The following is a 138,067-nucleotide window of genomic DNA, read 5'->3' on the forward strand; positions in this document are numbered from 1 at the left end:
AGACTGAGACCCTGAGAGGGCGGGGTCTTGCCCAAGGCTATACCTGGGTCGGGGCAGAGCTCAACTGGAAGCCAGTCAGACTGCCTGGGTTTGAATCCTGGTGCTGCCCTTTGCTGGCTGGGACCTCTGGTGAGTCATCCTGTTGCTTGTAGCCTTCACTGTCCCTTGTGAAATGGGGCCTCATGGGGCTGCTGTGAGGGCGCCAGGGCGCCCAGCATCAATCATTGTGATGCCTAATTGCTCAGCTGTCAAATGCTAGCCCACCTGCACTCTTTGGGGCCAAAGACACACAGACTCGGGCCGGGGCGTGAAGAATAAACTTTAATCTCTCCCGGGGCAGGGGCTCTAGCTGGGCTGCTCTCTGGGGGGCGTCACAGAGCCGTGCACTCGCACGCGGTACAGGCAGGTGAAGCGCGGGTTCCCCCAGTTGCTTGATATCTTCACCTTGACTGCGTCGAAAGTCCGAGCAGGCTGGTTCTGGAAGAGAGTCGCAGACATGGGGCAGCTCACCTAGAGGCCTCCACTCGGCCTGTCCAGAGGGGCGTTTCTGAGTGGAAGGGACCCATTTCACAGGTGGGGAAACTGAGGCTCAGAGAAGGGACTGGACTGTCCCAACGCCACATAGCAAGTTGATACTCTGGGGCTAGGATGGGAGATGCTGAGGCTGGAAGCACAGACATGCTGCGACTGGGAAGGGGGTCCCAGCATTAGGGCCCTGGCATGTATGTGCTGTGGGACCCTAGGCAGACTACTGCCCCTCTCTGGGCTTCAGTTTCCCCCTCTGTGAGATGGCAGTGGTAATATCTACTTCCCGGGGTTGCTGTGAGCATGAAAGGAGAGCTTGGGGCTGCACACAGTGGATGCTCCCTAAGTACGGCCTCCCCCTCCCTGCTCCTCGAAAGGGGATGGAGCCCGTGTTTTTATGCTCCCTGCCCAGTGCCACAAGCGGGGCTTTGGCCTTCAAGGTCTCCTGGATGGTCTTAACCTCCCAGGGATTAACAGAAGAGGAAACTGAGGCCCAAAGAGGCAGGGCATGGCCCCAGATCACACAGAATTTGTGGTTGGGTCAGGATTCAGGCCACTGTCGGCCTGATACTCAAGCCTAGACATGCCACCACGTCTCAGGGGTGTTCCGGCAACCACCTCTCCTGTCTTGCTTCTGTCCTCAACTCCTGGTCTTCGTTTTAGGTTGGACCAGGTGCTGATGATGGGGCCTCCAGTGTGGAGACCAGCATCCCTGCATCCCTGGCCCACTGGGCCTGTCCCGTTCAACATCTGCTCTCCCCAGGAGGAGATGCCGTGGAGGGCTCCTGGGAGGTCCGGGAAGATGGGGGACTGCCAGAGGCCGGATGGATCTCCTCAGGGTCCTCTCTCAGCCCTGGGCAGCAGGTCCATCACCCTGAGCCTCAGTTTTCTCATCTGTCAAGTGGGTTAGTGACAATTGTGCTCCTCCTGGGGCTGTTGGGGGATGAAGTGGGGTCCCCTGGGTAAAGCCCTGCACACAGTGTGCATTCAGCAGGTGCTCAGCATGGGCAGCGTTTCTCAGGTACCTGGAGCTGGAACGTCTGAATGATGTTTTCTGGCTGAAACTGGAACGCCCCCAGGAACACCTCTTCCCGGGGGGAGCCTTCCATGCCCTGCAGAATCAGAGCCAAGGAGGAAGCATCAGGTGCAGGCAGGGCCTGCAGTGGGTGTCTCCCCTCTGCACTTGCACACCTCCCAGGATGGGCACCTCCCTACCTCTTTGGGCACCGTTCCATCACAGCACAGAGTAATGGATAGGAAAGAGCCTGGGACTGGGAGTCAGAAGGCTGAGGGTCCACTTCTAACTTTGCCATTGACTTGTAGGATTTGGGTGTTTCCCTGACCCTTCTCTGGACCTCAGCTTCCTTATCGGTAAAATGGGGGCTCAAGGGTCTCTGAAGATTACATAGGCTCTGAAAAGCTTGGGTTGAAACAGAGAAGCGGTTTATCCGTTTATCTGCTATCCCTGGCCCTGGCCATTCCCAGTCTTAACAAAGCCTCATCCAGCCCCTCTGGCCTGCATGAGTTGTACTGACATTTTGTCACAGTGCCTGTAGCCCCGCCACGACGAGGCTGTCCCCTTAGCTAAGCACGGCCCTGCCGGGGCGCTCACGTAGATGACGAAGTCCTTGGGTGCCGTGTCCAGGCTGCCCGACAGGGAGATAGTCCTGGGGATGTGCTGCAGCGTCAGGTTGCTCAGGTAGACCTTCTGGGCCAGCTGGATGGTCACCTGGCCACGGTCACCCGAGAAAGCCCAGCAGTTGCCAGGTGTCACGTTGGGCTGGAAGGGGCAGGTGCAAGGGGGGCCGTGCTGGGTGGGTGGGGGAGGGCAGGTTCCTCATCCTGCCCTGGCCCCCCTAGACCTCCTCGGCCTTCTGGATGAGACGGGTCCTTCCTGTCTACAAAGCCTGGCTCTCGCGCCACCACCTCCAGGAAGCGCCCCTGACTTCCGGAAGCAAGGATGAGTCTTCCCCTCAGCTCTGAGGGCTGGGTCCTGCTGGGGCCGAGGGTTCCCTGACTGTCGGGTCTCCAGGGCTGCGTCGGGGAGGTGCCCTTCCAGTGCCAAAGCAGGCCATCCCTGCCCCGTGCCCGTCCCTGTGCCTGTCCCCTGTTTCTGCCCAGCCCCAGGTGGTCCCTGCTGTCCTCCCCTCCTGCCCTTGCCGCCTGACTTCTCCCCACCGCCCCCCACACTTCCTCCGCCCCCTGCCCCGCCCTGTCTCCCGCTCCCACCCCTACCCCGCCCCACACCCGACTCCCTTTGCTCTCACTCAGACCTCTGCCCTGAGCGCCCACCCGCAGACCCCCAGCCACACCCCTGCCGCTCCGCCCGCGGCCCGCCCTTCCCCCTGCCTCCAGGATCACGTCCGGCGGCTGCGCGTAGTTCCACAGCCGGATCCAGTTCCAGTAGGAGCGAGCCTTGTCGTGGTTGTACGTGGCTGACGTTTGCTCGAAGTCGATGGAGGCCCCTGCGTGGGAGGAGGCGGGCGTCAGCCGAGCAGTCCAGGCTGCTGCCTGGAGGAGGGGAACCGCACTGATGGGGCGCGGACTACGTGCCGGGCGAGCGCTGCGGACGAGTCATTGGCCCTCTCTGGCCCTCAGTGTTCCCCACTGAGAAATGGGAGTCATAACAGTAACAATAATAGTACGAATGATCGCATCCACTTCCCAGGGCGGTTGTGAGGTTGAAATGAGTTAATGCACTGAAGCGTTTTCCAGCAGTGCCTGCGCGGAGCGAGCGCTCCCTTATGTCGGCCTCGGTGTGACTGCTAGGGCCGTTTCTGTACCCGTTTCACAGAGGAGGGGCTCTGGCCCTGAGAGGCTGAGCTGACAGCCTCTGACCCCACATCTCGTTAAGCAGATGGGGCGCCGGGTCAGCCCACCTCGCCTCCTCCCTGGGTCCCTGTCTCACTCCCGCTCCGTCCTCACCCTCACAGGGGCACCTTCACGGCGGCTCCCTCCTCACCGGGTCTCAACCCAAGCGTCCTCCCCACGCTGCTGCCCGGGTCGCCTCTATCCCAGCCACGTGCCTTACTTTTCTGAAGCACCGATTCCCGATTGTTATGGGGCCTGTTGGTTTGCTTACTGGTCAGTCTCCTCCGCCCGGCACAGGGCCAGCCCTGCTGACCTCTGGGTCTGGAGGACGGCGGGTGGGTGGGTGGAGGGTCAGTGGAGGGCCTGGGATTGGCATGTCCTTGTCCCACCTCTCCCTGTGCATCCCAGCCCCCGTTAGAGAAAACAGAATCTGCAGTAAGGAAATCAGCTGCGGAGCAGAGGTCAGCTCCGAGGACGAACTTCCCGGCAGCCGAGGGTGCACCGGACCAGAAGGGGAATCTACCCTCTGAAGTTTCTGAGGAACTTGAGGTGGGCCAGTGGGTGACTGGGGAGTCACTTACCTATAGACTTTAGGGCAAAGTCCGGCTTTTCGATGTAATCTCCTTGTATCATCTTCATTATTTTCTGGGCCATTTTTTGCTGAAAAGGCAGAAGACACAAGCTGTGCCCTGGTACATTCTTACAGATCACCGTGCACACGTGTGTTCACACCAGGTGACAGGTGGCTGCGGGGCACCCTCTTGTCCCTAACTGCTTACCCCAGCCTGTGGAAGCCGTGGCTGGTCCATGCACAGGACCACCAGTCACTACACTGTGAGGAAGCCCAAGGGACCCAGTGCCGCTCCCACCCCACCCACCGGGTTTACTCAGTGCTTCATATCCACTGTGACAGGGTGTCACCCGTGGGACCAGGGCTCTCAGTGAAGTTACGAGCAAGGGGCCTGGAGTCAGACGGACCTTTGCTGCTGTGGGGCTCTGGGGGGGGTGACTCCCCTCTGACTCGATTTCCTTGTCTGTAAGACGGGGACGATAGTCACGTCTCCCTCCCACTGTTGTGAGGATTAGAGCTAAGACTTGCAAAGCCGCTCCTGTGTGCCAGGACTGTCCTCGGCTCCACTTGTGTTCACTCTTATCCCTTCGCAGCAACCCTAGGAGGTATGGACTATCATCATCCCCATTTTAAAGATGAGAATACTGAGTCACAGAAGGGAAACTTGTCCAAGGTCACACAGCAGGTTAGAGGCAGAGCAGGGAGTTCAGTTCCGGAGTTCATGCTCTCAGCCGCTGTGGTCTGCTGCCCAGCACCGAGCACAGGCGGTGCTCGGTAAATGCCGGCTGTTATTTTTATTGGACTCCTCACAGCTGTGGCAGGTCATATTTTCCAAAAATGGCTATGACAAGGTCTCCTACTCCATGCTCTACTTTCAATGTGACTTTGACGCTCTTCTCTCCCCATCAGTCTGAGCGGGCCTGTGACTATGGCACAAGGGATGCTGTGTGACTTCTGGGCAAAGTCCTCAAAGGTGATACGGCACTGCCTGGTTCTCTGGGGACTCTCATTCTTGGAAGCCAGCCGCCATGTTGTGAGGAAGCCCCTACTACGTGGAGAGGCCACATGTGGGTGCCTTTGTCCACAGCTCTGAGCTCCCAGCTGACAGCCAGCATTAACCTCCAGACACGTCAGTGAGGACACCTCCAGATGATTCCAATCCCAGCTGTCGAGTCACCCCCAGCCTTCAAGTCTTCCCAGCTGAGGCCCCAGACATCATGGAGCAGTGACAGACCATCCCTACTGTGGCCTGTATGAATTCCTGGTCCACAGAATCTCTGAGTGTAATCAATGGTTGTTTTGCATCACTAAGTTTTGGGATGGCTGGTGATGCAGCAGTAGGAACTAGAACAATAGCCAGGGTGTTCCAGGGCAGTGATTATGACTCTAATTTGTTGATGTGGAAACTGAGGCTCAAAGAGGTTGATGACCTGGCTGAGCTCCAAAAGGTAAGGAAAGATATTGCATCCATGAACAAGAATAGAATTCTGTGGAAAGGAACACCCAGAGCACACAAAAAAAAGAAAATTCTTAGGAATTCAGACTATGTTAGTGGAAATGAAAAAACTCAGTAGAAGTTTTGGAAGATAAAGTTGAGAATGTTTTCCCAACTGTGGAACAAAAGGACGAAGAGAGGAAAATGGGGAGAAAAGGAAAAAAACCCAGAGGATTAGTTCAGGAGTTTGACATTCAAATAATAGGAGTTTCAAAAATGAGAGCAGAGCAGCCAGAGCTGGGGGAAAGAAACCCATCTAATCACGTGATTGAAGAACATTAAGTCCTGGGACTAAAGGACATGAGTTTCCAGATTGAAAGGGCCCCAGGGGCGGCCAGCCCATCGGCATATTATCATGACATTTCAGATGCAAGGTCAAGACATAGGGCTTCCATGTAAGATGCAGTGAGCTGCAGAGGACCAATGACCCCACTGAAAACAACTGCAAAAAGCCAGAGAGTTTACTAAATCCTATTCTAAAGTCATCACTGAGCTATGGAAGCAACAAGGACCAGATGGACGAAAAGTCTAGAGAGGGGAGAATGATTCTGAAATGTGCTGACAATTTTTTTAACCCTTGGGAGCATTTGATGATTCTGGGTGTGGGCTGAGGCTCTGGGCACAGGCCAGAGAAGGGGCTGCTACTGGTGAAAGAGAAAACAGCAACGTTTTTAACAGCCACAAGGGCTAAAGGGAAGAAACTGGGGACTTGAGGGACCTCAAATATGGTCAGTTTCCTCCATAAGATGTTAACTGAAACTTAAGACTACGTAAGAAGATAAAGAGCTGCTTTGAAAGCTCCTGAAAGGCAAAGTAAAACTTCCCAGCCTCACAATGCTTAGGAAACCAAGTCCCTCTGAGGGAGCGGGCCCCAAACAAAACAAGCATGAGAGTCAAGCCTTAGAACAGTGGTTCTCCTTAGTATGTGTCAGAATCACCTGGAGGGCTTGCTGAAACACATATGGTTGGTTCCCATCTTCAAAGTGTATGATTCAGTAGTTCTGGGTGGGGTCCATTAAGTTAAATTTCTAACATTTTCCCAGGTAATGTTGATACTGCCCGTATGGTGATCACACTTGGAGAACAGCTGTCCGAGAAGAAGTGCTGGATCAGTGCTGAGTAGCTACAGCTGCACTTCCCCTGGGGGCACCAAACCAAGGATGGGCCAATTAGAGGCTGAGAATGCAAGCTTGCCCCCGGCCAAGAAGGCTGCCCCTGGGGTCAGAGATTTTGCGCTCATGCAGGGCTGGGAGACGTAACTGGGACTTGAGAGGCTGCAAACATGTGGTCAATCTTTTCCATCAAGACATTTACCAAATTTTTGAAGATGCACAGGCAAGAGGCTAAAGGGTTAACCTGAAAACCTCTGATAAAAATTGCCATCCAGGTCAGAACCAGCTCAAAGCACATCTACATAGAAGTGATCAGTGTACTTCATCTTCCTTACAAAGGAAGGGGGAGCTCTCTCTGGTAGAAGTTATAATTATCTGGAGTGTCTACAGTTCTTTTCTCTACAATGTTCAGATAACACTAAAAAATTACTAGACATGAAGAGGTAAGACCATATGATATGATTCCAAAGAAAAGACAGAAATAGAAAGAGACCGTAGAGGATCCAGATAGTAGATTTAGTAGATAAGGATTTTTAATATAATCACGACCAATACGTTAAATAAAATAAAGGAAAAGATGGACAAGACAGATAAAATGTTGTAGAGTTCCACAATAGACTTAAAATCTATGAAAAAGAATCAAATGTATATTCTAGAACTAAACAATGTAGTATATGAGATTAAGAAGTTAATGGAAAGATTTAACAGTAGATTGGACAGAAGAGAATACAGGAGTATTAGTGAACCTGAAGAAGTGTGAATAGAAAATATCTAAACAGGCACATAGAGAAAAAGAATGAAAAACAAACCAGGTAACAGCATAGGAATTACGTGGAACACACTCTAAAGATCTCACATAGATGTAACTGCTGTTCCAGGAGAGGAGACAGATAATGGGGAAAAAGGAATCTTATAAGAGATAATAGCTTAGAATTTTCCAAAATTATTGAAAAACATCAACCCATAGATTCAATAAGCTCAGCAACCCCTCAAGAAGGTTAAGTGCAGAACAGTGGGGACAAAAAGAGTATACTACAGACTCCCAGGAATAAAAAACAGACCACACTCAAAGGACCAATAATAAGGGCGCCGTTAGACTTCTCAACAGCAACAATTTAAACTAGAACAGAATAGTGGACTTTCTTCAAAATCCTCAGAGGAAACTATTTCCTATCTAGCATTCTATACCCAGCCAAACTATCATCAAGTGCCAGGGTAGAACAAAGACATTTTCAAACGTGCAAGTTCTAAAAAATAAAGATACCTCTTATGTCACTCTTTTCCAGGAAGTTATTGGGGATGTGCTCTACCCAAATTTTGGGTATAGAACACAGGGCATCAAACATAGAGAGAAGTTAGGTGTTTGGGGGCCACATGGCCAGCATCTCACCTCATCTGACATGGCTTCCATCTCCTGGAGCTTGGCAATGAGCTGGTTCATGCTACCTCGGAGGTCCTGGATTTCCCCAGTGTGATGTCGCACCTTCTCCTGGTACATCCTAATGAGGAAGGAGTGAGAACATGGACTGACTGATTTGTGATGCTGCTATTGTTACCCCCAGCTTCTGCCTTTGCCAGTCAGCCCACAGAGAACTGGCTTCACATTTTCCCACACTCCTGGGCCTACTCAGCAGGTTCTTATCTCTAAAGCATTGCTTGTGCTCTTCCTCCTGTTTGGAATATCCTTAAACCCAGCTCATTCCTTCTGAACATTCCTGAGTATTTTGTCTGCAATAAGGATGTTGCCACCAGGTGGTATCTTATTGGTTAAAATGTCTTCTCAGCTACTATTTGCTGAGTGCTAACTATGGGCCAGGAACTATTTAAGACAGTTTACATCTTCTTTAATACTCATAATTATCCAGGGGAGGTAGGTGTTATGCCTTATCTCATAAATGAGGAGTCAAAGGCCAAGAGTGGTGAAGTGAATTTGCATAAAGTTAACCAGGTAGGATGTATGGGAGCTGGATTAAAATGCAGGTTGGTCTGACTGCCGAGCCCACATTCTTAGTCAGTACATACCAGGTCCTGGCTATAGCTCTGGTTTTTAGGTGATAATAGGACTATTTGGCAGATTTGTCTTACCTCAAGCTCTGCAGTGGAGTAGATATGCTGTCATCCTGGTAGGGTGTTGAGGAAAGCAAGGGATCGCCTTCAGATGGCCTAATCTTGGCCCAATAGAGTTTCATCCATCTAGTCTCCCACAGTCATAAATCCATCCATTCATCTCCCCTCCTATTTGCAGTTCTATCCACGCACCCATCTACCATCTATCCAAAATCCAATTTACCCTCTTTTTTATCCAGCCATCTACCTCCCCATTCATCTATCCTCCTACCCCTCCACTATCCCATCCTTCCACCCTTTCCCATCCATTTATTCCTCTATTTATCCAACCTTCCTCATCCATCTACCCTCCCACCCACCTACTTTACCTTACCCATCAACCCTCTCATCAATCCATCCACCCTCCCATCTATCTACCCTCCCATTCAACCATCCACTTGTCCATCCATTTACCCACTCATATATCCCATCTGCCCTCCCATCCATCCATTCTCTCATCCATACACTCTGTCATTTGTCCATCCATCTATCCCTCATCCATTTCCCCCCATTCCTACATCCATCACTTCCACCCTTCCGTCCATTCTCCCTCCATTCACACTCCCATCTGGCCTTCCAGTCATCCAGCATTGATAGTGGCAATCCTGTGCCTGGCCCTGAGGTGGATATTGCTAGAATGAGGTTTGCCTTCAAGGGGTCCCAGTACAGCTTGGGAAGTAGTCATAACTGCAGAAGATTGCATTCATGATTGCAGACAATTGTGGGAAGAGAGAGGGGAATGTGCCCACCCATCCCTGAGTGTTTCTGGAGCTGGTGAGATTTTAGCTGGATCTTGAAGGAGATGAAGGAGTTCATAAGGGGAGAAGAGGAGAGGGAGGGACAGACCCATCAGATCCCCTTTCTCCCTAGGCTTTGGAGACTCTTTGCTGTCCTCAGACAGGGAGCTCTGGCCACTGATTTGCTCCTCCTTCCTCCCCAGGAACCACAAAGCAAATAGTCTCAGCTCATTTGAGCAGAAGAGCAAACTACCTTGAGTAGAGAGAGAAACGTGTTCTCTGTCCTCACTGTGCCTGGAGGAGGCACTATTGCATTTGGTCTTTGAGAGCCACATTTTGGCAGGACAGATGAGTCCAGGCTAGTGGCATGGCAAAGACAGCGATTAGGAGCTGGGGTGAGTCCGGAACCGATTAGGATCCAGATGTGGTGACAATGAGAGGAGTTTATGGAGACAACATTGACTGGTTGGGGTGAGGCCAGTCAGTGGTGGGGCCTGAAGAGAGCACACTCACCTGCCAGACTTGCACTTGGGATGGTAAGTGCACTGAAAACACCCAGAATCCTGCGGGGCCGAGAGAGTGAGAAGGAGCCGTTTAAGATGAAAGGTTCAGGGCTTAGGCTCTGGAGTTAAGTCATGTGCCGGCATTGCCACCTACCAGCACAGTGCAACGTTAGCAGAGGTTACTTAATCCCGCTAGGCCTCAGTTTCCTCCTCTGTAAAATGGGCGTAACGGTAGTATCCACTTCACAATGGAAAGATCTCATGTATGCAAAGTGTCTCGCATAAACTGAATAATCCATGTTTCCTCTCCCTCCCTGTCCCAATCCTGCTGGGGATAATTGGCAAAGAGAAGAAAAGGGGGTGGTCTCCGCTGTATTTTATGATCTCCGTGCTGCCTGAAATCCCACCTTTGAAGCCATCATTAAAAGCCTTTAAAACCTGTTACTCCTGACAAAACACTCAACAAATCAGGAATAGAACAGAGCTTCCTCAATTTGATAGAGGCCGTTTATGAAAAATCCACAGCTAACATCATACTTAGGGGTGAAAGGCTGCATGCGTTCTTCCTAAGATTGAGAACAAGACAAGGGTGTCTGCTCTTGCCATTTCTATTAAACGTTGTCCTGGAGGTTCTAGCCAGGCTAATTAGTCAAGAAAAAAGAGGCAGATGACACGATCTTGCATATAGAATCCTAAAGTATCTAGACTGGATGTCTCGCGCAATGTCAGAAATAATAAATAAGTTCTTCAAGTTTGCAGGATACAAGATCAGTATACAGAAATCAATTACAATTCTTAACACCAGCAATGAATCATCTGAAAATGAAATTAAGAAAACAATTCCATTTACAATAGCATCTCAAAGAATAAAATACTTAGGAATAAATTTAACAAAAGAAGTGCAAAACTTGCACTCCACAACATCATTGAAAGAACGAAGACATAGAGATACCTATCAATAATGGAAAGACAGCCCACGTTCATGGATTGGAAGATCCATTAATATTGTTAAGGTGACACTAATCCCCAAATTCATCTACATATCAATGCAATCCCTATCAAAATCCCAATGGCCTTTTTTTGCAGAAATGGAAAAGTTGACCCTAAAATTCATATTGAACCATAAGGGACCCATAATAGTCAAAACAATCTTAAAAAGAACAAAGCTGGAGGACGCACACTTCTAGATTTCAAAACTTACTACAAAGCTACAGCAATCAGTCCAGGGTGGTACTGGCAAACACATCAACACATATATCAATGGAACAGAATTGAGAGTCCAAAAAGCAGCCCTCACACTTATGGTCAACTGATTTTCAATAAGGGTGCCAGAGAATTAAATCAGGGAAAGACTAGTCTTTTCAATAAATGGTACTGGAACAGCTGGTTGTTTATATTTAAAAAAATGAAGTTGGATCCTTACCTCACACCATATGCAAAAATTAACTAAAAAATGCATCATGGACCTAAATGTAAGGGTTAAAACTATAAAAATCTTAGAAGAAAACATGGGAGTTTGGAGTAGATCTTCATGGCCTTGGGTTAGGCAATGGTTTCTTAGATGTGACACCAAAAGCAAAAATGATGAAAGAAAACATAAATTAGATAACTTAGACTTCATCAAAATTTAAAAATTTTGTGCTGCAAAGGACACCATCAGGAAAGAGAAAAGACAACCGAAAGAATGAGAGAAAATATTTGCAAATCATATATCTGATAGGAGATTTGTATCCAGACTATATAAGGAACTTTTATAACATTAATAAAAAGACCACTCAATTTAAAAATGGGCAAAGATCTGAACAGCCTTTTCTCCAAAGAAGATACACAAATGGCCAATAAGCACGTGAAAATATGCTCAACATCATTATTCACCAGGGAAATGAGATAAAAGCCACAATGAGATACCACTTCACCCCCACTGGGATGGCTAAAATAAGACTGATTACAACAAGTGTTGGTGAGGATGTGGAGAAACTGGGACCCTTGCACATTACTGGTAGGAATGTAAAATGGTGAATGTAAAATGCTTTGGAAAAAAGTTTGACAATTCCTCAGATAGTTAAACATAGAGTTATCATAGGACTTGGCAACTCTATGCCTAGATATATACCCAAGAGAATTGAAAACACGCGTCCACACAAAAATTTAATAGAAATGTTCATAGCGGCATTATTAATAATAGCCAAAAAGCAGAAACAACCCTAATATGTATCAACTGATGAATGGATAAACAAAATGTGGCATAACCATACAATGGGATAATTTCAGCCATAAAAAGGAAAGAAATGCTGATGTATACTGCAACATCGATGAATTTGAAAATATTACGTTAAGTGAAAGAAGCCACAAAGACCACGTATTACATGATTCCATTTATATGAAATGTCCAGAACAGGCAAATCCATAGAGACAGAAAATAGATTAGTGGTTGCCTAGATCTGGGCGGGGGGGAATGGGGAATGACTGCCAGGGACTGGGGAGTTTCTTTTTGGGGTAATGAAGATTCTGGAATTTGATGGTGGTGACGGATGGACAACTTTGTGAATATACTAAAAACTGCTGAATTATACACTTTAAAATGGTGATCTTTATGGTATGTGAATTATATCTCAATAAAGCCGTGATTTTAAAAAGGCTTATTTGCTGGGCTAAGTTTCCTAGGAATCCCTAATTTCCTAGCATCACCCCCGGTGAGTACACTTGAGTGGAGGGAGGAGAGTCCTTTGAGAAAGTAAAGCTGTGATGTGGGAGGCGGCGCTGGTGGCTGGAAGGAAGCCACAGAAGCCCAGAAAGAGGTAGTAATAATTATCACAACATGGTTTGGGGAGAGCTTTGCAGTTTTCAAAGCTTTTCTTAGCTTTCAAAAATTTTTCCTGGCCGTCATTTCATTTAATCCTCACAGCAACACTCATTAGACAGATGGGGGAACTGAGGCTCATAGAGGGGCAGTGTCTTGCCCAGGGTCGCAGGATCAGTGCCAGGATGGGCGAGAGCCCAGGGGTACCTCCACCTGGGATGGGGCAGGGCCCTGGAGACGCACCAAAAACACAGAGGACCAGGACACCTGTCTTTTCCATGAGCTTCTGGAAGAGCAGCTTGCATCTGGAAGACAGAGAAGCAGTGGTCCAGGCAAGGCAGGGCTTTGTACAGGCTGGCAAATCCTGGCCTGGCCCTCTCCTCTCTCCCACCCTGAAGGACATGTCCCTCTCTGGGCAGTGACACCTCGCCAAGATGCTGACCATGTTCTGTGGCTCCACAGTGTCCCAGAGGAGAGAAAGCTCTTACCCCAGCACTTGGGGCCATCAGGGATCAGCTCAGAGTGGTCACTGGTCCTCCTCACTCCCTTTCTCCATCTACACACTGTTTGTCCCCTCCCCTCTTCTCTCCTGGTGAATGCATCCTTTAGGGTTTAGCTCAAATGTCCCCTCCTCCTACGACCTTCAGAGTCAACACTCCCAGCTTGGCACTTTTTGGTGTCTGCCTTTGCCACTGGGAGCTCGTGGGTGGTGGGGGCCAAGGCTGAGCCCAGAGCAGGCATTCAGGAAATGTTTAGAATGTAAACTTTAAGTGAATGAATGAGTTGGAAAGCTCTGCAGGAATTCACAGGCATTTGCTTGGTCGGGAAGGGTAAAGAGAAAGGGTGGACAGGCATTCAGGCAGAAGAACAGCGTGTACAAAGGGGTGGAGGTGGGAATAGGAATGGGGGATCCAGGGAGGGAGAACCCTAGCCTTGCTGAGCCAATGGGCCCACAGCAGGAAGCAGAATGAGGGCAGCTTGGAAAGGAAGGGTGGGGCAGGATTCCAGAGGGCTGCAAGCTCAGGTGCTGGAGCAATGGGGAGCCACAGTGGGTTCTGGGGTGAGGGGATCTAGTAAAAGCAAGGTTTGGGGTAACTCATCTGGTGATCAAAGGGAGGTCTAAACCAGTGAGGGGGCTACCATGGTCACCAGCTGCATGGTCCCAGCCCCCATCACCCTCCCCTCACCTGTCCCTGCTCACCTGCAGGTGTTGAACAGGACTTGGTGGGCCTGAGTCCTCAGGAAGCAGGCCAGGCAGGTGATCCAGGCTGTGGAGGAGACAGGAGAGCAGTGGGTAGTTGTACCCTCATTCTTATCCTACAAGCACTTGCAGGGAGTGAGACTCTGTTGCTGGGAGACCCTATCAATTTGCTAGTGGAGCCCAGGACAGCCCCTTGCTCTGCTTATGGGTAAGAGCCGTTTGGAGTGAGCATGGGTCCTACAGGTGAGCACTACTTGCAACTGGCAGTTAATTGATACTTAATAGTGACTCAGGAGCATGAAAAGTCTGGGATGTGCTAATGCCCATTCCCAGACACTGGGAACTTCTCAAGGGCAAGGTCCTCGTCTGGCTTATCCCTGGTGCCCAGTGTTGCCCAGCATGGAGCTAGGTCAAAAGTAGGGGTTCGGGATGGCTGAGTGGGAGGATTCATGGGTGCATGGAAGAATGGGTAAGAGAATGAATGGCTTGGAAGCTGGATGACTAGGAAGATGGATGAGAGGGTGGGAGAATGAGAGGATGGATAGAGGGATGGATGGGTTGATGATGGGATGGATGTGAACATTAACAAATAAAGCTATGGGTGAATTGATGGCTGACTCAGTGAACGGATGGATGGACGAACTAACGGGATGCACGGATATTACAACAGATGGATACGTGGACAGATGGTTGGATAAATGACAGAGAGGATGAATAAGTGCGGGGGCGGGGGGGTGGAGCAACATAGAAGTAAAAGACTGATGTTTAGGCCGTGGTCAGATCCATGTCCCTGAAGTGAGGGTGAGTTGCCCCAAACCATTCCCGTGACCTCTCTGACCCCAGTGGCCAGGCTGGTGGCAGAGCAGGGGAGGGTGGTACCCAGCTCCCCTCCAAACAGCATCTTCCTCCTACTGCCTCTCTCCACCTGTTAAAGAGATCCTGGCTGGAAGGAGGCCCTGACATCTCTGATGGGAAGATCTCCAGAGCTCCACCTGCAGCTCCCTCCCTTCCCTGCAGCCCAGCACAGGCCTTTCCCCACAGACCCAGCCCGGCCTGAGGCTGGGCCCTCTCCCCAGGCCCCTGTTGATGGCCAAGACAGCTCTTCAATATATACATACACATACATCCCAGCATGCACTGAGTCAGGCCCGGGGCTGTGGCGTTGATGCGGATGGGCAGCAGGAAGGAGTCATCTGCAGAGAGCACAGGGCTGTCACTCACTGCCAGCCTCTGGGACATGGTGCCAGCAAACACCTGGGAGCACCCAGAGCTTCGTGCCAGGCATCCCTGGCTCCTGCCCAGCCCCTTGCCTGGTGGCCCTGGGTTACCCATCTGACGTCTCTGAGCCTCAGCCCCTTGCTGCCCGTGAAGATCCCAGGGCTCGCCTCTCCCCTCCCTGCTCACTTCTGTTTGGCGAGGGCTCCTCTGGCGTCCTGCAGGTGTTCCTGCCTCGTTGGAGGACCCTGGGATGGCAAGATTCACAATCGCATTTTACAATTGACGGGGAACGTGGTGTCCCCAAGCTCCAGGCTGAGAAACTGAGCTGTAGATAAATTTGCCCAAGACCAGCAGCCCAAGACCTGTGAACTGGGGATAGGCCCAGGTCTGGCTGACCCCAAATCCAAGTCTATTTTGAGGAAAGGATTCAGTTTGCTGTGGCAGTCACAGGTGGCTGTCACCCAAAAGCCACTCCCTCCCCTTGCTGGCAGAAGGCTGATTTTGGTCCCTTGTCTGTGCCTACCTTCCATGATTTTAGACAATCCTGATTGGTCTAAGCCTGTTGTGATGCTCCAGTCCCCTGGCTGTGGTTGGCTCAAGGATGGGGAAGTCTGCAGGGGTGAGGGGCAGGGGGTGGGGGAGGGTACAGGGGTCTAGGACTGGGGGAAAGGTTTTCTCGTTGTTAAAATGAGACCCACAGGAAGCCAGGCCCACTCTCCTTCCACCCTATACAGCCATGCTTCTGCATGGTGCCTGGAACTGTGGCGGCCATCTTGTGATTGTGAGATGAGGCCAAAGGAAGAGCAAGAAGATGGCAGGAACCTGGGTCTTAAGTGACATTGCAGAACCGTGGAATTAACGTGCTCTGGAGCCACCCACATCTTGGGACCTCTTGGTATAAGGGACAACAAATTTTCTATATTTCTTAAGGCAATGGTCTCCAAACATTTTTTATTATACCTCTCAATGTATTTATGCTATGTTTATTTATTAAGAAATTATATATAATACCATATATATATCCAAGTGTGCTGATACACTGTTTACCCATTCAAAGGTACAAACTTATCTATACATTCCTGAGGAATATAAATTAAAAGAGGATCGACTGAAAAATATATACTGAAGTTTTAATAATCTCTCCCCTCACCCCAGTGGATTGTTTTATATGCCCTCTTTGGATGTCCATCCTGCCTAGGGGCCCAGAGCGAGGCATCATTTCGAGCTGGAACTTCCATTGCCTGTGACCAGAGGCCTCCTACAGATCGATGGCGGAGATGCCTGTCTCCCTCACTAGATGTGAGCCCCAGGGGGGCAGGAGCACCTCTGTCTGTCTGGTGCAACAACTGTGCTCCCCAAACTCTGCTCAGTGCCTAGTGCACAGTTGTTGCTCAATAAACACGTGCTGAAAGGATGACTTCCGGGCCGGGAGACTTTAGGAAGGCCCCTGTCAAATCTCTCTGACCTCAGTTGCTGCCTCTGGAAGGTGCCCGCTCACCTCCAAGGAGAGGGCGGGGGGCAGCGTTTCGTCAGCCACAAAGGGCCAGGCAGAGGGAGGGGCTGCTGTCCTCACCTCCTGGGCCTGGCATCTCTGCAGGTGTGGGCCACATCTTCGGGTGGGTCACCCAGGTCCCTGGGGCTCCTTGAGTGCCGTGGCATCAATTTCCTTCTCGAGGACGGGGGAATCGTGGGGGGGACTCGCTGGGAGTTGGTGAGGGGGACGTGGCTGCTGCCACCTCCTAGCGTTCTCTGGAAGGTGCATGGAATCTGCCCGGGTCAAGCGAGGCTGTGGGCACTGTGACCTCACAGAGCAGGTGGTGGGAGCGTGGGGAGGTTCTGCCCAGACTCCAGCTTGGCCCTGGAACTTCCCCTTAGAGGAACCCATTCTGACCAACTTTCCACTTTTAAGATGGGGACATTGAGGGGCTGGGTCCATAGCATAGTGGTTGAATTCTGCTTTGGGTCCTGGGCGTGGACCTACACCACTTGTCAGCTGTGCTGTGGCAGCGACCCACATATAAAGCAGAGGAAGATTAGCACAGATGTTAGCTCAGGGTGAATCTTCCTCAGGGGGAAAAAAAAGAAAAGATGGGGAAATTGATGTCTCAAAACAGGAAGGGTCATGCCATGGTCTCAGGGCCTGGGCAAGGAGGAGGGCTGAGGCTCCAATACCCAGGCTATGCATTCTTGGCTCCCAGATCCCTTCCTGCTCCAAGCTTCCTGGATTTGCCACCTTCCTATGTCGCACGTGGACACACTTTGTAATGCTGAGCTTCTCAGTGGACATTTTGCATAACACAAAAAATATTTGTGTTGTTGTTTTAATAAAAGTTTAATTTTTACCAGGGAAAACAAAAAGCCTAACAGAGTGGAAAGTTCTGGCTCTGTTTTTTGTCAGCCCGGTTGGGTGGAGAACCTCTTTTAGATCGGGAAGCTAAAATGAACTCACTTTTGCCCCCTGGTGGCAGTTGCTTAAATTGCAGGCCAAGGACCCTGGGGTTAGCAGAATTAACTGCCCCCCAAAGAGGCCTCCCCGCACTGAAACCTGACCATGCGAATATGTCAGGTTACACAACAAAGGGGAATTAAAGCTTGCAGGTGGGATTAAGGTTGCTAGTCAGCTGATCTCGAGAATATCCTAGGTTGTTCAGGGGGGCCCGATGCAATGATAAGGGTCCTTTGTGGAAGAGGGAGGCAGGAGAGGAGAGAGATGACAGTGTGGGGAGCACGCAGCCCAGGCTGCTGGCTTCGAAGATGGAGGAAGGGGCCGTGAGACAAGGAACGAAGGCAAAGAAGTGGGTCCTCTTCAGCAGCTCCAGAAAGGAAGAAAGCCCTGCCCATACCTTGATTTTAGCCCAGGGAGACCCATTTTGGACTTAGGACCTCCAGAACCGTAAGATAATAAATTTGTGATTTCAGTCACTAAGTCCGTGGTAATTTGCCACGGCAGCAACAGGAAATGAACATGGACCCTCAAGAATATTTGCTGAAGGGGGGGGCCCCTGAAATGCTGCCCCTATCATTGTTACCAGGGTCTTCCAATCGTACATCCATTCATTTATTCATTCAACAAATATTTATTAAGCTTCTGGTAAGTTCCAGGCACTGGCTTACAGGGGTGAGAGGAACCAGCTCCCGTCTCTGGGGGGAGGGTCAGGTGGCTGGCAGAACAGCTTGCACAAAGCAGGTGCCACCGCACGCGCTTGCTATGGCTGTAGGGAGGAGGGGCTGGCAAGAGCTCCATCCTTTGTGTCTGTCTGTCCCCCAATGTCCCCTGTGTTGGAAATGTCAAGGAAGAGGAAGCGTTCATGACAAGAGCAAACAGTGAGAGTGGCTTTGGTCAATATTTGCACCCCTCTCCACGGAGGCTGCTGTTTGCTTCGGCTGCAGTGAGGGCCAGGAGGGCTGGCCTTAGGCATCAGTGGGCCGGCTGAGGTCAGCAGGAGGATGTCAGGGAGCCTGCGGCTGGCCCTTCTCATTCCTTTTTGCTGAGAGAATAGGGCAGGGGGGCACTGGCTGGGAGGCAGGGCGGGTCCACGTGAGGTCTGGCCTCTCCGGGGAGAGATCGGTGGTGTCTGTGACTCTGTCAACTCTGTGGGCATTCGTGGGGACCCACGGGGCTCTGAGCCTAGTATGTGGGCTGGTGTGGAGTCAGTGGGAGTCATGGAGGGCTCTGGAGTGGGGGAAGGCCCCGAGGTCCCTTGTGCCTGTAGCCCAGGTGAGCCATACAGAGAAACGGAGGGGCCTTCCCCGGAGTCATGCCGTCACCTCCAGCGCATGTGTGTATGCACACACACAAACATATATACACCTCCCATTACCAGAAACACACACACACGCAACTAACACCATACACACACAGCCACAGACACTCAGTATATAAGCCCACATACATAGACTGTACATAAGACTCCCCATACCTGCGCTCATGTGGGTTTGGGTAAACAGGTGTGGAACAACATAAAGCAAGATGTCCATGTGCCAATTTCATGTGCACACTCACACACAATCACATTTTCCTCTGATGCCAGTAATTAGGACTTAATACACATGTGTAGCCATGACTATGCAATACACAACCACACACACAAACGTGTACACAACCCTCATACACACATGTGCACACAAACTCCTTCCTGTGCACACACAGTTCCTTGGGTCTCATGTAGTCAAGGTGGAGCACAGACCGTACAGACTAATGCAGAAAGGGAGGATGGGCTAAGTCTGTTGGGAGTGGGATGTGCATTTGGAGACAGGCTGGGTGTTAGGTAGTGGGGACTGGATCATCCACATCCTTGACTGTTGCCCTTTGAGTTAGGACTCAATGTCTGATGAGGATCAGGGCTCAGCCTGTGACAAGGGTCAGGGCTCAGTCAATGACTGGGGTTGGGGCTCAGGTAGCCTCCTGCCCCTCCCGAAAGGGTCATGTTTCTGGGACAGCTTGAGGCAGCATGCCTGACAGGTTATTGTAGCCGTCCCCGTGACATTGGGCATCCCTTTCCTCCTGGCCTGGCAGGGCCTGGCTGGGGTGACGAGGGGACCCTCGGGGGAGCAGCCCTCCTTCCAGAGACCTCCTGGCCTTTGAGGCCCCAAAGCCACCCAACCCCAGGGTCTCGGGGTAGTTGGCAGGCAGTCCTGGCTACGTGGCAGCCCCAGCACACAAGTGGGATGAGACACTTTGGCACAGGCCGTGTTTGCAGGGAAAACACTTGCAACCACAAGCAAACCTGCCGCTCCCCGCATCTTCCAGTGGGTCCTGCACACCAGGGAGCCTCATAAAGCAGCTTCCACGCCCGCCTGGGGCAGAGGAGGGCTTGGCGCTGAGAGTCCACCACCCGAGGTAGGAATGGGCATGGGGCTGGCACTCCTCCAAGGAGGAGCCTTGACTTCTCTGTCTGTTCAATGGGGATACTGCTTCCATCCGCCCTCTGAAGAAGGGCCCATCCCTGGTCTTGCTGTGGGACTTTGGGCAAGTGTCACTGCTGGGCGTCAGCTCCCCCGTCTGAGCAGTGGCCCCCGTTCCTGCCTACCTCTCTCTCCCCGAGTCGGACACAGGTCCGCCCGTTTGGCTGGGCTGGGTCGGGAGGGGCTGGAGGGCTAAGGGGGATGCCTGTTTTCAGGACATTTCTTACCTCGCGCAGGATGAGATGAGGCCAGGAGCCACCCCGGGTCTTCCCCTGGCTGGGTTTGGACAGCTGGATACCAGCTGGGCTGTCACACTGGGCTGGACTCCTGGCGTTAGGTGACACAGCCCTGGGCCTCGGGGTGGTGGGTCCGGGCTCTCTCTGTGGGATAGGGAGCTGCCCTTGGTCTCCCCATCTGGGAGTCTCGGCATCCTCCTCTGGCATGGCTTGAGTCTTGCACCCAGCCCTAGTTTGCCATGTAGCCTTAGGCAAGGCCATGCCTTCTCTGGGCCTTGTGGCCCTTTCCAGACCAGATCCCCCGTGGCTCCGTATGAAGCAGGCCTGGAAGACACGGAAACTGCTGGTGGGGCCTCAGGCAGGGCTGGGGTCACCACTCAGGGCTTGTGACCTCAGGACTGGGGTAGAGTTTGAGCAGCCCCTGGGGGGTCCATTCTGGACAAACCCCCTGATGCTTGTCCCCATCGCAGCCCACAGATCTTGGGGGGCAGCGGCCAGGACCACCATGGCTCAGGCGTGCAGGCTGGGCCTGCTCTTGGCGCTGCTGCTGCCCGTGGTCGGTGCCTCCATGCCGGGCACCGTGGTCAGACTCAACGAGGCAGCACTGAGCTACGGTAAGAGACGAGCCGCCGGGCTGTCCCGTGTGTCTTTGCATGAGCATGTGCTCATGGATCCACGTCTGTACGTGTGTGTACAACCCTAAGCATGTGTGTGTGTCTGTAAACTCAAAGGCCCATGAGGACCCAGATTTTCTCTCATCTGCTGCTGTGTCTCTGGCCCCTGACGGTGCCCAACACAGTGCCGCTCAACAAATATGTGTTAAATGAATGCAGGAGTGGGAGTCTGTGTCACCTGCACGATGCACGCGTGCACGTGTGATTGTGTGGATAGGTAGGTTTGAGTGTCTGCTTTTGCTGGTGTGTCTGTGTATGAGTTTGAAAATTCATGGAAATGTGCCCACGTCTGTGCTTGAGTGTTGGAGGCATGTGTGCAAATGCCGTGGCACACGCCTGGATGTGGGTAGGCAGGTCGACTGCGCACCCTTGGTGTACGGTGTGCACATGGGCACTGGGGAGAGGCTTGTCCTGGCTCAGGTCCCTGCTGGGTGCACAGGGAGAAGATCCAGCCCCTCCCCAGGCCCCTCTTGGTTGAGGCCTCTGTCCTGTGACTCTGCTCCATCCTTCCTGCCCCGTCCTCTGGGGGAGGCACAACGAGGAAACCCAGGCCCAGGGAGGGATAAAAGCTGCCCCCAACGAGATTTTGGGGGTCCCACTGAAGCTGAGTCGGGGTGAGAAACCAGAAGCTGTTTCCCCCTGGGCCAGACTAAACTCAGATTACAGGGTGAGGGACTCAGGTCAGACAGTAGAAAGGACTTCCAGTGGCATAGGTCACAAAGCAGTGAGGCAGTGGCTCAGGGAAGCAGCAGGGCCCCCTGGGGCTCACCGGTCTTCCGGGACTTTGTATCCGGGCAGTTGGGCAGGGGGTGAAAGGCGTCAGTGATCCGTGTTAGAGCGTGACTGTCACACAGAGCCATGCACGGGAGACGGCCGGCAGGGCTGTGAGGCCCAGGCCTTCCGCTGGCCCCCTCCCTCTGCGGGTCCTGAGTGAGCCTCCTTTGTCCCTGGAGAGCCCTCCTGGGGTCACCTGCCCGTGTTTGTTCTTGGCGGAAATCTGGCGGGAGGTCCATGCCCCACGCACCTCTTTCCAAGGCTGGGCTGGGTGGCTTCTTAACAGCGTCCTTCAGTGTGACACAGAGACTTGTGTCAGGCGAGCACTGTAGATGGTGTCTAGAGGCCTGAGCGTGCGTCTCAGCTCAGCCACAGATGGTCAGGCTGGAGAGGGGCATCCGGAGCATAGAGACCACTGCCTCCATGCTCCGGGTCTGGGGAAACTGAGGCCCAGGGACTTTCCTGGGTCCCACAGTGAGTCTGAGCAGAGTTCAGGCCTCTTGACCCCTCATTTGATGCTCCCTTCCAGCAACATTACCTTATTTTAATTCCGCTCACGTTTAATTGCTTAATGAGCACCTCCCTTGGCCCAGCAGCACAGGTGTGGGAGGAAGTCCAGGGGCCTAGGAGCCAGCTGCCTTGGCCCAGATCTGATTTCCCCTTGCCAGGTGGCCTCAACTCTGGGTAAACTGGGCATGAGACAGTACCTCCGTCACAGAATTGTGAGGAAAAGCTAGGCTCTCAGAACAGCGCCTGGCACAGAGGGAGCGTTAGAGAAGTGATAGCCGTTATGATCACAGAATGAACAGCAGCAGCAAGAGCTAACGTCATTGTGCACGGAGTCTTCACAAGGACCCTATGTGACGGGGACCCTTATAATCACTGCAAATTTATAGGTGGGGAAACAGGCACAGAGCAGCCACATAGATAGTGAGTAGCACAACTGGGATTTGCACCCAGAATTTGAGGGACTCCAGCCTCTTTCCCTGGCCCCCCCATCACCACTCTACTGGGATATGCTCCTTCTGCCTGGGGCCTCGGGGACGGCTCCAGAGGAGGTGGGACCAATCAGAGTGTTGCCAAAGGGCAAAGGATGTTATTGTTTCTGAGGAGGGGGGTGGACAAGTAGGCGTTGGGGAGGCAGAAGTGAGAGAGGAAAGGCATGCCTTGCAGGGCCTGGGGTGGGTAGTGCACCCAGGTGGACTCATGGGGAGCCAACTGACCGCCCGTGTGCCTGTGGACAAGCCAGCCCCTTCTAGTTTCTGAGTCCTCTCAGCCCAAGATGTGGGGCTGATGGTGGGTGGTGTGGTCTCCTTCGGTGGCTCCCAGGGCAGCCTGACTGACCTCTCCCTGCTCTGGCCCCACAGTGTCTGAAATTGGGAAAGCCCCTCTCCAGCGAGCCCTACAGGTCACTGTCCCGGATTTCCTGGACCGGAGTGGAGAGAGGCTTCGGCCCACCAGGTGAGTGCTCCCACCCACTAGGAAAAGCGCTCCAGCCCTCCAGATGAGCCCTCCTCTGTAGGGGAGGGCTTCCCTCCCCAGACGAGACACTCCCACCCACTAGGCGAGTGGTCACAAGAGGACCTGCCTCTGACTTAGTAGATTTCTGCCCCCAGGGGCCAAGACTGGGGATCCTGGGGCTTCAGGGCTGGCAGGACTCTTGGCTTCCTCCGAAAACTAGACGCTGAGTTTAGACACGAGTCTGAGCCTAATCTACCCGCATACGCCCCATAACGCACAGAGACTCAAAGGCAGAGGTGGGTGGGGGCATCTCAACTCAGACACCTCCGGGGCTGGGCCGATTGTCCCCATCCACGTGCGGACACAAACTCACTCTTGTCAGATCTCTGGGTTCCTAAGATAAGTCATATATATGTGTTTAAAAGCTATCAAGTTTTGAATGATGGCAACTAATGAAAAAACATTTAAAACCTTAAAACACTGGGTGGGTAAAGAAGCAGCTGGCTTGGAGGCCACCACTGGGGCTGGAATGGTGGAGAACTGGGAATGACAGTAAATGCCCAGCCCCGAGGATCCCTCAATGACCTGTAGTCTGGCCGCACCACGGACATCACGTGGCTGTTTGAGAACAGTGGCGAGGATGGTTGTTTGTAGATGTGGGAGCAGCTCCAAGATAGTTGCTGAGTACAAAGAAGCAGGTCCAGGTCAGCCTGCGTGCATCCTAAGGAGAGTTGCGGAAATACGTCACGCCAGTGCTGACAGCCAGAGCGTTTGAGAGCAGACTGTTGATGTGACCCTTAAAATTTACACCATTTCGTTGTGTCTGAATTCCCACCCCCCTCAACGACTGTGCAGGAAAAACAATGACTTTCATTTAGGAAAAAAAAGAAATCATAGGTTCGTTGGAGAGAGCTCAGCCGTCAGCACAGGCAGCTTTGAAGGGAGTAGTTTCCTGTTGCTGGAGGGCAGCCAGCTGAAGCTGTGGGCTAGCACGCTACGGAGGGGATTTCTGCCTGTGGTGGATCTTGAAGTCTGTCTTTTCTCACGTTCCCATCTTTCCGGACGTCTGTCAGAAACCAAAATCCCTCCAAGACCTGAGCAGTCATCTTACCCAATTCCCACCCAATGCTGGGGTCCTCTCTGCATCTTTTCCCTGCTAGCTGGTTGTCCAACCGTGGTTCGCATGCCCCCTGTGATGGAGAACTCACTACCTATTCCTCCTTCCATGGTTCCAATTGCCAGTCCTTCTTTATAACATCAGCAGTGTGGATATGGCTCAGAGCGTTCACTCCAGAGTTGATTCCATGGTTTAACAGGGGCCCTCCATTCCCACCCTGCAGGATCCAGATTCTGAATGTCCACGTGCCCCACATCCACCTGAAATTCATTGCTGGTTTTGGCGTACGCTTGTCGGCAGCAGCCAATTTTACTTTCAAGGTCTTTCGGTGAGTGACTCTCCTTCTTGGGGGCGCAGAGTGAGGGGAGGGGATCAACAATTCCCAGGACCCGTGCTCAGGCCTCCAGACTCCCTGTTCAGTGTCCTCTTTCCTGCCCTCCAGCGGGGGAGCAAGACAGTAAGAGAGTTTCTGAGAACCCAGACCCCGCCCAATACTGTGCAACCAGGCAGCGCCATTTCATTTCTCCAACCCTCAGCTTCCGCCTTGGTAAAACGGGATGACCCTTGGTAGCATGGCCGAGAGCTGCAGCGAATGGAATCATTTCTGTAATTAGAATTATCTCCCCCTTTTCACAGCACAAGGCATACAGTAGGTGCTCAATAAAGGTAGCCGTTGGCATTATTTCTGTGCATCAGTCACTTTACATGCTTTTAATTTTCAAACTATGAGCTGGGCATTCAGAAGGGTCTTATTTTAACTCCTCTGTCCTGGCATCAGCAGTTTAGGAGTGCTGACTGTGGGCCAGGCTCCAGGCAGGGTGTTTGCACACGACCACCTCACAGAACACTCGGTGCAGCCCTGCGAGATAGGGACCACCAATCGTTATGTCCGTTTCACGGAAGAGGAAACTGAGGCTCAGCTTGGGGAGTGACCGGCCCAGGGTCTCGCAGTGAGAGGTCACAGAGAGCCAGATTCACACCTGTCGGCTGCAATGTCTGTGACCCTCCGTGGAGTATGGGCGGCTCTGGGCCTGCCCCGGGTGGGGCCACCTTGTGCTGAGTGGGGGCCCTGTCTGTGTCAAGTGGAGGGGAGGGCAGGCTGGGGGTTTGCAGGGTCTCCCATCTGTCAAGGTGGGCTCTGCTGGCGGTGTCATGGGGCTGAGCGCTGGCGTCCCTGCAGAGGCCCAGAGCACCTGGAGCTGCTGCTGCCTGTGGTACTCCAGGCCGACGTCCACGTGGCCCAGGGCTCCATCGGGACCCCCGTGGTCAGCATCTCCACCTGCTTCTCACTCTTCGACAATGCCATCGTGCTTGACGGCAGTAACAGGTGGGTGCCTGGTGAGGCCTGGGCTGCAGGAATCCCAGACACTGAGGCTGTGGGGCCATTTCTTGAGCTTCCTACTCAAGCCTTCACCCAGTTCTCACAATGGGCCTAAAAGACCCCCAGTATCACGACTGTTTTGTAGCTGAGGACACTGAGGCTCAGAGAGGGGGGAGACTTGCCCGAGGTCACACAGTGAGTATGCAGCCAGAATCTATGTCCCCTCCACCACCCCACCCTGCATCATGTGACAATGCACATTAGCCATTAACATACCATTCTGGGCTGGTGTGGCTACTAAGGACCTCAGAGGGCTGGCCCCCCTGCGGAGATGGGGAGTCTGAGCTCCAGGCGGGCGGGGACCTGCCAAGCTTTCACCGTGACTCAGGGGGCTGCTTGTCTGCATCTAAAGCTAAGAGCAGCTCCCCCTCCTGCTCTGTGCTGGGTGTGTTCTAGGCCTTTCAGAGCATCGTTTCACAGTGGTCCTACCAGGAAGGTGTGAGCATTTCCCCCATTTTACAGGAGAACAAAAGAAGGCGCAGAGCAGTTAAGTGACTTGCCTAAGGTCACACAGCTGACAAACGGTGGAGCCAGGTTCCAACACCCACAGCCTGACTAACCCCACTGCTTGTGACTCCTCCGCATGATGTCCACACCCTCCCACATGTTGGCGGGGTTCCCTGTGAGGGGCTTGAGCATTTCAGACCAGACGTTTTCCCCAGAGAAGGGTTGGGTGTAAATCTGTTCATGCGTCTGTCCCATGACCATGGTGTGTAACTCATTAGCCCTCACGGTCCTCATGGGCAGGAGCTGCTTACGAAACAGAAGCCCAAAGGTTGATGGCATTAAAAACATGGATGTCATCCACCCCGCCACCCCACCACGGGAGGCCATTCAGTGAGTTTGGGCTGTGGCCTGGATCAATGTTTTATGGATCAAACCAACGACCCATAGTTTCCTAGCATCCCTGTTGAGAAACACCTGCTTAGACCCATCTCTTATCGTTCAGAGGGGAAACTGAGGCCCAGAGCGAGGAATGGGCTTTACTAGGTGTGTCACCAAGAATTGGTGCCCATGTGGGAAGCGCCCCTGCCTCACTGGGCTCAGAGTGGCCATGAAGCCAGCCAGCCAAGGCCAGGGCTGAGTGCGATTTTTGCAACGCTCTGTCTCCCCCGGGCCTGGCCTGGTTACCATGTCTTTGCCATTTTCAAACCTGGAGACCAATGACCTCTTCACGGAGGCTCGGTTTCCTCGTCTGGGGGCACTCTTGTGCTGGCACTGTGTCTGGCACATGGCAGATGCCTAATGGGAATCACGGGCCCCTGGCCGAGGGAGAGTCTTTCCTGGATCTGTGGCTTTGCCAAGAGAGGCAGGCCCAGACGCGTTGACCGGCCTCAGAGCCCTGTGTGCGTCTCTCCCTCAGCATGGCCCCTGCGCTGCTGGTGCCGCTGCAGCAGCACATCAACGCCGTCCTGCGTGACAAGGTGAGAACGTCTTGTGGACCCCTCAGGGAGGAGGGCGGGTGAGCGGATGGGGCGCTGCGGGCATGGGGAGCTTGGGATTCTTGTTGCTTGTCTTTTAGCAGAAGGCCCTTCTTGGGGCTCCTCCAACTTTCCCACGAGGGCAGGCAAGAGGCTGGGCGATGGTCCAGGGCTGTGATGGCCAGGCCCAGACAAGGGCGGGTTTGGGGGCTGCAGGGGAGGGAGGCTCGTCCTCTTGGGCCAGCCCCAACTCCGTGCTGGAGGGTGGGGTGTGGGCAGTGCTTTCAGGGGCCACGTGACTTATGAAAAGGAGACAGAACTAGAGGGGACAAGGGCACGGGCACTGGAGTCAGAGGTGGCCTGGGGTCGAATCCTGGTTCTCCTCCTTCCCGGCTGTGACTCTTGGACCAGGCACCACACCTCCCTCTGCCTCCAGTTCTGCGTCTGTAGGGCAGAGAGAGTAAATGTCCCCCTGGGCTGATTCCGGGGCTGAGGGCGTTAACGTCCATGGAGGGTTTAGAGCAGTGGTGGCAGACTGAGTGTCGCTATTACCCTTACTATTTTCGCTCCTGTCATTAGCCACCTGTGGTTGACTTGGTGAGAGATGGTGCCGGAGGGCCCAGGGTCCCACCACCGAGGGCGCCCGGTTCTCCATCTCTGCCCCCTCCCTCCGACCCCACCTCCTTTAAGGGGCAGTAGCAGAGACAAATCAACCCACTGCGTGCCATCTCACACCTCCCGGAGGTGGGCCTCAGTGTCCCCATCTTGCAGATGAGAAACCTGAGTCTCGAGGGCTGAAGGCAGAACAGCCTCACCAGGCCCTCTCCTCTGCCTCCTGGTCTCACCTGACCTAGCCTCATCAGCTCTTGCCTGGACAAGGCTGTGACCACTCCTGGCCTTGCAGTCTTTCTCTGCCCCTCCTTCTGTCACATTGAGCCAAGCCCAGTATGCTTCTCTGGCTGCCCCCTGTGCCCAGCAGAACTCCAGTCTCCCAGGCCTGGCTTGCTGATCACTGCCTGCCTCCACTGCGGGGAGTGCCCTTCCACTAGCTGGCCATCTGGGCCCCAAGGCAGCAGGATCCCTGCCTTAACCGCCCAGGCCCCGCTGTGGCTCCCTCTGCTGTGTCCCACTGCCCCTGTTCTTTCCTCTATGCCCATGGGCCCCAGCTTCCCCTCTGAATCCCCCGTGCCCGGAGGAGGTGCTAGGAGATGCCCAGTGGGCAGTGGAGGAAGGAAGGGACTCCAGGCCTTGGTGCGCGGGTTGGGAGAGGCTTCCAGACCGGGACCCTGGACCCTTCCACCTCGAGTGTGGTCCTAACCCAGCCTCTTCTGTCTTGCCGCAGCTGTGCCTGAGCATTGCCAGCCTGGTGCAGGACCTCAATGTCCACATGGGCACAGTAATTGGTAAGGCCTGGGAACCCATGGGGATGTGTCCGGGAGCTCTGAGACCCTCTGGGGCCCCCAAGACCCTTCAAAGACCCCCATCTCTGGATCAGGATCAACCTCTGGGAGGTCAATTGTAGGACGACTGAATAATTATTGATAGAATCTGGGAATCTCCAAATTCCAGAATCGAGTCTTCAAATGTTTTGTATGTGTGTGCGTGTGTGTGTGTGTGGAGGGGGAGAGCGAGGACATTCATTTTGCAATTGCTCCTCCCCACCCAGAGAGTCAGAGACCCCATTTTCCCCTGGTTTTGCTCCAGCATCTCTCACATTCTTTGCCAGACTCCCCCCCGGCCCCTCCCCACACTTTCAGGGCTCAGGCCCTTATATTCCATTTTCTCCTGGACATCTCCTCCTGGAGGTCCCACAGGCGCCTCCCACTCAGCGTGGCCTCGACAGAACTCAAGCCCTCTAGCTCCCAGGCGCCCCTGCTCCGGTTTCCCTTCCAGGGGCCAGCCACCACCCAGCAGGGGCCTGGGGTCAAGGGCCCTCTCCCCTCCATCTTCTGTCAGCCTTGTTCCACCTCTGGTTTTTCCAGGGGTCCTTATTAACCAGGGGGTACCAGGAGTAAACCAGGAGAAGGCCACTGTCTTAGCTTAATCCCCCCAGAAGCAGACCCTGAGAGGAGGGTTTTAGTAAGTGGATCCAGCGGGGTGGACCTGGGGGCAGTGGTTGGGGAGCAGACCAGCGAGGCAGGGAAGGGAGACGTGTTAAGGAGCAGACACTGAGTGGGAACTGAGGCTCCCTCCTGTTGGGAGCTCTTGGAGACTGAGTAGGGCACGCCTAGCATCCTACCCAGGGGGCAGGAGCTGGGGTCTATATCCGCCAACTCCCCTCAGTCATTGGTCCCCTCCCTAGCGCCCCACACACCTTCCTCCACCACACAGACGGATGCCAGGTGCTCAGCCGCTCGGCATAGTCCACTGAGAACTGTGGCCACAGTGGCCTCCTAAACAGGGCTCCATCAGGACTATCTCACAACACGAAACTGAAAGCTGTGAAAGTGGCTGACTTCATCTTCTTTTTAGCAGTATTTCTCGATATGTAAGAACTACACGGGAAGTTACCCACCCAGCCCCAGACTGATCAAAGAATGCATCCTCTGTGGACTTGGGGGGTACTATTCTCTCGGTGAGCCCTGAGCGTGAGCTGGGACCCCCTCTGTCGTTTCACAAGCCTGTTGTGAAGCTGCTCCTGTTCGAAGCGCACCTCCTCCTATCCGACCGTTCTGCCTGGGGTTCTAGGGTTTCTCGCGCGTCGCCCTCACTGACTCAAAGCCAGAACTGTGGACTGTTGGCAGCTGCACTTGCGATCCGCTGGCTTTGCCCTCGAGTCCGGGGCTTACATCCTCCTCTTACACGGGACGGCGGTGCGGGGGGGTGGGGGGTGGGGAAAGGACACCGGGCTGGCCTGCTGGTGCTAAGCCAGGAGGGATGGCTGGCAGGGTCCACGTTTATCCGTGGTGGGTTCTTTAGTGAATATTATCATATCAAGGTAGCTTTGGTTTCTTGTGCAATCTTTTAACAAGAGTCCTGTGAGGTGGCATCATTATCCCCAATTTATAGAAGGGAAATCAGAGGCTCCAGGTCTAGAATCTCCAGCACGGTGCTCGGAGCTGCCCATGAACCAGTACATCCTGGTTTTCTCCTCTCCACACATCCACCCAGTACTCTGCCTTCATTTCACGGTCCAGCTCTGAGTCACCTCGTCTGGGGAACATTCCTTGATTCCCCCTGACTCTCTTCACTGCCCCAACCCCATATTACCTTAATAGGAGGCACTAAGATGCTGAGCAAACTGGGCTTCGAATCCAAGATCCTAAGTTTGAATTCTGGTCCTCTTGCTCACTTGCTGTGTGACCTTAGGGAATTCACTCCATCTCTCTGAACCTAACTGTTCCATCCAAAAAATAGGGATCGAAATTCCTACTTCTCCTATGTGTTGCTACAAGACAGCACAGGTGAAGTGCCCAGCGTACGTTGGGCTCAATAAACATACGTCCCTCCCTTCTTCCTCACGGGGTTATCTCTATCAAGATGCCTTGAATGTGGGTTCATAGCAAAGACTAGCTCTTGCCCTTGTCTTTGAGGAATTAAAGAAGTCCAGTAAAGGAAAGCTAAGTGGCCAGCCCCAGGGGACTGCTTACAGGAGTCACATACATCTAGAGCGTGGAGCGACAGGAGCTGTTAAAAAGCGAGTTTAAAGGGGCATTTAATTACATGGCAGCATGCCCGGCGAAATGTGATATAATAAAAGCTGACATTTACTGTCGTGTTATTAGCCCCATTTTACAGATGAAGAAACTGAGGCAGTCTGCCCTGAGTGCCTGTGCTCTTAACCCAGCTACGAGGCCACCCTGTAAAGAAAAGGAGGAGGACACAAAGCCGCATACAGCTTCACTCCATTTGTACAAAGAGAGGGAGGGAGTTTATCTCTGCATGAGAAAATACTGAAAAAGAGAGAGGTCTGAGATTCTGGGTTATATCTTTTCTAGCTTTAAAAAAAGTTTCTATATGTCTCCAATGACTATGTATTATTATTTTTAGATTTTAATGTTTTTATTCATTTTTAAAACATGCAGTCATTCACCCTTTTTAGTATGCAGTTCTGTGAGTTTTGACAAATGCATGTGGTTGTGTAATCACTGACACACTCAGATACAGAACACCGCCAGCCCCTGGCATTCCTGGTGGCCGCCCCCGCCTCCCACCTCTGTCTATGACAGCCAGTGATCTGTAGAAATGGAATCACACTCTACTGCTTCTAGAATCATAAGAAATTTCCAAAATACTAGGGAAAATAGAATTAAATGCAGAAGTGACAGAAAATCAGACAGAAACCTGAATGGATATGCGCACTCGTGCACGCGCACGCATGTGCGCGCGCGCACACTCAGCCTTTGCGGGAGGAGCCGTTACGAAGAGCTGGGCCTTCCACATGGTGGGCTTGAGCCCTCGCTTCCACGCCATCTAGCCGTGTCCAGGGATGTGGTTCCAACCAGTGACTCACCCTTTGCTACCTTCCCAATCAGAATCTTCAGAGCCTGGGGGGACCCGCCGTGTAGGAAGCGGGTTCTCAGCCGGGCCTCCCTGAAAGGCCCCGGGGCGTCTGTGGGGGAGCGGCTCTGCTGTCTCCTGCCCTGAGGGCCCAGGGGCGTGGGCCTTTTGAGTTCCTGTAGGACGCAGCGTGATTCGGAGGCAAGAGTATAGCTTTGGAGTCTGAGGGACCAGGTCTGCAACTGTGGGGATGACCAAACCTCATAAACTGCTTGTGTGCATGTGTGCGTGCGTGTGTGCGTGTGCGTGTGTGTGAAACGGGCTCCAAACCTCACAGGACTGTGGTGAGGATTGAATGGGACGGTATAAGTCGTGTGTCCGGACCTTGAGAAACGCGAGCCCTCTGCTCCTTCTGTGGTTCCTTCTTGCCTCTGTCGGGGGGTGTTTGTGTCTACAGTGACTCTCTCCTTCCTTCTAATTTGGGGTCTCTAGTCTCCCACTGATTGGGAAAGCAGAAACCAAAACTGTTAGAATTGTGTCTAAACTAAGAGCCAGTAGGTTGCGAGCGGCTGAATCTTGGGTGTATGCGTGCTGTGACTCAAATTTGCTTACTCAAAGGCCTGTCTTCCCTCTTTCGTTTCTTAGCCCAGGTCTAGTTATGCAAGATAATCAGATAATTGAGTTTTCAGGATATTCGAGGCATTGGTGGGTAAGCTAAGTACGCCATCTTTTCTTCCTCATTCTGGTTTTATTTAGGCCTCACCCCTGTGGGTCCTGAGTCGCAGATTCGTTACTCCGTGGTCAACGTGCCCAACATCACTAATGACTACATTTCCTTGGATCTCAATGTAAGTGCCTCCCTGTCAGCCCAGAGCTGGGGGTTTGTTGCCTCCGGAGTCCTCAGTGTCCTGGAAGATTCCTGAGGGAGCAGGGGAGTTGAGGGGAGAGGAGCTGGAATGGCATTCCCGGTGGAAGCATGGCACACAGGCTGAGGAGTGAGGCTGGACGACATGTGGCATCTTGGGGTGGGTGGCGTGTCGGGGCCCAGGTTCTCTGATGGAGCCACCTCCCTACTGAGGCCCTGCTGCTTTTCCCCTTCTCCCCCCGCACCCCCAGGCTGTTCTCTTCCTGCTGGGCAAGCCCATCGTCCTGCCCTTGGATGTCACCCCCTTTGTGCTGCCAGAGCATGTGGGCACCATCGGCGCCATGGCAACCGTGGGCCTCTCCCAGGACCTGTTTGACTCTGCACTTCTGCTGCTGCAGAAGGCTGGCGCCCTCAACCTGGACATCACCGGGCAGCTGGTGAGGGGTGGACCTGCTGCCCAGGGCGCAGGGGACAGGTGCCTCAGCCTGGGGAGACCCCACAGAAGCCAAATCATGGGGGGATGGGGCAGTGGGAGCTTTGGAGCCACAGAGGGGCTGTTGGAAGGGTTAAATGGGAGTTGTGGGGAGGCGAGAGGTTGTGTAGCTTGGGGAGTCGCTGCCCTAAAACCTGTCATGGCGTGGGGGGCTGGTTTCAGAAGTCGGATGACAACCCGCTGAACACCTCCATGCTGGGCCAACTCATCCCCGAGGTTGGTGACATTTCTGGTCATTCCAGGGGCTGAGACAGGGAGTGGGGTGGGAGGCTGTCTGGGGTGTGGGATCTCTACTGGCTCATGTCTGTCCCAAGTGGGGTTTGACCCCTGCCCTTACGTCTGTGCCTCCTCCATCTCGGAGATGGCCCCTCCTTCTGCCCAGACGTCATGCTGCCATCTCCTCTCCAGGCCTTTGCCCACGCAGGGCCTCTCCTTTCCCCTATCCGTCTTCAGGACCAAGCTCTAGTCTGGTCCAGGGGCCTCCTTGAACCCCCACAGCCCCTGAGCTTCCCTCCCTCCCCGCACAGACAGCACAGGCTGTCCCTGTCTCTGGGCCCACCACCTCTTCAGACTGGGCATCCCCGAGGGCAGGGGCCTGGGGGGACCCGCCCTGGTGGCCCAGTCATGCACAGTGGCTTGATCAGCGTCTGAGGAATGGTGAGTGGAGAGCCCGCCCAGCCTCTGCCCCCAGGTGCCCTCCTGCCTCTCCCCTTCCGCTTCCCCAGGTGGCCCGCCAGTTCCCGGAGCCCATGCCCGTGGTGCTGAAGGCACGGTTGGGTGCCACACCTGTGGCCATGCTCCGTACCAACAACGCCACGCTGCGGCTGCAGCCCTTCGTGGAGGTCCTAGTTCCAGCCTCCAACTCGGCTTTCCAGTCCCTCTTCTCCCTTGATGTGGTGAGTGCGGTGGGCTGGCTGGGGCTGGCTGGGGTTGGCTGGGGTTGGCTGGGGCTGGCTGGGAGCGTGGGTGGCTCTCAAGGCCTTGCTTCCTCCTACACTCTCCTCATTTGCTCTGCTCTAGCCATACTGGTCTCCTTTCTGTTCCTTCAATATGCCAGGACATTCTTGCCTCAGGACCTTTGTACATGCTGTACCCTGTGCCTCGGACACTTCTTCCTGTGGCTCTCGGCATGGCTGGCATGGCTGGCTTCTCCTCATCTTTCAGGCCTCAGTTTAAACGTTGCAGCCTTCCTCAGGGCAGCCTTCTGGGACCACCCTGAGAAACATGGTCCCCTTTGGCCCTCTCCACCCACCGCTCTGCCTTCATGGCACCTGCCACTCTCTGAAAGGGTCCTGTCTGGTTACTTTGGTTATTGTTCACCTCCTTTACTGGGCTGTGTGGGATTCCCAAGAGCAGGGACCCAGTCTGTCTTGTTCACACTGTGTTCCCAGTGCTCCGTGCAGGCCTGGCACACAGGGGTGCTCCACAAATACCTGAATGTGTGGGCGCGTGGGTAGGAGGCTGGGGTAGCTGGTGGCCAGCTGAAGACTCCCACGTAGCTCTGTGCCCTTTGACCCTGCTCTCCCTACATGCCAGGTAGTGACCCTGAGCCTCCAGCTCTCCGTGTCCAAGGTGAAGCTTCAGGCGACCACGTCTGTGCTGGGGTGAGCGAGGCCCCTGGACCAGCAGGCTCGGGGCGTTCCCCTGTGCAACGGGCACAACCACCCATCACAGCCTCAGCCAGAGGAGCCTGGGACGGAGCTGGCTGGTACAGGGGTGGGAGGCCTTCCCGAACCCTCCTGCTTCTTTTTCAGGGATGTCCAGCTCACGGTGGCCTCCTCCAACGTGGGCTTCATTGATGTGAGTGTGGGGCTGGGGTCTCCGGAGACCCCCTCACTGGGTGGGGCAGGCCTTGAGCCTGGGGAAGGGGTGCGTGTGCATGCGTGCTTGTGCACACCTGCGCCTGTATGTACCACAAGAACCAACTTCCTCCCGGGGCACTTGGGGACAGTGGTCAGTCAGTGGGCCTATCCATTGGACAGTCAGTCTTTCTCAGGCTGTCTGAGCCTTGGTTTTTCAGGGGGTCACTCAGTCAGCCTGCCTGTCACTCTGCCTGGTGGTCCATGACTTGTTAGACCAAGAACCACTGAGTCCACTGGTCGATCGGACATGCCAGCGTCAGACAGTGTCGGCTGTTCCTTTGGTCATGTGATGTGGCTGGGCCACCAGCCACCATGCATCCCTGTGTCGGTTGGCCTGTCAGTCAATATGTCCCATCGATCTATCCGCAGTCAGTCCCTCTGTCCGCTGGTCAGCGCCAGCAGGGCTGCCAGTCACCTGGTGTCAGGTGGGCCCCAGTCACCTGTTTGTCGCACAGGGAGTGAGTGTGGGTCAGTCAGGTGCTGGTCTCCCCGCCTCCCCTCAAGGGAGAGTGGTTCCTGGGTGCCTGATGCTCAGAAGGCTCATCCAGACCCGGGGGAGCTGGGCTTTGCTTGAATCCAGGACAGGGGTGACCTGCCCTCTCCCCATCCCTGTGCCTCTGCCGTCTGTGTCTGTGTGCTCATGTGTGGCCCGCCTGTCCCTCTCTCCCGGCCCCTGCTTGGGGTGGGCCTATGGTCCCCCATCTCCCTGGCTTCGTGGCTGCAGACGGATCAAGTGCACGCACTTGTGGGCACCGTGTTCGAGAAGCCCCTCCTGGACCACCTCAACGGTGAGCCCTTCCCTCCACCCCAGTGTGGCCCCTCTGGCCCCCTCCTGCCCCACACCCATTCCAGGCTCCATCCCAGCCCCTTTCCCACCTCCCAGGCTCAGAGGTTAAGAGGGCGGCCTCGGAGTCCAGCTGCCTGTGTGCACATCTTAGCTGTCTAGCAGCTGTGTGATCTCAGTTAAGTTCCTTTCCCTCACTGAGCCTCAGTTTCCCTTCTGTAAAGTGGTATAATAATAATGGCTCCCACCTCCTGGGTGGAGCTCGGTATCACGATGCCCACGAGGCCTTCAGCCAGGGCTGGCTCCAGGTGGCGCTCCGTGACCGCCTCCCGGCTGAGCTTGATTTCCCCTTTCCACCTGCAGCTCTCTTGGGCATAGGGATTGGCCTCCCCAGTGTGGTCAACCTTCAGTACGTCACTCCTGAGGTCTCTGTCTATGAGGTGAGATTAAAGGGGTCCTCTCAGCCCCCGGAGGGAGGCTGGGCTCAGTGAGGCAGGGGTCCCGCCCGCCCTCCCTCCCTGCTAGTGCCAGCGGTGGGGTCTCAGGTCAGCCAGGCCTGGGGGTGCCCCCTGCTCCTGCCAAGACCACGCCGTGAATCCTTAGCTGCAATGAGATGGAAAACTCAGGGTGTCAAGAGACATTGGTGCGAGGGGTTCACCCGCCCTTTAGTTCTCATCGAACATCACCGGGGGCCACATTCAGAGGATTCAGGCCTTCTGCTGTCCCCTGGTCTGTGCCCTGCGACAGGCATGGCCCGTTGGTATCTGGAGGAGGATGGCCAAGGGGCTCCTTCCAGCCTTGTGCACAGACCTCTGCAGGCTGGATGAAAGAAGGGGGCTCCTGGCTCTTCTAAAGTCTCTTTTCCTGGGGCAGAAGCTGTGGGCCCAGGGTGGAATGCAGTCACTATGCCCCAGGGGAGATCCAACCACTTCTCTCTGTCTCCTTTGGGATAGAAAAGGATAACATTCTTCCTAACTCGCTCAACCCGATGTGCGCAGGACGGAAGCTTAACCAAGATCCCTCGAGCCCCGCATCTGCATCTTCCTTATGCCCCCTGAGCAGGACGTGCTGATGCCTTTTCAGGGAGGGTGCCGTCCTTGCTTAAGAACTGTGGTCCCAAGGCAATTGGGGGACCCACCCCGCTAAGAAGGAGCACCCGGCACACATTGGAGCCAGGGCTGTTAGTGGAAATTTCCCCAAGACCTTCACAAACAGGCGCGGTCAGGGGCTGACCCGGCTCGGCACTCAAAAATCCCGCCAACTGGGTCCAAAGTCAAAGGTCCCTAGACCAGCCCTGCCCCATAGAACTTTCTCCAAGGATGGAAATCTTCATTGTGCAACACAGTAGCCACTGTCAGCCACGGGGCTCGTGTGGCTGTTGGGCACTTGAAATGTGTCCACTGCCACTGAGAGCTGACTTTTAACTTTTATTTAATTGTAATTAATTTAAATGTAATTAGCCATCTGTGGCTAATGGCTACCATAATGGACCATGTGTGAGCTACACACGGGCAGGGGCTCGGTCTGGGTTGTTCTCTACAGGGGTTGGCTCACAGTAGAGGCTCAATGAAGATTTGTTGAATGAATGAATGAGTGAATGAATGAATGAAGATCAGCAGGCCCCCAGGATGTTTCTACAGTGCAGTGTAGACGGGAGGGGGCTGCCTGACTCTGCTGGGGAGACTTGGACTTGGGGAAAATACTCGATGGTTCTGGACTCCCAGTAAAAAACAGTGATGGCATCAGCCGTGGACGGAGCACTCATCAAACGCCAGCCCCATGGCGAGTGCTCTGCCGGCGTGTTCTCTCTGCATCCCCGTAGCCGCCCTGTGAGATGGATGCTGTTACCAACCCCAATGACAGGGCAGGAAACTGAGGCCCAGAGAGGCAAAGACAGTCCTCAGGGCACACAGCAAGAGTGGCAGAGCATGAACTCTGAGCTAGGCTGATGGGGTGGCTGGGGGTCCTTCTGGTCCTCGTGTGGTCTCTGACCTGGCCCCTGGTTCTCTTTGCCTTCCAGGGCTACGTTGTGATATCCGGTGGACTCTTGTACCAGCGCTGAGGCCAGACCACTGGGGGGGCTAAGAGTGGGCCAGCTCACTGATGCTGGGAACTTCCTGCCTCAAGTCACTTGGGAAACTGAGGCAAAGCCACACTTAGTCATCACCAGCAGCCCGGATGCCCAGCCAGGCTGTTTAATCTTAACCGAGTAACTGGGTTCCCTTTTCTCACCGCCCCCCACCTATCCCCTTATTCCCTCCCTCCCCTCCTTGTAGGGAGCAGATCGCTCCTCCAGGTTGTACAGACCTGTTCCCTTTTGCATTAAACATCTTCACTTGAGCTGCAACTTCCAGCCAGGCCTGGCGAACTCTTTGCATACTTGAGGCCAGTGGCCTACGTGCAGTCCCTGTGTCCTGTCTGTCCTTGGAGCCACCAAAGCCTCCTGGGAGAAGAAGAAGATATGACCACATCTCTGTAGACCACATCTGTTGACTCCATCACCTCTTCAAAATATGAGGGGAGCTCATATTTTGAAGGAGGACCCTGGAGGGCAATAGGGACAGGCAGGCGGGGTGTGGAGTTCTGTTTCTCAGACGTGGGGACTGAGGCCCAGTGAGGAGAGGGATGCGCCCAGAGCCTCAGAGCTGGATGATGGCGGATCCCTAGGACTGTGACATTACTAGCATCCAGGCAGAAGGTGTCCAGCTCCCTCTTCCACGCGCCAGCTCCCTGACCTCAGTTTGTCCTCGGGTCACGAGCCTCAGGTGACAGGGCGTTCACTACTGTCCCGAGCGGCTTCTCCACCTTTGGTTCACTCAAGTCAGGAGCAAGTTCCCTGTTTGAAGGAGGCAGAATCTGCCTCCCGGGCCCGCGGCCTCACTGAACATGTCTAATTCCTTTTTCCTCTGAAAGCTCCTCAAACCCAGGGGGTCACCAGCAAGATGGCCCGGGCAGACCGCGTGATGCAAACACTGCAAGCCAAAGCCGTGCGGTTTCTCTCCCGATAAACTAATCTCTTAGCAGACGTGGTGTTCCTTCCTGCCAGATACACAGGCTCATGTTCTGTTTACATTTTCTCGGGGAGTAAAAAAGTGTCCGACTTTCCACCATCAGTAAGCAGAGCCTTTGGAACAGTGTGACATTATCCTCTCCTCCATAAGGGTTATGGGCTCATCCCTGAAGTCTCGGTGTGACACAGGGAACTGGAGTAAGCCCAGAGCCTTGGTGGTGGGGAGGAGGTGAGGGTGGTGCTGAGAGAGAGAAAAGGGAAGACTATAAAATCCAACCTCAGGATTTTGCTCAGGATAGCATGACTTTTGATTAATTCATCAATCCTACTTTTTTTTTTGATGAGGAAGATTGGCTCTGAGCTAACCTCTGCCAATCTTCCTCTATTTTGTATGTGGGATGCTGTCACAGCATGGCTTGATGAGTGGTGTGTAGGTCCGCACCTGGGATCCGAACCTGTGAACCTTGGGCTGCTGAAGTGGAGTGCATGAACTTAACCACTGCGCCACAGGGCTGGCCCCTCATTAATCCTACTTTTATTGGGACTTAATATAGGCTCAACCCGAGGCTAGGTGGTTTGGAATATGGGAGACAGAAATTTTGAGACATAGACTCAGCCCATAAAGGAAGTTAATAACCTAGAAAAAGACCATGAGCTCAATGTATAGTGTCCATCCATTAAGCAGTCAGTCCAGCAATCGAACCACCCTTCCTTCCTTCCTCCCACCCACCCATCCATCCTTCCGTTTATCCATCCATCTGTTCATGTACCCACCTGTCAATCCATACACCACCCATCCATTTGCCCATCCACCCACCCACCCACCCATCCATCCATCCATCCACCCATCCACCCATCCATCCACCCACCCATCCACCCGTCCATCCGTCCATCCGTCCATCCGTCCATCCGTCCACCCGTCCACCCATCCACCCACCCACCCACCCATCCACCCGTCTACCCGTCCAGCCGTCCATCCGTCCAACCGTCCACCCGTCCACCCGTCCGTCCGTCCGTCCGTCCGTCCATCCATCCATCCATCCACACATCCATCCATCCATCCACACATCCACCCATTTATCCAATCACTTTTTCTAACCAGCTAGGTCTTTGTTTGTACCCATGATGTGCCTGGTTCTATGACATATGTTCTTTTAAGAGGAGGGGGACAAAACGCCTGAGTGAACCTCCTTGCCCAGAAGGAAGCCCTGTTCTGCCCAAATCCCAGTCCCTGAGGGACACCATTCAGCCATTCGGTTAGGAGCCTGCTGGCTGCTGAGAGGCACAGACGAGTGTAGCAGTCTGGGTCCAATCAGAGGACAGGACCCACACAGTAGCTTAAACGGGGAAAGTTTAATATGAATAATTATTAACTTTGGTGAAAGAATAACTACAAGCCAGAAGGAAACTATGGTATTCTAGGGCCGAAGGAGAAGACCAAGGAAGGCAAAACTTGAAAGAGCTCGGACTTCACTTGAGAGGGTGCTGTTCAGCCTGCTGGACAGCAGGGAAGTTTGTTGGTCTGGCCAGGTCGGAGCTGGCCTTGAGTTGCTGGGCAAACCAGAGGCAGCCGAGGCCTTCAAGCAGCATGGGAGGGGCTGTTGCTGGGGAGAGGTGGGGGCTGTGGCGTGCAGATGCAGCAGCTGCTCGGCGTGTGGCCATGCAGGGGACTTGCAGAGGGAGTCTGGCCACTGGCATGGCCAAGAGACCTTCTGAGTGCACGGCTAGAGGGGCGGGCGTGTGGTAAGGGCTCTGGTTTCTGTTAGCAGAGGGCTGCAGGAAAGGCTGAGGCCAGGCTGAGGCCAGGCCGAGGCTGCCAGGTTGCAGAGGGACCACGTTCCATGCCCCGAGGAAGACTGTTTCTTTAAAATAATTTTATTTTTAGGGAGCTTGCCACCTATGTGGCCATTGGAACTTGGTTGTGGCCACTTTACTTTGAACTTAGGGAACATGGGATGGCATGACTGTCCTTTTCCCTCCCAGAATTACTACTATTATTCTGCCCCCTCATCAAAAGAGGATAAAACAGTGACCCAGGGAAGTTGAGGGAGCCACCCAAGGCCACACAGCTTGTGAGGGCCGTGGCTGGGACTGGGGCCCAGAACCCTGAACCCACACAAGGGAGTTTCTCCAGCCTTCCCCCACCACATGACCCTCCTGCTCCCCTGCCCCCAAATACCCAGGATGGCCCTGGGGGGAGGGAGGGAGGGAGGGCCAGTGACCGGAAGCACATGGAGTAGGGGGTGGGGGGAGGATTTGCCTGCGGAAGGGAGGTGAGGCCTGCCTGCCCCGCAGTCTGTCGGGGGCGGGTCCTTAGGGATAAAATGATGCTATCTGTAGACTGGCTCCTCCACACCAGGACACAGACTGGCTGGGCTGACCTGGGTCCTGCTCTCGCCCTGTCCCGACCTGGCTTCAGCCCTGCTGATCTCAGGCAGGTGCTTGCCCCACTCTGGCCTCAGTGGCCGCATGTGCACGATGGGCACAGTAGCTCCCTGGATCTTCCAGACCCCTGGGATCCCTGTGGGGTGGATGAGGAAAACCCCAGTCCTCCAGCAGCGCCCCTGGGACTGTTTGTCAAGCACAAAGGCCCTGGAGGTGACCCAGCCCAGCCTCCCCATGGGCCTCCTGGAGAGCAGGGCAGAGGCTGGGTACCTGAGTCCTGGCTTCCAGCCCCAGTTCTGTGGCTGGCTCGCCGTGTGACCCTGGGGTCACCCTGCCTTCATTGCCCTCAGAGTTTGGACCTTGAGAGAAAGCCACCCTGCAAGTGGCACTTACCGCCTCGCAACATCTCCTCCAGGCAGGTCTGTCCCTCTGAGGACCCCCCTGGGCCATTAGCTCCTCCTGCCCCATGTGAGTCTCAGAGGGGCCCAAGTCCAGATGGTCCAGGCAGCGTCTCCCAGGCCTTTGCACCTGCCGGCCGCCCTTCTGGAACACGTTTCCCTGCCTTGCAGAGCTGGCTCTGCTCACCTCTCCGGCGTCTGCTCCAACATCCCCTGCTCCAGGGGTCTTCAGCTAACCTCATTCTTCCCTCCCCATCCCGTCCCTCTGGCTCGGTGGCTGCCACCAGTCTTATTGCCAGGAATGACCTGGCTTTGTGGTTGCTGGCTTGCAGAGTGCCCATCTGCCCCTGTGGGCTCCAGGAGCCCTCTCAGGACAGGAAGCGCCTTGTTCGCTGCAGCATCCCCAGCGTCCTGCACAGGCCTGGCACACAGTAGGTGCTCAATAGATGTTTGTGGGAGGAATGGATGAGTGCCAACTATGTGCCCAGCCTTGTGGGAGGCACTGGGTCAAGAGGAGAGGGCCATGAGAGCCCTGATGCCTGCTCTGGCCACCACGTCCCCTCCCCAGCGCCCGCCCGTGTGCAGCCGCCCTTCTCCTCCGTCCTCTGTGCTATTTACGTTGGAACAGACTGAAGCATCACGTGAGCATCGGGGCTCCTGTTCTTTGGGCCTCTAGATAATTATCGGGCCTTATTAAACCCTTAATTATCCAAGCGGCTAATCAGGCTCCTGAATATAAGGGCTTCCTCGTCCCAGGGTCGGGAGGCTGGGGTCGGACATCTGTGGGACGTCCCCGCGCGCGGCAAGGTAAGGACAGGCCCCACCTGTGGAGCTCTCCCCAGAGTGTCTTATCCAGCCCTGGCATTTAACAGACGAGAATATTGAGGCCCAGAGAGGGGAAGGGACTTGCCTGAGGTCACACAGCTACCGAGTGGCAGGGCCAGGGCTTGGATCTATGTCCTGACCGCCACCTCGTGCTCCCTGCTTGACAGGAAGCCACAGGACATGGCAATCTTCAGCTGCTCTAGGACTCAGGCCAGATCAGGGAGACAGCAGATCTGAGGGGCCTCCCGGGGCTCCACCTGAGGCCGAGGGAAGACCAGGGAGGTGTGTTTTGCAGGAGCTCAGAGCTGAGCTGGGGCAGCAGGAGTTGGCGGAGGTGGGGCATCTAGGGGCATTTGCCAGGCAGAGAGAGGGAGGAAGGCGGAAGGAATTTCTAGGGGTGGGAAAACATGTGAGTGAAGGATGGGGTGGGGGCAGCAGGAAACCCTCGACCTGGGTGGGATGGATTAGGTCCACTGTCAGGCTCAAACCGTGATTTCTGAGGCCGGGGGCGTTGGGGGCTCCCTGGTAGAGGAGGCAAGGGCTGAAATTAGGACTTGAGGGATAAGCAGGTTCTGGGCGGGTGGAGGGAGGCACAGGTCAGGCGAAAGCACAAGCACGGTCAGAACAAAACCCTGGCGATAACTGTTTGTCCCAGAAACACCTGCACGACCATGTCACCCCTAGCCGCTCACTATTCTAAGAGGGCAGGAAATCCTGCCCATGTGGCCTTAACACCTGGCGTCAGTTCCAGCCCAGGAATGGGGAGACTGGGTGGTCTCGGAGCTCAGGCTCCCCAACTGGCAGATGGGCTGGGGCCGGAGGAGACCTTCGCCAAGCACCTTCCGGCTCTGTGGCCCTGCCACTGACCTCCATGCTCCCCCCGGGGATGGTTTTCAGAGAGATTTGGCACCCGGCGTGCCTGCGTCCGGCATATGCCCATGGCACACACGTGTGTGTTCATAGGGGTCGAGGAAACACCAAGATGGATGACTTTCAAGCCGAGACAGATATGTAAAAATGGAATGGGATGAGACAGAAGTGGATCACGCTTTCATTTAGCAAATATTGACCGTAGGCTTGAGTGGTCCCCCCTGGCTTTTTATATGCCGGCTCCCTCCCACCCTTTAGGTCTCAGCCTACATCTCTCCTTTCCTGACGTCCCTCCCCCTTCTCGCACACGCGCTATAGCCCCTTCGATTGCGTTAAGATTCAGGACGAGCAGGACTGTCTCTGCCGTGTGTAGCCCGGTCTGCCTGGCACGGGGCAGGCACTCAGTAAATGCAAGCTGAATGAATGAATGAATGAATGAGTGAATGCACACAGGCATGGGCTCAGACTGGGGAGGCAGGCCCCCAGTAGGCGTCCATCTCTGTGGATCAGTGGAGCCCTCTGTGCTCGAGGCTGCTGGCAGCAGGAGTCCAGCTGGAGCTCCCCACTCCGGGGGGTCTGCCGGCCCCTCGGGTCCCTCCTTGATTCTTGCAGCCACAGCTGAAACCGGACGCAAAGGCTCGGCCTCTGGTTGGAGAATTTCAGGTCTTGGTAAGTAGGAGGGAGGGATTTCTGGGGGCCCAGGGCTGGGGTGGGGCTTTCCTGGGAACTTGAAGGGTCTGGGGTGGAAGGTCTTCATTCGGTTCTCTACTCAGTGGCTGGGAGAACCTGGGTGGGCGCCTCAGTTTCCCTATTGGTGAGGCGATGTCTAAACGGCCTTAAGAGGCTGTGGGTTGAGATTTCTGGAAGTGAGACTGCACTGGAGGAGGTGGGGGATGCCGTTGCCTGGAGCATCAGGGTAGGGGGAGCAGAGGCCCCCCCCCATTCCCACACTGCCCTGGGCGTTTCTGGGCTCAGGACCTGGTTGGAATCCCCTCCGCGGTCCCAGCATTGCCCAGCACTGAGCGGCACTTGAACTCATGAAAAACTGCAGCTGAACTTCTCCCCAAATCCGGAACTCAGGCCATCCAGAAGGTGTCACGCCCCCAGACGAGGAAACCGAGGCTTAGCAGGGGAAGGGACCTGCCTTAGAGAGGTCAGTCAGAGTCACTTTGAGAGATAGTGGCTCCAGAGTCCTGTGTTGAATCTGGACCCTCTTGGAGACCCTCTTGAGAAGGCAGTAACGAGGTTTGCTGAACTGGCTGGAGTCCAAAGGGCCCTGGACCCCTGAGATCACGCAGGGAGCCCAGTCTGCTGGGAGCGTGGGAGGACCCCAGGGGAAGCAGGGCCTGGTGGCCTGCACCCAACTCAGGCCCCGCGGCACAGGTGGAGCCATGCTGTGGATCCTGTGTCTGGGCTTCTGCGGCCTGCTGCCCCGCACACAAGCTGACCCCGGGGCACTGCTGCGGCTGGGCATGGATGTCATGAACCACGGTGAGCTGGTGGGCTGGGTGGGGGGGCCAGGGGTGGGTGGTGGGCAGTGACTGCTCATGTTTGCATGGCCTTGAGCATCCTATGATTCTTGAAATAAACTATAAGCAATACGTTATTATCATTCTTGAGAAAATGGGGTGACTTGCTCAAGGTCCTCCCACAGGTTGGCGGCAGAGCTGGAAATCCTGTTTCCTTGGAGCCTTTTGTTGACCCTGATGGCAGGGGTTGGTGGACACAGGTGGGCTGTGGGGGGGTGACAGACATGAGCCAAATCCTGGCTCGGCCAACAATTTGCTGTGTGATCTCAGGCGAGTCACTTACCTTCTCTGTGTTGCTGTTTACTCACCTGTAAACGCTAAATGTAAAGAAAGGTAAAATAGGGTGACCAGCCCTTCCGTGACAAGATCCGATGTAACGTGAGATTCAGGTCCCCCGAGGGGGCTGCAGGAACGTTTATTTTCCACTTCTGAGCTCCACAACTTTAAGAGAAATGAAGTCACATCCAGAGCAAGGGGCTAATGATAGCTCTGTCAGCTCGGTGTTTGTCTCCTCTCTGGGAATTAGCCTGTGACTGTGATGGAGGTGTGTCTGGCACCTGTCACTGGGGTTGGGCCTCCAGGCCCGGGGAATCAGAACGTCTTGGCTTCAGGCACAGAATCTGCATTTTAACAAGCTCCCAGATGAGTTCTCTCGTCACCCGGGTTTGACAGTGGCTGGGTCACAGGATAAAGTCTACGCTTTAGCTTGGGGTCAAGGCCTCCATGATACGCCCCCTAATGCTCCAGTTTCTCGGTTGTGCCCGTCCCCGCCCTCTGGTCATGCTGTGTTTCCCTCTCTTCCCTCACCATGCCGCCTTCTTCCCCCTTCCCCACCTTTGCACCTGCTGTGCTCTCTGCCCTGAGTGGCCCCCTTTATCCATTTGCTTCCTGGTGAAAATTCTTACTCTTCCCTCAAGGACCAACTGATATGTCACCTCCTCCTGGAAGCCTTCCCAGCTCTTCCTTTCCTGGCCCAAGTCCCTCATGTGGTTCCTCTAGCTGCCTGCGCTTATTATGGCTCTTGTCATTTGTTACTGTCATTGCTGGTGATTCTGTCTCCCCCATGAGGCTGGAGGAGGGCAGAGCTGGGCATGACTCATCTCTGAGTCCCCAGATCACCCAGCCCAGGGTGGGGCACAGTGACTGTGGGGCAGATAGTGGTGCCACTTATAAGTGGTGTGGGCCTGGGATGCCCGAGACAGTGGCCCAGGGCAGAGAGGGAGTGGGTAGCCCAGCTGAGGGTCTCTCCGGACCCCTCCCCCTTTCTAGAGGTCCAGAGTGCCATGGATGAGAGTCATATCCTGGAGAAGATGGCAGCTGAGGCGGGCAAGAAACGGCCAGGGGTGAAACCCATCAAGGGCCTCACTAAGTGAGCAGGGGAGGGGTTGGGGGTGGCAGTGAGGGCAGAGGGTGGCGGCGATGCTGTGCTGGGACCTGAGAAGGCAGGAGGGGGAGCTTGTGCAGGAGGTGGGGCCTCTGTCGTGCCTTACTGCTGGCTCACTGTGTCACCTTGGGCAGGTCACTGCTCCTGCCTGGGCCTCTGTCTCCTTGGTCACCCACTGGGGACAATTCCTGTCCTGTTGTGACCAGGGTCATTGGGAGGAGGCTGTGAGGTTGAAAAGTCAGACTCCAACCCCCTACATACAGCAGGAGCTCACTGAATGCATATGAAGTTGAATGAGAAATCCTCAAATGGCAGAGCTGGCAAGGTATCAGTAATCAGCTAATGAGAGGGGCAAATTGGTTCCGTGGCAAGAGTCCTCTGGGATTGATTGGTAGGGGCTGCCTGGATTAGTAGCGTTCTGGGGCACTCGCTGAACGGAGCAGAAAATAGGACTGTGATCCATTAGCAATGTCTGCCAAGAGCTCAGGATAAGCAGGTGGAGGTGGATGTGCCACATCTTTGTTATCCTGGCTCTCAACTGGTGGTTCTCAACCAGGGGTGATTTTGTCTCCAAGGGACATTTGGCAATGTCTGGAGACATTTCTGGTTGTCACGACTTGCCAGGGAGGGGAGGGAAGGGGAGATGCATCTAGTGCCACTAGGGGGTAGAGGCCAGGGATGCTACTAAACATCCTACAGTGCACAGGACAACCCCCCACAACGAACAATGATCTTGCCCAAAATCTCAACAGTGCCACTGGTGAGAAACTTTAATCTAAGCAAACCTCCCCATTCTGCCAATGGGGAAACTGAGGCCCATGGAAGGGAAAGGAGCTGCCCAACGTCACACATTAAGCCAGATGTCCCAATTCACACATGATGAGTGCTTTCTGTGTACAAACTGGATTATGTCCAGCCTTCTGTTTGTGTCTCATGATGATCCCACAAGGCAGACTTATCCCCATGACATGGGATGAGAAGCTTACCCAGGGCCGCCAGCAAGGTGGTGGAGGAGCAGGCTGAGGGCCTGGGTCTTGCTGTCTGGTTCTCATTGCTGCGCATGCCTGTCCTGTCCCAGCCTGAAGGTGAAGGACGTGAAGCTGCCTGTCATCGCACTGAGCTTCATACCTGGGGTGGGCATCTTCCAGTGTGTGTCCACAGGCATGACCATCACTGGCAAGAGGTGAGTATGGCAGGGGAGGGGACAAGGGAAGGAGAATGGCCTCCTTGTCTCACCCTTACATGCACATGTATTGAGTACCTACTGTATACCACCTGGGTGCTGTGGTCTGAGCTGATGCAAACTTGGGTCCCACCTTTGATGGGAATCAGACCTGAGTGCAGAGGATCACAGACTGAGGGATTGGCCAAGGACAAAAGAAGCATTGGCAGGGTGGTGGTGGGGGTTCAGAAAAGACTTTTGGGAGATGACAGCTGAGTAGGGTTTTGAAGGATGTATAGGAGTCCACTGAAGCAAGAGGGGAGAGGAAATGCTGGTTGTGTGACCTTGGACAGATCCCACCCCCCGTTCTGTCCTGTGGGGTGGTCCCCCATCCTTTCCCTCTCTCAGAGCTGCTGAGATTGTGGGCAAGGAGGAGACAGAGATGCCCATGACACCTGCCCGCCCCCTCCTCCAGCTTCATGGGTGGGAACATGGAGATCATCGTGGTCCTGAATATCACAGCCACCAACCGACTTCTGCAGGATGAGGAGACAGGCCTCCCCACCTTCAAGAGCGAGGGCTGTGAGGTCATCCTGGTCAGTGTGAAGACCAACCTGCCCAGCAAGTAAGGGGCTCTGTGGCTGGGGAGGAGGGCTGGATCCACGTTGCCACCCACCCAGCATTCCACTTCCTGAGCTACTGCACTTCCTTAACCGTGTCCCGCACGTCCTGTGCCTGACTTCCTGCCATCTGTGCCCCTGTCCCCGTCCTCTGTGTCTAGCATGCTGCCTAAGGTGGTCAACAAGTTCCTGGACAGCACCCTACACAAGGTTCTCCCTGACCTGGTGAGTGCCCGGGGCAAGCTTCCACCCCGTCTGTGGCAGCGCTTAGACCAGGGCCGGTAGGTGCATTTTATCTCGGGTCCTGACCCTGATGCACCGACAGAGGCTGAGGGGGATTCTGAGGCTGTGGCTGGCTCAGTGGGAGAAAGTGCCGTGATCAGCTAGTGATGTCTGCTGTGTGCATGGAGGAGGACATGGCAGGCTGTGTATACCAGAGTGCCAACCCTGCCAAGACCACCAGTCCTTGGGGAACGAGTGCTCACTGGTTTTGTTGGCTGTGGTCAGGAGAGTTGGGTTCTGGTCCAGGCTCCACCAGTGACTTCCCATGTGACTTGTGGCCTCAGTTTCCCATCCAGTCCCTGTCCCGCCAGGGCTCTGGGGACTCCCCGTGGAGTATGTTCAGCTGCGAGGAGTGAGGTCCTCCGTGCAGGGGCCCCCTCCGTCCAGCGCCTTCTCTGCTTCTAGATGTGTCCAGCCATCGACGCAGTCCTGGTGTATGTGAACAGGAAGTGGGCCAACCTGAATGGTGAGTGTAGCCCTGGCCGTGCCTCGCTCCCACACGGGGACATCAGGGCGGCCGGACTTTGATGCCCCATTCCCCATTCAAGTGCCTGCGCCCAGCCCAGCCTTGCGAATAGAGGGTGTCTGACGTCGTGGTGTCTGGCCATCTCCTTACTGTCCAGATGGGAAGCCTGAGGCCCTGAGGGACTCTGGAGTCCTTGCCTCCCAGCCCTCCTTCCAATGTTCTGTCCGTCGCTCCCAGACTCAAAGGACAGCAGCCATTCTGGGCTCATCCACAAACCTTGCCCCTTGAGTAGTATTCCTGAAGGTGGTGATACCTGGCTCCTTCCTTTGCTGGGGGATCACTGCTAAGTAACTCGCCTTGGGTCACACAGAGGGCCAGGTTTCCTGGCACCCAGGCCGGACTCTGGTGGCATCTGGTTGATGCTGACTTCTCCAGGATACCCCTGAGTTGGCGCCTCTCTGAGTGGAAACTTCTCTTTGCACAGCTGCCATGCCTGTGGGCCAGATGGGCACTGTCAAATATGTCCTGACGTCCATCCCAACCGCCACAGCCAACTACATCCAAGTGGACTTCAGCGTAAGCACCAGGGGGCCACCAGGGGGCTGGGGTCTCAGGCTCACCAACCTGAGTGGTGGGGGCTTCTCTGGCCAAGGCAGGTGGCAGGACTGCGGCAATGGAGGGGGGGGCCCTCAGGTGCCAGGAGACCAGGCCCACCATTGGAATATGCCCTGACACTGGGGTACCCTCGCTCTTCTGCTGTCAACGTGAACCCTGAGTCCTGAGCTGGTTTCCAGGACTGCCAATTCCACTCTCACACCTTCTCCCAAGGCTGTCTGCTTCTCCCAGTGAGGGGCTCCGTCGTACCGCACCATTGCACAGGGGAACAGTGAGGCCCAGCGGGGAGGCAGGGCTGGGTGGGGTCCCATCAGTTGGTGACAGAGTTGGGTCCTCACCTAGGTCTCCAGAACCCCGTGTGACTAAGAGAGATGCATCTTCCAGGAATGGGAAGAAAAATCCCAGGAAGTCATCTCCCTGGAAAGTCTTTCTCTGACGTGGTTCTCGCAGGCCCCCTTATTTTCCACTTACCTCTTTCTCCTGAGAATAAAACAGAAAACACTCTCTGCCTAAATGAGAGCTCAACCAGCCAGAGGCAAATCAACTGAGGTTACTTAAGCAATCCTGGGAGGAACCACCAGTGGTTTAGTGGCTGACTCCCTCTGGCCTCTGTCTGCCCATCTGCACCCGGGGAGGGTTGAGCCACGGTAGCCTGAGGGCTCCAGCTCTAACGTCTAAGGACTTGCCGGCTCGGGGCTGCTTTCAGCACCATTCGTTTGGAGGACTGAGGCTCACCCCAGCTACAGGCCTTCATGGCCAAGGCTGAGTGTCCGTCTCCCGGCTGTCCCACAGCCTGTGGTGCAGCAACAGGAGGGTAACGCCATCCAGCTTGCTGACGCCAGGGAGGTGCTTGAGTTCCCCAAGGACTACGCTACAGGCTCCTCGCAGCTGCTGCTCTCGGCCGCCTTCCTCACAGCAGAGCTTGCCCTTCTGCAGAAGTCCTTTGATGTGACTGTCCGGGATAGGATGGTGAGCTGCCCAGGGTCCCCTTCCCCCCATCTGCATCTTCCCCCTGTAATGACAGTCCTTGTCCCGTGTGTCCATTCTGAGAATTATCCTGGGGTTGTGGGCAACAGTAGGACTGGGAGATCCCAGGATCATCAGTTCCCCCCACCATCCACCATCTCTCTGTCCATGGAACTACCATCTACTCATCCACCCACGCAACTGTCCGTACAACCGGCTATTTATTCATCAGCCTACAACTCTCATACATCGGCCATTCATCCATCTTCTTTTTTATCTAATCATCATCCACCCACCCATCTGTCTCGCTACCAGATATTTATGCCCTAGACTCTATCTTTCCAGCTAGCATCCATTCATCCCTTCATATCATCCATGCCTAGAACAGGACCTGATACTACTGAGTGAATGAATCTATGCATCTGTCATTTACCATCCAAACATTCATCTCCCCACCCATCTACCCACCCAACTCTCCGTTATCCATCCTACTACGCATGTACTCATCCACTCATCCATCCACCTATCCATCCATCCATCCCCACTGATCCATCCATTCATCCTCCCATCTATGCACCTACCAGCCATCTGTGTACTTTCCCGTTGATCCTCCCACTCACCAATCCATTCATCATCCATTCTCCCATCCATTTATCAGACCATTCCACCATCTCCCCATCCACCCATCCTCCCATCCATCATTCCTTTCATCCCTCCACCCACTGATTCACCTGCCCATCTATTATTCATTCTCTTACATGAACACTCATCCATCCATTCACCCATCCATTCCCTCACTTATCTATTTATCCATTTTCCCCATCTGTCTATCTATCCATGAATCCATCTACCCACCCCCATCTCACCCATCACATCCACCCATTCTCCCATCTATCTGCTCGCTTTTTCATCTAACGACGTTTTCTTAGCATTTGACCTTGTGCTTAGAGCAAGGGTCATTGGAACATGTAAGTCACAGTCTGGGCTACCCAGGACCTCACTAGCTACTTAATCACAGAGTGCTAAGTGTTTTGATGAAGGGGACCTCGGAGGGCACACCTTGTTAAGTCAGAGGTGTTTGTCAGGATGGGCCAAGGAAGGCCTCCGTAATCCTAACCTTGGCTTTTATTTTGTAGATTGGAGAGCTGCCCCCACAAACCACCAAGACACTGGCTGGCTTCATTCCTGAAGTGAGCACCCCACTCCCCGTGTCACCATGCCCTGCCCTGTTCTGCCATCAAGGGACAGGGCTTCAGGAGGCAGCTTTTCAGTGCCACGTCTGCCGTGTCCAATGTGGAGTCATCCGACTTCTCCATAAAGACTCTTCGGGCCCAGCATAGAAACGGCTCAGCTTTTACACTCTCCATGTCCAATATAGAAAGAGACAGATTGTTTTGTTTCTTTTATTTCCCGATAGACACATCCCAGCCTTTGCATGTTGTGCTTCCCGTGTCCAGGGTCAAAATCACCTCCTTCCTGATGGACTCCTGGGTTCAGTGGAAGCCACCAGTCTGAGGCTGGCCCTGAGGGCAGTTTCCTGGTTTCTGTAGGTGGCTGAGGCCTATCCCAAGCCGAAGCCCTTGGTGACCCAGATCAGGATAAACAAGCCTCCCAAGGTCACCATGAAGATGGGCAAGAGCCTGCTGCTCCTCCACGGCACCCTGGAGATGCTCGCTGCTCGGCGGCGGGGCAGGGCTCCCGTGTCTATCTTTCTCTTGGAAGCTGTGAGTGGAATCTGTTCCCTGTTTAGGCCTAATGTCGTGGATAGTCAAGGCTGGAGGGTGGGATTTCTGTTGATAGCCAAGTAACGGAGTGAAGGGTTCTTACTTAATCCCAACTGGATGATCCTAACCTCCCGGGCACTGTCACCTGATGTCTGAGCCTTGGCTCTGCCATTGAACCTTTGAATGGCTAGAAAGATCAACAAAATGGGGGTCAGTAGTTTAGTCCTTTCTTTCTCTCTCTTCCCTCCTCCTTGTCTCTCTTCTTTCCTCCTCCCTCCGACATTTATTAGCATCTATAAGGGCAGAGAAGGGCTCACCTTGGGGACTGTGGGAGCCTACAGAGATTCCAAATCTAGTTTGAGGAAATCTTAGAGGACTTCCCAGAGGAGGTGATGCCTGAGTTATGTTTTGAAGGTTGAGCAGGAGCTGACTAGGGAAAGGGTTGATGCTGGGAAGGCTGGTGATGGAGGGCACTCCAAGCAGAGGTCACAGGATGTGCAAAAGCCTGGAGCAGTAACACAGTATGTGCAGGGACCCACGAACGTGCCAGGTAGTTTTGAGAGGGCTGTCCTGGGCCAGATACAGGGGAGATGTGGAGCCTGGGCTGCAGGTTTGGGGAGACTGCTGGGTTCAGTTCCTGAAGGTAGGACGGGCAGAGAGGAAGACCCTTGTGTCTTGGCAGTGGTGGAGGTGCTGGGAAGGTGGTAAAGCCCTTGGTTTTACCAGCCTTGATGGGGGACCCAGTGCCTTCTCTCTGTTTCCTTCCACGCCAGCACTTCAACCTCAAAGTCCAGTACTCAGTCCGTGAGGACCGGCTGCAGATGGCCACCTCCCTGGACAGGTGGGTGTCTGCCGCCCACGCCGGCATGCTTGTACCCCTGCATGGCCTTACCAATACCACTCAGTCTTCTGCTCCTGGATCTCCCGCTGGTCCATCCAGCATGGCTCACACTGTCAGGCTGCTCTGGTCACTATTGCTATTCTAGAACTCTCAATGGCTCCCCATTGTCTGCATGATCTTTCCTCCTTAGCCTGGCACTCAAGGCCCTTCTCAAATTTTCCCACCGCTGCTCCCACCATTCCTCTAGGCTCTTGCACAGTGAGTCTGATCATGAGCCCATGTCCACTTTTCCATTCATAGGCTTCTGTCCATACCATCCAAATGCCCCTGCCAGTCAGCGCCTGCCTCAAATGCCACCTCCTCCAGGAAGCCTTTCCTTATACTAATAACAGCTGACATTCATAGATCTCTGTCAGTGGGTGAGGTACTGGTTGTACACATTCTATTCATTATCCCACTTCAGCATCCTAGTTTTATATTCAGTTGCTCATTAATTTTTGTATTTGCCTTCATCTTTGATCTAACTCATATTAGGCCAGGATTCTTTCACTTACAAGAAACAGTTCCACCGGTAACTGGCTTGAGCCTCAAAGGGAATCTTTTGGCTCGTAGAATTGAAACTCTAGGGGTGGACTGCTGTCAAGCATGGCTGGATCTAGGTGTGCAAAGTCCTCAAAAATGTGCCTCCCTCCTTCCTTGGCCTGTGCTGTCCACTTTGTTGGCTAAATTGTCAGGCAGCCTCTCCCCAGGTGGTGGTGAAGTGACCCCGACAACAAGAGAGGCCTCTTGTCCAGCAGTACTAACAGAATCACCAAGGCAGGTTCCCTCTGGTCTAGCATGGTCACGTGACCAGCCCCGAGCTAATCCCTGTGACTCCGGAGGTAGGATGCTCTGGTTGGTCAGGCCTGGGTCCCGTGCTCGCCCAGGGGGCTCTGGGTTCAGCCCCACCTGAATGCCTTGGAAAATGGAGGAATGGAACATGGAGGGTCTGTTACTGGAATAGAGAATAACTGTTGGGAAGATAGGGCCACGAGATGACCATCACATGGCCTGTTCTGGTGCCAACATGTATCAGTGCCTTCTGGAGGCTGTGCAGGGGAGGGGGCCGGGTGAGGGACCCCAATTTTGTGTCCTGTAAGTATCTGGGACTGACTAGTTGGGCCACAAACCTCTGCATACTGGGCCTGGGGCAGGAGCAATAGACATGGCTGAGGGTCCCAGGGGGAAGAGTCAGCACCAATGAGAGGAGGCAGTGATTTGAGCTGTGGGAAGAAAAATGGGCTGTAATGAAAGGTGGTGAGTGCCCCATCACAGGTAGCATGCAAGCAGAGGCTTATGAGCACCTGGTCTGAAGGCTATAGAGGGGACTTCTGCCTCAGGGAGGGGTAGGAGGGGTTTGAGACCCCCCTTTCTCTAGGCTCAGGACAGTGGCTCTGACTGCCTTCCCTGCTTCTGGTTTCTTTCCCCACGCAGATTGCTGAGCCTGTCCCGGGTGTCCTCATCGATTGGCACCTTCAATGTAAGTGTCCCAAGTGCTTCTGCCTGGTCTGGCTTGAGGGCAAGAGGGGGCCTCCTCTCCCTTGAGACTTCAGGGAAAGGCCTGGAAATGGGGGCAGAATGAACAGAGAAGGTCATTGTGGGGCTTGGGGTTTCTGACTTGCTGTGTGACCTTGGGAAGGTCACTTAGCCTCTCTGGGTCTGTTTCCTTTTCTGGATAGAATCTGAACATCTCCCTGGATTGATTTTTAAAGCAATGCAGGAGGCCGGTCCTGTGGCCGAGTGGTTAAGTTTGTGTGTTCCACTTCAGCCGCCCAGGGTTTCAGCGGTTTGGATCCTGGGCACAGACATGGCATCGCTCATCAGGCCATGCTGAGGCAGCACCCCAAGTAGCAAATCCAGAAGGACCTACAACTAGAATATACAACTATGGACGGGGGGCTTTGGGGAGAAAGAGAAGAAGAAGAAGAAGGAGAAAAAGCTTGGCAACAGATGTTAGCTCAGGCACCGATCTTTAAAACAAAAACAAAAACAGTGCACAGCAGCAGCCTGAGCTGGCTGGGTTGGCCCAGCGGTCATTTTTATCAGTCTCTGTAGCCTAAGGGTCCAACACAGAAACTGACCTTGTAGGTGCTAATAATAACAGCAACATAGCACTTACTGAGCACTTACTCAGTGCTGTGCGCTGTACTCAAACTCATTGAATCCGTGTGAGTAGGTGCTATTATATTCGCTTTCCGGGATGGGGAAACTGAGGTACAGAGAGGCAGTCAATGAATGACTGATTGAAGCTACTGAGTTTTCTGTAGGAACAGGAACGGGGTCCAGAGGCCACTCAGCGTCTCCTGAATTCCTCTGTGCCTGCACACGAGCCGAGGCCCACGTGCCGTTCGAACAAGGACTAGGAGGTGAAGGCCATCGGTCTGTAGTCAGACAGTGTCCGGCCCGGTTTCGATGCTGGGTGGACAGATTGTATGATGTCTCTAATTCACGCCTGTGGTCCCTGGGCCCAGATGGAGTGAAAAAACCTGTTGAACTGAATTGAATGATGTGATGTGGGTGTTTCTTCTCTTTCCCTCTTTCCGCCAGGAGAAGGAACTGACGGGCTTCATCACAGATTATCTCCGAGAAGCCTACATCCCAGTCATCAATGGTGAGGGCTCCAGCAGGCTTTGATTTTGCTGGTGCCAAGAAGCACTCTAAGCAGGATGGGCTACCACCTGGGTGGCCTCAAGCCCCTCCCCTGACCCTGGTGGAAGAGGCTAAAAGGGAGTCAATGGTCATTGCTGAATCGTGGAGGATAATGTAGTCTTAATGTCACCTCCCTGAGTACAAAGGCCCCTCCCACAATTTGAGACTCTTGGCTCCTGCCCCCACACACACACCATGAGTCAGATCTTGACCCAGGCCTGGGATAGAAATACATGATGATGGCTCATACGCTCTATGCCTGTGCAGCTGGCAGACATCACAAGTCAATCACTGCACTATTTCCCACTACTGGGCTCCCGGCAGCTGCTCCTTAATCAATTGCAGAGCAGTCAGGCTGAAATGACCCCTAGTGTGTTTCTCAGATGCGCTCCAAGTCGGCCTCCCGCTTCCGGACATTCTGGACATGAATTACAACCTGGCAGAGCTGGACATAGTAGAGGTGAGGAAGGCAGCTGGGGAAGAACATGTCGGTCAATGCTTTCAGCCAATGAATGATGAGTAAAAGCCTGCCTTTCTCATCCGGGAGGGAGCAGGGCTGAGCAGGGCAGAGGCCATCAGTACAACCTGCCAATCCCTTGAGAAGACCCTGCTGCTCAGAACCCAGGCTCCCCTTGGCCAGGGGCTCCCCAGGGGGAAACTGGAATTCTGTTCCTTTCCTTCCCTGCAAATTAGTTCACCTTTCTCTGCGCCTCTTTTTTCTGTTGCTTAAAATGGGGATGCTGATATGGGTGTCCACCCCAGAGAGCTGTGGTGACAATTCACTGAGACAACTCACCTGAAGGCATGCAGTAAGTGCTCAATAAGTATCAGGTTTATATTGCATGCCAGGCATTGCGCTTGGAGCACGAACGGTGCATTTTTCTCACTTGATCTCTCCACTCTGGGAGGTAGGGTGCTTGCCCCCTCTTGACGATCGAGAAAACTGAGGCTCAGAGAGGTGAAGGGTCACCAGGCGAGTCTAGTTCATCCTTTGCTCTTAAACACCATGCTGGTTTCCACTTCCTGGCCACGGCCCGTTCCATGCCATCCTGCACCTGCGTGACCCCTGTCATTGCTCCCCGTACCACCACCTGGCCCTTTGCTTCCTGCCAGAACGCCCTGGTGTTGGACTTGAAGCTGGACTGACCGGGCAGGATTCGCCTGCCCGCTGCCTGCACACCACCAACTGTCTGCGCCCTGTGGAGGAGCCCCGACTGGAGCTGGGGGGCCCGGCCCTCTCCCACTGCAGCTGCTTCCTTTGATAAGGAGTGAGCTGGCCGGCCTGGCTGGGGCCTTGGCAATAAACAGGAGACAGGCCCTTACAAACACCTGATGCTTCGAGCTCTTAATTTGTAGCAAATCGACATGTGGCTTTTCTTCCCTTTTGGTGGGATTTGGGTCTAAGACCAGCTTGGGTCTGAGGGAAGCTGGTCACAGTCTTGGGGGCAGGCTTAAGCACAAATTGAGCACCTGCTGAATGCCCTGCTCAGGGCTTTACTTGCACCATCTCATTTTATCCACACAATAACCCCATGAGGGGAGGGCAAACTTTGCCATCCCTGCTTTACAGATGAGGAAATTGAGGCCCAGGGAGGTCAACTCCCTTGCCCAAGGTCACACAGTTTAGCAGATGGCAGGCACCCCCACCCCGACCTTAACTGCTTGCCCCTAACCTTGGTATCTCAGGGATGCCCCTTTTCACAGGCAGCCTCTAGAAGCTCGGGGCCCTCCCAGGAGTTCTGCCCGAGTCACTCCCTTCAATCCTCACAATAGTTGAGGGAGGTGAGGACTGTCCCCATTTCACAGGTGAGGAGACTGGGGCTCAGAGAAGTGGAACAATAGGCCCCAGGCCACCCGACAAGTCAGGAGGCAGAGCTGGGCTTGGAATTCCGGCTCTGGAGCCAGTCTGCCTGGGTTCAAATCCTGGCTTTGCCTCCTTGCTGCTGTGTGCCCTGGGCAAGTCATTTCACCTCTCTGAGCCTCAGTTTCCACATCTGTAAGATGGGAATGACGACAGTACCAACTCAGCAGAGTTGTCGTGAGGATTAAAGGAATCAAATCATGGAGAGTGCTTGGCACAGCGCTGCGCACCCCGAAAGTGCTCAGTAAATGGAAGCCATGGTGAGTGTCTGAGGCTGAGAGAGAGGTGAGCAGGAGGGTCTGTGCTGGAGTCGGGGCGGGGGTGAAGGCAGTGCAAGATCATGTGTGTTTTCAAGCACGCGTCAGTGTGTACACAGCCCGTGGATCCGGGCAGCCTGGGGAGTCTGTGTGGATGGGAGTGTCCAGTTGTGGAGGGTTGTGTGTGAGGAGACCCGTGGTCCATCCATGTCTGCGTGTGTCTGCGTGTGCCCATGTTCAAGCATGTGCAGTCCGTGCCGAGGGTGTTCCCACGTCTCCAGACGAATTCGTGTGAGGACCGGCTCCTGATGTTTGTGGTATCTGCCCCGTCACCTGTCCTGGGATTGACGCCGCTACGATTCTTTAAATCAACTCCTTTTAAAAGTAAATGTTGTACACCTTAAATTTACACAAGATTATACGACAAATCGATTTCGGTTAAAAATAAATAAATAAAAACAAATGTATGTTAAACATAGTAAAGTTGGAAATACATTTAAAATAAATGTATTCTAAGGGGACCCTGAAAATCAATGTCATTTGCTAGAACGTTAAAAAAAATCATCTCTAACTTTGAAAAAAGAACACGTGCATTGGGGCCTCCCGTGATCAGCTGGTGCTCCAGCCCTGGAAATTGTTGGGGTGGCGGCCATGTGTCCATGTGTCCGTGTGCTGTGCATGGTCTGTCAGAATGTCTTTGTCTCTGTGGGGGTGTGTCTTTGCACGTGGAGGTCTGGGCGGGTCTGGGAGGGTGGTAGTCCGTGTCTGGGCACACACAGGTGTCTGGCATGGTGCGGTGTGTTCAGAGCCTGGTCAGGAGGCCAGTGCTCCCAGAGCCTGTGGGGCCAGCAGGTCGGCCCTGTCCCAGCCTGGCCCAGGTCCAGGCTGCAGAGGAGGGAGCGGGGGAGCAAGGGCCCTCGCTCGCCTTGGCCCGGATGCCAGGGCCGTCTCCTTGACCTTTATCGTCGGCCCTAATCCCATCACCCATCATTTTCCTGGCTCTGGGACAATGGCAGCCTTGAGACAGGCCTGGCAGATAACAGACTCCTGCGTAATCCATGGGTGGCTGATGCCCAACCTAGGCATGCCAGAGACGCCCCCTCCACTCCCCAGTCCCACACTGGGATGTTCCCACAGTACACTCCTGGCCACGTGAAGCCTCAGTGCCACCCCCCTTCCCCCCCAGCTCAGTGCATGGATGGGAGAAACCAAGGCACAAAGCTGTGAGAGTCAGGAGGCCTGGGTTCTTGCCTTGGTGCCACCAGGGGCACACTGTGTGGCCTTGGACAAACCATAGCGCCTCTCTGGCCCTCAGTTTTCCCATCTGGGCAATGGGAGAGGGGTTGGATCCTCTGACCTCTGATCTGATTTCAACATTCTTTGGGTGGTCAATCCCCCTGGATTGACCCTGGGGTCTGGGCCGGCAAGGGGATCCCTGAGCTGTGACCCCACCCCTGGGGAGGCAGTGATGGAGGTTCTGTGCCTGTGGGCACTGCTTTCCTTCCAAGACTCCCAGCCTTTGATGAGGAAGAGGGGGCTCTGAGAGATGAAGACACTGGCCCAAGGACACACGCGTGTGGATATGGGACTTAAACCCTGTCCACCTGAGTCCACGTCTCCTCCTTGCTCCTTCACACCGCACTCAGGAGCAGGATCATCATCCTCCTTTAAAGAAACTGAGGTCCTGAGGGGCGTGTGACTGGCTCAAGGTCACTGAGCAAGAAGAGAGCAGAGCCAGGTCTTCGATCCTGGGCCCACAGCCATCAACGCCCAGGGACCTGCCAGGCAGCCCACCCCCGGGAAGGTGAAGACCCCTCAACATACTCCAGTCACCACCCACCCGGCCTCCTCCCTTCCCAGCCCACTCTCAGCTCAAGCACCTCCGGGAAGGCCTCCTGGGGATCTCGCCATCGTCTGCATTTCTCTGGCACCCCTGGCACCCCTTCCTTGATGCCCTGAATTCCACTTCCAGGATGCCTGTCCTCACAGCCAGACCAGCCAGGTGAGGCTGGGCACCTTTAGTGCCAACCCATTTTGCAGATGGAGAAACTGTGGCTCTGTGAGGTTAGTCAGTGGATAGTAAGAGAGCTGGGATTTGAGCCCAGGAATTCGGGCTCCAGAGCTTTCACTCTAGAGGCTAATGCCCAGGGGTCTCTCTCCTCATCCAGTCCTTCCCCGGCTCGAATCCCTCCCTTGGCCCCCATCAGCCTCACCAGGACTCTCGAAAGGGCTGCAGGTCAGCTTGCCCCCGGACGCTTGTTAAACTCGCCAGTTCCTGGGCCCCCCACCCCTGGCCCGTTGAGTCGTGGTTGCAAGGTGGGGCCTTGAGATACGTATCTGAATTAATCCCTTCTCATGGGTATCCCTGACTCGGCTTGGCTGCATGAGGGGGCTTCCAGGTGCCTGGGGAGCTGGTGGGGTCGGATTCTCCTCTGGGGTGGGGTCTGGAAGCCCCTGGGGAAGATAGGGCAGGTCAGAAACTAGGTAGCGTCTTCCTCCCTCCAGTGGGGCTGGCTGGGCAGTGGTTAGGTGATGAGTGTTAAGAGTCAGATGACCCGCTGGACTCTTGTGTGACCCTGAGCCAGCAGCGTCTCCTGTGGCGCCTTGTCCTCAGACGTAAGAAGGGGAGACAATGATGGATGCATCGGTGCCTTGCAAACAGTGAGTGCTCAATAAGTGCTGGTGCTCGCTTTCCCTCCTCCTCCTGCAAACAAACAGTGACGCCCACTGCTGGCGAGGATGCAGTGACCGTTCCCGACGGCGGGTGGGAGTGCCCGGTGGCCGTTCGGAGAGCCCCGGCTGTATCTAGAAAAACTGAACATGTGCTCATACCACCGCGATCCAGCAACCCCACTCCCCACTTGTCGCCCCAGAGAAACGAAAAATGAAGACACATGTCCCCAAAAAGACTTGACGAGAGTGTCCATAGCAGCTTTATTCACAATAGCCAACGACTGGACAGCCCAGGAGCTCTGGACAGGAGGACGGAAAAACTGGTGTGTGCACGTGATGGAGAGGCACACAGCAGAGAACAAAGCATCGCCTCCCATGTGAGGGACTTTCATAGACTCAGAGTCGGGGGAAGACACACACAAGAGTGCACGTGTGCCTTCCGCTTCCAAGAGCCTAACGGCATCCTGGGCACATCCGTCGTATCAGAGGTCAGGACAGTGGTCACCCTTGAGGGGTGGGGACTTGGAGGGGACATGAGGGGGGCTTCTGGAGAGCTCAGTTTGTGAAAATTCATCCAGCTGTACACTTATGATCTGGGCCCTTCTCTGTGTGTGCTTTATATTTCAATAAAAAGTTTATTTTTTAAAAAGTGGCGAACCCCATCCCTTCTCGCCATTTCCCCAGGCCGGTGCTCAGGGCCGCATGCAGGAGACGGACCCACAACACCCAGAAACACGGCTACAGCCCGGCACGGCGCAGACTGTGGGAGAGGAAATCCCAGGGGGCTGTGGGAGCCCCGAGGAGGCACCCCACCCAGTTGGGGGGTCAGGAAGGCTTCCTGGCGGAGGGTGTGTCTGAGCCAGGACCTGCAGGAGAATTGCAAATAAAAATCGAAGTCTGTGAGTCCGTATAGGAACCCGCAGGACCCCGGCACCCCCGCCCCGGCCGGTGCCCCCACTCCCCTCCAACCCTGCACGCAGGCCTCCTGTGCTCCTGGAGCACATCTCCTCAGGGCCTTTGGACCTGCCCTTCCCTCTGCCTGGCGGGTTCTTCCCCAGATGGCCGCCTGGCCACCCCTCTCCTCCTGCAGGTCAAGTCACCCCGCTCCAAGGCGAGGCCTCCCCTGACTACCATACTGAGAACTGCACCCCCCCGCTCCTGCGCCCCTCCCTGCTTGATCTTTGCCGTCAGCCTCTCACTGACTGTGTCACATGCTCCTCTGTCCCCTCCAGGGCCGGCCTGTCCAGTACGACGGCCAATAGCCACTCGAGACAGCTGAGTACTTGAAACGTAGCGAGTCCAAACCTGGCGTCCTGTTGGCGGGGTTCCAGGACTTGGCATGAAAGAGAACGTAGAGTATCCCACAAATAATTTGATATTGATTAAACGTGAATATTTTGGAAATATTGGGTTAAACTACATTATCAAACTTAGTTTCACTTGTTTCCTTTTACCTTTTTAAAACGTTTTAAATTGCGTTGCCTTTCCACTGGTCACCTCCCTGAGGTCGGCGGGTCCGTCTCCGGTTGACACCATCTCCCCAGCACCTGGCAGACAGCGGGCGCTCCACAAATGCCTGCTGAAGAGTGAGTGATGAAGGATGGATGAACGCATTTCTCTCCCCCGTCATCTGCACGGGCCTCAGGAACGGGACAAAGCAGCCTCTCTGGAGCCCAGGGGACACTGGACCCTGGGAGGTGGGGGTGGGGTTGGTGCCCCTCCCCGGAGTCCGCCCGGGGTTCCTCGCTGCAGGCCCCATGGCGGACGCCGTGCCAGGCCTGGCGTGGGAGGGGGCGGAGGGTCAGAGGATCCAGCAGCCTTCAGCTCCTTCCTCCCCTCCCTGGGCCTTAGTTGGGGGTAGCGGGGAGGCAGGGTGGATTCCGTGCCATTGGAGTGGCCCTTGGGGAACCCTGGATGGGGTGACCCCAAAGGTGGCCTGACTCCTACCTCTGCCCCCAGCTCTGGGGGAGGTGGCTGCCTCTGCAGCCCCCATCCTTCATTCCTGCCCAGCACACGCACTCCCCCTTTACTCCCCCCGAGAAGGAAGGCTTAGCCCAGGCCCACGGGGAAAACCGCAATTTGCTCCTGACATGACATGTTGACGGATTTCTGGCGGCTGTGCCCCCTTTGTGTCCCCAGAGGCGTTATGGGCATATAAGGGCTGCCCCCAGGCCCGAGTGGGTGGAGGAGCCAACAGCAGGCCAGGAGCCCCCACCCAGCCCTCGTGGAGCTGCAGGAGCAGGTAAGGGGGCCTGAGGCAGCCTGGCCAGATCCCCGGCCACTGCCCCTGTGACCGTCCTGCTGTCCCTTCTGAATAATGGGCACAGAGAGAAGGCACACTAGGAGGGTGCTGGGGTACCCAGAGGATGATGTGAGAAAAAAACCCACTTTACAGATGGGACAGCTGGGGCCCAGAGAGGGGCAAGGGCAGTGATGGGCGGGTGGAGGACAGAATCATCCTGTGGACAGCACCTGAGGGGTGCCCATGCTCCTCTGAGCCACAGAAACTGACTGGTTTCCCATCGCCGAATATTTCCTGCTGTGAGAGACGCAGAGGTTATAGGGAGCCCCTCTGGGACAAGTCTTGGGGAGAGAAGACAGACCTACGGAGGCTGCTGCTGGTGCATCTGGCGCCCGGATGCACCTTCATGCAAACAAGGAAGAGGTGCCTTCTCCAGGCAGACACAGCCTGTGCTGGGGTGAAAGGCTGGCGAGGGAAGTGGGGCTGAATTTGCATCCCCCCTCACACCCCCAGCAGACCCCCTCCTCCATCACCCAACCATGCAGAGAGTTCCTAGACACCGTCCCTGCCTCGTTTACAGAGATGGCACACAAGGACACAAACAATGCACAATTGCAGATTGTGACAAGCACCTTCCAATAAGCATTCTGGGTGATGTTTAGTGACAGACGGGGTTTTTTAGAAGTAAAGGAGGTGACATTTATTCAGAAGCTGAAGGATGAGGAGACAGTCATGCAGAGAACCGGGGGAAGAGCCTTCCTAGCAGAAGGAACAGCATGCGCAAAGGCCCTGAGGTGGGAAGAGACTTATGTTTAAGAATGAGGAGGTCAAAGAGGCAGGCAGGGAGGTGGTGAGTAATGGTAAGGAGCCTGGGTTCCATTCCCAAGGGCAGTGGGGAGCCACTGAAGGGTTTAAGCAGGGGTGACATGAGGGCATAGACGGGTATCTGATTGGGTTGGCATATATGGAACTCCATAAAGAAAAGTCCCATTCTACAGAACTAATGAGTTAGCCATGCTCCCCGCTCCCATTCCATCCCTTTCAATGTCATTCAGGATGGAGGCAGGGGAGGAGAGAAATGGGACATGTTGAGTCTAAATGTTGGATGTCTCCAATCTTATGGCCTCACGAGCCAGCGGAAAGCAGGTCCAGGAAGCAGAACTGCCCTCCTGCTGCCATGGAAAGGAAGGCCCCTCTGTCCCTCCCCCTCAGAGCAGGTCCAGGTTCACAGGGGCCACAGAGGACTGAGACTTTGAAGTCAGACGTGTTAGCCACTGCTTGCGTTAGGATAGTGAGGGCTTTCCTGGGCGTGGGGCTGGGCTCGGGCTGGGCCAGGCGGGCGGGAGGGCCCCAGGTGGGTGGTGGGCACAGGGTGGGAAAGGCTTGGGCACGAGAGGCCCCTCAGAGATCCTGCTTCTGCCTCGACAGGTGTGCCTGCAACGATGCCGGGCCTGTGGTCCCTGCTTCTCCTCTGGGGTCTGGCAGCTCCGTGCTGGGGGCTGCTGGAGACGGTGGGCACGCTTGCTCGGATTGACAAGGACGAGCTCAGCAAAGGTGAGCCGGGGTGGGCGGTCCCTGAGGGGTCCAGCTGCAGGGTGAACGACCCCGTCGATGCCTTAGAGCGTCTGCTTTCGGGGACAGACGAGAACAGGATGCGATCGTCACCTGCTCAGAGAGTTCAGGGGGTTGAAGCTTTGCTCTCAGGCTCAGTTCACTGGTCAGTTCACTTCCTTCTGAGAGGCGGCCGGGCCGTGTCTGCCTCAGGCATGGGGACGGGTGTTGCTGACGAGGACGAGGGGAGGGTGCTGGCTGGGCCGGACATTTCTGGGGTGGGGGAAACTTTCTAGGCATTTGGTCCTCCAGGGCCCAACAACACAGGGTGACAGTCTCAAGGATAGGGTGGGACAGCCGTGAATAGCAAGTGCTTCAGGGACGCCACCCCGGTCTGCCCCAACCTCCACGAGGTAGTCCCTTTCATTTCGCCCTTCTCACAGTTCGCAGAGTCAGGCCCGGGGTGCCCAGGAGGAGCGGAGGTCACCTCCTCCTCCTTGATCAAGCCCTGGTGGCTGCCTGCCCCCTGCTTTGCTTCTGCCTTCCTTTTCAGTGCTACAGGGTGGCCCAGGGTCAGGAGATCTAGTCACAGTATTGGCCCCAAACCCAATTTGCTGTGTGATTTTGGGGAAGTCTCTGCCTCTCTCTGGGCCCTAGTTTCCCCATCTGTAAAATGATCCTTCCTCCCTCTACCCTTTCTGCAGCCATCCAGAACTCGCTGGTGGGGGGGCCCATTCTGCAGAACGTGCTGGGGACGGTCACAGCCACGAACCAGGGCCTCCTGGGCTCTGGGGGGCTGCTCGGAGGAGGCGGCCTGCTGAGCCACGGAGGAGTTTTTAGTGTCGTTGAGGGGCTCTCCGGGTGAGTCCCCATGGTGTTGCCTCATGACTGCCCACCTGCTGCGTGCCCTACAGGAAGCTCGGTCTTTCTTTGCTCAGGGAATAGAAGAGAGAATGACTCTTATTAATTTGTTGGCAGACAGGGGGAGCGGTGTGGGGAGCCCTGGATAGCGAGTCCCAGGACCCGAGTCAGAAAATAAGGAGTCCACTGCATGCCAGGCAAGACAGGAATGGCAGCACGCCCCTGGGGTCGAGGGCTCCACTCTAGCTTGGTTCCACTTACTCACTGTGTGACCTGGGGCAAGTTGCTTAGTCTCTCTGGACCAATCCAGGCACCTGCATGGCTCCCTCCCTCCTCTTCCTCATGTGTCTGCTCCAACGAGACCTTCCCTGACCCACCGCTCCTTGTCCCCTCCCCTGCCTTCAAGCTCCCCAGGGGACGGGTCCCTCCCCTCACTCTGCATATTTCACTGGTTTGTTTCTAGGTGATAAACCCAGACGGGTGAGGACTCTGTCTGGCTTGTTCACTGCTGTGTCCCCAGTATCGTAAACAGTGCTTGACATTTAACAGATGCTCAAAAAATATGTGTGAATGAATGAATGAAGTCACATAATAGCTAATATTTGTAGCGCAATGGCCACCTCGCTAGGGTTTCCCGCGTGCCTGGCACTGCGTTAGGCACTGTAAAGAATATCCTGCGTGGTCCAGAGGTGGGACTGCTGGCAACAGCGCTTAGCAGGCGAGGAAAGGGAGTGAAGGGACCTGCCGGCGCTCACCCAGCTGGGGGGCGTCGGAGTGGTGACGAGTGTGGGTGTGTCATCACAGGCCACACGGCCCCCCAGGTGGGCGGGACCCACTCCAGGGCTGGCGGTGGTCCAGGGAAGATCAAACTACAGGCCCCAGGGAAGGCTGAAGACCAGGGGCCAGGGTGTGGGGAAGGGTCACTGGACAGGAGGGGAAAGGAGGTGCTGGGGGCAGAAGGGAGAATGGACGTCCGTCTCCCCAAATTGCAAATGGATGTCTGGACAGGGAGCTGGTCAGGGGTGATGGCGCTCAAGGATCGCTGTATCATGTTGCTCTGTGGTTGATATGTCAACATCCCTATTTTACAGATGGGGAAACTGAGGCCCAGAGCAGGAGCGTGATTCGCCCAAGGTCACACAGTCAGTCGGTGGTAGAGCTGGATTTGAACTGTCTGGCTTTACTGGCTGTACTACGAGCAGATATTTGTTGCCAGGACAGTGAATCTGTGTCAAGCAGCTAAAATACAGCCTGGCATGCAGTAAACGCTCAATAAATATGAACTATCATTATTATTAATAGATCCAGCACCCCTCCCACCGTAGAATGCCCCTGCTGGGTGAGGCTGGGGTCTCAGATGTGAACCAGACATTATCCTTGCTTCAAAAAGCCCCCAAAAGGAGGCAGAGCCCCACAGTGTGGATCCTGTGAGCTCAGGATAGCGATGGAGGCAGCCCAGGCAGCGTGTGGGAGCTGCTCAGAGGGGGGCATTTGCCTGGATCAGAGAAGTAGGAAGGAGGGCTTCCTGAAGGAGGGGACGCCCTAGCTGAAATCAGGAGAGCTGGGTGAAGCCAGCTAGCTGAAGGTGGATGCAGACTGGAAGCAAAGTCTAGAGAGAAGGAACAGCCTGGGCAAAGGCCCAGAGGACAGAGAAAATAATGAATGGTGGGGAGCTGCATTTGAGAATCTACCTGGGTTGAACGTGTGTGAGCCTAGGGGATGGGAATCGGGGCACAATGATCCAGGCCAGAGACTGACCCAGGGCTGAGGCCATGGGGTGGGGGTGAGGAGGACACTTAGTTCACTGAGCCTCCAATGAGGATGATGCTGTGACTTCTATTGAGCATCTGCTGTATCAGCTTCCGCACTTACACTCTCTCACCTGTCTTTGCAATGACCATATAAAGTGGGTGCTTCTCTTGCCCACTTTACAGATGAAGAAACAGGTCCAGAGAGGTGAAGTAACTGGCCCAAGGGCCTCCAGTTGGTTTTATGGGTTAAAGCTGGGATGGCGTGCCGCCTGGTCTGGGATGATCCAGGCATTGAGTAGTGGGTGGCCCTCTCCTGGATGCCGGTCGCAGGCTGAAGATTGAGGAACTCACGCTGCCGCAGGTGTCGCTGAAGCTGCTGCCAGGGTTTGGGGTGCAGGTGAGCCTGCACACCAAGGTGGGCCTGCACTCCTCTGGGTGAGTGTGCCCCTGGGAAGCTCTCCCCTCCTGTTCTGCACCTCACCCCACTGCCCTACTGGGACCCCTACCCTATTGTCGCTCCACCCCCACCCCACTGCCCCCGATTTCCTCCCACCCTACTTCCTCCCCAAGGGACTCCCACCTGCTATTCTCTCCCTGGATGCCACCCCACCACCGCCCCAGGGATCTCCACCCATCGATCCCCAGGGACTTCTATCTCACTCTCCCTGGAGACCCTACCCCACTGCCTGGAGCTCCCTGGAGCGGGTGAGGGGAGAGGGAGCGGGGACGTGCAAAATGGGGGACGTGCAGGGAGACGAGCGCTGAGAGGAAAGCACGGGGACTAGCCACCCAACTCGCCCCTCCTCGGAGCCCCACGCAGCCCCGCGGTGGGCGTGGCCAAGGCGGGCCCTGGTGGGTGGGGCCTGGCAGCCCGGCCACGCCCCCAGCGCCGGGTCTCGCAGCCCCCTGGGGGGCCTCCTGCAGCTGGCGGCCGAGGTGAACGTGTCGTCGCGGGTGGCACTGGGTGTGAGCGCGCGAGGCACGCCCATCCTCATCCTCAAGCGCTGCAGCACGCTCCTGGGCCACATCAGCGTGTTCTCGGGGTGAGTCCGCCGGCCTGAGCCCGCGCTGGGCTGCCCCACCCCGCCCCCGGACCTGCTCGGGCTCCATCTCGTCCGGTCCGCGAGTACAGGGCATCCCCTGGGTCTCCGGGGAGCTGCCGTCTGGGCGGGGCCTGAACTCACCCCGCCTCCCGCCTGTCCCGCCGGGTCAACCCCAGCCACAGACGTGCAGACTGAAGCCCACCACGCACAGGGCCTCTGACCCAGCCTGCACCTTGCACCACCCACTTCTGACCGTAGCTTCTCTATCTGGTCCCGGATGTGCGGGCCTCTCAGTTCCTGCTCTCAGCACATCAGAGACCCAGCTCAGCCCCTGACTTGCTGGGAGACCCAGGGGAACCCCCTCCCGTCTAGGCCTTGGTGTCCCCGTCTGTGTAATGAGGACCTAAAGTTGATGATGTGGAAGGGTGTAGCACTTCTATATCCGTCTCGTCCCCCAGCTGTTCAGGACACAGTGGCCCTGCCTGCACTCGTGTTGAATCCTCACTCCTGTGGGACAGCTGAGGCCCAGAGAGGGCAAGGGACTTGCCCAAGGCCACACACATAGGTTGAGCAGGGACGGAGATGGGCAGGTCCAAAGCCTTTTCCCAGCGTTCTGCACCCCCCACAGCGGCACCTGGCATCTTCCCGCTCCTTAAATCCCTGTGGCTCACTCTCTCCCCTGGGCTGCAGGCGGCCATGGAGGGAGTGGAGGATGCTGTCGGTGCCCTGTGGATGTGGTTCTGTCGTTGTCACCCTTCCTTCTGTACCCCCATAGTCTCCAAACGACCTGAACCCATCCACATGCACTTCTCATCCTCAGGCCACCCTCTCATTCATTCATTCATTGAACAAACATTCATTCATTCAACAAATATTTATTGAACCCTCACTCTACGCCAGGTGCTGTTCTAGGCCCAAATGTCACTTGTCCACAAATGTTGGTGGAGATGAAGGGAACAGACATTTATTGAACACAGACTGTATACCAGACTCCCATACACTCCCATTTAGTCTCTGCACCAGCCACTGCATAAGGCGGGCACTGTGCCGAGAGGGAACTGATAACCCCCTGGGTCCCCTGGTGAGGCAGAGCCAAGGCTTGAACCCAGGTCTCCAAAGCTGCAGCCAGCCCCACGTATGGGGAGAGGAGACAGGCGCTGTCCAGAGCCCCCATGCCTCCCTGCCCCGTCATCTGGCTTGGCGCTGTCCCCGTGCTGTGGCCACACCCTCTGCTTCTCATCTGCCCAGGCTGCTGCCCGCACCGCTCTTTGGGGTTGTGGAGCAGACACTCTTCAAGGTGCTGCCGGGCCTGGTGAGTGTGGGGGCCGCGGGCAGGCACCCCCCACCCCCTGCCCCGCAGGGCCTCTCCTCCCCCAGCTGCCAGTCAGTCAGGGCGCCAGGCAGGATTAGGCTGTGCTTCCGTCCATGCCCACCCGGTAATCCCATCCCGGCTTGCCCAGGTGTCGCCTGCCAGTCTGTAGGTGGCACAATCCGTCCCCAGACCTCTGACTCCTAAATCTACGGCTTCAGATGACCTGAGGGCCTGCTCCCAAACCCGCTCCCCTGCTTACCCCCTGCTCTGTCTTTGCCAGCTGTGTCACTGTTGACTTCATGCTTTCCTTTAAACTAGCTTGTGATGGAAGTCGGGTCACTGGGTGATTTTAAACTGAGCCTGTGTCCGGCGAACACGTCCAGAGAATGACATCCTTGTACGTTAGTCCAACATAAGTTAGACACCTGGTTAAACAGCTCCAGGGGCCGCTCTGTGCACCACCCCCCCCGCACCATCCTGGCTTCCACCAGGGGACAGGAACCACACTTGAGAAAGCTGGTCTGGCCAAAGCCGCATTTCATCGAGGCCAGAGAGGGGAGGGGCTCACTGGGGTCACACAGCCAGCAAAGGGCCCTCAGGCCGTCTGACCCCCAGTCCTGGCAGGCCCGCCCCTGTGGGTCCTTGTGAGGAACACCTCTGGAGGCTGCGAGGGCGTGGAGCCCGGGGTTGGCACACGGCCCTGGGCTTGAAGAAGCCGATCAGAGGAGAAGCTCAGAGGGCGGAGGGAGCCCCCAGCAGCAAGGACCCCACCCAGCCCACCTCGGGGCATTTCAGCGTGCAGGTGTGGCCCCTAACTGGGGTCTCCGGGACAGTTGGCTGCAAGACAGGAGATGTAACTCAAAGAAGTTTAAAAATAAGAGTTAAATACTGGCATTTCGAGATTAGAGATTTCTCTTAACAGTCCGATTTCTGGCTTCGTTCGTGCAATCAGCCATCCTGGGCACACACTACCTCCTTCCTGAAGGTCGCACGTGGCTGGCGCCGAGGGGCTGCTCCCCCGCCCATCGCAGCCCCTCTGCTGTCCTCTCATTTCAGTGACAGGCCTGACCCCAGAAGCCCTGGAGCTTGGGGCCCCGAGTTTAAATGAAAGGGCAGCCGTCTCCTGTCTCTGAGGACAGTGGTGGCCCTGGGCAGGTGGCCTGTCTTCTCCAGTTCCAGCTGTAGGATGAAGGGGCTGCATCGGGCCATCTCTGAGGTCCCTGCTCCAGTGCCCTCAGATTCTGTGATCCTCGGACTTGGCGTTCTGGAAGCTGAACCCCTGCTCCCTGTTCTCTCAGCACGGGGCTCTCAGTAAACACCCAGCGGTGTGCATAGTGGACGCCCCAGGCCCAGGCCTGACTCTGGGTGGAGCGGGGAGGCGCCCCTGTTTGAGATCTGGACTCTGGGTCTCCCAGTGCCCATCTGGAGGGCAGGAAGGGCCTGACACTCGGAGGGAACAGCTACCTTTGTCTTCTCGGGGGAGGGCCTTGTCCCCACGCCCAGACTGGCCTCTGAAATGTGTCTCCCTGGTCCCCCAGCATCCTTCAGGGTTTTCTGAGGGGCCCATAGAACTGGCCCTCTGCACCGCCCACTCTGCCCTCTGCACGTCAAGCTCCTGCCCCCTACCTGTGTGTCCCCCATCCGTCTCCACATTCTGCCTTGCTTTGGTCCCTGGGACCACGTGGCAAATCATTTAAAGGAAATGCAGCTGTTCCCTTCCCCGGGCTGGGGTCGGCTCTTATCTTCCTGTAACACCTGTCTCCTCCGGACACAGCTGTGCCCCGTGGTGGACAGTGTGCTGGGCGTGGTGAATGAGCTCCTGGGGGCTGTGCTGGGTAAGTCGGGGCCCAACCCCCTCCTCTGTGCCCCTTCGTCTACCCCTCCCCCCCATTACCCCAACTGGTGGGGTGCCAGGGGAGGGGAAGGGGCAGAATTCTGGGACCTTTCACTTCCTCCTCACACTGACGGGGCTGCCACTTTGAGGAGGCCTGATGGTGGAGTTCTGGGCTGAGGCCGGTTCGGCTGGATGTGCAGACTTGGAGCGTCCCGGTCTCCATCCGCTGGGGGCTTCAGGCCGTTTATTGAACATCTGCGGTGTGCCTGGCACTGTCAGAAACCTGAGGCAGATGCTATTATTATCTGGACAGACAAGATGATGGAGGCACAGAGCTTAAAGACGGAACCCAAGACCCCACAGCCATGGCGGCCCTGTCTCTCTGAGCCTTACGGAGACATGGATGCCTTTTGTGTCCACAAAAGGGCTTTGAAAAGCATGAAAAGGCAGCATAAGCAGGACAAGGATAGCAACCTGGGGGCAGAAGTGTCTCTGTGTGTGGCGTTACGTGAGAGAGGCAGGACCACAGTGTGGGTAGGGCACCAGCTCTGGGAAACAGGAATCCTGGCTCTGCCACTCTGTGGTTGTGTGGCCTTGGGCTGGGGACTTCCTCTGCCTGAGCCTCAGTGTTCTTATCTGTAAAATGGGGATGGCAGTAGTACAGTGCTAGGCGTTCGGCAGCACTCCAGCAGTGGAACTAGGGGCTATTGTTAGGGGCCTGGACTCATGGCGTCTCCTCCCTCATTCCCCCTCCCCATGCAGGCCTGGTGCCCCTTGGGGCTCTTGGGTCTGTGGAATTCTCTCTGGCCACACTGCCTCTCATCTCTAACCAGTACATAGAGCTGGACATCAACGTGAGTGCCCACCGAGGCCCTGCCCACAGCGGGGGTGGCGTGGGTACCAGTGGAGGCTGGGTGGGAGATGCTGAGTCAGAGCTGGGGTGCGGGGGGAGCAGCCCCGAGACCCTGCCATACCCTGTGTCCTGCCCCGCAGCCCATCGTGAAGAGCGTAGCTGGCGATGTCATCGACTTCCCCAAGCCCCGCAGCCCCATCAAAGTGCCTCCCAAGGACGACCACACGTCCCAGGTGCTCGTGCCTCTGTATCTCTTCAGCACCGTGTTTGGGCTCCTGCAGGCTAACGGTGCCCTCAACATAGACATCACCTCTGAGCTGGTGAGTGTGGCACCTGCCCCGCTGTGCCCTGGCAATGCTGGTGATGACAAAGTCACATTGTCACCCGTCAGCCTTGACAAGCCCTCTTCACTATAATCGGAGAGAGTTGGACAAGTTTGTAGTGTGCACATGCCCTCTCTTGTCCTATGGAAGACATTGCTAGTCAGTAATGGCCCTCTACTTGGCTAAACCTGAATGGGACTTCTGAATCCTTCTCAACATGGCACTCCAGGAAGTTACTTTCAATTGGTCAGAAATGACATATGACATGTAGGCAACTTTCCATCCTCACACCACATGAGCCCTTCTAGGGTCAAAGCCCAATTTTACACTAAAGTGTGAATAGCTAACATTTCTCCTGCTTTCTCAAGAGCAGATTTGCATTGAAGAGAAGAAAACTAGGGTTGGACTACCAAAGGTCACTTGGACATTTGTTCTGAAGCTTCTGAGACCTCTCTGTTTCTATTCTGGCCCCTCTCGCATCCTCACAGATGTCTGGAAGCCCCAGCCCCGACCAGCCTCACCCAGAGGCATTTTCTTGGTCTTAGCCCTCTCCAAAGACACTGAGCTCTGAGCCACCCGGGCTCCCCACCTGCAGTTCAGGCCCAAGGGAGCAGGGCTGGATCACTCCCTTCCTGTAGGTGGCCCAGAGAGCACTGAAGGCCTCTGGGAGGTTGGCACAGGGCCCTGAGCTGGGAGGCAGGTGTCTGCTAGCTGGGGGGAGGGGCAGTCCTAGTCAGGCAGAGACTCTGAGCGTGAGACTGTGCATGTCTGCGCAGCTCGTGGACGTGCGTGTGTGCGAGTATGGTGGTGAGATAGACCTCAGCAGCCATGTCGTGGTGCTGTCCCCTCACGGGATGGCTGTGTGCTGGGCGATGTGGGGATCCTTCTGACGGGCAGAGAGTGTCTGGGTGTTTCTGCTGTGTGCACAGGTCTGTTCCCAGAGGTGGACGTGTGCAGTTCGAGGTCTCACACGTTAGCTCGGGGAGGCTGAGGCCTTTCTTCTCCCAGTGCTGGGGGCCCCGCCAGGGCGCTGGTGATGGGCATCGCCGGGCAGAATGAGGGATGCAGGCCTGCTGGGACTGGAGCAGACTGGGGAGCCTGTGCCCCGTTTCTGAGGCAGCAGCCACACGGCTTCCCCAAGGGCAAGGGGTACAGGCCCAGTGTGACCAGACTTTCCAGTTTTTTTAGCCCCAAACTGGCAAATTTATGTGAAATTTCCTGATTTGTAAATACTGGAAACCAATTTATACTTTTTGGAAAAACTGTTTGGGTAAAAGTCAGAAGTGTTGGGGGTCAGATCCCTGGGCCTTCAGACCGCAAGCTCGGGCAGAGTGTTTGAAAGCTCTGGGATTAGCTGGCCCCTGTCAAATCCTGGCGCCCCACTTACCAGCTGATGACCCCGGGCGGGGGCCTCGGACTCTCCATCTGTGAAATGGGGTAATCACAACACCCACCTCTTTGAGCGGCTGTAAGGGCGAAAGGAGCGAAGGCAGGCAGAGCCCTTAGCATGAGCCTGGCAGGTCGTAAGCGCTCGGTGATCACTGGCCAAGAGAAGGACCATGAGTGTCTGTAGAGATGTGTGTGTGCAGTTGGCAGGGGTGGGTGAGTGTGGACGAAACCATTTTGTGTGTGCTGAGGGATCCCTGTCCTGTCTCTCTGTTCACCCTTCCCCCCATCCCATTTGGTCTTGACTCCAGGTTCCCAGCAACGTCCCATTGACAACCACAGACCTGGCAGCTTTGGTCCCTGAGGTGAGTGACCCTCCCATGGGCTTTGATCACTGTAGCTCTTTTGCGATGAGCCTGAATAGATCCCAGAATCTTTCTCAATACAGCTCTCCAGACAGCTGCGATTGAATGTCGAGTCCAAATTCACACTAAAGTGTGAATGACTAATACCTTATCCTGTCCTGGTAGCAGATTTTGTTTAGAAAGGAAAAAACCAGGGTTTAATTGCCCCAGAAGTCACCTGGGCATTTGTCCTGTGGCTGTTGTTTCTCTCTCAAGCAGAGGACAGGAGATTCTTTCCAGGAGTACTGAGCACCGCCCCCCACCCCCCAACTGCCTTACTTCATCCTGGTCTTGGTCTTCCCTGTCCCCAAAGAGAAGACTCAGTGGCCTTGGGGAGGGAAGAGAAGGGAGAAGATTCTAGGGGTTTGACTAGTGGGCATCAATCAGTATGTGCCTGCAGGGCCTGGCCTCAGCTTTCCCATCCGTTCAGCCAAGGCCGGACCAGCTGCTTTCCAGCTTTGAGAATCTGAATTCATACTGAAGTTGAAATGACTACTGCAAGGTCCTTATGGAGCAGATTCTGATGGAGTTGGAAAGAAGCCTGGAAGGTCTAGGTTTTCACCAGAGGCTGGACAGGGCAGCTGAGTTTGGGGGTGCAGACAGACTCTGGGAGTCCTTGAGGGTGAGGACTCGAAGCAGCTTTGGGGGTGTGGCTGGGGCCTCTGCTTCTTGGAGTCCTTGGCTAAAGGATGTGGAGTCTCAGGGAAGGGAGGAGATCAGGGCTGGATGCTCAGAAGAACCTCCTTCTGAGGAGATGTAAGATGGTGGAGGGGGACAGGGGGAGGCAGAGGGCGGGGGCAGGGGCCATGGATGCAGCAGGCCGGGCCGTGTCCCTCCAGCTGGGGAGGCTGGCCCATCTCTGGAACCTGGAGCCTTTGTGCTCACAAAGTCAGAGCCCCGTGGCCGCAGCTCCGAGTCTGGTTTCGTGGCTTCAGAATCTGTGGACACAAGAGGGTGGAATCTGATGATTCTCTGTCTTTAAGATCCTGTTACCCTGGGAGTCTGGGCCTGGGGAATTGGTCCCCAAATCCAGCATTCGAGCTCTTGTGACGCGCTGGTCTCCAGCACCTCTGTAACTCCATGATGTCATGAATGTGAGACTCAGAGTTTTCTGATTGTGTGGTTCATTCAGTCAGTCAACTAATACTCACTAAGTGTCTGCTACATGCCAGGCCCTGTGCTGGGTGCTGGTGTGCGGGAGGGGCAGGAAGTGAAAAGTAGATAAACGTCTCTGTTCAAGGAGCCGCCTGGTGGGGATGACAGGCACGGAACAAATAGATAAGTAGGATATGGACAGTGTCAGGAGGTGGAAGAGAACAGAGTGGCGAAGGCGGATAGGGGCGCAGCAATGAAGCTTTAAACAGGCTGCTTTGCAGAGGCCTCCCTGAGGAGGTGATGTCTGAGCAGAAGGCTGAAGGAGATGAGGGAGGGAACCATGCAGGCATCTGGGGAAGACATTTCCAGGCAGAGGGACCGGCAAGTGCAAAGGCCCTGAGGTAAGAGTGTGCCTGGCAGGTGAGAGGAACAGCAAAGTGGCCAGTGAGTCTGGAGAGGAGAGAATGAGGGGCCAGCAGTGGAGGTGAGATGGAGATGAGGGCAGAGGATGGATCACACGGGGCCTCTAGGCCTCGGGGGATTTTTTGTTTTGTTTTGTTATATCACGTAATAAAGTGTGTCCTCTGGGGGACTTTGACTCTGAGTGAGAGGAGAGTCTGATTAGGTTGTTCCATGGCTTGATGTCTCCCCACCTGAATGTAAGCCTTGTAGGGGCTGAGACCAGGCCTGCCTGGTTCAGGCTGTAACCTCAGCGCCCAGCACAGTGCCTGGTGCCCATTAGGTGCTTGATGAGTGTTTGTTGACTGACTGACCGATCCTATTAGTGGGGCATTTAAGCTGCCCTCATGCCCCCATGTCTGCCCCTGCTTCTCTCCAGGCCCTGGGGAAGTTGCCCCCAGGCAAGCTGCTCCTGCTGTCACTGCGGGTGACACAAGCACCCACAGTCACACTGCAGAACAAGAAGGCCATGGTCTCCATCGCAGCTGACATCCACGTGCTGTCCTACCCCCCTAAAGGGACCCCTGAAGCCCTCTTCAAGCTGAATGGGGTGAGTGGCCGAGGGTGGGGGAGCCTGGTGTTGGGGTTCTGAGTGGGGCAGATGCGGGGTTGCCTTCTCCCCGATTTCAGGGTGGGAGGCTCCCTGGTGTCACGGCACAGGAAACCCCGTCCCCGTTACCATCACCTGAGCTGAGGCCCAGTGCCCACTCAGACTCCTGCCTGCACCCTCCTCACACATCTGCTAGGCCCGAGGCCTGTCCACTGGGCCTCCTCAGCATCCCAGGTTTGCCCTCCATCTCCCTAGCCTCTCTGTGCTTGGATACTCTTGGCTGACCCTCCAGCTTCCTCCTGCCCCACCTCCAGTCGGCTCCCCTCCACCGGCCTCTGTTAGATTTCCCACACCCACATCTGGGCAGAGGTCCCTCCCCTGCCCACTCTCTGCCTGGCTCCCCGGGGCCGAGCGCCATTCAGTGCCCCTGCCCCGTCCTCCGCCTCCCCCGTCCTCGCGCCCTGAGCCTCAGTTCCCGGGGCTGCCGCCTCCCTGCCTGTGCTCCTGCAGAGTCCCCCACCGGGAATGTCGCCCTCCCCTTCCCTTGGCCAACTCCTCATCCTTCAAGATTCAAGTGTCACCTCGTGGGGACACCTTCCGTCGCCCCACCGCAGGCTGGATGGAGGGCCCAGGCAGACCCGGCCCAGCTCCTTCTGCCGAGTTCACACGTAACCTCCATTGGCGTTTCCCCTGCAGGTGATGACGTTAAACGCCCACCTGGCTCCCTCGGCGACCAGGCTGCACCTCGCCCTGTCCCTGGAACGGTAACATGGGAGCTGGGTCTTGTCTTTAGGAACAAGAATCAGGGTCTGGCTGGAACCACTTCCCATTTTCTGAGCATCCACTGAGTGGCAGGTGCTTTACCAGCATCTTCCTGGCCTCCATCCTGCTGGGGAGGGGAGGGTGTTGGTCCATTTTACAGATGAGGCACCTGGGGCTCAGAGAAGCAGGCTCCAGAGTGGGCTTCTTCCTCTCAGAACCTAGCCCTGGAGATAAATCCAGACGCTGGAGATGGAGTCTACACTCCTGAGTTATCCGCCTGGAGACAACTGTCCTTGAGTGTCGTAAAATGCCTTGTTAGTCATGTGACTAGTTACTTCTCTAGTTTCTCCATCCCCATGGTAGCAAGGCCTCAGGATAGTCATAATAAGCAAGATGGAGACGTTGGTGACAATCTTTCCTTACGCATGGATGGCACATGGCACTTCACGGTTTACAAGGCCCAGACTCCCACTATGGGTTGTCCCTGGAAGCAGGTCCACTGTCTGGGCCTCTACTCTCCAGGCGCAGTGCTCTCACCATGACCTGGGCCTGTCTGTGCTGCCCTGGATGCAGGGGCTTTCCTGAGTCTCTGGGATCTGCCTGTCCTGAGCCATAGGTACCCCGTGCTCACCTGACCCCGTTAGTGTTCCCCTAGGCCCCTCAGGCTACCATGCCCCCCGCAAGGCTCTGCCCATTTCTATCCTCGACGGAAGGCCTCGCCCGCCACCTGCATCTGTTCCACTTCTGGTGGCAGTTCACGCCTCAGCCCTTCAGGGGATAGAGATGTGTGTCCTGGCTCTGGCACTGCGCGTATGCTGGGCCAGCTGAGATCCATTGGTGGGTTGCTCCCTCTAGTGAGCGCCTGCTGGAGGCAGGGCACCCAGTGTCCAGTGCTCAGTCTCTGGAGGGCCATCTCAGAGAGGTTCAGCCACTTGTGCAGGGTCAAACAGCTAGGCGTCAGACCGAGGCCCAGGGCCATGGGGTCAGAGGTGGTGGGCATATCTCAGAAGGAGGGTAGATCCCTCCAGGTCCATCTTACAGGTGGGGAAACTGAGTCTCTGCGTCAAGGATAGAGGCAGAGTTGGGCCTGTAACCCTGTTTCCTGACCCTGGAGAGCTGGGGTGGGGGCAGAGCCCCTCAGTGGGGGGTATGGGGGGCTGGGCCTCAACTCTGTCTTCTCCCCACCAGGCTCAGGGTCACGTTGGCCTCGTCCTTTGCCCACACCTTTGACGTGAGTTCTGGGAGGGTGGGCAGCTTGGCGGGGGGCAGGGCCTTCAGCTGGGGGTGGGGAGGGGCAGGATGAGTCGTGGGCCCGGTGACTGGGCTCTGGCCCGACAAGCCAGGGTGGGCAGACCTCAGGGCCGGGGAGTGTGTGTGCACGTGTGTGCACACGCGTGTGTGTGTGTGTAAAACAGTCATCACCTTAGGAAAGTGAATCTCATGATCTTCCACAGTCCTGGAACCTCACAAAGTCATAAACATCTAGGATCTCACAAGGGGTCAGAATTCTGGAACTTGGCACAAGTCATAAGGTTCCTGAACTCAGAAAGTTATAAGATTTCAGAGCCCCACACAGCCCTTAGTTTCCTGATTCTCAGAGTTCTGAGGTTCTGGGATCGCCTGATGGTCTCAGGTTCTAGAACATTCTAAGGGTTCCTAAACCGATAGGAATCTAAGATCAGAGCACATGGAGTTCTCCTGGAGCTGGGCACATTTTTCTCCCTCTTTCTCAGCATTGCCCCCTCCAGGCCTTCCTCTGGGCAGGCAGCTCTTCCACGCTCACAGGGCCCAGGGCGAAGCCGGCCTACATCAGAGTCCCGTTTGGGGTCGCGGGTGGAGGCACCTGTGTCTTCAGGCTTGGGGGAGGCTGGGGCAGCTGGACCCCTGCATTCCTCCCTGCGAAGGGGCGCGCTGTTCCCTGCACAGCCACACCCCCCGCCCTCCTGTGCTCTGTTGCAGGCATCCCGCTTAGAAGAGTGGCTCAGCAGTGTGGTCCGGGTGGCGTACGTGCCGAAGCTGAACGGTACGGGCAGCTTGGCTGTCTTCTTGGGCACGTGGAGCATCCGAACTGGGGACTATCCAGCCTCTTGCCTCTCTCCATTGTTCTGATGGAGACACTGAGGCTGGAGAGGCGTTGGTCCCCATTTCTAAGATGCAGAAACCGAGGCACCAATGTTTCCATTCAAGCAACGTTGATTAGCACCTACATCAGCCCAGACTTTGGGTCCCAAGACCTATCTGACCTGGATCTTGTCCTCAAACTCACAATCCAGAGGGAAATAGTCATATAAACAAATGATTAGGACATAGATGACCCAGGATGTGCAAGGGACTGACACAACCTCTCATGACAGAACCTGAGGGGAGCCACTGATGACAACACAGAAAAGAGGCATTTTTGGTTGAGTTTAGTAGGATAAGTAGGAGTCTGCCAATAAGGGAAACCGAGTCCCCAAGAAGAGAAATGACTGACCTAAGGAAAGTGGTGGAACAGGGTCAGCAGGTCCCACACTGGCTCCCCATATATCTTTGCTTTCAACCATTTCCTCTTCACAGTGGACCTGGATGTTGGAATTCCCTTGCCGAAGGTTCTCAACGTCAATTTTGCCAATGCGGCCCTGGAGATCATAGAGGTGAGTTTCTCATGTGGATATGGCCTAGATGGATCTTAAGCTTATCTCTGGAGAGCCCTACTTGAAACTGATGAGAGGAGTACTCTGCCTCATCGTCTGGTCTGTCCCTGCACCATTTTCTAAATTGCTCAGAGAATGGAAAATTACTTAACTCAAGAATGGCAAACATATGACATATGTGCTACCGCTCCTTCCTTAGTCACCCATAGCAGGCATTGCCAATCAATCACAGAGTTCTTTCCTGTTAGATCCAGACACATGTCTGGCCTATAGGATGGAATCTCGGATTCACTCCCAGAACCACAGTTCCCCTGGTCCAGGGGAGGTGAATACATGTGCCGTCTCTCCTTATCCTGTGCCCGTGGCAGGCATGGCTAATAGATCATGATACTTTTTCTTGCTGAATATCAACATGACTTCTGAATCCTTTTCAATTCAGCACAACTTTGAGTCTTGCAATAGCTCTGGGAGTTGGGCAGACCAGGGAGTTCTGGACCCATTTCTCAGATGAGGACCAAGCCTGAAGGAGGTCAGATTTCTGGCCCAAGTTCACTCAGTAAATTAGCAGCAGAAATGGCACTTGAACTCGGGTCTCTTAAGTCCTCCAAAGTCGGTGACCTGTCCCACACTGGATGTCATTTATTTATCATCATTTATTTGTTCATTCATTCAGTCAATGAGTGCCAGCTGCATCCCAGGTACAGTGCTGGCTACAGGGCACAGGGGGACACAGAGATGGCTGTGGGGATGGGGGTGTGGCAGGTGCATTGGGCGTGAGGACTCAGAGGGCCTAACAAAGAACTGTTGCTCCTTGCAGAATGCCGTCGTGCTGACTGTGGCATCCTGAGGCTGAGAGACGGCCGCCATCCCTGTCTGTGGACTGTCAGAGTCCTGTCCCCTACCCACGCTGCCTCAGTTTCCCTCCCAGTCTCTAGCCCCTATCAGTGACAGTAGAAGGGTCCCTTATGCACCCAGGCCCACTCAGGTGCTCTGGCCCTGCCTCTCGCCCCCGTCTGGGGTGGGGACCTCAAGGTCAGCCACAGGTCTCTGCCTCTGAGAGATCTCTGGGGCCTCAGAGGCCAGTCCTGAGCTTTCAATAAACCACCCTTTATCTCAGCACCTCCCGGCTGGTTTGCTCCCTGGTCACACATGGGCTGCCTCGGCCTCTGCCCCCTGTGCCCTCCCCAGCTCCAGGCAGGGGTTCCTGGGAGGCGAGGGGACTTGGGGCCTGGTCGTTGTAGCTCTGTATCTCGAACTTTCCTGGTTAGCCTGTCCTGCCTTCCTCTGCTCCACCTCCAGCTCCCTGTGTCCCCCTTCTCTCCCCTCTCCTCTCTTCTCTCTATTTTTCTAAATACTTCTATCTTCTATTTTGTCTCTCTGAGTCCGAGTCTGTGACTGTTTGTCTCCGTCTCTCTGACTTTGGGACTTCTCAGAAGTGATGTCCAAGCTGGATTTTGACGGGTGAATAGGAGTTTTCCAGGGAGAGAAAGAGCCAGCATCCAGGAAGCAAGGATGGGTGAGACCTGGCCCTGCCATGGAGGGATCTCTGCTAGCTGCACGTCAGCCGCGGGCACACCTTTGGGCAGACCTCAGAACAAAGCCATGCCAAAGCTCGCAGTGCCAGTGGGGAAACCGCAGCCAGGGGGTCTGGCTGGCCCAAGGCCACATGGTGGCAGAGCTGGGATGGGAAGCTGGGGGTCCTGCCTCTTGGTCCTGGGCTCCTCTCTGTTGCCCAGGATGGGCCTCCTTGGTTCTGGGGAACAGCCCCAAGTTGGCACTTATGGGTGGACCCGAGTGAAGAGGTCCGACAAAGTCTTGAGAACTGGCTCAGAGCACCTGGGGGGACACAGAGGAGAGTTGGAGCCCATCTGGAGGTTTGTCCACCAATAAGAATGACCCGTGACCATCCTTCCTTTCACCCACCCATCCATTCATCCACCCATCCATTCATCCACCCATCCATCCATCCATCCCTCTACCCAGCCACACTTCCATCCATCTCCCCTTCTTTTCTTCCTTCCTTTCTTCTTCCCTCCCTCTCTTCCTCCTGTCCACCCACCCTACATTAATTGGTACCTACTCCATGCCAGGCCCAGTGCTGAGTGACATGTTGGGGTTTATCTTTGACTTCTTTCTCACTTCCGGTGTGACACGGTGTCCTGACTCCCATCTAGGACAGTGTGGTAGTGAAACCAGTGGCTGGAGTTGGCTGCTCGTGTTCAGATCCTGTCCAGCTGCCGACTAGGCCATCATTCTGTCTCTCTGAGCCTCGATTTCTTCATCAGTAACTTGAGGATGATTGCAGTGGGTTTTGAGGGTAGACCAGCACTCGGGATGGTGGCTCACCCGTTAGAAGCCCTAGTGCCTTGTCACTGCTGCATTGTTCCACCTCTTCATGCAGGGCTCAGTGGCACTGCCAGCAGGAGCTCATCCAAACCCCCAGGCTTGGCGTCCAAGCCACCTGTGACCTGCCTCAGCCCATTCCTCCTGGAGCGTGGAGAGGGAGCAGAGTTGTCCCTGGGCCTGAGGCTCGCCCTCTGTGAAATGGGAATACTACAGGACTCACTCGTAGGTCGTTTGAGGATGGAACGAGACGGTCCTTGTAAGGCACTGAGAAGAGCACCCGGCACGTGGTACATGGGCAGTCGTGTATGGCCAGGCCTTTGCACGGTTCTTCCCTCTTCCTGGGGTGCCCCCCACCCCCAAGGGTACCTGGCAAACTCCCACCATCCCTCAATCCGGAGGGCACGGCAGCGTCAGCCTCACTGAGCCCGAGGCAGGGCCCCGTGTGGCATTCGCCATTGGACTGTCACTGCCTCGGTCCCATTCTTCCACTTGATCAAGAGCTCCTCAAGGTCAGGGGTCGGATCTGCTTCATTGTGGTGGGTCCTGTGGCTGCACAGAGTAGCAATGGGAGCAGCTAACCCCCACTGAGCGCTTACTGTGTACAGGACACTGTGTTAGATGCTGGACATCCCTTCGCTTGTCTAATTTTCATATCGCCCATAGTCAGTGGGTGTTATCACCCTGTTTTACACATGGGGAAACTGAGGCTCAGAGAAATGGGCCCCAAAACAGCTCCAAAGTGGCAGAGCCAGGATTCAAACCAGATCCTTCTGACTCTAACTCTTAACCGTGGGCTTGTCACTGCTGTGCTATAGAAGTAATACTTTCTGCATTTATTGTCTGCTTACACAGTGCCAGACACTGTTAAGTGCTTTCTATACATTATGTCATTGACCCCTTGAATCAGCTCTACTTTCCAGCTCTCTCTAACTCTTTTTATCCTCATTCTATGTGGAGGGAACTGAGGCACAGAGAGGTTAAGTGACTTGCCCAAGGCCACACAGCTAGGAAGTGATGAAGTTAGAATTCAAACCCAGGCCCCCTGACTCCAGAGCCCGGGCTCTGACCCTCCACACTTGGGGTTGAAGGATGACACAAGATGGGCAGTGACACCGTCTGCTGGGCAGCCCCCTTGCAGCCCTGGTGAGCTTATGGTTCCTGAGGAGGCTGTGTGGAGCGGTTGGTAGTAGGGCTGGTTCTGTTTCCTGGTCCCTACAGCCCCTGCATGAGCCCTGCACGTGGCCCCCTGCGTGGTTGAGTCACCTTTGGGGGTGAGTCACCTCCCAGGGCCACGTCCCTCCGGCTCCAGACAAAGGTGCCATTTGGACACTAAGCCCAGGTGATCTCCTGGCGCCAAAGCTGCTCTAATCCTCCGAGAGGGGCAGGCCGGCCTCGTGACCGCCAGGGCCTGGCTGGTCTCAGGACTGAGGACGGGCATGGAGCCTTGGTGACTGACAGTAACCACCTCCGTGTTTGCACCGCCCTCTACAGTCTACAGTGCGCGTCGATCCCTGCTCTCTGGTTGGGGGAGGGGTCGAGAAAGGCACAGTTGTCCTTTTTGCGTTGCATTTCAATTTAAAAAGGTAATATACTTGTTTAACGAGCCTTTATATCACGCTGAGTGCCAGGCAATGGGGAGCCAAAGGGAGGTTCCAGGCATGTTCCAGACGTTTCTTACATAATCCACCAAACCCTGCTGGGGAAGTGCGATTATGCCATCTCTCAGATGGCAGACCGAGGCCCTGGAGCAGAAGCGATTGTCCAAGGCTGAGAGGGCAGAGGGGTGTGGGAACACAGGTGCGTGTGTCCCCTGGGGTCCCCGTCCCGGAGCCCTTCCAGCCCCCACGGAGGAGAAGACGGTCCAGGGCTGGGGCTGACGCGCCGCCTCGCGCCCCTCACGGCCTTTGCTGACTTGCTGCCAAGCGGAGCCAGCAGGCACTGGGGAGGATGGGAAGAAAAATGCCACCTACTGAGCACCTGTCGTGTGCGGGCCCTGTCCTCAGCACCTTCGTGGTTGAGTCACTGACCCTCACCACATCCTCTCCCGCTGGGCCCTCCCAGTCACCGTCTCGGCACCACAGACACAGAGGCTTGGAGAGAACTGGGGCTGGACTCGCACCCAACATCCAGCTCCAAGCCTGTTGCCTTAATGCACCCACTGCAGACGGGGAAACCGAGTCCCCGAGGGGCCAGGGGTGACGTCAGCGAGCTTGGCATGTCTTGACGTCAACCATGCCTGCCTTCAGAGCCCCCACTGCCTCCAGGAGCGGGTGGATCATCTCCTTGCTGAGTTCAGGGAACCACACATTTATTCTCAGCCAAACTTGACAGCAGCCTCGATGGGAGGGAGGAGGAGGCCCCTCACTCCAGAGGACTTCTCGGGAGGACCTGGTGGGGCAGGGAGGAGGTGGCATCCATTGGACAAGGAGGTAGGACCCAGGCTGGGGCTGGGGGCTGGGAAGCAGGGACGACTCAGCTCCCTGTCCCACGGAGAGTAAGGGCGTTCATTCATTCATTCACGACACTGGCATCTGTGCCTGGGCTGGGCTGGGGGTGGGGCGCAGGCTTGGCTTGCCCACAGCAACATCATCTCAGTATGTGCTGCAGAGGCCCTAGGTGGTCCAGAGGAAAGGTTGGAGTTGGGGGTTGCCACAGAAAGCTTTCCAGAGTAGCTGATGTTTCTGCACGAGTTTGAGCAAGGGGGTCTGGAGAAGGGTATTCTAGATAGCAGGGACTGCACGTGCAAAGGCCCGGAGGCAGGGGGGCTAGAATGGGGTGGGAGGTGCAAGGCATGAGCAGCACACTGTGAGTGGAGGAGCAGGACTGAGAGTGGAAGGCAGATCCGCCCTGAATGCCAAGGAAGAGGTCTGGGCTGTGTCCCACACGTCTGGGAGCAGCAGTGGCTGCCTCTGAGGGTGGGAACAGGCACGGACTGGGAAGGGGCAGGAGGGAACATTCTGGAGTGACACAAGTGCTCTTTATTAAGTCTGGGCTACGTGGCTGTATAAAAGTGTCAAAATTCAACAAATAAACACTTAAGATTCATGCATTTCACTGTGTGTAAATGTACATGAAAAGAATCGTGTGGCATGTGTGTTGAAGTGTCTGGAGGGAAAGGTACTGTTGCCTGCAACTTACTTTGAAATACATTTAAAAAAAATAGATGAATGGATGGATGGATAGATTTGCGGTACAGTAAGTCTAACAGTGTCAATGGCAGATGTGGCAGGTGGGGGTATATGGGCGTTTGCCCTTCAGTTCTTCCGCCTTTGCTGTATGCGTGAACATCTCATAGTGCAATATTGGGAGAAAACCTTCTGCAGGTCGAAAGAAGCCCGTCTACTTGTTCTTCTCCCATCAGTCCTGCGGGGCAGGTGTTCTAGCCATCTAACAGATGGAAATAATGAGAGGCATAGAGAAGGGGAGTGGCGGGCCCAAGGTCACGCAGGGAGTCGGGGGTTGAGCAGGGTCTGAACCTGGGCCAGCCTGATGCTGAGTTCCGTCTGGGCACGTCCTCTCTGCCCAGGCTGTCTGCAGTGGGCAGTGCCTGCTTTGGAAATCAGATGCTTTCGGGGGGTGTGAGTTCTCCCATCTAGGAGCCTAGGGGGGGTCTCCAGGAGTGTGCCCAGACGAGGGGCGGATAAACCCCAGCTCATGTGACACCATCCGGGGCTGAACACAGCTCCCAGAATTAGCCACAAACCGCAAACCCTTGTGGTTTTGAGGCTCAATGCCCAGTTTGCAGAACAAATCTGGATTCCGGTCTCCCGTAATTACACAGTGTTTCCCTCTCTGGGTCCGGGCTCAGACTCCAGCTGCTATATAAGGCCAGCCTGTGACCAGATTCAGCCAGAAGCAGAGGGCCTGGTGCATGGGACCTCTCCAGACTGAGCTACAGGGACCTCCCGGGGGTAAGGAGGAGCCCTTTCCTTAGTCAGTGTCTGGGCAGAGGGAGGCCGAGGCCCGGGGAGGCAATGAGGAATGTTCCAGACTAGAGACCTACCCGGGTGACCCCTCCCCGAGCCTCAGCTGTCTTGCCTATAGCACGGCATAGTCAGGAGACCCTCAGGGATCGACATGCAATGACCTGGGCGAACAGAGCCACACTCATCTCTCCCAGGGTTGCTGGGTACCTGGGACCTTTGCTACCTCCCCGAGACTCCTCGGCTGCTTGTGGATGCCAGAAATCCCTCCACCGGTGCCCATCTTTTTAGCTGAAGGTGGTGATCCCTCTTTGAATACAGAACTCTCTGGGCAGTAGGGTTAGGCTGAGGGGAGGAAGCCAGAAAAAAAAAATTCTTGCACATAGTTGTCCTTAATATTCTAGTATAAATTAGTGCCTCTGATTCTCTCCTGGGAGCTGATAAGTGTGGGGAAAGAACTTGAGGGCTTTGTGAACTTCCAGAGAAGTGGGGCCCGGGAAAAGGGAAGAGGGTGCATAAGTGGAGGGAGATGAGGCCAACAATTTCACAGTTTGGCCCAGATGGGAGGCCGTGTCCTGCTCTGCTTCTCTGAGGCTGGTGAATGGGTAGACTGTGCTGATGGAGTGAGAGAAGTGGGTGAAGGCATGGAGGCAGAAAAATAAAGTTTCCTGGAGCCTGAGCTGCTCATCCCAGAATGCATGCTTCGCCCCTCCGACCTTGTAATATTCCACACCCACTTCTTAGGGGTCGGAAATAATAGTCCCCAAACAGTAACAATAGCTGCCATGTAATGAGTGTCTACTATGTACAGATATGATGTGTTAGCGACTAGGAAGCAGAGGGTCAAAAAGGTAAACTCTCTTGCCTAAGGAAGAGAACCCACACGGCTCTGACCCAGAGCCGTTAATCTTACCCCCGTGCTGGACAACTGCCTCCTCCGAAGAGGTGGGAAAGGGCGTTTGCTGGCTGGCTGGGTTCATGGGAGTGTGGCTAGATGAATGTGTTGATGGGCGGGTGGACTGATGGAAGGATGGATGGTAGGAAGGAAAGATGGATGGATGGATGAATAGATCAATGGATATATGACTGGCTTGCTGGTTCATTGGATCTTGGATGGTTGATGGACAGTTGGGAGGAAGGATGGAAGGAAGGATGGATGGATGAAAGGATAGATGAATGAATGGCTGAATAAGAGGGAGAGTGGATGGTTGGATAAGTGGATGGTTGGATGGATGGATGGATGGTTGGATGGATGGATGGATGGTTGGATGGATGGATGGGTGGATGGGTGGGTGGATGGGTGGTTGGGTGGATGGATGGGTAGATGCTGGAGATTTCTCCAGAGCCTGCCTGCTACTAGTCTGCTATTTTGGTTGGAATCCCTATTGCCCCTCTCTCCCTGATGCTCCATTTGGAAATTTCCCCTTGAGAGACAATCAAACATCCCTGCTCTGGGACAGGTTGGTTAATGGGTCTGCTTTATGTCTCCAGATTCATTTCAGTTTGAAAAATCCAGAAGGTGGTATCAGGAATTCTGGGCCCTGCCCCATTGTGTGAGCTTGGGTCGATCTCCCCTGTCTCTGGGCCTCCGGGTCCTGATATCATTCTTGGCAGGGGGTGCCTAGCTCCACCTGCTGGCCAGGGTGGTGACACCCAGCCACTGCCATCTGATGCGCTGTCCCCTCAGCAGAGAAGCAGTGCTGGCATGTGGACGGCTTGGTGTGTGGCTGCTCTGTCCGTGGCTGCTGTGTGTGGCGTCCGCCAAGACACAAACACCGTCCTTAGGGTTACCAAAGATGTGCTGAGCAATGGTGAGTCCAGCCCTGCAGGTGACGGGGGGTGGCACGGGGCGGGGAGGGCAGCCGAGCGCACTCTGAAGTTCTCGAGGACTCTCCTCCTCACCAGCAGATTCTACAGCAGGTGCACGGGTGACTTCTCTTCTCTGGGCCTTAGTTTCCCCCTTTTTCTTTTGGCTACCATTCCCTGAGCATCTACTATGTGCCAGACACCACGTTGGAGACTTTGTTTGAGGGAGTAGAGAGCAGTGATTAAGAGCTAGGGGCCTGGAGTCGGCCTTCAATACTTCAAATACTGACTGCGTGACCTGAAGTCCATGACTTGAGTTCTCTGAGCCTCAGTTTCCTCATCTGCAAGATGGGTGTAAGTACAATCCTCATCTCAGAGGACTGATATGAGAATGACATGAGATGACTTTTTGAAAACTTAGCTCAGTTCCTGCTACATAGAAGGCCCTCAAGAGCGGGGGCTATAATTATTCCTGCCTCCAATTCCTAGGACCTCACTCTTGTTATCTGGCAAACGAGCACACACGCCCTGCCCCGATTCCTGTCCAAGGCTGTCATGAGAATGAAAAATGAGGTCATTTCCTAGCTGGGTGTCACAGGCCTCAATTTCTTTACCCACCAAATGGGGACAATAATTCCAGCCTTGACTATTTCCCAGGAATCCATTGGGCTGATGCATGAAGAAGTAAGTTTTTGAAGCTGTAAAGTGTGGAGCCTTTGAAAAGGAGGGTCCTGAAGAAAATCTATGCAGGTTTGGCTGAATGCTGGTGAAATCCAGTTAAAGTATGAGCAGGTCAGAGCCAGTAGCTAATGAGCTCCCCAGGACGTCAGGGCTGCATTGGTCCGGAGGAGTCTTTCTGTTCCACCTTGGCATTTCACTGATGGGAAAAGTGGGGCACGGAGAGCCGAGCGATGCTCCGAGGTGGTGCCTGGGGCTGGAGGTGGAAGGAAGGGAGGAACCCTGACTGAAATCTTTGCTTCTCTGCAGCCATTTCAGGTGCCCTGCAGAAAAGCGATGCTCTCCACTCGGCCCTGAGAGAGGTGCCCATGGGTAAAGCTGGTGGTGATGGTGGTGGGCCGCTCCTGGGGGGTCTGCTTGGTGGAAGTGGAGGTGGCGGGGGAGGTGGTCTTCTGGGAGGCCTGCTTGGTGGTGGGGGTGGAGGGAGCGGTGGTGACCTCTTGGGTGGAGTTGGCGGAGGCTTACTGGGTGGCAGTGGCAGCAGTGGTGGAGGGCTCCTGGGTGGTAGTGGTGGGGGGCTCTTGGGTGGCGGAAGTGACAGTGGTGAGGGACTGTTGGGTGGTGGTAGCCATGGTGGTGGGCTGTTGGGTGGCAGTGGTGGTGGGTTGCTGGGTGGTGGTAGCCATGGTGGAGGGCTGTTGGGTGGCAGTGGTGGTGGGTTGCTGGGTGGTGGTAGCCATGGTGGGGGGCTGTTGGGTGGCAGTGGTGGTGGGTTGCTGGGTGGTGGTAGCCATGGTGGGGGGCTGTTGGGTGGTGGTGGTAGCCATGGCGGGGGGCTGTTGGGTGGCAGTGGTGGTGGTCTTTTGGGTGGTGGCCGACACCATTACGATGACTACAGACACGTTGAATTCCCCCGAGGTGTTGGTGGTGTTCCCTACAATGACTTCCATGTCCGAGAACCCCCTCCAAAATACACCAATGGCAAGCAGCTTGGTGGTAATTACAAGTACGGTCACATCGAGACCAACGACAACGCCGCTCAGCTGGGGGGCAAATACCGATATGGTGAGATCCCTGAGTTGGATGGAAGCATCAGGGACCTTCGAAATGGCGACTACCGCAGTGCCGAGAATGCATATGGCGGCCACAGGGGCCGTGGGCGGTATAGGTCAGCTGAAGGCGCGGCAACGGTGGGCAGGCTTCACCGGCGAGAGCTGCGGCCCGGAGAGATCCCACCTGGAGTTGCCACTGGGGCACTGGGCCCCGGTGGTTTGCTGGGCACTGGGGGCATGCTGGCAGCCGATGGCATCCTGTCGGGCCAAGGTGGCCTGCTTGGTGGAGGCGGTCTCCTTGGTGATGGAGGACTTCTTGGAGGAGGGGGTGTCCTGGGCGTGCTCGGCGAGGGCGGCATCCTCAGCACCGTGCAGGGCATCACAGGGTAAGGAGGGGCTGCTTGCTCCCTATCAGGCCCCCTGATGAAGCTCAAACCATGGGTGGTCGCCTGCAGAGGCCTGGAGTTGGAGGAGGGGTGGAGGAGGGATGGGCTTCGGAGCCCGTACACTTCAGGGCTTGGCCTCAGGCCTGGACATCTTGAGTCTCAGGTTGTGTGACTTGGGGTCTTGAGCTCAACCTTTCATATCTGTGTGTGACTCTGGGCCGTGCTTTTCATCTCTCTGAGTCTCGGTTTCCTCATCTGTAGAATGGTCATAGGAATATAGTTTAAGGGGAAAAGCCCAGGCATTTAAGATTATACATATATACTAAACTTTCAAGTATGCCCAGCCTCCTCCTCATATTCACTATTTAATCCAACAAATACTTAAGAGCTCTTACTGTGTGGGGGGCACTGTGTTGGCACTGGGGACACGGCCCGTTGGTTAGCCAAGAAAAGACACATCTCTTGTCCTCCGGGAACTTGCTGGTGGGGTATATGGGCATTGATAAAGAACCCTGGAAATGCTCATACAGTCAGAACAGTGCTAAGAAGTTCATGGAGAAATGGGGTGAGTGTCGTGCGGGAGGTCAGGGGAGGTTTCCCGGCAAAAGAGGACCGTGAGCTGAAATCTGAAGGTTATGTAGGAGGGAACAGGCAAAGAGGGGCAGGGACAAGCAGAGGGAATGGCATCTTTACAGGAAGAAAAATTCAAAGGAGTACATGGAGATGCAAGCAGCGGGTCCCCGGGCCGTGGAAGGATGGCTCGTGGCATTTTTTCCCTCTGACTTCCCTGTGTTTTCCAAGTCCTATCCATGAACCTCAGGTCTCTTTAGAGTCAGGAGGAATGAATGGGGCGCAGAGAAAGGGGAAGCGAGGGAGGGTGCTCCCAGGTGAGCGGGGTGGCGGGCAGCAGGGTGACTGCCCTCCATCCTGTGCAGGCTGCGCATTGTGGAGCTGACCCTCCCGCGGGTGTCCGTGCGGCTCCTGCCCGGCGTGGGCGTCTACCTGAGCCTGTACACCCGTGTGGCCATCAACGGGAAGAGGTAGTGGCCCGGGTCCTGGAGGGGTCCTCGCCCACCCTATGTTCTGGCTGGGAAATCTCGGGCGGGTCATCTAAGTGGGCATGTCTCATACCTTTGGGCTCAGGGCGTCTGTGGTCCCTGTCCGTGGTGAAGGTAGGCTGCACGGTGGTTAGGATCTGGGAGGCTGGAGTCAGGTGACGGCCTGGGTTTGAGTCCTGACTCTTTCAAGCTGTGTGGCCTTGGGCCTGTCCCTTAATGTCACTGAGCCTTGGTGTCTTCACCTGTAACTGGTATAGTGATATCTCCTTTTCCAGGTGGCTGTGGCCACAAATGAGAGGAGACAAGGCAGTAGCCGTGGCCTTTTGCATTGATTTCTCCCCCTGGGACGAGGTCATGGCTATAAAGGCAGGGCACCGGGTGGTCACCTTGGAAACCGGAGTTCATACACAGAGTTCATTCGTTGACCCCTGGCCCCAGCCTTGGAAGCTCTCTTAGGCTGAGGGTGAGATAGAATGGTTCACAGATGACTTGGAGGACCAGGGGAGCCTTCCGGTGTGGGATCCCTAGAGACGAGCAAGGGGAAAAATAGACGCATAACAGCGAGGGGCAGGGACAGCAAGGACTAAGCCCGAGGTGGGAGCGCCGGGCAGGCCGGGTGAGGCCCCGCTGCCTGGTGGGTGGGGGTTGACTCTGCCTCCCTGGTCCCATGGTCTCCTCCAGTCTCATTGGCTTCCTGGACATCGCCGTGGAGGTGAACATCACGGCCAAGGTCCGGCTGACAATGGACCGCACGGGTTACCCACGGCTGGTCATCGAGCGCTGTGACACCCTCCTGGGGGGCATCAAAGTCAAGCTGCTACGTGGGTGAGTGGGCACCAGCGGGCAGTGGGGTGCCTTGTGGGGAGGGAGTGGTCTGTCTTTGGCAAACCATATGGTTAAGAGAGGAGGCTCTGGAAGCAACCTGGGGTTCAAACCTCAGCTCTGCTATTCCTTGCTGTGTGACTTTGGGCAACTCTGTTGCCCTCTCTGAGCTCCAGTTTCTTCATCTGTGAAATGGGGGTAATTCTTTTTCCCTTCAAAATTGAGGTAATGGATGTAAAACACTTAGTGACTAACCTGGCACATTTTATGAGTTTATGCATGTATATCTAACAGGGCTCTGTATCCATTGGTGCCCCAACTCACAGGGAAATTTCACAATTGATTCTGTCCAATGTGACCTTGGTCAGGGGATGAGTTTTTCCTATTACAGACGCCCCACAAAGTGGCCAGGTCTCCATCCTCTGTCCAGAAACGTTTCGCGTGTCCAGGTGTTGGCTGGTGCCTCGGCGGTGGTCTGGGATGAGGGCCGCTCAGAGCCGAGTCCCTTTGTCCTCACTCCCCGGCCCTCGTGGTGCAGGATCCATCTTCGGCTTCTCTCTGAGGCCTCTGGCCCCTGCTCCTTCTCCTCCTGTCTTATCGCTCTCCCAGCCCTGTCCCCCCAGCCCTCGCCTCAGCTAGACTTTGGGAGCAGAGAAACTCATTGTGTGACTGGAGCCCCGAAATTTCTACTTGGTGTGGGCCCCCCTGCGTCTTTGTTTCCGCTCCAGGGCGGGTGAAGGCAGAGCTCACCGGCCCCTGGTGTTCTGGTGGGGACGGGGAGCGGGAGGGAAACACACAGAAACCTCACGGGTTTTTTAATTCACTAGGAAATACATGTGGTAATATGCAGTCAAAAACATAAAATGGTAAAAAGGCAGCGTTGGGAAGAGCCCCTCCCGCGCCGTCTCCCTTCTGCCCCCTTCTCGTCAAGCTCACCGTGGCTGTTTCTCGATTCTCCTTCCAGTTTCTTTGTGGGTGAAGGAAACATGCGTGTGATTGTCATCCCCACCCTCATTTTAACACGGATGGGCACACACGCTATCGACAGTGTTTTGCTTCTCTTCTCTCTTTCCGTTTACTCTCTTTGGAGGTTTTTCTGTGTCCAAACCTGGAGAGCTTCCTTATTGTTTCCTTTGTACGGCTGTGTAATAGTCCATCGTCTGGACGAACCATCGTTTATTTGCCCAGTCCCCTAGTGTTGGACACTGCAATTTGTCTAATCTTCCCCGACAGATAAGGTACAACGAATAACCTTTTACCTATGCCCTTTCACACGTGGGCCAGTGTGTCTGTTGGATAATTTCCCAGAAGGAGAAAATAGTCTGCGGCCTGAACAGACACAGATTAACTTCAAACTGTCCCCCAAAACACATGCACTCACACACTCAAACACACACATGCACACGGATAAACATGCATGTGCATTCTCACAGGCCTTATCATCCAAAAAGAATTGGAACCAGGATAAGGCCCCTTAAAAAGGAGGCCAAAACGCATAGTAAGCTTGGGGGAAATGACCTAATTAGGATTTGATCTCAAGAAACGCTTTGCTTTGTCAAACAGGCACAGCCCTGGGTAGTCAGCTACAACCTGGGCGGGGGCGCACAGGCGGGGCAGTGTGGGCGTGGGGCGGGTAGAGGGGCCTGATTCGTCAGGGGTCAAGCTGTCAGTGACTTTTGTGCTGGATGGCCACGTTCCCTTCATCTCCTCGTCACTGCAGGGCCTTGAGAAACAAATACCTGTCTGTTACAAGTCTGTCTGTCTGTCTGTGTGTCTCGTCAACGCCTCCGTGAATAGCCGGCAGGTTAGGGGAGCTGGTTTGGAGCTGGGTGATGCGCTAGAACTCCTCGGGGTCGCGTCTTGGACCTCAGTTTCCCTGTCTGTAGGGTGGATCGAGTCTCCCAATCTTTCAGTACCCACCACTCGTGTTCTCGTGGACCACGCGAGCGCGTTCCATGGGCCCGTTTTTCTCCTTCCCTCCCGTCCGTCCACAGACATTTATTGAGCGCCTGTGTTTATTGAGGTTCCGCGTCAGGAGCTTGGATAAAGGGGTGCGTTCATTTCCCTTTGGGAAGATGACGCAAAGCTGCCGCGAACAGCCCATCGGAAGGGCAGACGAGCAGGAGCGGACGACCTGTGCAGTCAGAAATGAGGAGCATCCCAGCCTGGGCCTGGCCCATAGTAGAGCTCAAGGAGCATTTGTTTGTTGAATGAATGAATGAATGAATGGATGGATGGATGAGCGAATGAATGAGTAAAAAGCCAAGCAATTTGCCTTGGGCAGCCTGTCCAGCCAGATGTGGGTGATTGTACACTGTTCAGAGCCTGGGCGAGGGCCCCGAGTGTGGACAAGCCTGAGCCGCTCCTCGTCCGCCCCTCTCTCCCCAGGCTTCTCCCCAACCTCGTGGACAACTTGGTGAACCGAGTCCTGGTCAATGTCCTCCCTGACTTGGTAAGAACCTGTCCCGGGATGGGGAGCACGGAGCACAGACTCTCCCCAGGCTGAGGGGCACAGTGCAACCTCCATCCCTGTGGGCGCTCAGGTGACCAGAGGGTGGAGGGAGCTGGGCAGCCGGGGCACATTCCTGGGGCTCTGGACGGCCCTGAGGCACACAGAGGGACACGTTAGTGAAGGGACTAGGAGGTGGGGCTTGAGAACCGCACAGTCCTGGGTTCGAATCCCAGCTCCCGCCCTTCAAGGTGTGGGACATCACATCGCCTCTCCGTGCCTCAGTTTCCCCACCTGCAGAGTGGGGATGATGAGGGACCTTCTCCACAGGGTGGGGGAGGACAGGGCCCAGCACAGAGTGGGCAGCCAGGAGACAGTAGTTGTCGTTGTTGTCCCTCGGGCCTCCCCCCCAACCCCCTGCACCGCCGCTGAGCATCCTGCCTCTCCCTGCAGCTCTGCCCCATCGTGGACGTGGTGCTGGGGCTCGTCAACGACCAGCTGGGGCTCGTGGACTGTAAGTCCTTCCTGCTTTCCTCACAGGGCCCATCTGGGCGGCTGGCCTTGAGCCCTGGTTCTGCCCTGGCAGCCGAGTGGACTAGAAGAGACCCTGCCCCGTTCCCTCATCTCTAAAATGAGGGCTTAGCTTCAACCCCTGGAGGGACAGGCAGTGAATACAGGAAACACCGCTGAGACTGTCCAGGTCCTCAGAACCAGGCTCCACCACCACCCCTGAGCCAGGATTTCTGGGTGAACATTCCCGAAGGCAAGCCTGCCCCATAGAGTTGTGCCATTCATGCACTTCCTGATTCCAAGGGCCTCCTTTCATATAGACCATAACATGATGGCGGCACCTGAGTTGTGCAGTGCACAATCTCTACAGCCATACAGGGCGGCCCTCTCTGATGTGCTCCCATTTCTCTGCGACTCCAGGCAGTTTGAGGATGGCTTTCCCAGACAGTAAAATCCTCTCTTTTTGTGGACAGTCACAAGGGAAGAAGAGCCCAGAAGGAGGGGCTGTTCTTCACAAGCAGTCAGGGAAATGCCAGATCCAATGAAGCACCACCTTGTGGAACCCTAAAACCTCTTCCCTAGTTTACGCTTCACAGTTTACAGAGCTTATCAATATCCAGGATCTCATTGCTCACCCCCAGTATAGTCCAAGGAGTTGTCTTAAGCCCATTTTACAGAGGAAGAAACTGAGGTTCAGAGAGGTGCACTGTCTTGCCTGAGGTCACACAGCAAGAAAGAGGCAGAGCTGAGATTTGAACCCAGAACTCTTGCTCTTTCCATGGTGTCTGGAGCTGGAGCCTTGTCACCCCACCCCGTCAGGGTGCAAGGAGGGAAGGCATCCAGGTGGGTGAGGGGGACCTCCCTGTGACCCCCACCTTTGCCTGCAGCTCTGGTTCCTCTGGGGATATTGGGAAGCGTCCAGTACACCTTCTCCAGCCTCCCGCTTGTGACTGGGGAATTCCTGGAGCTGGACCTCAACGTGAGTGCGTGGGCTTCGGGGCAAGGGCGGGCGGCCTGCTCCCCCCAGGCTGCGTGTGAGCGAGAGGCCCCCGGGGCTTCTGCTGGATGCCTGGGAAGCAGCATTTGAACAGAGCCCTTTTCTGATCAGATGGGAATCTTCTAGGGGCTGTGTTAGAAAACACGACCACAGCCAACCCTGCTCACTCTGTGTCAGGCACATTCCTAGTGCTTTATGCAGAGTGACTCAGTCTATCTTCACAGCAACCATTTAAGGTAGGCACTTTAATTGAGGAAACTGAGGCCCAGAGATGTTAAGCCACTTGTCCAAGGTCACACAGCTAATAAATGCGAACCTGGGATGTGAACCCAGGTAATCTGGCTTCTAGCTACTAGAGCTGCTGCTATGGGCTTGGGTTTGCTGGAGAATGAGTCTGGCCAGTAGTGAGCTAGTGTGCTGGTAAGCATCAACAACTGGCTATCTGTGATTTTTAAGAAAAAGTCCTGATTTGTAGCATTCGCTGATTTCCATGGTACAAATACTCCCACCATGGCCAATTTCAAGCTACCGTCATGACATCACTGAACTTGGAGTTGGGAGGAAATGCGTGGAGTCGGCTCTGGTGAGCTGGTGTGAGCTGGCTCCAGCACACCACGGAATCTGGCCCCTAACTGTGCACAGGTGCCCACACATATGTCCCTCCCCTGGGCTGCATGACCCGGGGGCCTCCCCACGCGCTCCGTCAGATTCAGAGCTGCAGGTGCACACCCGGGCTGTCACGCGCACAGCACACCTGTGCATACGTGTACACACACACCTGCTGTATTCGTAAACACTGGCCACTCAGGAGATGTTCGTGGACTGCCTGCTGTGTGCCGGTCTCCAGGCCGGGGCTGAACGGACAGTGGCCAGCAAGGCAAGATCTCCGCCCTAGTGGAGCTTGCTATCTGCTGGAGAGGACGGGCTGTCCACGAGTCACTCAAATGAATATACAAGCAGAGATTGTGAGTGCTGTGAAAGAGGGTCCCAGGTTATCAGAGCTTAGAGCTGGGGGATGTGATGTGCCCAGGGAGGTCATGGAGGGCTTCCTGGAGAAGGTGACTCTTGAGCTGAGACCTGCCATTTGAGTGGGACGTAACAAGAGAAGAGTGTGGGGGAGGGAACAGCACGTGGGAAGTGGCACGGTGGGCGTCCTGAGGTGGTGACTGCACTGCAGAAGGGGGGATGGGGCACCGTGCCTCAAAATGAGGTGGAGAGGTCCCTGGGGTAGAGCACACAGTGCCATGTAGGCCATGGAGACGGTCTGGTCCACAGAGAGCAGATATGCTAATGTGTATTGTGCGGGTGCGTAAACCTGCTAACTTGTACGGCAGGGCTGCAGTGGGAGAAGCTAAGTCATACGTGTATTTAAACACACGGTGATCTACCACGGCTATAATTATAAGCGATCATAAAGCAGGCACTGCAAGAGATTCCATTCCATCCTGAACTGAATTTATGGGGGCCTTAAATGAAAGAGTCACTCAGATCCAGCGGGTTTAATCCAGGAAGGCTGCCTGGAGGCAGCTTCAGGGCCTCACCCCAGCCATTGTGCTCCCTCCTCCACTCTTCTCCCGGCACCTCTCCCTGTGACCTGTTTCCTCTCTGCTTCCCCAGACTCTGGTTGGGGAGGCTGGAGGGGACCTCATCGACTACCCCCTGGGGCGGCCGGCCATGGCTCCCAGGCAAAAGATGCCGGAATTGCCCCCCATGGGCGACAACACCAACTCCCAGCTGGCCATTTCTGCCAACTTCCTGGGCTCAGTGCTGACTCTCCTGCAGAAGCAAGGGGCGCTGGACATTGACATCACCGATGGCATGGTGAGTCACGGCCCCATCCAGGGGTGGGGCGGGCTGGGCAGCAAGCAGCTCCCCGTTGATCCTCTCTTGTCCCCATGGCCTCCGGGAAACTGCTTTAAAGCAGGAACTTGACGCATCTCCAGTTCACGGATGGGCACCAACTACGTCAGGGTCACCAGAGCATGGATCCTGGGCGCGGCACCGACACGGCCTCAAACAACCTCCAGCCATAGGCGAGAAAGCTTCTCCCTAGTCATGCTATTTAATTTTATCCAATCCTTCTTTAAAAGTATAACATATATTCATCTATATGGATCTCAGTGTAGATGTTTACAACCCTTTTACTTGGTAAATATTCATACTAAGTAACTAAAAGATACGTAAGAATCGAATACCCTTTGTATTTTCCAGAGTCATTTTCTCTTCAAATCTTTTCTTTTGAAAATTTTCAAGCCTTCAGAAAAGTTGCAAAATAGTACAATTAGTACCCAAATATCCTTCACCTAGATTTACCAGTTCATATTTTGCTATATTTGCTTCATATTATCTATCCATCCATCTGCCTACCCACCCACCTACCCATCTATCATCTATCTATCTATCTATCTATCATCTATCTGTCTATCTGTCTATCTATCATCTATCATCTATCTGTCTATCTGTCTATCTATCTATCTGTCATCTATCTGTCTATCTGTCTATCATCTACTTGTCTATCTATCTATCTACCTATTTGTTGTTGAACAATTTGAGGTTTTGGAGGCGTCATGACATTTCACTCCATAAACTTCAACATGTATCCTAAAAGAACAAGATATTCTCAGGGGCCAGCCTGGTGGTGTAGTGGTTAAGTTTATGCACTCTGCTTTGGCAGCCCAGGGTTCCTGGGTTTGGATCCCAGGCATGGACCTGCACACTGCTGATCAAGCCATGCTGTGGTGGCAATCCACATACAAAATAGAGGAAGACTGGCACAGATGTTAGCTCAGGGACAGTCCTCCTCAAAAAAAAAAAACAAAAAGAAAAAAGAAGAAGATATTCTCCCAAAAACCATCTTAGGAATTATGTCAGTCTTTGATTCCATCAGGAGGAAAGTCTCCATCTGGGGCCAGTATATAGTCACCCTCTCTTGCATTTTAAGTGTCCTCTTTTTAACCAAGAGAGAGCAGGACTCATGCCCACAGCCCTCCACCGACAGTGACATCCACGTTGTCATCTCTTTCTGTCACGTGGTCCTGGCTTCCCACGTTTCAGCATTTGAGGTGTTAACCTCAGAGTAAGTTGATTTAGGGAAGATGTTAAGTGAGAATCGTACGGGTGGTTCTGGGATGTGGCCGAGCCGTGCATTTGGCGGGCCCTGGGTTGTGCGCATGGACCGCTGATGCTCACCTTGTTTTAATGAGGAGTCGCGGTTTCAGAGGAGAAAGAGTCAGTCTTGCCGCTGCCCTCTAAGTCTTGCCTGTGGTGAGCTTGAGTGGCTGGCCCTGTGCACTCAGCCACCACATGGCTACCGTGGTCTGCGTGGCGGCCGCTGTTGGACGGTAGGGCCTCCTGAGGGGTCTTTCGAGGGAGAAGAGGCCCCGACTGGCTGCCTGGAGCGCGTGGGGGTTTCATCACTGCAGTCACCACTCCTGTCTGTGCCCGCAGCCTCAGGGGCTCACCCGACCCTTCCTCTCGTCCTGCAGTTCCAGGAGCTCCCCCCGCTCACCACGTCCACGCTGGGAGCCCTGATTCCCAAGGTACGTAAGGCCGCTGCGTCCCCTTGTCTTCAGCCTCACCCTCCTCCCAGGAGCTGAGTGGGAAGGGAAGCCCCTCAGTGCTAGGGTGGGCTGCTCTGACCCCCACAGGGGAAGGCAGTGACAAAGGGATGGAGGCCAGACTCTTAGAAGCGGGGGCATGGGGGGGTTGAGGTGCAAAGATCCTGAGCTCTAGCAGTGGACTGGCCTGCACAGGTCTAATCCTGGCCTGGCTGCTTCCTCGCTGTGTGTCTACCGGCGAGAGTCTTAACATCTCTGAGCCTTAAGCGTCCTCATCTGTCAAAAAAGGATGCTAAGTCCTGCTCCACAGGTTCATCTAGGAGGGTAGAGGAGGTGGAGGAGACAACGCGTGTAAAGATGCTGACCCAGGACCCGGCACATACGGTGCACGGTGGCTTAGAAGGAAAGAGCCAGATCTTTGGAGCAGATATGAATTTGAGTTCCCGCTCAGCATGACCGAACCGTACTACCTGAGGCCAATGACTTCCTCTCTCTGAGCCTCAGTTTTCTCATCTGGAAAATGGGGCACCAATGCCCACCTCACAGAGTGGCTGTGGACCTAGGCACAGAGCAGGGGTTTGATAAATGTTAACTATTATTGTTCTTGTTAATAATAACATTTTTTTTTTTTTTAAAAAAGAGCAAATATGCTCTTGTCGGATTAGTGGCAGAAGACAGATGGAGAAAAGTTCTTTCTGATCCCAGTTCTTGTCCCCACTCTGGTCCCAGGCCTGTCCCCCTGCACCTGGCAGCAAAGAGCTTCTTAAGTAGTAAGCGTTATACAGGCGTGAAGGGTTGCTGTCATCTGCAGCCATTTTAGACATTTTTCGTCTCTTTTCTCCCTGTCCTTTCTCTTTCTGGGTGGATCCGAGGAGGCGGGAAGGGGGACCAAACTCAACAGATGGTCACTATCGCCCTCGTGTGGTTGAGAGGTGCATTGCAGGGCACCGTAATCCAACGCCATAAACAGCGGCCGCTCTGGGAGGCTGGAGACTCCTCACCCTCTTGGACCTGTTATTTATTGGGCCACTTCTTGTGTGCACTACACTTTACAGTTTATGACCATTTTAAAGAATCCATTCTTTCATTTGGTTCCAATCATGCCCTCATCCATGGGGCCAGAAGGGATGAGCAACCCATTTTACAGATCAGGGTAACAGAGGCTCAGAGAGGTCGCACCATGTGGCAGCGGCACAGGTGGGCAAGAGTGGAGGCCAGGCCTTTCGGTGGGGCTGAGTCCGCAGCAGGGAGGGTCCAGTCTGGACGCAGAGGAAGGTGTCCTGGAGACCCAGGCTGGGGTGGGCACCGCGGGGCTCCTGCTGCTGCGGGCAGTGAGGCCGAGGCCGCCTCTCAGGTCCCCATGACGACGTGCTGCTCGTCCCTGGAGACTCTGCATGTTGGGGTGGGGGGTGGTTGGGGCACCAGGCCCCTCGGGGGAAGCATCCTGAGAAGCCCCTTGTGAAAGCTGAGTCCCCATCCTCGATTAGTTGAAAGCCAATTTGCCACGGGGTGAGTCCACTGAGGGGTCAGTTGGCTGAATTTACTAGATTTGTCAGTTGACCGAGAGCTTCTTCAAAAGCGTTTCACCCTGAACGTGTTCAAGACGATGGACAGAGTCTTCTTAGGACCAGGACTCCCTCTGCTGCGTTGCGTATGGAAAAGTTTCCATTTAAATGGATTTATTTTTAAAGTAATTTTGTGGTTTCCCCCATTTATTTATGCTCATTTAATATGTTTTAAAAAAATGTTCCTTAAAATTAATTTTTTGGTAAATCAGTTACTTAGCAAAGATGGGAAACTGGTGATTTGATCAATCGTCCCTTTGGCAAATGAGCTTTTCGGGAATCAATTTACAGCAAACGGACTCAGCACTCTCCCATCGGGGGTCTCTGGTGATCCCAGGAAATCCAGGCGAGGGCGGGCTGTGCCCTGCTCTGGGACTTCACTGGGACGCCCTGTGTTGTGGGCTTTCTCGTTCCAGGAAGGGCGTCCAGAGGTGGCGGGAGGGGAGACAGGGCCTGGGTTTCCGAGTCGCAGCCCTTTTGAGACCTGGGCTGGAATCTCAGCAATCCTGCTGGCCTCGGGCAGCTTGCCTGACGTTCCCCCCTCAGCCGCAGTTTTCTTATCTGTAACATGGAGAGAAAATACCTCATGGAGTGGTTGGGACGGTTCAGTGAAGTCATGTGTGTCCAGGCGACCCCACGTTGCTCAGTGCCAGGTCTGGACCATTTCCAGGCACTGAGCTCGAAGCTTTGCTGGCTTCATCACATTTAGCTCTCACGATGACCCTGTGCGAGAGGCTCGGAGCGGGCAGTTCCTTCTTGCCCAAATCCGGCAGCAGGTTGGAGCCTCTGCGTGTGGTTTGTAGGACCCAAGCGATGGTGTTGAATCCGAAGGTTTGCAGTGTGGGACCCCGTGCTATGAGTTTAGAGGTTGGCTGACAGCCCCCCGGGCACCCCCACTGTCCAGGGCCCCGCTCACCTGGCCTGGTGTCCACCTACAGGTCTTCCAGCAGTACCCCGAGTCCCGCCCACTCACCATCCGGATCCAGGTGCCAAACCCACCTTCAGTGACCCTGCAGAAGGACAAGGCTCTGGTGAAGGTGTTCGCCACCTCTGAGATCATGGTCTCGCAGCCCAATGACGTCGAGACCACCATCTGCCTCATTGATGTGGTGAGTGGGGATGTGGGCGGCTATGGGGTCTCCTGGAATCCACAGACGCCTTCAAATCCCCATAGTCCCCCCATAGTGGCTATGAGCTCTGGGGCCAGGTGATCTGAGTCAAATCCAGTCTTTAGCACTTCTAGCTGTGTGGCCTTGGATGAGTCACTCTCCCTCTCTGGGCTTGATTTTCTCCTTTACCACATGGGGATGGCAGCGGGGCATAAACAAGTTGCTCAGAGCAGTGCCTGACATACCGTAAGGGCTCCAAGTGTTGACGATTATTATTCTTACAGGTTGTATACCACAGCGTGTGGCACAGTAAGCCCTGGTCACGCACTCTGCAATATTACTGAGGACCTCCTGTGTGTAGGGCTTTCTGCTAGACGCTGGAGAAAGAGGAGACAAGACAGATGGTCCCAGCTTTCTCATCCCTGGTACCTAGCAGGGGACAGATACAAATACAATTTCCACGTTATTTCGTAGAGAGGAATCCTCTTAAAATCACGTTACTCCCCTTTGCAAAAGCTAATCTCCTAACAATGGCCCACCGAGTCCTTCCAGATCCTCCCCTGGTCATCTTTCAGGTCCCTGCTGTTCCTCCAACACGCCAGACACAGTCCCGCCCAGGGCCTTTGCACATGCTGTTCCCTCTGCCTAGAATGTGCTGCCCCCAGATATCTGCATGGCTCTCTCCCTCATGTCCTTAGGTCTCTGCTCAAATGTCACCTCCTCAGAGAGGTCTTCCCAGACCACCTGTCTGAAATGTCCGCACCCTTCCCGTCTCTCTCCCTGCCTCCCTTGCTTTACTTGGCTCATAGCCTCAACCTGACATTGTACAATGCCTGTGTCTGTTGGTCTGTTGCTGGGCAGAGATGCGCGCTGTCGCGTTACCGCCCGAGCCCCAGAGCCTCGCACGGCCCGGCATACAGCAGGTGCTTGGGATGTATTTGTTGAAGGAACGTGTTAGGTTGTAAGCGCCCTTTCCTTCTCCCTGGTTAAAGCTTCGGACTCAGACACTCAGGGCTCTGTCCCGTCTGCCGTGGCTTCCATCTCTCCCCCTGGGGCTCAAGGCCGAACAAGCCGCCTCCAGTCTGGAAGTGGCCGTTCTCGGCTGGAGCATGCGTGGAGTCCTTTCTGGGCAGCGTCAGAGGACAGATTAAAAGGGCTGATTCTCGCCCAGGGAGTGGAGACGGCTGCCCTCATCCACTCCCTTGTTGATTGGCCCCTGCTCTGTGGAGAGGTTTCTATCAACAGCCCAAACGTTTGTTAGATCCAGCTCAGAACCCTGCCATGACTCCCCAGTGCCCCAGCATGCAGCTCTGACCCTTCTCCCACCCGCTAGCCCTCCCTGGTGCGGTCCCAGCCCACTCCAGCCTCCTGGAGTCCCCTCACCTGCTCGCTCTCTCTGTCCCTCTGCCAACCTCTTTCCTGCCCCAGGGCTTTTGCACATGCCCTTCCCTCTGCCTGGAGCGCCCTCACATACACTTTTTCACCTGGCCCAATCCTGCGCATCCTTCAGGCCTCATTGCGGTCGCATTTTCTCGTGAAGGGATGGACTGATTGCCACGCCCATGTAGGTCCCTGCCGTGTACATCAGAGCCCCCAGTCCTTCTCTGTCATTCCAATTATTGTTAGCATTATTATTACTAATAACATCACCTGAATGTGTTGGGAGCTTTCATTTTTTTTTCATAAGACCAACTTATTTTATTTTATTTTGGGGGAGGCAGGAAGCAATAAGGGATTTTCCTACAACAAGGCTTCTGCTGGAGAGGGAGTCACGTCTGGACCTCTCCTGCCCTCTCCTGGTGGGCGGGGCAGTTATGATTGGCAGCAGTGATGCCCAATCCCATCTGCAGTGCCTCATCTGGAGGAGGTTCATAGGCTGCGGGCCGCCCCAGACCCTCTGAGCAGCTCAGAGAAACTTGCTGAGACACCCCCACCAGCCGACCACCCGCTGGCTTCCTGGGAACGTTCACGCAGCCCCTGCTGCGACTTACTCGTGAGCAACAGTTAATGTGGGCAATTTATTATCCCCAAATCCTTCCCTCTGGGGATGGGGGGAGCCCATTATATGGTGAGCGTTGATGGGGGTCTCGGCTTAAGAGAGGAGTTGGACCAAGACCTCAGGGAACAACCCGTCACTATGCTCGGTGCTAATGAAGCACCTGGCTGGCGCCTTGCACACAGCGAGCCTCAGCCGGCGACGGCCGACGATGAGGGCAGTGACCTTTCGTCCCCCTTCCCTTTCCTCCAGGACACAGAACTCTTGGCCACGTTTTCGGTGGAGGGCGATAAGCTCATGATCGACGCCAAGCTGGACAAGTAAGGGGGTTTGCCGCCTCGGTCTCCTGCTCCTCGGAGGGGTCTCTTTGGTGCTGCCGTGTCCTGGGTCAGGTCACTGGGGGCCACCACGGAGGGCTTCGAGGTCTCCGGGCATGCCTATTGGGGACGTGTAAATCCAAGAGGCTGCAGAGGAGAAAATGGGCCATGACTGCCGAGACCACTGGCACGAGCTGGGCAGGGCGGGTGAGGCCGTGAGCTTAATAGAAGGAACTGACTGCCAACAACGACGTCAATAATAATAACGATGCTGGTGATGATGAGGTGCCAGGCTCTGCACTAGGTACTTGTAGGTATTATCTTGTTTATCCTTGCAATGGTCCTGCAGAGTCACGGCTATTTTTCTCTCATTTTAAAGAGGAGAAAACCAGGCTCAGAGAGGTGGATTTACTTACTCAGGGCCACACAGTGAGAACAGAGAGGGGCTGTGAGCCAACCCAGGTCTGTCCCACCTGGAGCTGCCGTGAATGGGACAAGCAGAGGCTTTGGAGCTAGGCAGTGTGGGTTCAAACCCTAATGTGACCACTGCTGTGTGACACGGGCCAAGTGATCCTGCCTCTCTCACATTCTGTGTCCTCATCTGAAAATGGGGACCATAGTCTCTACCTCACAGGACTCATAATAATAATAATAGCTATTGTTTATCAGATGCTTTCTGTGTGCCAGGCGTTGAACTAAGCCCTAAATGCATCTTTATTCATTTAATTTGTGACATCAGCCTTTGGCAGGAAGTACTATTATTCTTACCATTTCAAGATAAACGAGACTGAATGTAAAATTCTCAGCATGTGCCTAGTTCATTGTGGGTTTTTCTTCGTATGACAAACATTATTAGTTAACTGAGGCCCTCACAGTGCAGAGCGAAACCTCAAACCCAGGCCTCGGGCCTCCCTGCTCAGAACAGCGCAGGAGCCAAGAGCCAGGCTCAGGGTGTGAGTCCGGGCTCTCCCTCCCCAGCTCTGTGCCTCAGGTCCCTCCTCCACGGGGTTGCTGGGAGGGTTGAGTGAGGCACTGACGACGGCTCACGCATGCGTGGCGCTCCCCACGGACCAGGCATGGTTCTAAGGGCTTTGCTTAAATTACCACATTTAGTCTTTGCAGCCACTCATTTTGCAGAGGAGGAAACTGAGGCACAGATAGGCTAAGTACTTTGGCCAAGGGCACACAGCCAGTAGGAGGCACAGTTACGATTTGAGCCTTATGTTATGGTATATGAGGCCTCGGCATCGTGTCTGGTGCATAGTTAGTGCTCAATACATGGAGACCAGCATGGTTCTTATTAACTCCCCCCAGATCGAGGGGGGTCTTCGTGAGGACTTTGGTGGACGGGCTTCTGGTCGTTTATTGCAATGGGGCCCCTGTGATTCTCAGCCACTGACTTCTTCTAAGAGCCTGTTTTCTTCATCTGCAGGACCAGCCTCAACCTCAGAACCTCAAATGTGGGCAACTTTGATGTAAGTGCCAAGCTGGGGTCTAGGGCGAGATCTGGGGATGGAGCCCCATGAGGCTGGCTTCCCCCCGGGCAGTTTGTGAATTCCAAAGCGTTGGCGTCAGGGCTGTCAGGGCTTGTGTCACAGATGGGGAAACTGAGGCCCACGAAGCCAGCAAAGGGCAGAGTACAGCCTCACAGCAACCTCTACTCTGCTTGTGGTGCTGTCTCATTTTAACTGACTGCTCCCAGGGAGGCAACTTGGCCCAAATCCCTCCGCTCCAGGGTGTGGAGGCAGTGGGGGCAGCCGCGTCCTCGGGACCCCTTCCTCCCAGGCTTCAGGAGTCTCAGCTTTGCCGCTGACCCTTATGTGACCTTGGGCAATACCATCCCACTCTGAGCCTCAGTTTCCTCGTCCATAAAACAAACAGGTGTGGATTTATTTCTAACCTCCCCTTACCCCCGTGTTCTGGAATTCTGCTTTTCTAAGAGTTCCTGAGTCTGAGACGCTCCTAGTCTAGGATTTGGTCCTGTTTCATCTCTTTGTTCATTCTTGTGTCCTTCACCCCACCTAAGGCCTCAGAAATGCTCGTTTTCTTTTATTAATTGACAACGAAATAGATGCTTGCTTTCTGGGAAAAGCTTGGGTAAGGTTTCCACATGTGCAGAGAAAGTCAAACCCATTGTTTTGCTCATTTCTGAGCTTTTCTAACCAAAACAATCCATGGAGTTTGTATTGCCAGCTTCATTTTTTAGATGGAGAAACTGGTGCCCACAGAAGGGCAGCCTCACGGCTGGTTGGGGCGGAGCTGGGACCAGAACTCAAATCTCTGGATCCAAGTGGAAGAAGGAGCTAACGCTTAACGTGAAATTAATGAATATTTATGGAGCAACAGAGATTGTGCACTGGGCACTCAATTAAGGGTTTTTTTTTGTTTTTTTTTAAACAAGATTTCTCTTTTAATTCTAACAAAAAAACTTACAATTTGGATACAATTATTAGCCCATTTTCCAAATAAGAGAGTCAAACACAGAGAAGTTAAGTGACAAGCCCAAGGTCACAGAGCAAGTAAGAGGCAGCACTGAGTCTCACGCTCCTGTCTCTCTAGGGCCATGTGGTCCTCCATCACGGCAGGTGATTTACATACAAGAGCCTACATTAGGTTTTCACATCCACCCTATCAGGTAAGGATTATTCACCCCCATTTTCAGATGTGGAAACCAAGGCTTAGAGAAGTCGAGAAAGACAGTGTATGAAAAGGCTCAAAGCCACACCTTTTACACCGTCCACCTGTAATCCTCACTGAATCCTTGCAAGTTGGGCTTACTGGCCCATTTTAAAGCTGAGGAAACTGAGGTCAGAGAGGTAAGGGAACCTGCCCAGAGGCCCTTGGAGGCTGAGCTGGGATGGGAACCTGGAGTGTTGGCTGCGGGGCCCATGGGCCTTCTGTGACGCTGTGGTGGCTTGAGAGAGAGCCACCCTAGACCTCGTGCTTTGTGCCTTCCGGGGAGGAACTGGGCCTCCCTCAGTCCTTGCCTCACCGTGAGCCTTGGACCAGCCTGCCCGGCTCTGGGCCCCGCCTCCCCATCTGTGCAGAGAGTAGGCAGACCACGTGCCTCAGAGCTGTCCAGCTGAGTGGTTCTGATCACTTGGGGCCCTGACTGAGGCTCCTCGAGCCTCCCAGAGCGGCTCTGGGGCTTCCTCTTGGGCCTCAGGGCAGGGCCTCAAGGAGTGAGCCTGCCGCCTGGGCTGAGCTCTGCTTCTTCCCCTGCAGGTGGGCCTCATGGAGGTGCTGGTCGGGAAGATTTTCGACCTGGCGTTTATGCCCGCAATGAACGGTGAGAGGGTGCCTGTGCCTCCCTGGGGGCACGTGGCTTGGGGACACAGTGGCTACTGGTTTGTTGGGCCTGTTTAACACACAGCAATTCTACCTCAGTAACACTTCTGAGAACTTCTTTCTAAGCTTATTTATTTAAGCCTCTGAATGCAAATGTTGCCCCAAGGGTCCATCAACTTCCTTATTTACTGCTTCTGCTGTATCCTTTTTTTTTTTCTTATTTGGCCGATTGTTTTGTTTTTCTGATTATCTATGTAAAATTCTGATTACATATGAAATTTATATGTATGTATATTTTAGAAAGTTCAGAATAATTTAAAAAGAAAATTTCACCGCCTGGAGGCAATTAATCTTGGTATCTGGGTATGGTTCCTTCTGAACTCTTCTTTCTCCATTTTTTTTTTCAACGCAGTCCCAGATATTTCCTGACTTATTTCGTATGTGTTTATTTTTAATTGTGGTAAAATGTGCATAATACAAAATGTACCTTCTCAATCATTTTTAGGTACGCAGTTCCGTATTGTTAACTATATTCACGTTGTTATGTTCCTGACTTATTTTTAATCGTGTATTTAGTTTTGCAGGGACTATGTGAATGTGTTAGTGTTATAAAAAGTTCAGCCAGTGCAGATAAAGCTAATGTTGCTCTTGCCGATATCCCCAGCCTCCTAACCCGGTGTCTGCCCCTAGGCAGCCACGTTATGGTGTAGAGGGTTTTCTTGCCCAACTTCATAAAAAGAATAGACCGAGCGTGGTTCCTCCTCTTGGTGGCGCCTCAGGGACGTTATCAGGAAGCTGCTCTTTGACCTGTGGGGCTACTGGAGGCTCCATCATAACCCCGTTGCAACTGGAAACCTCAGTCCCCGAGCCCTCATGCTGGTCGGCCCCAACCTCCCTCTCCCTGCTTCCACTTCATGGAGGAGAGGATGAAGCGGGGTCGCCATCAGCCCTACCAGCCGAGGCTCATTCGGGGAACTCTAGATGTCAAACAGACCCTCACTCTGGGAACTGATGCCAGAGGAGGCTGAATGTCAGTCACAGGAAGGCGCTGGTCACCAAGCCCGGACACATTCCCCAGCAGGAGAGGACGGTGTCAGGAGCTGGACTGGGCTGGGCTGAGCTGGGGGGCAAGAGCTGGAGACCCTCGTCCTTGCTTGGTCTCTAAGAGGTGGTGTGACCTTGGCAGCAAGTCCTTCAGTCTCACTATAATGCAATTTACTTCTTAAAAATGAGAGAGTAGATTAGACCCATGATTCCCAAAGTGGGTTCCACAGAAAATTAGTCCCACAAGATACTCTGAGAAAGGGGTTCCATGGCCAAGCAGGTTGGGAAACACTGAATATAGGCCACTGGGGTGGATTCTCGAGGTCCTTAGCTCTCTGGAGTCAGCAAGTCTGTGTAACTTCACTTAATCCAGTTTTCTCCACCTGCCTTGTCCTCCCTGCCTTGTTTCCTTGGTTCCTTCTGACTTTCTTTCTAGAACATTAATCAGCAGGTCTACTTGGGCTCTGACAGTCTAAAAACAAGCAGTACCTCCCATGGCGGTCCCTTCCCACGGCCCCGCATGCACCCTTCTGTGCCACATGCAGCAAACATCTGTCCCCTCCTGGGCCAGCCCCGGGCTGGGTGATGCTGGGGCCACAGTCCTCGCCTGCAAGAAACTACTGGTAGAGGCGAGGCGAGGCAAGACGTGGAGACAGAGAATTAATATTTTTGGATTTCTGTGGCGGGGGAGTTCAGGAGGAGCGGCCAGAGCCCAGAATGGCTTGGCCTGGGGTGGAGGAAGCCTCACCGAGCAGGTGACATCCAAACAGCCTCTCAGGGGAGGCTCGCAGCTCAGCAGGTGGGCAGGAGGCACTGCAAGGGCAAAGGCCTAGATGATAAAGGAAATGGCTCGTCTTGCAGATATTGGTGGCTTCGGTAAGGCTGACGCCTCTTGCCTGACGTTGTTTGTTCACAGCCGTGCTGGGCTCTGGCGTTCCTCTCCCCAAAATCCTCAACATCGACTTTAGCAATGCGGACATCGACGTCTTGGAGGTAAGGAGACGTAGGGCTCTGTTCTGCTTTCCCCTCCACGCCCAGGAATTGGGAGGAGGAAGGGAAGGGAAGGGAAGGAAAGGTTGGGGCAACAGGGGCCTCTTCCTAAAGGATGGGGCCGAGGGGACAAAATGTCAAAGCCATTAGGAAACCTTAAATGAAGCGTGTCACATCCGCCATCTCAATTTGTCCTCATGAGAGATGTCGTTGCCCCCATCTTACAGATGGCAATGCTGAGGCTCAGAGCAGGAAGGGGCTTGCCCAAAGTGGAACTGTGACGTAGTTCATTGGAAAAGCTTTTGTTGAGCACCTACTGTGTGCCAAAGTGCAAGTGGCTGGGGATACAGCAGTGAACAAAACACGTACAATCCTGGCCCTTGCAAAGCTCTCCCAGCCAGTGGGGAGACGGGCCTTAGGGCCAATGTTTCTGAAATAATTGCTAATTATAACCAAGGCAGGTGCCTTGAAATTCAAATGCAGGGTGTCTTGTTTCCATTATAAAAACCTCATGCGCTCAGTATCTGAAATCTGGAAAATACAGAAGAGATTAAACAAACATATGTTTATCCTCCCAGATATATTTGCAACCCAGAAATTACCGCTTAGGACATTTTGCTGTTTGTCGTTCCGGTCTTTCTGGGGTTTTATTTTTAAACATCACTTTGACTGGGGAGTCAGCGGAACACTGGAGCTAATGAAGGAAGGCACTGGAGCCCAACAGCCTGGGTTCAAAGCCTGACTCTGCCAGTTTCCAGCTGGGTGACTCTGGGCAAGCTACTTAACTTCTCTGAGCCTCAGGTTTATCCTCTGTAAAAAGGGGCTAATCATAGTACCTACCTGTTGGGATGCTTTTAGGATAAAGTGAGATTTTGCACGTAAAGTGCCGTGTCCAGCCCCTGGCACACAGTGAGCACTCTGGAGTGTCCGCCATTATCAGTGTCTGCATGATGACAAAGAATGCTGCCGTGGACATCTCGGGGCACTTTCTGGATTCAGGATTCAGGGTGTTCCTTAGAACAAACTCCCAAAAGTTCGTTCTGGGCCCTTGCCCCAGATGGATAACTTCCTTTCCAAAGGTCGCGCTATTCACACCGCCTCCATCAGGGTGCAAAGAGCCCAGCTCCTCACACGCCTGCAGCCTTGGGCCTCCGCAGTAGAGGGAGGTGGGCAGTGGCCTTGGATGGGCAGTGTGGGCAGAGGACAGATGCAGGCTCTGGGACAGTCCCCAGGGATGCCTGTCCTAGTCCCCCTTGTCCCTGATAGGAGCTCAGCACCGCTCTGAGCACCAGTTTCTTCGTCTAAAAATGGGGAGCAATAATACTCAGCTCATGGAGTTTGTGGTGAGAAATTAAATGAGATACAGCATTTTAATGTTGACTGTTATTCACTGTTAAAAAGAGGTTGGGAGTATGAATTGGATTGGCACAAATTCATCATCATCATCATCATCATCATCATCTCTACCATTTACCAAGTGTGTGCCGTGCCCCCATGTCCTATTTTATGTGCATTTGGGCCTTCCCACAGCCCTGGTTGATGTCTGTCCTCACATCATAGGTGAAGGACCTGAGTATCAGAGAGGGTAGGCCACTTGCCCAAAGTCACTCAGCTAGTGAGAGGTAGAGATTGTACTGAAATAATAGAGGCAGCTGCAACCAGTGGTTCTTACCCGGGGCTGTACTGGAGTCCCCTCCCCAGCCGGAGGGCCTTATGAAATTAGTGGAGATGAATTTTTCTGTCCTGAATAATCATGATTGAGTATTTCATATCAAAATACATATTATTTTATTATAAATTACTTACCTTTTATTTCTCCTTTATATTCCAATAAGGGAGTTATACTGGTTTTAAAAATATATGTGTAAGTAGATTATTTAATCTATGATTGTTACTTTGGAACAATAAAGGAGGTAACTCTAACACTGTAATAAAGTGTAAAATGGGGTATCAGGTCTGAAAGGCGGAGACCCATTGGTTTACAGAAGACTCAGAGGGTCTTGAAGGCCCTCTGTAAATGGAGCTATTCTCTTTCTTCTTCTCATTTATTTTTGCATCTAGCCATTTACTTTGACTTTTTACTCTGAAATAATTTTAGACCTACAGAAAAGTTGCAAAAATAGTACAGGGAGTTCCAGAATACTCTTCACTCAGTCAGCATCTTATACAACCAGAGTGCAATGATCAAAACCAGGACATTAACAATAACACAAACCTATTAGCTCATCTGCACACCTTATTCACGAGTTTTCCCACTAATGGCCTTTGTCTGGTTCGGGACGCGGGATCTGACTTCACATTTGGCTGTCAATCTGTGCCTGTTCCTCAATTTTCCTTGTGGTTTTGACCTTGACATTTCCAATCGGTCTGGCCCATTTTGTGGGATGTCCCTCAATTTGAATTGGACTGATGTTTTCTCATGATTAGATTGAGGTTATGTATTTTTGGCACGAATGCCACCAAAGTGACCCTGTGTCCTTCTCAGGGCACCATATCAGGATGCATGATGTCAATGTCTTGTTCCCGGAAATGTTGACTTTGACCATGTGGTTAAGATGGTTCCTGTTGGGTTTCTCCACTGTTACTATTTTCCTTTTGTGACTAATAAATAAATACCTCGTGGGGAGATACTTGGAGACTATGCAAATATCCTGTTTCTCATCGTGCTTTCTCCCACTAGTTTTGGCATTCATTAATGGCTCTTGCCTGCAATGGTTATGCCTGTGGTGTTTGCTGCATGGTGATTTTCTATTTCTGTACTTCCTTTTACATTTATTAGTTGGAATTCTGCTGTCAGGAAGAGCCGTCCCCTCTCCCCCATTTATTTATTTACTCTATTATTTCTATCAGTATGGACTGATGGGTATTTATTTTGTTCTATGGGTTAAATCTATTACTTTTATTATTTATTTTGTTGTAGGTATTTTTAATCATGAAAACTGGATTTTGGAAGTGTGTAGAGAGGGACTCAGGTCCACTTCTCTTATTTCGGGGAAGAAGGAGATGAGGGGCAGAGAGGAAAGTGTCTTGTCCAAGGTCCCCTGTCCAGGGCAAGCTAATGACACAGCTAGGGTGATCCTCAGGCCCTTTGACCCCAATCATCACTGCTGTTCAGTTACGGCTTCTCAGAAATGTGACCTGCCCCATCGAAGGCAAGTGACTGTCTGGCTGAGGGTGTAGCCAGAAGCCACCCCATGCACTAACCAGGTTCTCTGTTCCGCCCTCCAAGGACCTCCTGGTGCTGAGCGCCTGAGCGACACAGGCAGAGACGCAGTCCTGGAAGAGGCCTGAACCAGCCCTGGGAAGGCTCGGCCTGACGCCGCCCGCAGCCCCGAGTCCCTCCAGACCCTCAAACACGCCCCTCCCCAGCTCCCCAACCCTCATCTCACCTGTCCCCACACCAAGAAAGGATCCGGCCGTTGTCCCCATTGGCAAACAGTCCCCTCCACAGTCAGTCCCATGGTCAGCCCCCGCAGAGGGAGGGAGGTCCCTCCAGGACCGAGGCCTCTCCGACTCCGTGCCATACTCCATGCTGCGTGCTTCACACTTTCAATAAAAGATTCCACTTTCCCTGCAGTTGTGGCGAGTCTCTGTGAAGGACCCTCCCTCAGGGTCTGGGTGTCTCCTCCCCCGCGGCTGCCCCGGGGGCACCTGGCCTTTGTAGCTGCAACAGGACTAAGATGGTTCAGTTCACGACTGAACAATGTCAGACACCTTCCAGGACCCCACGGATGGGGCGGAGGGGGCTTTAATTTAGTTCTCACTGCCTTCCTTCAGCACTCCCCTTGGTTGATCCCTCATGCCTCAGTTTCCCCCACCACTCCTCAGCACATGGAGAGGGCCAGGACTCAAAATCATCAAGTTCAGCGTTATCAAAATCATCAGAAACACGGCCAGAGGGATTGCCTTGTAGCCTCACTCCTGTGCCATGATGACAAGGGTCTCCTCTCCTTTCTCAGCTTTCAGTTGCCCTCTCCTTTCCTCTCTTCTGTTTTCCCCGAGTGTGACTTGCCCAGGTCCAGAGGGTGGATGGGTGAGTCCCAGTCCCAGGGGAGAGGTGAAAGGGGCAAAAAAGGTACCTTTCGGCCCCACCCTCCTGAGAACTCCTATTTGTTGAGCACTCACGACCTGCTGAGCCCAGTGCTGAGGCTTTGGGACTCGATCTCATTTACCCTCGTGAGAGCTCCATGAGGTTGTTCCCAGGATGGTCCCTATTTCGCAGATGGGGAAATCGAGGCACCGAGAGATGCAGTGTCTAGACCAAGGTCACAAAGCTGCAAAGTGGCAGAGCTGGGGTCTGAGCGTGATGGTTTAGCTCCGGGGCCCATGTCCTAACCACTCACCACACTGCCTCTGCTCATAAGTTGCAGGGGGAAGCCCTAGGCTGAATTTGGCCCCGAAGCTGTGCGGGCCCCAGAGCAAAGAAAGCACAGAGTCCCGCCCCAGCACTTCAATGCTTCTGCCTGGAAGAGAGGCACACCCCTTCCGCTCACCCATCATTGGCCAAAGCAGTCACATGCCCCTGCCTGGGGGTGGGAAGTGTGGTCCTTTCCTATGCCCGAGAGGGAGAGGAAAACCAGGTATATTGGTGAGCACAAGTAACGTCTTCCACGCTCTCCCTTGTCCTTTGGGTAGGTGAGGCTGCAGAAGTGGCTGAGTGGGAGCAAGGCTCCTGTTGCCATAGAGATTCTGTAGAAATACAAGACATCTCATGCCTTCGGGTCCAACCTGGGGAGGCACAGATGCAACCGTAGCCCAGAGAATGAGCAAGGAGCCTCCCAAATCAATTCTCTGTGAGCATGGCCTTAGTTTCTAGAAATAAAGCCCAACCACTGTACATTCAGCGAAGCCTCGACCCAGGCCGCATACTGTCTGTTCAAAGCAACTGCTCCCCTAATCCCCACCCCAAGGCTCTGCCCGACGGTGAGGGAGACAGCCAATCTCTTCATATGAAAAACAGTCAAGGAGCATTCTACAGAGAGGCTCCCGCCAACAGGACAGCTTTGGACATCACCAATCTCAACCCTGCCATCAGGAGGTCATTGAAGGGCAAGAATCTTGGAGTCAGGAAGATGGATCCCAGATTCCATCTCTGTCACTTGGTGAACTTGGTGAGGAGGCCCTTAGCCTTCTGAACCTCGATCTCCCCACCTGTAAAATGGATAACAAAATAACAGTAATTACTCTCTGAGTGTGAGGATATTTAAATGGGACCATTTTTTTCTGAGGTGCTTAGCACTGGGGCTGGCACACAGTAAGTGCTCAATACGTGCTTGCCGTGGTCAGTAGCAGAGTCAGCTCATTTCTAAAATGTGAGCCTTTGGGACCTCTTATCTCTGATCAAAGCTAATTGAAGATGACGAGGGGCACTTGGCATGTTGGCAAGAGGTTATCCAAGGGGCCCCTCCCAGAACGAGGTAGGGGCTACTCCATAAATAGCTCCACCTGTGCATTTAGCGCCACAGGGCACATTTGGGGCTGTTTTAGCAGAATTATTTGATCCCAACTTCTAGCCCTGAGGGGTGCAGAAACATTGAAGTCCCTTTTACCCAATTAGGATTTTTCCTCCTCCCAGTGATTTTTAAAAATATTTCCTTTTCCGAGTCTTGTTTTTAATTTCACTTAAATATCAGGAAGCTGAACTGTTAGGTTGTCTGGTTCAATATTGGATTCCTGGCTGCATCATCCATTTATTTATTCATTCCTTGAGTGCCTACCGATTCTGCCCTCTTGAAGCTTAGAGTCTAGTCCATAAGACAGACCTTAAATGATAAGGTCTAAGAAAAGAAGTAAACACAGAGGCTATTCTGACATTGTCTTGAGGGCTGTAAAGGGAATAAACAGGGACACACATCAAGGAGGGATGGAGGAGGGGGGAGGCACCATAAGATGGTCAAAGAAGGCCTCTCTGAGGAGGTAACACATCATTAGAGACCCCTGTGTGGGCCCTCACCGTCCATCACCCCTCCCCTCCCAGAATCCAGGTGTCCGCCTCTCCTGGTCTCCTCGGTAATGCCCAAATCCTAGCTCCTGGGAGGCGGAAGAGGTTCAGAGGGAAGTAGGATGGTACACTTCCTGTCCAGCCTGCCCTGGGATGGGCTGGAAGAGAGGAAGTCCCGCCTTAGAGGATGATGCCTGGGGAGGGATCTCGGAACTTGATTCCCAGGTGGAGTGTCCCTCCTTCCAAGTGAGAAGAGCCTCTTGTGTAGAAAGAAGCGCTTTCTAGAAATCCTCATGAATTCGTCCATTTGTTCCTGTCTCTACCCCCGCCTTGGTGCTGCTCGCATCATCACTCCCCTGGACCACGGCCCCAGCCTCACGGGTCTCCTCACTTCTACTCTTGCCCCTACTGCCCCCTCTTTCTCCACTCAGTGGCCAGAGGGTTGGGTGTTTTAAACTGCACATCCACGTACCTCCCTTCCCTGCCTCAAGCCCCTCCCTGGGTTTTCATGGCGCCCTAAGCAAAATCCAGACCCCTCACCACTGCCCACAGGGCCCTGCAGGGTCTGCCCGCCCTTTTCTCTAGACCCGTCCATCGCCGGGTCTTCTGCCGGAGGGGGGCGGTGCAGCCCTCCGTAGGTCCCTCACACCCCTTCCTCAGACGTTAAAAATGCACCCACGTCCTTCAACAAGTTTAATTTTTTCTGCTATTCCATTTTTAAAGGATTTTTGAAATGTTTTTTGGTGGAAATTTTTAGGTTATAAATAACTCATTTCATTTTCCACTGGCTATGATTTCTCAAACGTCAAAGGACACGCTCAGGTATTCTTTCAAAGTGAGAAAGCGGAAGGATTTGGAAGAATAGAGAAGGAGGAAGAGACGAGGTTGAATCAGGTCACAATTTGGCAGAGTAGCTTTGGCTCGAGGGTCCAAATGATAATTGGTCCAGAACACGTGGACTTCTGGGGAAGTGACAGGTGCCAACCGATGGGAGTGGTGCAGCTGACTCGTGAGAGAGTCTTCAACACCTGGCTTGATAGTCCAGGCGCTGGACTGCACCGGCCCCTCCTCCTGCTCACAATGAAATTAATCAAACTGTCACTGCATCCTGAGTTGCCAATGACAAAACCAAATGATTAGCTACTGAGCAGCTCCACCCGATTTGGGAGATTCTGAGGTTTCACTGATAAAGCGCCAGCGCTCCTCAAGGTTGCAGGGGTTGCAGCCCTGCCGGTGAGCGAGGGGAGCTCCTTGAAGCACTGGGTGGTGGCAGATTTCATGGCAAGATATGCAATGAGACTTCTCATGTCACTCCACTAATGTCCTACTTCAGCTGGAGTCGACAGATCACAAACTCTAGAAGCCCCCAAAGCACTCGCTTAGGGGATATTTCTGCTACTAATCTTGAGTAACAAACCATCTCAAAACTTAGTGGCATAAAACGCAATTTCAGTTTCCTCACAGACTGTGTGGGTCAGGGCAGCTTAGCTCTGCTCCAAGATGTCTGGGCTTCAGCTGGAGGAACAGCTGGGGGTGACAATGGTGGGGTCTGGTGTCATTTGGAGGCCTCTTCGCTCACCTGCCTTGTTGTGGATGGTGGTTGTCAGCAAGAACGCAACACGTGGCTTGACCATGTGCCAGGTTCGAAAGTGAGCATCCGGAGGGCACAAAATAGAAGCTGCATGGCATTTTTGTGATCTAGTTTTGGGAGTCTTGTGGTGTCACTTCTTGTAGTGTCATTTAGTCAAGGCCATCTCAAAGGCCGTTCCAGGTCCACACTTCAGCAGAGTCTTGTCACAATGTCCTGGAGATCTGCGAGCCACCCCACCGCCTCTGAAGTTGGCTTCAGTCCTTCCTACCTTCACCACCTGACCGTCAATCTCACGCCTAAAATCTCAGTACGAGCTTCCCTGCGAGAAGGAGACCTCTTCTAGCCCAGGCCTCCCATTTTTCAGATGAGTCGAGCAAGGTTCTGAAAGGGGAAGGGTATGCCCCAGACTGTAGTAGCAGTCACAATACGGGACGCTGGTGTGTTTGATAAAATTGCCTTTGAGGCTGGTGATTCCTAGGAAATACTCTGTTTCACTTATTTATTGTTGCATCACAAACCACCCCAAAACTTAACAGCTTAAAAAACCCAACAATTTATTATTTATCCTGCTTCTGTGGGTTAACTGGGCAGTCCTTCTGTCACGTGGGGTTTTGGCTGGGGCACTGGGATGGCTGGAAGGCCCAGCGTTGGGCCTGAGGCCTTCCTTTCAGCCCACCCGGTTTTGCATCTGTCAAGCATCCAAAGAGAAGTGGGGCCCTGCCAGTGTCCTCCTGCACAGCCTGTTTGTCCCAGGCCCCAGGTGGGCCATTTGCATTGGCATTTGGCTGATGCCCCTGCGAGTCCTGCCAGACCCTGCTTGTGCCCATGTCCCTTCTCAGGGTGGGGTGCCCAGACCCTGTCACTAACCCCAGCGCTGGGCACCCCCTAAGTAAGCAGATGGTTCTAACCTAGAAGCACTGTGGAGTGGACCATAGTCCCTGTGGGAACCAGACCAACCTCGACCCCCAGGCTGATCCCATCTGGTCTGTACCATGGATACTTGGCCTTTCCCTGACTAGTTGAGAAAGCAAATCCTTTGAATCAACAAGAGGGAATCATTGTCATCATCATCAAGGTCATCACCATAATAAGAGCCATTTATTGAGCACTTACTATGTGCGGGGTGCTGGCCTGAGCACTCACAACCTCCATCATGGAGGTATGATTATTTATCCTTCCCATTGTACAGAGGAGGCAACTGAGGCTCTGAGAGGCTAAGGTGCCCCATGTCATACAGTAGGTAGGTGGCAGAGCTGGAATTCTTTCCTAGGCCTGTGATACTCTGAGCCTGGTGCTCTACTGTTAAATGAAGACCAAAAAAACTGCCATGTGGGTTTGTCATGAAGTTTAAATATAGGATAACCCTTTAACTTTCATCCAAACTGGGACAGTTTTGAGAGTGAAAGGGGAACCATCCATAATTACATTGGACAAAAGGCATAAGCTGGGACTGTCCTTTGCAATGGGGATGGATGGTCACCCAGGTAAACATCCACCAAGTAGATGCCCAGCTCTGACCCAGGTACAGGGGGACGTTCATTTACCCCGTAGCTTGTCGTTCCCAAACATGGCAAAAATCCCACATCAGTCAGCTACCTCCTGCCAACCCACTGTGAGTCTTTATTTGGGGAGAGAATGATGTCCACGTGGGTTCTATGTCATTGATCGTCTGTCTGATGGGAAAGATTACTCTGATGAGCAATTACAAGGATCTTTGGTTAATTGAACGTGATTGTTTTAGAATCTTCCCAAATCAGGGATGTTGTGTATCCCTTGGTGAGATGATCCTTGGATGCTTTTTCATCACAACCAGGTGGATTTGCAGGACCCTAGGAGACAGAAGCCAGCCAAGGAGACTCATGGGCTTTTATTCCCCATTAAATATGGTGCTGAGAAAACTCAGGTGTTGTTTAAAAGGCCCCTGCCTTTTGTCTAAAGCTGGGCATCCTCAAATTTTCAGGCATTTAGGCCCCAGAACCGACTTGGTTCACTCTGATTTCGGGGGAGATGGGAGCAGGTACCGGCCACCGCGCGTGGCCCCAGCCAGCTGGACTGAAGGAGGAGGTGCTCCCATTCCTTCAATTCATTTCCTCAGAGCAGACCTGTGGCCAGTGTGATAGCTCTTCCCACCTCTCTTATCCCTTTAGGACATTGAGAGGCAGTGTGGGGTTCCTGGTCTGCATTAGAAACATTAAACTCAGACAAGCAAAGCTCCTGGACAGATGAAGACGTGCTGTGGGGACACGTGCATGTCCTGTGCTCTCATTCCTCGTCTCTGCCACACAGAGAGGCGTTTAACACATGGCTGGAGCACGGGCTCGAGCTAGGCCGTCTGATCTAATCCAGCCACCCACTGATGTGTGACCAAGGGCAGGCACCCTACCCTCCCTGGGTACTGTAAGGGTCAAATGAGTGGATATGTGTAAGGTGCTTAGAATGGTGCTAAGTGCCACATACGTTTTGCTAATTTATTATCCAGGAAAAGGCTTCATGGGTGATGGCAGTAGGCAATAGATAATCTGCTGGTCCCGTCTGCTCCCCAGGAGGAGGAACAAGCTCGACATGATGGTGGCTGAGGGTCTTGGGTTCACTGGGGGAACCCCAGGGTCTTCCATACCAACAGAGAAACAGTCTGGTTGAATAGACAACATATAGGTCTCAGTACATATATGTCCCAGAAGATGGGGGAAGATGCCAGTAAAACACAGCGGTGTGATGCAAAGTTACGGCTAGTTCCACCTGAGGCTCTGTGAGGTTGATGCAGGGGCAAGGATTTACCCTCTGCTACCGAAAGACCGTGAATTGCTTTTATTTCCTACCAGTGGCTCCATGGCCCCAGTCTCTGACCATCGCACCTCATCTTTAATCCTCATCCTCCTCTTGCCAGGATCTTATTTCTCACCACCTGTGGTCTTCTCCCTTGTGGCGTGTGGGACTGGTGGGGAATCTCCTTTGCAGGGAATTAAAGGGAAATGTTCTGGAAAATTTACCTGCTGGTCCTGTGCAGGCCTGTTCTCCTCTCTGATGTCTGGTGCAGAGAAACCCAGCTGATCATGGAAGGAGAGGTCAGTCCACACTCCTTCTTTCAACTGGTTGCTAACATTGATTAGCATCAGCTCCAGATCAGGCTCTGAACTGGCCTTCGCTGGGGCCAGAGATGAATCCACTGGGCTCCCTGCCCTTGTGTCCTCAGGGCTCAGTGGCAGATGGACAGGTAAGACTTGGGAGCATAAAATAACCTAATAAGCAGTCAAGGACCAGGAGGAAACTACCTTCCTTGTAAGGGGCTTGCGGGTGGAAAGGTAAAGGCATCCAGTTATTCATTCCTTTAGCAAAACTGTATTGAGGGTGCACTGTGTGCTGCACACATTCACATGGTAAACAGGGTCAAGAAAACTCACAGCTGAGTTGGGGTGTGAACCAGACCTTGTTCTGGGGAAGAGGGTGGAGAAATCTGAGTCCTTTTACTGAACCGGGTAACTAGGGCGGACCGGAAGGAAGGGAGAAGGAGTACACACTTGCAAGAAACTGATGTTTGGAGATGTTTTGCTATTTTGGGTTGTTGAAGGATGGACTTCAGAGGGTGCAGAGAGAAGTTGCTGGAGATGATGCCTCCTATGATGCGGGAGTGCTGTGGGAGTGTTGGCCTAGGATGCTGGCTGGTCAAGCGACGGCGCGGCACTGGACAGCTGAGTGGTCGAGTGGTGTGGGTGGTGTGACGGGGCAGGTGTGCTGAGCGTGAGTGACAACAGAACCCTGCTGAGGAATAGGGCCGATGTGCTGAGCGGTGCACTGCTCCAGGACACCCGCAATGGCGGCAGAGGACTGTCGGGCATGTTGGGCATCGGAGGAGCGTGCTGAGCATCAGCATCAAGGGCATCTGTGGCCGCTGCAGGCAGCTGAATGGCAGGTGTGCTGGCATGCTGGAGGCAGATACCCGTGAAGGCAGTGAAGATGGGTTCAGTGGCCTGGGTGGCAGGATATCGGATGGTGTGCTGGGCAGGCATTACCATGGCGGCAACAGTGTCAGGCGCTGTGGGGGAACAGCAGGACGTGGGATGCTGGCGGGGGCAGCGACAGCAGCGAAGGCCAGTTAGGCAGGTTTGGCGGCAGGTTGGCAGGGATTCTGAAGGTGGAACCCCCCCCGGCAGCTTTGCTTTGTTGGGGGCACCGATGTGGGTGCAGGAGGGAGTTTCATGGCTGGATGGGGCAGTGACCGCACCACAGCTAGTGTCTTTCTGTGTCTTCTGGAGAATGTCTGGACCTAAACCTGCGTGGAGGGTAGTTGTGGGGGTGGCGGTGATGGCTTGGGTGGTGGTCTTATGGGGCGTAACAAGCATTCGGCAGAGCAAGAGGAAGGCTGAGGAAAATGTGTGTGTGTGTCCCTGCACGTGTTTTCCTGTGTTTGGGCTTGGCCTGGAGGGGGTGGTCACCTCTGTTGTCCAGTGGTCCGTTTGGTAGGACACCCATTGTGGGGTTTCCTGGGAGGGCTGCTCACAAGATGATGATGATGTCACATGGAAGACAATGAACCACACAATGAGCCGCACTCCCGGCCCGTGGCTCCCACACTCCACGCTGCTCCAGCTGCAGGAGCGTTTCTGCTCTCGCCGTGGCCCTCCCTGTGCCAGTGCCATCCTAGCCCGAGAGAGCCTCTTCTTTCAGTACAAACTTCCCAAGACCTCTTCCGCACCGTTCATCTCCGCGCTTCTGTCCATGATCTTCTCAGAGCCATTTGGGATCCTTGGAGAAGGCAGCACCCACAGCCCCACCGCAGGGCTCCTTGGGGGAAAAGAACCTTGTGCCTTCTGTCATTATTGGGTTGGTCTTTGGGTTGGGGAAAGTGTGAGGGGGTGAAGTGACCTTCTGAGTTTAAACCCACGAATGCAGGTCAGGTTTGGTAAGGGAATAAGTTGCAGGGGCAGCATCACCATTTACTAAATGTCTAGGAAGTGCCAGGCGTAGTGACAGGCATTCCCCATTCATTATCCTGTGAAGTCCTCTCAGCCATTCTGGGGGAGAAAGGGCATTGTCCTCACTTCACAGTTGAGGATGTGAGGCTCAGAGAGGTTAAGTGACTTGCCCAAGTTCACACGGCAAGTAAATGGAGGAACTGGAACTTGGTGAGCAGCAGGCGCTGGGGGCCTGGAGGGCTGGCTGAAGAGTTGGATTTTCTCCTGTAGGCAGTGGGGAGCTATGGAAGGTTCTTGAGGAGGAGAGGAGCCTGATATTGGAGTTGGATATGCTGAGGTGGACAAGATAGACTGCAGTGGGAAAGGCTGGCGCCTCAGGCAGGGCCTTGGAGGAAGAGAGGAGAGCACTGGGACAGGCCTGGTCAACTGGACATTGGCAGTTTGTCTTCCCAGGACCTCCCTGTGTGAAGAGGATGCCCACCCAGTCTGAGGCCCGGACCCCGAAGTTCCCTACCGTCAAGCCCTGAGGTCTGAGCTCAGGCACGGAGAGCCATCCCATGCCCCCAGCTGCCACCTTCTTTCTGCCACACCCCGGGGCTCTCTGATGGGCACAGGCACGCCACCAGTGTGGCCCATGCTCGTTTGCAAGTGATTAAACTTCCCATTTTGCACACGATTCTGGAGTAGAGTCACTGCCTGTGATTCAAGGACACAGTCGACCTAAAAGCCCAGTGCGGGGTGCTGAACACGTGGCAGATGCTCCGGAAATGCCAATCCCCACCCCCTGCAGAACTCAAGGATAGCTTTTTTCACTTTGGAGATGGGGAAACTGAGGCAAGGGGACTAGCCCAGGGCTACATGCTGGTGTAATATGGCATGGTCGGGACTGAGTCTCCTGAGCCCACATGAGCGCTCCCTCACTTCATCTCCGTGTCTCAAGCCTGGTAAACAGAATCCCCAGGGTGGTGTGTAAAAATGCAGCTTCCCAGGGCCCTGTTCCTCAGAGCTTCTGACTCGGCAGCTCTGGGGAGCTCCGCAGCTCTCGGTGACTCGGGAAACGGGAATCTGAGTTTAATAAGCTGCACAGGTGGGTTGGGGGAAAGACTCCGAGGAACACTGCTTTAGTCTACCCTCCCCATAGTGCAGCCAGGGAAACTGAGGCTGGGAGAGAGTGAGGGGCACAGAGCAAGCAGGTGACAGGGTTGGTTTTAGAACCCAGGTATTTGATGCCCCGCCCTGAACCCAGGTGGGCCTGACTTATTGTAGAGTGTTTCAAGGGACCCCTCCCCCTCCACAAGCCCTCTCCCTTGTCCCTCTCCCCTGGATTGACGTCTGAGCCAACTGTGACAGAGAGCCAGCTCAGCCGTCAACTCCCAGCCCGGTCACTTTCCAGGCAAGAGGTGACTGGGGAAAGGGGAAATGCAGAACCTGGCATGGCCTGGGCTTGACAAAGACCAGCCAGGCAGTTGCCCTGGGGGAGCTGTGGGGGCCAGCTCTAAGGAGCCCTTGTTCTGAGCCCCGAGCTGACCCTCCCGGGTCGGGCCTCCCCCGCCGCCCCACCTGAACGCTGACATCTCACCTGTTGGCCCACGGCATTTACCTTCCCCTGGGGAATTCTGCATCTCCCTCGCCGTCACTCAGGCTGCACCCTCACAGCTCTCTGTCCTCCCTTCCCCTGCCTCCACCCCTCATGTCAGACTTGCCCCAGCCACCCCCTCCAAACTGCTGGGACCATTCAAACCCTTCTGTTGTCCCTGTCCTGGTTCAGGAGCTCATTCCCTGTTTCCTGGACCAGAACATCTCCCAGCTTCTGGCCCTGCCCAGATCTACCCTTTCACAGGCCATACTTCTGATCCTTCATCCAAAGATCATTTATTGAGCAACTGCTATGTTCCCGGACACAAGATGAGTTAGACAGCCTCCTCTCCCTACTATCCTTTGCATATAGGCAGCTCTGCTGTTTGGGGGTGCAAATCTTTGCCAAGGCTGTGAGTCCCGGGACCTTGGTCCCCACACAGCCTCTAACCTCCGGGGTCCTATCATCTCTCCAGGGCACGGCCAGAGAGTGGGTACTGTCCAGTGCTCCTTCCTGGACTTGGGCAACCCCTCCCCCGCTGGAGGGTTACAAAGCATGCTGTAGCTGTGGTCTCATCTGACTCTCCTCTGGGAACTGGGAGGCGAAGGGATTGGGGTCCCCATTTCACAGATGGGGGAACTGAGGCATGGGAAGGGTATGACTTGCCAAGGCTACCTGGTGAGGACAGGGCAGCACTGGGATGTCAACCCAGGCCTCCCGATCTCGCCTGTGGGGCTCTCCACAGCAGCAACGGTGGGTCGAGGTTACTTGGTGCCTGGCGTGGTGATCGGCTCTTGGTGTGCGATTGCTTCAGCCGTCACGACAGTCCTTGCAGCAGGTCCCACCATCAGCTCATGCTGGTTGAGGAACCTGAGACTCAGAGAAGCAGCGTGAGGTCACAGTGCGTGACGAGCAGAGCTGAGATTCGAACGCAGGTCATCCTGACTTCAGAGCACGTGCTTCTAACCTAAGCCATGGAGATCACAGGGTGACATTTAAACCCAGCCAGACACAGGATCCTGCAAAGGGACCAGAGGAGGTAGGGGTGTTCACACTGAACCCTCTCATCGGCTGCTTTCTGCTGGGGTGAGATGAGCCGTATTACATCTAGCGGTCAAGACAGAAAGATCAATGGGGGTTTCTGGGCCGCCTGATAGAAAAACCGATGAGAGGGAGCTGCTGGCCTTGCAGGAGGTTGGGGTTCAGAAGCCCTACCCCTCAGGCCCTCTGCCACCCGAGATAGCCTCCTTAGTGAGGAAAATAGTGGCAGTAATGGTGATAAAGCTCTGTTAAAGCAAGAGGTACAGTATCATCACAAGGGCCGCTAAGACTCTCTGAGCACTTGCCTTGTGCTGGCTGCCACAGGGCCAAGCCCCTTATTTTCTTACTCTTGTCCCCATTTGACAGATGAGGAAATCGAGGCTTAGTCGAGTTAGTTAAGCAGGCTGAGCACACACTGATGATAAAAAGAAGATTCAGGCTTTAAACCCAGAGCCCACAGATGCATCTTCTCACCATGTTGTGAGCCAGTGGGTGGGAGCAGGGACACAAGAAAGCTTTCCTGGGTTCATACATATATATACGTATGATTGTTTATGGGAATCCATTCCCTGATTCTCAGCATTTCTTGTTCTCTTTCCCAAGAAGCCTCCTGTCAAGAGGCTTCTTGCAGAAACCTTCCCACCTTCCCTTCTACAAATGTCCCTTCTCCCTCTTTCTGAAGGAAAGGCATTTCTCTTCGTCTCCAGTCCCTACTCCAGGGCATCGCCCCCAGGGCTCAGAACAAAGGGGCTGTGAGCGGTCCTCCCGCACCCAGGAAGCAGGCCAGGTGATTTTCAATTCGTTTTTAACAAAAGAGGACTGTTACTACTGCGGCTGGTATTAATTCACCTGGAGTTATTGAGAAACAGTTTTTGATAACATATCGCCTTGTGCTTTTTGGCATCTATAGCAAAATCAGTTTGAAGAATTGAGCAACCCTCTTTTAACAAAACTCTTCCCGTGCCCATCTGCCTCTTTGCTGAGCAAATAAGCAGAAATTTTTTTATAGCACTTAGGTCTCTAAAAATGAAAATTAGGTCTCTGCCCCCTTCTAGCAATTAATTCACAGATTAAATAACTAAGTACCAGAGTAAATTAATTCACAAATAAAAGAACTAATTGGAAAGAAAGCCCTGTCCATTTCCTTAAAACATCCATTTCCAAATCAATGTTACTTTGTGTTTGATTATTATTAAAAATTTTAATAGGCTGTACATGACTGTTAATTAAAATGATAATAATCTAAAAGATTATTTTAAATACTTAGCGCCTGACAGTCAAGAGAAATTTTAAAAAATTTTAATCAAGGTCCATATTTTTGATGCAGAGAAGTGCATCTCTCTTCTTGCCTGTTCAACCTCATCCCGTTCTCTTCCCACTTGTTAGCTTCATGACAGCTTTGCTGGCCTCCTACCTATTCCTCTAGCACACCAGCACCTTTCCCACCCCAGGGCCTTTGCACATGCTGTCCTGTCTGCCTGGATTGCTCATACTCTAGATATATCATGGCTGCCTCTCTGTCAGCTTCTCAGTGAGGTCTTCTCTGACCTCTGTCCCTAAAATTTCTCCCTCTTGCTGTCAGCCCTTCACACTCTCTGCCTGCTGTTTTTCCCCCTTAGCACTAATCTCCACTTCCTACAAGGGCACCAGTCATATTGGATTAGGGCCGACTGTCGTGACCTCATTATAACTTAATCAACTCTCTAAAGACCCTATGTCCAAAGACAGTCACGTTCTGAGGCACTGGGTGTTAGGACTTCAATATGCCAACTCGGGGGATGGACACAATTCAGCCCGTAACACATGATTCCTCCAGCTCTATGCTTATGGCTTTTGCACTTTATGTATGCATGTTCTGCTTCAACAAAGAAGGGTGAGAGGTACCTGGTTTTTAGAGAAATTCTATAACTCTGTACAAACAGAGTCCACTGAGGAGAGGTTGCTCGGATGCCCCACATGACTCCCCAAGGCCATGAACAGTCAGGGGAAGGGAGGCCCAGTAGTTTCCAAGTCCAGATTCTGGGGAAGAGCTGGCTGCCGTGGGCGCTGAGAGCTGGCCAGGCCGATTCGCCCCGCGCCCAGCAGAGGAACCCGCGCCAGCCCTCCCAGGTGGAGGTCTCCAGGCCCTGATGTGCCTTTTTTGCAGATGGCACAAAGTGAGGCTTGAGAGTGGAAGGGACTTACCCAGGGGTCACTCTTTGGCTCTGAGCACTGTCACCCCTGACTTGGCCTGATCACGCTGTCCTGTCCCTCAGGCCTGACATCACCCCATCCTGGTGGGGCTGTTTGTTTTCCTTCCCCTGAGCAAGGCGTGAAATCCGTAAAGAGCCTGCAGGTCGGGCAGGAGACCAGCCAGCCCTCCCCAGGCAGCTCGCCCAGCCCACGCGTCCCTTGGTCCAGCCACCTTGTGACTGACTCCAGTTCCCACTCCAGTGGCACTCTGAGGGCACTGGGTACAACCTGGGTGCCTGGCAGGGATGAGGGAGGCCCCTGGGGGACAGGGGACCCAGGTTCCTTCTCATTCAGCACTGACTTGCTGTGTGACCTTGCTGAGCCCCTTTGCCTCTCTGGGTCATGGCCTCCTCTCCTCTGACATTCCTCTCAGCCCAGGAGAGGCCCTGGGAGAGTCACACTGAGGTTGAGTGAATAGGGACAGAAAGACCCATCCTGGTGGCCACAAAGTCCCTTTAATAGGCACCCCCCATTACGGCTTGCAAGTCGCCCTCCCGTCCATAAGGGGGGCACCGCTAAGACCAGTGCCTAGGGGGCATGTGAGACTCGGAGATGACACATTCAAGGTCCCCCAACTGGGACCTGCTGCTGAAGCCGGGGTGCAGGTTCCAGGTCTAGGTGGGAGCTCCAAGGCTCTCTTGGTGACCCTTGGGAGGAGGGAGAGTTCAGGCACAATTATTGGCCTTTCCAGATAAATTGTGGCATTTGTATCAGCCAGAGCCAGAATTCTCTCAGGAATATCGAGATTCCTCAGGAATGGTGACAATTCCCAGGAATTCCCACAGGATCAGTGCAGCTCCCTCAGAGATGGGTGACATTCTGATGGCATGCTGATATTTCTAAGACAACACTGAGCTGTCATTAGAATTCTTTTAGAAACAAATAAGAAGGCCCTTAGAAACAGACAGATTTCACAAGAAAAGGGTAGCAGTCCTCCAGAATTTGAAGGCCTCTCAGGGGTGTGTGCATTCCCTCAGGAATTTGGAGAGTTCTCTGAGGAATAAGGAGACCCTCACAGGAGGTTGATGGTCGTCCCCAGGTCGGTGGTTCTCTCCAAGGAAACAGGCTCCACGGGGAGTAGACTTAGAATAGGGAGCTAATCCTGGGGGCTTAGGAAGCCTCGGGAATCAGACGAAAGCTGTGGCCTTGACAAACAAACGGCAAACAACAGGATATTGGAGTATATGAGGAAGCCATTTGGTGTAAACCTAATTTGGGCTGACTTTGTGTTTTTTTTTCCAAAAGATCCTGACGTGGCCGTTGAGCATGCATTGTACATCTGCTTTAAGCATTTGCTGTGCCCCAAAGGTGAGAACAAATGGTCTTAAGATAAAGATGCAACTTGCCCCACGTTGGCGTTTCCTTAAGGATGAGCATCTCTCCCCATGCTAGGAACTGATTGCTGCGTTCACCTGTGACCACCCAGCTCGAGACAGCAGAACTGCCACCTGCTGTGTGAATAGCTGTGCTGTGCCGGCCAGGCAATCTCGTGACTGTTGTAAAAGGGACATTTCTATTGTATGTGATGTACACTCTTTGTTCCGAGAGAGTATATAGCTGCTCTGTGCACCCAAGTTCTTTGGTGCCCTTCCTTCCTTGGGGAAGGCAGGCCCTGGGCTGGGCTAGCCCTCAGATTTGGCTCGTAATAAACTCACCCCAATATTCATTTATAGATTGGTTATGGATTATTTTCATCCACAGCCCTCCCCAGAACTTTGTGGATGCACACACAGAGAGCCCTCCAGACACACTCACATACACACTCTCATAGACAGATGCACGAAAGCACACACAGACACACACACAGACACTCAGACACACACACATGGAGTTGTGGTGGTTTCAGGAAGTCACAACCCCCCGTCCAACCCCCCTCACGGCCTCCTCCTCCTCAGGCCTCCTGGGTGGAGCCCTTGCCCTGCCCCTCCCCCACTCTGGTCTGGTATCAGAAGTGGCCAGTCCTCCAAGAGCCCTGCTCAGGCCCCTCAGGGCATCTGCATCTCTACCCCCACCCCATGCCCTGGCCCCTGGCCCACCCCTCAGCCTGGCCCACCTTCTGCTTAAGCTCCTTCCAGCTCCTGGCTCTCACTCTGGGTGCAGGTGGCGGAGACCTGCAGGTCCTGGGTGACCAGAGCCACGTGTCCGGTAAGGGCCCTGCACTCCCCATTCTTAGAGGCCTGGAGAGTAGCCAGGTGGTGGTGAGGAAGGAGTTGGAGCCCTGGGTTCTAGTCCTGGCTCTCTCACTGACCTGCCAGCTGACCCTGGGGCCTCAGTTTCCAGATCTGTAAAATGGGGACCCTCCACCTTTGGTTTATTACGTTGGTCAAACAGCCAACACCATATTTGAGGAAACCCAGAGACCACTTGTCCAGAGACTAAGAACGTGTCAGCTTGTGGATGTTCTGTGTTTATTTTGCTCATTTGTGGTAAATATTAAGAGTATAGAACACCCTGCTGGGTGGGAGGGGACGCAAAGATTCAAAGAAATGATGTGAGGTAAGCGCTGAGCATGGGTCGGCGCTTAGAAGTGCTCAGTGCCTGGCGGCGATTGTTGTCCCATTGTTCTGTGGGCCCCGCTGTTACCCCCAAAGACAACAGGTGCTCCCCTCCCAGGACCACTTTGGCTGCCTCCCCACAGGTCACAGGTGAGAAGAGGGCTGGGTGTCTGCAGGACCCAGCTCCAGCTGGGAGTCCGAGGGAAGGGCCCAGAGAAGGCTGTGAAGTCAGGTGTTTGCAAACAGCAACAATCATAGTTATCGTTGTTCCATTTCTTTATCCAATTTACGAGGAGGTGCTTCCTGCCGCCTTTCCATGCAGAGTGCTAGAGAGGGGACTCCGTGCGTGCCATTGGGGGCCTGACTCACCCTCTTTTGCATGTACTATCAAGAAAGAGAACACACGGCTACTTTAAACATGTCGATTGTAAGATGCATCCTGACTTCAGAGAGAGTCAAATGAGAAAATGACTGAAGCCGATGGAGCCTGGTAGTAAAATCCATGATGGCAGAATAGATAGGACAAGCTTCCCAGCCCTCCAGGGCAAGGAGCACCGCTCCTGCCTGTCCCCGGCCTTCTTTCTTTGTCCCACATGCTTTAAATTGAGGTTTACATTACATGCAGCAAAAAGGACAGCAGGATGACCTTTTACTGATGTGTATACCCATGTGATCACCACCCAGATCAAGAGACAGAACATTTCCATTACCCCAAAGTCTCCCTTAGGTCCCGTCCTGGTCAGTACCTGTCCCCAAGAGGTGACCACTGTTCCGGCCTCCATCACCATGGGTAAGTCTTGTCTCCTTTTGTGTGCAAGTGGAATCATACTGGCTTCTTTTGTTGAACACAATATCCATGAGATCATCCACTGTGTTGCATCTACCAGCATTCTCCCGTATTTCTCTGCTTTTCTGAACCAAATTAAATCCACTTTAGGAACCCAGGCTCCTCCTCTCTCCTGCCTTCTCCTCCTTGCCTGGTGTTGGCTGTGCCCACTGCTCTTCACAGGGCAAGCAGGTGGCCCCCAGCGGATCTGCTGGTGCCTCCACCCTCAGCTTCCTGGTCAACCGGAGGCCAGGAGAAGCCCTGCAGCCCGTTCTCTCTGGCATTTCTCACTGACGTTCGGGCCTTCGCGAGCATTCATCAAGCGATTGCTCAGACCTGCCATCCCATGTCCGCCCCCGTCCTGCCCCGGTGGGCGAGGTCTGCCCCATCCTGGTACTCTCTCTGTCCATTTCCCCCTTCATCCAGCTCACGCAGTCAGAGGCCTGGGCTTGAGTTCACAAACTGTCAGTCTCAGGGACAAATCCACAGGGGTATGCGTGTGGGCGTGTCTCACAAAGCACATTTAAATAATTTTTAAAATTTGACTTAGTTGCCAGTATTTTAAAATCAAGAGCTTCAGTTCACCCTCTTGACAAATTGGTGTTGGGTGTCTACTATGAGCCAGGCCCTGTTTCAGAAGCTGGGAATATAGCAGTGAACAAAACAAGGACCTTGCCAAAAAAGATCTTACATTTACAGGTACTTGCATTAGAATAAAAAAAATTCCCTGCTTCTCTCGAAAATTCTAAGTTCTGGCCAGAAGGGGTTCACATTTTCCACGCGGTAACAATTGGCTGGAGCCTCATAAGAGCTGTGCCTCTTTTTTTTTTTTTTTTGCTGGGAAAGATTGGCTCTGATCTAACATCTGTTGCCAGTCATCCTCTTTGTTTTTTTCCCCTCACCCAAACCCCAGTACACAGTTGTATATTCCAGTTGTGAGTCCTTCTAGTTCTTCTATGTGAGCCCCTGCCACAGCATGGACACTGACAGACCAGTGGCATGGCTCCATGCCCAGGAATCGAAACCCGGGCCGCCAAAGCGGAGCATGTAGAAATTCAACCACTAGGCCATCAGGGCTAGCCCAAGAGCTGCACCTTTTAAAAGGGCACTTGCCCTCCATGCGCACAGCCCCCTTCTCTCATCTGAGCTGCTAGCCTGACTCCTGAAGGCATTTGAATTCTTTACCTTCTGGCCTAGACTTCTGGAAAGCAATGATTGTCAGTCTTGTTCTCTGAGAAAGGCTGCTGAGGACCCTTCCCTGCCTTCTCCCTCCCTACTCTGCCCCACACTGCCTCCTCTCCATCTCCAACACGGGGTTAGGGGAAGACACCTTCCTTCCCGGTGTCTACAATGTTAAAAGCAAATTCCAGGTAATTCTCGAGAGGCCACCTGAAGGCTTGCTCGTTTATGTGTCTGTGGGTGATGCTGGCTGCAGCCGAGTCCTTAGCTGGGGCTGGCTGTCAGCCAGAGCACCTAGATCTGGCCTCTGTGGCCTGGGCTTCCTCACAGCACGGTGACTGAGGTCTGCGGGCAAGCATCTCCAGAGAGAGAGAGTAGACGCTGTGTCCTTTCAACGACCCAGCCTCAGAAGCCACAGAGCATCACTTAGGTTGGGCCATATTCTTCAGGGCAATCACCAGCTTTCCCACCCTCCCCACTCCCTGCTTCAAAGGAGAGGGAACATAGGTCCCCTTCATTCTGGCCCTCACTGCGAGGAGTGTCAGTAATACTGTAAGAACATGTGGGACAGGATAAATACATACTGTGGCATCTTTGGAAAGTGCAATCCACCATCCTCATCCCCTCACCAGAGTGTCAGAGAGCTAGTTTAGATGACAACCATTGCTCATAATCCTAGCTCTATCCTTACCCACTGAGTGACCTTGGGCAGAGTATTTCACTTCAACATCTTCATCTGTAAATTGGAGTTAATAGTGCATGCTTCTCTTGGTTGTTACAAAGACTTGATTAAGTGAAATGGCGAGGAAAGGCCCTAGCGAGGGCACTAGTGCAGAGCAGGCCCTCAGTAAATGGTGAGGCTCCTTCAACCGCTTCCACCAATGGAAGGTCACACCATCGTGTGGGCTCCGAGGCCGGTCTGCCTTTGAATTGTAACTCTGTCACTTTCCAGCCACATGACCTAGGGCAAGTCAGTCTGTCTCCCACACCCCATTTCTCCCCCCATAAAACAGGCACATTAATAGCACTTGTCTCGTAAGGTTCTCGAGAATGGGGGAATGCAGACCAAGTGCTCAGCACAACGTCTGGCACATAACAAGCTTAGGAAACGCCAGCTGTTATTAGGACTCCGTGTGCAGAGGAATTCACTGCGCATTTACAAAGTACTTTTCTATCCAGTGTTGTGTTTTTCTCTTAAGAGGAAGGGCAAGCAAAAACATGCCAGTTTTTACCAACAGAGAAACTGAGGCTCAGAGAAATTGAGTGGTTCGATTAAGCCACATAGGAAGTGATGGTGACGACCAGATGAGATGCCAGGCTCCTGGATCCCAGATCCACGTTGCCCTGTTGACCAACAGTTGTTCTCCACAGGTGCCTAGAGTGAACCCCGGGATGTTGTGGGCTCTCCTCTTCCTTTGGGGCTTGCTTAGCACCAGCCATGCTCAGTTTGGAGGTTCCAGTTCTCAAATAGGTAAGTCATCCCATCCTTCTAGGCAGCTCCTTCCGAGGAAATTTCAGCAGAAGCAAATTCGCCTCTGTTGGACAAGCTGGCCCCTGTCACCAAGACTGGCTTATTGGAAGTACTTAGATTTGCAAGTGATAGGGGAGACACCTGGGGGCACTGTGCTTTCCCCAGAGGTTCCTACTCCCTCTTGGGTCAGCTTTTGGTGTCTAGATCATATATTTAATTCAAACCACACATCACTTCTCTGCTGTCTCAGAGTCTTTCAGTCTTACATCGAGTTTCCGGGGAAATCTTTCCAGCCGTAATCTCTGATGATCTGAGTCCCATGGCATTGCAGGGGAGAGAATAACCAGCTGCCCGGGATCCACATATCAGACTTACAGCTTCCAATCTTTGGAAGAAGGAATCTTTGGAAACCACTCATGTGCTGCAAGTTCCAGCCTGGCCCGTATTTTCTCTGAAGATTTCTTATCTGGAGCCCGACTCCTGGTACCATTTCCTCAATTTCTGTCTTAGGGATTGTTTCGTTGTAAGGAACAGAAGCCTCCTCTATCAAGTAGTTGAAAAGAAAAAGGTTTATAAAAAGGGGAGAGAGGTTGTCTCACTGATTTCAAAGTTCAGAAGTCCCCTGGGCTCGCAGGGCACTAAAACCAAGATCTGGAAGCTGTCAGCAACGAAGGCAGCTACACCCCCCATGAGGCCACAGTGCTTTTTTCTGTTTCTCAGAACATAACTGTATCATTTTCTTTCTTCCCCCATGGATGGCCTAAATGTGGTCACCTTGCGTCTGACTTGTCATTGCCTCCTGGATCAAATGCTCAAAAAAATCCAGTGAGAGATTGAATCTCAGTTCTAAATTTGCAAGAGTAATCCTTATCCTGCTTCTAGGGCATGGTCACAGAGCTGACTCAGAGCTGAGCTCCTCATTCCTCTGTCTCCAGTGGGAAGGTGTGGCCTTGGACTCATCCACGTGTCTCTGTCCCAGCAGGCAGTAGAAGTGGAGGTCTCCTGGGCAGTGGAGGTCTGTTGGGCACGGGCCTGCTCAAGAATGGCAGGGTGCTTGGCAATGGTGGTGTGCTTGGCATGGGCCTTCTCAGTGGAAGTGACCAACAGGCTGGGGTCACCAGCAGTCATTCGAGTAGCAGAGGAGCTGCACGTTTCTACGAACAGAGCTCCCCTGAAAATGACTGGGAGTACATTTATCTGAAGGACTCTGACATGGAAGACATCGCTGAGTACAGCACCCAGCCCAAGAAATCCAGGATGCTCCCAGCCCTGCCCAAGAAACTCAACCTGCTGACCACACCCCCAGTGAGAATCCACGTGACCGAGCATGTCACTATGGGTAACCCTGGTCAAAGTGAGATGAGTGGTCAAGGCTTTGCTGACAAAAATGATGTGATCAGCTGGGGATCCTTAGTGACTCCCCCTGGACAGTTTGGTCAAGAGGGTATGAAGAGCCCTGGCTAGTCTGACCGCATGTCGTCAACCCAACCTGGCATTACCGGTGTGGGTGGCATGAGCGTCTCAGGCGGTGGTCATCCTGCAGATGCTTCTCTAGGAAGGGCTGCTCTATCTGGGGTTGTTACGCTCGGCAGTTATGACCAGTCTGGGGCTGGGTCATCTGATGGTTTTGGTCAACATGGTGAAAGGCCAACGTGTGATCAACTTGGGGCTGGGAAAACTGGTGGTTTGGGTCAGTCTGAGGCAGAGTTAATGAGTGGTCAGACTGGTGATAGGTCATCTAGTGATTATGGTCAAATTGGGAGTAGGTCATCTGGTGGCTATAGTCAAACTGGGGATAGGCCATCTGATGGTTATGGTCAGCTAGGGACTGGGTCATCTGGAGGGTACGGTCAGTCTGGGGCAGAATCAATAAATGGTCAGCCTGAGTCTGGGTCATCTGGGGGTTTGGGTCAATCTGGGGCAGGGTCAATGAATGGTCAGACTGGTGATTGGTCATCTAGTGGTTATGGTCAAACTGGGGCTGGGTCATCTGGGGGCCATGGTCTCTTTGGGACAAGGTCATTTGGAGGGTATGGTCAGTCTGGGTATGGATCATCTGATGGTTTGGGTCAATCTGCAGGGTCAGTGAGTGGTCCAACTGGGGATAGGTCATCTAGTAGTTATGGTCTGTCCAGGGCAGGGTCAACAAATGGTCAGTCTGGGTCAGGGTCACTAAATGATCCGTTTAGGACTGGACTTTCTGGTGGGTATAGTCAATCCATAGCAGGGTTAATGGATGGTCAGCCTGGGTCAGGGAAAACTGGTGATTTGGGTCAGTCCGGGGCAGGGTTAATGAGTGGTCAGACTGGGGATAGGTCATATAGTGGGTATGGTCAAATTAGGACAGAGTCATCTAGAGGTGGTGGTCAGTCTGAAGCAAGGGCAATGAATGGTCGTCCTAGGCCTGAAACATCTGCTCGTGACAGTCAGTTTGAGGCAAGATCATCTGGAGGATATGGCCAATCTGGGTACGGTTCATCTAGTCATTTCAGTCAATCTGAGACTAGATCGATGACTAGACTGGACCAGTCTACAGTTGGGTCATCTGATGTGTTGGGTGAGTCTGGGGTTGGGTCAATGAATGGTCAGCTTGGGGCTGGACCATCTGATGGCCATGTTCAATCTGGGGCTAGGTCATCAGGAGAAAAAGCTCAGCTTGGAGAAAAGATATCTAATCATTATATTCATTCTGGAGCTGCCCCATCTATAGATTCTGGTCAGTTTGGGGCTAAGTCACCTAATGGTCATGGTCAGGCTGGAGCTGGGTCATCTGGAGGTTATGATCAACTTGAAGCTGGAGTATCTTTTGGCTATGGTCATTCTGGAGCTAGGTCACGTAATGACTATGGCAAGTCTGAGGCCAGTTCATCCTCAGGTCATGGCCAGTCAGGACATGGCATCCTTGGCCCCTCTGGTCCCACTGGCGAAGCACAATCTGGAAATCTTGGCCACATGGGAAACTCACGGGATGTCGGAGCTTCCCAACACAGGAGTCCAGTCAATGACAGTGCACTGCCTCCCCCAGTTCAACAAGGAGGAGGTGTCGAAATGGGATCTGGAAGCCCTCTCGGCCAAACCAATGCCCTCAACAAAGACCTACTGGCCCAGGAAGGGCTGCTGGGAGCCATCATTCTCAACAACCAGAATCTGATCAAGGAGAGGGAAATGTTACTTAAGATCCTCCTGGGCAGCAGGACCTCACCTGCTGGCAAAGATCACCTCCTGGAGGCAGCTGGGTCATTGGCTCTGGAGGGCCTGCTCTGGAAGGGTTCTCTCAGGGGCCTCTGTGGCCATGGGAGTCTTGTTGGCATCAACGATGTTCTGAAGAACACAATTCCTTTTGGGAAACTCAGCAGCTGGTAAGTTTGAGTCCTTTAGCAATAAAATAGCTCCCCAAAGCATTGATTAGTGAAGATTCCAGGTATTTGAAAGATATCACTCTGCTCTGTGAGTGTCAGAGTCTCACTTACTGGTTTAGAAAGTTGATATTGAAAAGACAGCGTAGGACACCACTTCCTCCTCCAAACTGTCAACCCACCACCCAGCATTCCCCCATTATGGCTTCATCCCTTGGACTTCAAGCCCCTACTGAATTACAAATAGCACTGGAAAGGGGAATAGCAGAAGCCCGTCCCAGCTGACACCTTAATTATTATTCAATATCCCGATGATTAAAATAGCATTTTTGTTGTAAGCTAAGATCATAGTTTCCAACTGACACTTTGGATTTGATCTCTTCATTTTCCTTTAGTATCTCAATAAAGTGAAAAAATCTGTTACTGGCTAGTGCTTTTCTTCTGTAGGTTTAGTAGAAATGAGATTTGGATGGAAATCTGGGTGAAGGATGAGAGGGCCAGGATGGAGAAAAGGCTACCCTGCAGTTTGAGCGTTGAGCAGAGAAGACTGGGCATTTCTGCTTTTTCAGTTCTCTGCCCCTTCTGCAGGTTCAAAATTATTGACTTTGATATTGTCCAGGTATCATGGAAGGTCCATCCTTTATCTAACCTCCAACTGGACTTTCAGACCAGATTGACCATCAATTTCCCAGGGTAAGTAACTTGCTCATGGCTAGAGAAGGGGCGGTAGAAGAGAATTCCTGGAGATAGCGGGCAGTTTTTAAACAATCGGCAAAATGTCCTTGGCTGCTGTTAGCCTTGGCCGGGAACTCTTGATAGTATCTGCCTAAACACATCAGCTTCTTAGAGATGGCTGGTAAGAGTGTGAGAGTAAATCTATTATTTTTATGCCATTTCGCGTGCTTTGTTTTAACAAACTGGGGGAAAAATTAAAGTATAACCCTAAATTCACAATCCAGAGACAATGACTATTAACATTTCAGTTTGCTTCTTTCCAGACTTTTTTCAGCACCATTTTGAAGGCCAATAAATATTCCAACGCATTGACGCACCCTGATACATTTTAACCATTCTTCTGTTGTTTGATACCTGGGTTTTCCCAATTTCCACTCTTGTAAATAGCTCTGAGATTAATATCTTGACTTTGTTCATCTCTCTGATTATTTACTTAGAAATTCTCAGAAGTGTAAATTATAGCTTTGGATAAGTATTGCCAAATTGTACTCCAAAGAGATGATGATGGTGATAAAACATAACTAATGTTATTGAATGCTTGATGCATTCCAGGCACCATGCTAAGGACTATTATGAATTACCTCATATGTTCCTCTCTGTAACCTTAGAAGGGAGGTACCACTGTTATGCCCGTTTTACAGAACAGAAAACCAAGTCAGAGGTTAAATTGAATTGCATGTGTGTGTATGTGGATGTGCATATAAGATCTCTGGAAGAAGGCATGAAAACATCAGCAATGTGTTCACTCCCGTCCCCACGGGGTTGCTGGGGTCATCGGTGGGAGGCAGGTTTTCACTGCGCACTTTTTCTATCTTTTGAATCTTGGGCCATGAAAATGTATTTACCTATTCAAAAATAAATTAAAGCAAAGCATTCCACTTAACTTACTTTTTAAAATATGTATTCAAAACCAAATTAAGTTGAAAATACACACTGAACAGCAGGCATCATCTTTTTAAAAAACATGTGTGTGGGTCAGCTCTCTCACCCACAAGTGCCAGTGCCCGTCTCCAAGTGTGAGGGAAGCCTTTCGAACAGCTCCAGACCTTTTCTCTGTGGCTGGGCAGGGGGGTTGCCTGTACTGCAGAGGTGGAGAAGAAGAGCCCAGAGACTCACCCTGGGCCCGGGCTGGGACCCAGAGTGCGTGCTGGCCGCGACTCCCGAGGTTCCTCTTGGTCAGTCCTCCCTCTGGAGGTTCCTGGGAGCTTGGCTCACACAACCTTCCTGCTGTGTGTCTAGACTGCTCAGCTTCCTCAGTGGCTCCACGTTGGATGTGACCATCGAGGCCTCCTTAGCACTGCCCCAGACCAGGTCCGGCCAAGTCTCACTCACTCTGCTGAACTGCCAGCCCGTCTTCACCAGGATCCACAAGCAAGCGGGGTAGGTGCTGCACAAGGAGGGCTCAGAGCTGTGCAGGGCACAATTGGGGAAGGTGCCATGAGTGGTTGCCAGGCTCTCTGGGGGCCACAGCCAGGACACCAGCAAACTGTACCACCAGAACATCTCTCTTCTCCCTTCGACCTCTGCCCGAGTTTCTGTCCTAGGGAACTTAAGTTTCTAAACAGAAGAGGATAGCTTCTCGCTAGAAGCGCTCATCTTCCATGGAAGTGGTTCTGCCAGAGTGTTGCATGGCCTCTTGTCTGTGCTCACATAGCGAGATCCTGGGCAGGATCTCTGTTATATCACTTCTCATGCTATGTTGTAATTGAGT

At 54.0% G+C, this 138,067-nt stretch overlaps 6 protein-coding genes across 8 annotated transcripts in view; 5 read left to right on the forward strand and 1 right to left on the reverse strand.

Moving 5' to 3' along the window:
• Positions 1-307: 307 nt before the first annotated feature.
• SUN5 (Sad1 and UNC84 domain containing 5) lies at positions 308-16,855 on the reverse strand. 2 transcript variants are annotated; one of them, XM_070589123.1, is made up of 13 exons: positions 16,653-16,855; positions 15,266-15,324; positions 14,980-15,054; positions 13,862-13,928; positions 12,904-12,965; positions 9,871-9,920; positions 8,600-8,634; positions 7,905-8,013; positions 3,918-3,996; positions 2,875-2,990; positions 2,138-2,305; positions 1,551-1,637; positions 308-477 (listed from the first exon to the last, which is right to left on the reverse strand). In XM_070589123.1, exons 1-13 carry the CDS (start codon positions 16,736-16,738, stop codon positions 346-348), a joined length of 1,125 nt encoding a protein of 374 aa, XP_070445224.1. In that variant the 5' UTR covers positions 16,739-16,855; the 3' UTR covers positions 308-345. The 2 variants fall into 2 exon arrangements, with proteins under 2 accessions (XP_070445224.1, XP_070445225.1); XM_070589124.1 differs by having other exon boundaries at positions 14,986-15,054; positions 16,653-16,846.
• Positions 16,856-17,679: 824 nt separating this feature from the next.
• On the forward strand, positions 17,680-37,839 carry BPIFB2 (BPI fold containing family B member 2). 2 transcript variants are annotated; one of them, XM_008543484.2, is made up of 17 exons: positions 17,680-17,972; positions 19,830-19,919; positions 20,691-20,834; positions 23,036-23,129; positions 24,470-24,574; positions 25,427-25,573; positions 26,991-27,051; positions 28,391-28,451; positions 32,245-32,336; positions 32,605-32,790; positions 33,009-33,062; positions 33,572-33,742; positions 34,383-34,450; positions 34,601-34,646; positions 35,433-35,496; positions 35,856-35,932; positions 37,513-37,839. In XM_008543484.2, the coding sequence occupies exons 3-17, from the start codon at positions 20,726-20,728 to the stop codon at positions 37,552-37,554; spliced, it is 1,377 nt and encodes a 458-aa protein (XP_008541706.1). In that variant the 5' UTR covers positions 17,680-17,972; positions 19,830-19,919; positions 20,691-20,725; the 3' UTR covers positions 37,555-37,839. The 2 variants fall into 2 exon arrangements, 1 of the variants encoding a protein (XP_008541706.1); XR_011531070.1 differs by lacking the exon at positions 34,383-34,450 and having other exon boundaries at positions 17,776-17,972.
• A 6,485-nt stretch (positions 37,840-44,324) lies between these two features.
• Positions 44,325-56,585, forward strand: BPIFB6 (BPI fold containing family B member 6). Its single transcript, XM_008543485.2, has 15 exons — positions 44,325-44,471; positions 45,779-45,878; positions 46,972-47,076; positions 47,531-47,680; positions 47,837-47,900; positions 48,363-48,423; positions 48,908-48,999; positions 49,831-50,007; positions 51,141-51,194; positions 51,555-51,728; positions 52,502-52,569; positions 54,043-54,088; positions 55,156-55,219; positions 55,641-55,717; positions 56,371-56,585. Exons 1-15 carry the CDS (start codon positions 44,372-44,374, stop codon positions 56,401-56,403), a joined length of 1,365 nt encoding a protein of 454 aa, XP_008541707.1. The 5' UTR covers positions 44,325-44,371; the 3' UTR covers positions 56,404-56,585.
• Positions 56,586-63,732: 7,147 nt separating this feature from the next.
• On the forward strand, positions 63,733-80,226 carry BPIFB3 (BPI fold containing family B member 3). The gene is made up of 15 exons (XM_008543486.2): positions 63,733-63,844; positions 64,546-64,702; positions 66,784-66,888; positions 67,356-67,496; positions 68,745-68,808; positions 70,583-70,643; positions 71,405-71,496; positions 71,636-71,815; positions 73,516-73,569; positions 75,542-75,712; positions 76,409-76,476; positions 77,663-77,705; positions 78,434-78,497; positions 79,031-79,107; positions 79,925-80,226. Exons 1-15 carry the CDS (start codon positions 63,733-63,735, stop codon positions 79,952-79,954), a joined length of 1,419 nt encoding a protein of 472 aa, XP_008541708.2. The 3' UTR covers positions 79,955-80,226.
• Positions 80,227-85,310: 5,084 nt separating this feature from the next.
• BPIFB4 (BPI fold containing family B member 4) lies at positions 85,311-112,570 on the forward strand. Its single transcript, XM_008543488.2, has 17 exons — positions 85,311-85,364; positions 87,067-87,187; positions 88,170-88,232; positions 88,779-89,298; positions 90,234-90,338; positions 91,038-91,181; positions 93,567-93,630; positions 94,081-94,141; positions 95,025-95,116; positions 96,752-96,955; positions 98,620-98,673; positions 101,195-101,365; positions 103,614-103,681; positions 105,111-105,153; positions 106,904-106,967; positions 108,927-109,003; positions 112,230-112,570. Exons 2-17 carry the CDS (start codon positions 87,082-87,084, stop codon positions 112,251-112,253), a joined length of 1,860 nt encoding a protein of 619 aa, XP_008541710.1. The 5' UTR covers positions 85,311-85,364; positions 87,067-87,081; the 3' UTR covers positions 112,254-112,570.
• Positions 112,571-135,013: 22,443 nt separating this feature from the next.
• LOC139078109 (uncharacterized) overlaps positions 135,014-138,067 on the forward strand; it is a 14,540-nt gene continuing 11,486 nt past the window's right edge. The window contains exon 1 of the mRNA XM_070588544.1: positions 135,014-137,736. Coding sequence (XP_070444645.1) covers positions 137,321-137,736 — 416 coding nt within the window. The 5' untranslated portion in view covers positions 135,014-137,320. The remainder of the gene's footprint in view (positions 137,737-138,067) is intronic.

Source organism: Equus przewalskii, chromosome 21 (assembly GCF_037783145.1).
Source record: "Equus przewalskii isolate Varuska chromosome 21, EquPr2, whole genome shotgun sequence".
NCBI lineage: Eukaryota > Metazoa > Chordata > Mammalia > Perissodactyla > Equidae > Equus > Equus przewalskii.

What these genes read in the sequence shown, in the direction of transcription:
- SUN5 (XM_070589123.1), bottom strand. Translation starts at nt 16,738, where the DNA reads ATGCCACGGCACTCAAGGAGCCCCAGGGACCTGGGTGACCCACCCGAA. An exon ending in GTGCATGCTGGGATGTATGT is followed by an intron (nt 13,929 to 14,979) that starts GTATGTATATAT and finishes TCTCCTCCACAG; the next exon opens with CCTGGATCACCTGCCTGGCC. An exon ending in CGCCGGACGTGATCCTGGAG is followed by an intron (nt 2,306 to 2,874) that starts GCAGGGGGAAGG and finishes TGCCCCTTCCAG; the next exon opens with CCCAACGTGACACCTGGCAA.
- BPIFB2 (XM_008543484.2), top strand. Translation starts at nt 20,726, where the DNA reads ATGGCTCAGGCGTGCAGGCTGGGCCTGCTCTTGGCGCTGCTGCTGCCC. An exon ending in GAGAGGCTTCGGCCCACCAG is followed by an intron (nt 23,130 to 24,469) that starts GTGAGTGCTCCC and finishes CCCACCCTGCAG; the next exon opens with GATCCAGATTCTGAATGTCC. An exon ending in GTGCTTGACGGCAGTAACAG is followed by an intron (nt 25,574 to 26,990) that starts GTGGGTGCCTGG and finishes TCTCTCCCTCAG; the next exon opens with CATGGCCCCTGCGCTGCTGG.
- BPIFB6 (XM_008543485.2), top strand. Translation starts at nt 44,372, where the DNA reads ATGCTGTGGATCCTGTGTCTGGGCTTCTGCGGCCTGCTGCCCCGCACA. An exon ending in CCCATCAAGGGCCTCACTAA is followed by an intron (nt 45,879 to 46,971) that starts GTGAGCAGGGGA and finishes GTCCTGTCCCAG; the next exon opens with CCTGAAGGTGAAGGACGTGA. An exon ending in CTATCTTTCTCTTGGAAGCT is followed by an intron (nt 51,729 to 52,501) that starts GTGAGTGGAATC and finishes CTTCCACGCCAG; the next exon opens with CACTTCAACCTCAAAGTCCA.
- BPIFB3 (XM_008543486.2), top strand. Translation starts at nt 63,733, where the DNA reads ATGCCGGGCCTGTGGTCCCTGCTTCTCCTCTGGGGTCTGGCAGCTCCG. An exon ending in TCAAGGTGCTGCCGGGCCTG is followed by an intron (nt 68,809 to 70,582) that starts GTGAGTGTGGGG and finishes CTCCGGACACAG; the next exon opens with CTGTGCCCCGTGGTGGACAG. An exon ending in ACATAGAGCTGGACATCAAC is followed by an intron (nt 71,497 to 71,635) that starts GTGAGTGCCCAC and finishes CCTGCCCCGCAG; the next exon opens with CCCATCGTGAAGAGCGTAGC.
- BPIFB4 (XM_008543488.2), top strand. Translation starts at nt 87,082, where the DNA reads ATGTGGACGGCTTGGTGTGTGGCTGCTCTGTCCGTGGCTGCTGTGTGT. An exon ending in CCTGAGAGAGGTGCCCATGG is followed by an intron (nt 88,233 to 88,778) that starts GTAAAGCTGGTG and finishes AATTCCCCCGAG; the next exon opens with GTGTTGGTGGTGTTCCCTAC. An exon ending in CGGACATCGACGTCTTGGAG is followed by an intron (nt 109,004 to 112,229) that starts GTAAGGAGACGT and finishes CCGCCCTCCAAG; the next exon opens with GACCTCCTGGTGCTGAGCGC.